Raw genomic sequence first — 144,179 nt, forward strand, 5'->3', positions numbered from 1 at the left:
AAACAACCAGAGTACATGCAGACAAAATTAGTTACTTTCAACAAAGAACTTTTAACTACTTCAGTTGGAAATATTTTAAGCATGAAGAATCAGATTTAAAGCCATCTCAAACAAACCAGGGTCCTGTCTTTCTGTTCTTCTCCCCCATTGGGAACACCTGCATATTCATAGCCACAGTGAAAAACTGCAGGTGTTTTCTCTGAGGATTTTGTTTAGAAAAAAACAAATGGATTCCTTTTAGTCTCTTTATGCCTTCTGAAGCGAGAAATGGACAATTGATTAAAAGAAAATGAAAAAAAGAATTGCAATGATGGTCAAACACTCCTAAATTTTTCGTATTAATATGAATGAAAAAAAAACTAACATTTTTGTTTCTTATATTTATCATTTTCTCTTATGGCCATGATGAAATAGCATGGACCAGATAGTCTTCTTACTTTGAACAACTAAAAAAACACAATATATTAAATCATGGACCTTGAACAGAGGCATAACAGGATGATAATTTCTGAGTGAAGTTTAAAAAAAAGAAAAGAAATAGAGGTAAGCCCTTTGGTGGCCCTTGAGTAATACACAGAGAGCATGTTTAAAAGCAAGAAGTGAGAGGCACAGTTCAGATTTCAAGAAAGTAGAGGCAGGTAGAATTTGCAATCTGGAGTGCCACCAAGAAAACCTCTGAAAGAAAAAGTGGACAGAAGGTAATCTATATATCTGGAGAAATGGACAGGATTCCCCTTGAGTCTTCACTGCAGTAACAACTAGCACATGCATATGTGGAAACTATCAAGGCCAAGGTCAGGAAAAAACAACAGTGAAGAAGAGCTCATGGAAGCATCCTTATAGTTTTCCAAGGAGCAAGAATAGGTTTTTTTTTTTTGTTTGTTTGTTTGTTTGTTTGTGACTCTCATGGTGGTGCATGCCTTGTTTTGGTTTTACTACCAGGGATTGAATAGAAGGGTACTTTACTACTGAGTTGCATCCCAGCCCTTTTTATTTTTTGGTTTAAGATAGGTTCCACTAAGATGTTTAACTCCTCACTATGTTGCTGAGGATGGCTTTGAACTTGCAATTCTCTAGCCTTGGCTTCCTGAGTCACTGGGATTACAGGCATGTGTCTCTGAGCCTGACAAGAATACTATTTTCCTAGTACACAAATAAAGAAAGGCTTTCAACTGTATGTCGATTTGAGTAGAGGTTTCAGAAAGATAGTGCCTCAGTAATGAGGCATGTTAAAATAGGACTAAACTCTTCTGGATCCACCTACCATAGCAAACACAGAGAGGCTCTAATTGGATTCAATTAACTCAACTGCAGGTGGAATAACATTTACACGGACTTGAAGCAATGCAAACGCATTAGCACCAAATCACAAATTCATGATTGGCATAAACAAATGACCAGGCCTGCAGAGAACCAGATAAATACAACCTACAATGAGATAAAATATCAATTTATAGAAACAGAACACCAGAAGACAAATAGCAGAGTCTGAGGAGTGCATGAAAATTTCTGTATAATCTTCACAACTCTCCTGTAAATTTAAAACTCTTCTAAAATAGAAAGTATATTTAAAACTTAAATGGGGCAATTAATGAGATGAAGGACATTATCAAGAAGCTTGTGTACATGCAATTGCAAATCTAGGTAAGAGTGGTGGCAGAGGTACAAAAAGAATATTTGAAGAAATGATGATCAAAATCTTCCCAAATTTGATGAAGCAATAAACCTACATATTTGAAAATCCCATCAAAACCCAAGTATAAAATAGCAATATAAAGTGCATCATAATTAAATTATTTTAGTCTATGATCCTTGTGACAAGAATAATGTCACTTACTCCTTTTCGTTTTCTGAACTTACCTTTATGTCCTCTCCACACACATATTTTTCCAGAATACCACATGATAGTAAAAATTTATTGTATACTGCTAGAGTTTTCCAGGAAATTTTAAGGTCCATTATGACTACTTCTTCTGTAGTAAATGTTTTTCCTGTTCTTACACAGGCCAGAATGACATAATTGCTCTTAAACATTTTGTTAAAATGCCACATCTTCTTTCAGTCCTATCCTGAGCTCTTTCTGCATGCTTTGTAGGTACTCAGAAAATGCTTGCTCTATAAATAAATAAATGAATGAATGAAAAGATAGATAAATGAGGTTCCATAAGCCTTGAAGCAAAGGATAAAAAACAGTAATTAAAATAAAAGGAGATGGAGTTGGGGTTGTGGCTCAGTGGTAGAGCACTTGCCTAGCATGTGTGAGGCACTGGATTCCATTCTCAGCACCACATATAAGTAAACGAACAACATAAAGGTCAATCAACATCTAAAAATATATTTTAAAAAATAAATTGAGATTATAAATTTCTTCTCCCTAGAATTCTTTTGAAGAATGAAAGTCTTTGGAATAGTGGGTGACTATCTACTATATTTTAGTTTATGGTGTAGCAGGAGAAGATGGATTTTTATGGAAAATACTTATTCAGGTTTCTACTCTTCAGAGATTCATCTCTCTGATGAATGATAGGTTAATGATGTAGACATTTCATACAGTTCTTCAGTTTCTACAGAGTAAAGTGTATAGGAATATACTCACATGCACACAGGTTTTAGCAGCCATGGAAAACACGAAGTTAGAGTGTGGTCTAGAATCATTGATATTATAAGACTCTAGACTTTATGTAATACAATGCTAGTGATAATCATTTATTTTGCAACCAATATTATTTTAGAGGCCAGGGCCATGATTAAGATGAGATAGTGAGTTACTTGTCTTGGCATAAAGTTTAAGGAGGTGCCCAAATCTCAATAATCAAGATAAACATATTTTAATGCACTATTTTTAAAATTAGACAATGCAAAACATCCATGATGATCCAAATATCAAACCCATAAATAAATACAGATTCAATATTATAATTTTTCCTTTGTCTTCAGTCTTCAATACGGATATAGTATATTGTTTTTACTTATTTTGCTTCAAAGTTATGTCTAAATATTTGGGATAGTTATCACATTTGTTCGCATACTTATTTGTAGTATCAAGATAGAAACATATTTCACACCACAGTCAATAGCCACATTAAGATCATAGTCATATAGTCTATCTAATGATAAGATAGAATGTAAACATTTGTTTAGCTCTGAGTTTCCTTAAGAAATCCAACAATTTCTATGGGTTTTAATTTCTAACTTTCAAATAGTTTGAAATAGTACTTTATAAAAACAAAAACAAATATTACAACTCTATCTCAGGGAGTTGCTGCAATTTGTGAAACAAACAAATTTAAATATATATATATATATATGCTGCCTTTCATTAATGTCAAATTCAAGTGTTCTTAATTTCAAAGTTAAGATGAATTATCCAGGAAATAAAGTTCTAAATTTAATTAACTAATCAATCTTGAAGCAATACTTGCAAAAATATAGCTGTGCTTGGCTGACTGTGTGCCCTAATGTCTGGCAGCAAGATAGGTAACTTCAGTTCATCATGCTGAACAGAGCATGAAGGAACTCTGTCGAGATTCCAATAGTATACCCCTCAGAGCCATACGGCTCAGCTGCAGAGTGTGATACGTGTCAGACCAACAGAAAGAGCTATTGAGTCACAATTGAATTGAGTGATTTTGAGAAAACATACCAGGAATTTTACAATAGGAACAACTAATATGTGCTGAGCCCAGTTTGCTCATGTTACTAATTAATCACTAATTTTTCTATGTCACCTTATGGTTTCAGAAACAATTCCTTTCAGCCTTATATTAAGCTTGTGAAGCATGTGATCATTGGTGTCACTTGCTACACCAAGAAAAGTGGAACTGGAAGTAGACTTGTTCATTTTTATAGAGTGACTAAGAATTGGAGGCAGTTCCTGAAAATAAAGTAGTTTTTTCTATATTGTATAGTCTCTTTTTCCATTCTATTTTGATATACAGAATGAAAAGAATACTAGATTAATCTTTCCTTTTCTTAGTTACATTAATATATGTGATGGTACCTTGCCTTTCTATTTTTAGTATATTTCTATTTGCTGTTTTGAAACAATCTTGAAATGACAGATAGATTGCAAGCATAATGCAAATAAATTATTTTCCCTTTACCTTTGAAAGAGCTGCTGACATTTGTCCCATCACTGCAACTTAGTGTGATTTTTTTAAACAAGACTAGTTTTTTTTTCTTATAGACCATAATATAATAGTCAAAATTAACCTTGACTTACTGTTACTATTTACTTTACAAAGTTGAGTTTAAGTTGCCATTAATTTTTACAAATTTTTCAAAAATATCTTGTAAGGCAAAAATATCCAGTTTAGAATCCTGTAATGCATTGCTTATTTGTTTGTTTGTCAGTACTGGAATCGAACCACTGGTGCTTTGCTACTGAAACACATCTATAGACTTTTCCATTTTTCAATTTTGAGGCAAGATCTTTAGCTAACTTGTTCAGGTTGGCCTTGAACTTGAGAGCCTTCTGCCTCAGCCTCCCAAATCACTGGAATTATAGGCATGCACCATGGCCCCAGGATCCGATAGTGCATTCAAATCTTTTAGAATTTCTTTAATTCTAAAACCAACTCCCAGTCTTTTTGTAGCATTGATACTTTCATAGAGGCCAGATATTCTATGCATAAAAAATGTTAAGGAATACTTAATATTCCTCAATCTAAATTTGTCTGTTTACTTACAATTATATTCAGACTATGAATCTTAGGCAGACTTACCACAGAAATGATATTGTGTTCTTCACCTTGAATCTTGTTAAATGCCAATGTTTAAGTTTGTCACACTACTGGCAATGTTAACTATTATTACTTGATTGAAGTGCATCTGTAAAACTTTCTTTTATATGAACTTTTGATTTATGCATTTATTTTTGTATGTCAATGTATATCATGGTTTCTTATTTTTCTCAATGGAGTATAATGCTACTAATATTATTTTTTAAGGTGAAATCTCATATTTGCCTGGTAGAAGCCCTCTAAACTGTCTTCTATGTATGCTGTTTTGTCACAGCCCCTCTTCATTTGAGCCATTATTGCTTCTGGTACAATGAGGTCTTCTATGCTTTTGTCATTTCCTAGAATCAGATTTTTCTCCCAGAAATCTTGTTTATCTTATGGAAGAAAGGAATTTAGAAATCAAGTCTGGGTTCAAGATGTTCTTTTTACTAATGAGACATCCCTGTTTCCAGAATTCCTCAATGGAAGAATCTGGAAAACATATTCAGACACACATTTACATCTCCATATTTTTCTATATTAAAAATCTTGGTTCATACCAATACCTATAATTTCGACACAATGACACAGAATTCACATTTTATTTCTCCCTTTCTGTATCTGTAATTCCTAATGGTGAAGAACCCAGCTCATTGTACTTAGCATATTTGTTTATGTGGTTAAAAACCAGCACCTCAGTTCTGTTGCCATCCTCCTTATGCCCAGATGACTTTCCACCCATTTGGGTCCAACCCCCGCACACATGAATGCCCTTTTTCCTGTTGTTGCTCCGACTCCTTGACTGGGATGGCCTCAGAAGGAGGATGCTCCTTTCTTTATCCTCATCCAACCCTCTCATCTGGGGTCTAATACTTCCTGCTGATGATGTGCTGTCTCAGTAAATGTACTCTCTTTTTTCTGCTATGACACCGTAGAGGGACATTTATCCCATATAGCTGTCTCCTCAACCCTGTCAGTCTCACCAATGAAGAGAGATGGATATTGTAGAGAGATCTTCCTCATGCTTTCCATGACCAGATTCTCTTTGTCAAGTTCCCTCTCCCACCCTGGAATGTCCCCATCAAGTAGTTCAAACACTAACATCCTATATTGTGTTAACCCCTCTGCACTCCACATAGACTCCAAAACCCCATGTTAGAACACTGTGTACATTTGGCATACCCTCTTCACCTTGCTTCAGCCATGGCATCCCTCATAGTTAGATACAGTTGACATTTGTATTGATAATTAACACTCCCCACACTCTATCCCCACATGGACACCTTTCTTGTGCTGCATGACAAGCTGTACTCCTGTGCAGGCACTGTCCTTAGAAGGTTTCAGTTTTGATACCCAATGTGGAGCCACCCTAACCATGGGAATTTCCTCAAAAGTCTTGGGTTCTGATCCCCTTCACTTTGACTTCACTTGAAACATACTCCATTAAGGGTACTGATTTCCAGTATTTCACTTGGAATACTGTACTCCCACCAGTGTTCTGGGCATCTATTGACTTCAGCATCACCTCATTTGTAGACTGATTTTCTCATAAAGAGAAAGGGAAATGGATGGGGAAGGGGAAGGAAAAAAGCTTTGTCTTTAACTATAGATGATTTTCCCTTATTCTTGCCTCCTTGTTCTGCTATGGGCACTTTTCATTATAAAAGTGGTGTGCATATTCTTTCATCCTGATCAGATGTAGCAATCTCAACTTGCTTATCAGGCCACATGAAGGAAGTGATAAATAAACTAAGTAGAGAAATGATATTCAATATATATAGCAACAATTTATGCAAATGTGGAGCCTATTTTGAAGAATGAACTGGGTATAATACTTTTTATGACATCAGATCATTAAAAAGTATTTCCATGATGTTAATTCATTTGATAGAATAATTTTCCATTGACAGTAATTAATTAGAATGTTTTATTGTTAATTGGATACAATTTTCTTTATAAATGAACAAAAACAATTGCTTTCTATGCTGTACCAGAAAAAAAAAATCTAAGAAAACAATGGGAATAAAGATCTGATGCTATATCATTAGTAGTGAATTATTTTGACAGCATACTTTATAAGGAAAATATGTGTGTGTGTATCCTGACCAAGCAGTGTTATTTAACATCTATTTAATTTTTTATACCTCTTTCCTTACTGAGTATGCTCTTGGCTTTTTAAATATGTGCGTGGGTATATGTGTACCTTACTCTAAGGAAATAATGTGTGAGAGACATGGATCTTAGAGTGCAGATCTCAAGTTTTGTGAATTGCTGAGAAAATGTATGCGTTAGGTTTGTGGGGATGAATCTTTCATGATTGCTTTTAGGAAGGTCCATGTCAACTAAGTAGATCCTCAGTCAACAAGTCATAATGACTATGACACCTTAACTTTGAAAGTCAAGTCATTCCTATCCTCCAGGCAGTATTAAAAAAAAAGTCAAGTTTCCATGGAATGATGACAAATGTTAGTGTCCCCTCACCATGAATGCTATCCTTTTCCCATATCAGCATCTTTGGCTCAGCACAAAGAAATCTGGAGGGACAAAATATATTTTTTTTTTCAAAAAGTTATGTATGTAGTTTTTCTGACTGAAACAAAGTATTGGTGTTCTTTTGACCAATCAAAGAAAATTATATTCACATTGATGATTATAAGAGAAATTGGGAATATTCACATCCACAAACACAGAAAATGTTTCCAGAAATTGGGGCAAAGCTGCAATGAATTCATGCCACTGACTGTCATGTGAGATGTTTTCAGTGTTAGGGGCTATAATAAAACATGAGATCTAAATATAATTGGCAGCAGTATAAACCTGGTCTTGCTGTCAAAATTTCATCCAAGAATCCCCATATATCTGTGAAATTTCAACTGTGACTTAGCCAACTCTGTCTTGGAGAGTCCAGTTAGTTGAAGGTATGTTATAAAGTTGCAATTTTACATATGATCATAGATTCATCATATACCTGAAACTCATACCCCAATTATATCAGACTTAATTTTTGTCTCTAGAAATACATTTTATGTATGAAAAATAACTTTTTTCAAAATGAAAATTTGTGATATTTTAAAATTACTTCATGTATAGCTTTCTCCTGTGTAATGAATTGATATCTCCTGGGAATCAGCTTACTGTGATTCAAACTTTTACAGTAGCTATCTCTCAGTACCTCTTTGACTGCCACCTGGCTGAGCTTCTCTAGATCTCAACAAACCCTGCTTGACTTTTTTGACTTGAAAAATTTGTCACATCCAGCATGAATCAACACTACTGGTCCATATTTTAGTGGGTCTTTTTCACCATAATTCATTTTGGGGGACAGAGAATAAGATATTCATAGTGCTTTCTAATTGCATTAATGTCAAGTGAGGCTGGGTAGGATTTTTTTCCTGTTTTCTTTTAAGTGTGACCCCAGCAGAGGGGATAGTATAAGAAAGTGCTATGACGTAAGATGAGTTCTTGATGAAAGAATGTCTTGTATCATGTTGAAGATTTTTTTCTCCATTTCCAAAGACAACAGGTTCACTTCTTAAGAATGGGTGCCCAAAAAGAAAGGAAAAGAAAATTTTGTTCCATTCTTCAAATGCTGTCTGATTAGTCAGAGCACTTGCCTACATGATCCTCTAGTATATAGAGAGGGAGGGAAGGAAGGAGAAGAAGAATCAGAAATGGAAGAACCAAGAAACAAGGCACTTATTGGAATTGCTTGCCATTTACTATTGGTATTGTGTTCTGAACTGACAGAAGTGTCATCAGTGACAGGCTGTGGGATACATGGAAAACTCATGGGAAACTAATGACAGTGAAATTGATATGGCCACTGCCTTATTTCTGACATTAGGAGGTTGTGTTTTAGAACACTGCCTTAGAGAATATTCTTAATAATCTATTGCTCTACTCCCCAAAAAAGCCAGGCATTCAGTAACCACTACAAGGAAGGCCATGGAGTAGTCAGTTTCAGTTCTACAGAAAAACAGCAATCATCAACTTGCACAGAATTGTCCCCTCCCTGGTAATGTCAAAGAACACTCATTTTTTCTTTCCAACCCTCCTTCCAACCAGAATAACTAGTGTTATGAATGAAAAAATTGGAGAGTGCAAATAATAATCCTTTCTGCTTTTCTCCCTTCCCCTTTTAAGGCCCTAAAACCATAAGAGACTTAACTTGTGCAACGGGAAAGGAGAAAAATGCGTTGAAACTAGTTTAATGTGAAAGTTTGAAAATAATTGGGGCAGCCTATTACCTATTGAAATAAAGCTATTCAAGTTACTAAAGAGTGAACTAGAAATTCATTGAAATTCTTAAGATATTAAGGGAACCACTTCACAGTGGCATTAGCATAAATAAAATCACTTCATGCTTTTTTATCATCAGAAATTGAAACTTTTTCATAAATTGCCTATACTAGTTAAATGAACCTGGATATTTATGAATACTTTTTGAGTTTCAGAGTCTGAAAATGTGGCTTTGCATTTAAACAGCTAACCTTATAAGAAATGGAAACTCTTGAAGGATAGCAAAGAGATGACAGGGTAGAAATTCTTTTTCTTCTGCCTTCCGTCAGTAGAGAAAAAGGACTCCATTGAATGGATGTGAAGGTCAATGTTGTATAGTACAAAAGCCTCAGCTGAACTTAGGACTGAAGGTTAGCAGTGAAGGAGACCTATTTGAGGCATTGGGAGATAGGAAATGATATGAAATGTCCAGTGCTGAGCAAGATAAGTCACACACAAGAAAGTGAGGGACAGGGAAAACTGGTGAACCCAAAGGTAAAAGTCAAAGACAGAATAAGATTCACACTTAAGAAAACCAGAAGCATAAGATTAATAATGAAATGAAATGCTCCAAAGAATGTGCTAGATGCACAACCAACAACCAATGATATTGTTTAATTTATAAGGCAAAACAAAGCAAAAGGAAATAAAAACTCAAGACAAGTGATCAGGAAGTTGAGAGAAATTATTCCCCCAAAAGTCATGCATGATTTCTTACCCTGTTTCCATACTCTGGCAGATTTACAAATCAAGGACCCATTGGCTAAATAAAAAACTTGGTCACTGGCACACTGTAGAGGAAATACGTAAAATAATGATTCCTCCAGTTCTTTTTCGCAGGCATCTGTGAATATTTTCTTGATAACCTATGCTGGAGATATGTGTAGTGAGAAGATTGGAGAAGTATAGCCCAATATTGCTTCCTCTGATTCTACTTTTCCTACAGATACACCTGAAGTCATTTCCCAAATTCCCAAGCACACAATTTAAAAGTACTTCATACTTGTTAGTTGGTATAATTCACCGTTCCAGTTACTAATGCCATGTAACAGATTATCCCCAGGTTGTTGCCTTAAAATTAACTTCTCATTTTTCTCTTGTTTTGTTGGCCAGGAATTCAGAAAAGACACTGTCAGTGGGTTTCATGTGAGATATCTTATATTGATATAGTCAGATGAGGTTCCAATTCCCTGAAGACTTCTGAATTGATTATACACAAGGATTCACTCACCTGGATATCAGTTGATACTGGCTGTTGACAAAAAGCTTAGGCAAGGCTGTCATGTACAGTAATGTATGTTGATTCTCAGGGCTTTGGATTTCTTACATAACATCTTGCTAGAGCAAAATTCTGCAGAGAATAAGCTGACATCGTATGAACTTTTCTGACCTACCTTTGTAAAGCACATAGTATCACTTCCTCTGCATCCTACAGATCTAATCTTTTCACAAGCTGCCAAAGTAAGAAGAGAAAGAAAGAGTGAGAGGATTTTGAGGCCATATACTAAAACTCCCTTATTCTCCCATTGATTCCGGAGAGGTAAGAGTTATTGTAGTGGGAAAAGCTAAGGAATTTTTTGGAAATATCCTTTCACCAAACTGGTTAAAACAGCAAATCAATAGTCATATCCTGGGATAATGGCAGAGATTAGTGTCACCCTTTTAGTCTTAAGAATGCAAAAGTGATATTCAATACCATTTTCCCTTTTAATTTACAAGCATAATCTCTATAAAAGCCAGTGGATCCTAGAGTTTGACAGCAGACTATTAAAAACTTAAATCAGGAATCATTGCTGCTTTTGTAGTAGATAGATATGGGTAGATAATTCTAGCATAAATTTATGTTTATTATATATAATCACTGATCTGAAAAAAACATGATTTCTCATCCTAGCAGGAATGGAAATCAGAGACAATTGATGTTCACATGGAATTGGAAAGAGTTACACTTATGGTCTTGCCCTGGGAGATAGTACCTCTCTTCTCAGTCAGACTATAGTACAAACAGATGAGGATCCCTAGGCGATTCTAGAGAATACCATTAAATGTTTGACATTGTGCATGTTAGACATGACATCTGAGGAACAACATCTTGGAAACTTTGGTAAAATTCATGTTGTCCCAAAGCTGGGAGTTTTAAATCTATGACAATTTATTAGTTACCTATATTCTGGAAAAAATTATGAGTCTAGTGGCCTGAGATATTCTAAAACATATCAGCCAAAAGTACATATATTCTAAATTATTGCAAGAAGGACACATTTCCCATCACCTAAAGAGAAAGCCCAGACCTTACTGGGCACATCATTCACAGTTTGTAAAAGTATTCCTCCTCATTTTGATGTTAAAAGAGAAGCCAGCTTTGGATAGGGAATATTCATAAAAGGACTTTGTAGCAGGTTCAAGCTATAGTCTAAACTACAGTGCAAATAGCCTTGCTGTTTAGGCCATATAATTCAAAATACTCTTCAGTAGGAGTGAATAAATTGTGGTTTGCATTCAAAATCTGACCAACTTCCTGCTTTTTTAATTAAAGTTTTGTCAGCACTGAGTAGTTCCTATGTACTTACATATTGTCTATTATTGCTTTCACAATGCAATGGCATAGTTGAGTACAGGCAGCCCTTCCTTTGCACAGCACAAATTTCAGTCAGCACACTTAAATAACACTAGACTCAAAAGAACATGATTCAAATTTCAGTTCTATAGTAGACTACCATTAACTGTTGCCAGCTCTTCAGTCTACAAATCACTATGCAAATAACATTCACAGCATAATCAGTGATTAATCAGTAAATGGTCACTATGCCTCAGTTATTCAGTTCATATCCAGACAATGAAGTATGTAGTTGTGTTCCTTCTTATTTTTTAATGACAAATTAATATTTTGAGCTTGGCATAGTGACACACACCTGTAATCCCAGTGGCTCAGGAGGCTGAGGCATGAGGATTGCCAGTGTGAAGCCAGCCTCAGCAAAAAGCAAGTTGCTAAGCATATCAATGAGACCCTGTCTCTAAATAAAAATAGAAAATAGGGCTGGGGATGTGACTCAGGGTTGAGTGCTCCTGAGTTCAATCCCTGGTGCAATAATAATAATAATAATAATAATAATAATAATAATAATAATTTGAAAATGTGAATAACTGAGAGAACAAAAAAAGATGAAGGTTCATAAAAATGAGAAAGAGATTGTGCCAATATTTGAAATGCAATTTGAGTATAGCATAATGTCAGAGAAACAAGAGCTGAATGGTAATGTTGATGCATCTGCTATGAGAGACTCTAGATATATGGAAGAAGGCATTTGATGAAGGATAAATCACAAACATAATATGTAAAGTGGTTATGATTTTAAAAAGACACTCATAGGAAATGATGCCAGCAAAATTTTCACAATAAGGGAACTATTGGATATATTTCATGAGATTGGAAGTGCAAAGTGGCAGAAGCTGATCCAAATTTTTAAAAAAAAGTATAATTCACAAGGACAGAAAAGATGTTCATTTCATATATTTAATTTCAGCAGCAAGCAGAAAGCAAGCATTATTTAAATTATTCTTGATGCATGTTTAAGATCAGTTTTTTTGTTCTAATTGTGTGATAATTTTAAATTCACATGCAATTGTAAAAAAAACAAATAATGGAGAGAGATTCCATGTACCCTTTTCCAAGTTTGTCCCACTGATGATAAGTTTGGAAAAATGTGTAATAAAATCTCACAACCTTGATAAGTTTAAATAGAGGAATATATTTTTTTAATTATTAATGTTTCCAATATTTAAAGTGATGTATACTGGTATTTGTTTTTACTATTTTTCCAATTGTCCTATACACTTACAAGAGGATGAGACTAATGATTTGAAAATAATTTTGAAGTCTAGGGAGCCATCCTAGTTTTATCCATTAACTCAGATTGCATTGCATGTTTTACCCAGTCCTGTTATGGTTCCCATCTCCCTATCAAGCAAGGACATCCTACAATTTTGATTAAAACTATAGTTCACAAAGCCTAAGCAATTTATGAACTGGCTCTTTACAAAAGTTCCAAAACTTCTTTTCTACAATATTAGTAGGCCCTTGAAGAACTCTGCAATATTCATATTTAGCAGATTATTATGTCTGACAGAATCCTAAACTTTTTATTGAAATTCTTTAGGAACTGCCAAGAATGTTACAACTTGAATAAAATGAAGAACTACTTGAAATTAAAGATATTTGAAGCTATAAAACTTTGAACATTAGAGAACATTATAGTGTTCATTAAAAGAGGTGGCTTCTACTGAATGGCTGAATGAATTGCATTCCTTCCCATAAACAAATCTTAGCCAGAATGTGTCTGGAGTTATTTTGCTTTTGTTCGTTTTGTCATGTCTTTCTTGAAAAAAATGTGGTAACATAAGAAATGCATGGTTCTAAGAATTCAAGACAGTTCTTTGAAACTTACTTTTTTGTTGATCTGTACAGTTTAATAAAAGCAATTACACTTTACATGTAAAAATATTCTGAGTTGGAAAGGTGTATGTTTTCTGTACTTTGACTATACAATACCGAAAACAAAGAAGTTGATTTTATGCACTTACATTAAGGCACTGTAATTTTTAAAAGTAGAAGAAAATTTTACAGAACATATTTTTTATTAGCTCTTGTTTTACAGCATGTAGGGAGAGTTGGTTATTTGAGAATTTATATTGTTATGTAGGATTTTTCAAGAACATCACAGGTGATAATATGTAACAGTTTCACAAATTTTAAAAATATAAACTGGAGTTGTAGAAGCACAGGAGAAATTTGAATTCTGTCTGTATTCACAGCTATCTTCATTTCAGTTTATGAACACTCAATGTCACTCTCAGAATCTCTGTATCACAGGCAGCACAGGATTAAAATCATCACTAGGAGAAAGCAAGCATTGCTCAGACAACGTTTCCTTAACAACATCAATACTGAGTTGAGTGTACAAGAAAATGATGAGGACAAATGGGAGAAATTTGATCAATATGATTTTTATGCGATTAAAAGACCTATTGTGACTTTTACTTCCATTTATTCTCACCTTCATGTTGACTTTGTGCAATCTGCTTAACACCGTTAATCAACAGTTTACTCATCTGTAAAATGGAGGTAATAGTAGTATTTCTCACAAATGTTATCTTGAGAATTAAAAGAAATATTGGCTGTGAAATGCTTCACACAAAGCTTAAGAAAAAGTGCTCTGATAATTACAATGTGTTGTGAATGAGCTTTAAGTTCAGCCAGTAGTTATTTTTTTAAAAAAAGCTAAATATAACACAATGTGCTAAATATTAGAGAAGCCGTTTGATGTAGTAAGCAGTCAGAAACCACTTTACCTACTGACCGTTATCTGCTTTCTGAGAAATTCAGACAAACCAACCCTCATCTTATGCTTTAAATCAAATTGGTTCCCTTATGTCTTAATAATGCCAAAATATCAGGGGCCGAATAACAGAGGAAAGTATAGATAGGGAAGCAAAGTCAATAAGTGTAGTTAATAAGAAAAATTGGAAGCACGGATGAAAACACTCCTGTGTCACAGCTTTTGAGCACAGTATTTAAACAAAGACCCAAAAGAACAAGTTCTCCTTTTGATGGTTATTTTATCAGTCCTGGGAAACAAGATTCATTATTGCAGAAGAATCATTATCAGTCAAGAGATATTTCATTTCAGTTGCTTCCATCAATATATCTTTCAGTTTGGTTCTGAAATGTTGGAGAACGAAAGGAACCAAAGAAAGTTAGTCATCCATGCTTTGAGAAGAATCAGTTGACCCAAAGTAAGAAACAAGACACCGGACATTAAAAAGATTTTGCCAAATTAAGATATTAGCTAAAGATGAAGAATTTTTTTAAAAAAATGTTGTTATTAAAAATAAGACAAAAATTAGGAATTGCCTGATTGTCTTAGTTTATTGAATTGATTATCAATTTTTTTATCAAATAAGAGATGTCAGAACCATTAAAAAATAACTTTATTAAAAATGGACAAAATATGTTAATAGATATTTCTCCAAAGACCTAAAAGGACCTAGAGGCATATATGGTACTCAAGATGCCTGATCATTAGGGAAAAACAAACCCAAACCACTGTGTAAGATAATATCTCATATCTGTTAGGATGAATATTATCAAAAATTCAAAACTTAATAAGTATTGATGAGGTTGTAGAGGAAAAGGAAATGTCATTGAGAATATAGAAATGTACAGTCTTACAGAAAACAGTACCAAATTCTCTAAAAAAATTTCAACTAGAATATTTTATAACCCAATATTTTCTTTTCTGGACATATAGTTGAAGGAAATTAAAACACCACCTCATACAGATATCTGTATTTCCATGTTCATTGCAGCATAATCACAATAGCCTAGACATAGAAAAATACAAGTGAGTGATGAAGAAAGTGAATAAAGAAATTATGCTACATGTGGTGATTTAGTCAACTTTTTCACCATTGTGATTAAAAGACCTCATCTGAACAACTGTAGAGGAGGAAAGGCTTATTTAGGGGCTCACAGTTTCAGAGGTCTCAGGCCATTATGGCTGGCTCCATTCCCTGGGGCTCAAGGTGAGGTAGGACAACATGGCAGATGAGTATAGCAGGGGGAAGCAGCTCACAGGATGAACAGGGAGCAAAGAGAGACTCCACTCACTAGATACAAATATATACCACATAGCCTTGATCCCAGTGAACCACTTCCTCTAGATACACAACACCTGCCTCTAGTTCTTACTCAATTAATCCCATCAGGGATTAATTCAGAGATTGGGTTAAGACTCTCACAACCTAATCTCTCTCTCCTATGAACCTGTGTGCATTGTCTCACACATGAGCTTTTGGGGGACACCTCATATCCAAACCATAACACCTGGATAATGGAATATTTTTCAGCCTTAATAAAGACTAAGAATTTTTTGTTTGCCACAACACGGACACACCTGGAGGACATTATGCTAAATGAAAAAGACAGGCACAAAAATATTGCATAATTTCACATATATTTCAATCTGAAAAATGAAAAGAAATCAAATACATAGAGATCCAAACAGTGGTTAACAAGGGTGATTGGAAGGATGGGATTCGTAGGTCAGAGGACACAAAGTAGCAGATATTGAAGATGAAAAAGTCTGTAGATCTAACATAGGACATGAGGACTATATATAATAATATTGAACTGCATAGGGCTTCAGGCAAATGAGTATATTTTAGTGGCTCTACCCACAGAAATGAAAAAAAAATATTTTAAAAATGAGTAGCTGAGATGATGGATATGTTAATTTGCTTCACTATAGTAACCATTTTACTATCTATATGTATCTCATAACATCATGCTGCACATTTTAAATATACACAACGTTTATCTTAAAAATACATGAGAAAATAAGAAAATAATTTACTGTAGGATGAAATATGACAGAAGAAATGCCAGCTGGATAAACCAGGGTGATTTTTAAGACAAAAAAAAACAGAATGAATATATATACTAGTTTGAGGAAAGGGGAAACCAAACCAATAAATAATCAGACAAGTAACAGAGAGGACAACTTAGAGATGATCTCTCACACAGGCAAGCCATCAGATAAATACATTTCAATGATCAGAGAGAGAACAAAAACTTTTACAAATCGGACATTCCAGAATTAAAAAAGGCCACAAAATGCATGAGCATTCACCAAAGAACAAACAAAAGAGAAACAATGGTTAGTAAGCATATGAGAAGACGCTTAATGCCATAATTCATCAAACAAATGTAAATTAAAACCTAAACATTATAGGATTAAATTCATTTTGGAATGATTAAAAAGAAAATGTAAAGTATTGACATATAGCATGTTAAGCATTGGCAAGGATGTGACACAAATGTAATTCATTACATCGTTGGTGAGAGTATGAAATGGTGCTACCACTTTCTAAAACTATTTGACATTTTCTAGTAATTGTAACAGGCACCTCCCCTATGACACAATAATTCTACCACTAGTTATTAAAATAAATATTTTTCCGTATCCACAAAGAAATGTGTATAAAAATGTTTATAGTGACTTTACTCATAATAGCTAAAACCTGCAATCATCCCAAATGTCCATCAATAGAGAAAAGGTTACCTATGTTGTAGTTATGGAATGAAATACTGCTCAGTAGTAAAAAAGAATTAATTATTAATTAAAAAAGAATCCTCCAAATATCATGTCAGATGAAAGAAGACTGGGAAAAAAGAATAATTATATATGTGTAAAGGACAAGACCAACAAAACTGAAGCACAGATAGAAGGAACAATCACACTTTCTTCTTTGTGTATAATTGGGAAACACTGTGAAGAAGCATAAGGGAACTTTCAAGTATGATAGAAAAGTTCTGTATCATGATTTGGATGGAATTTATGAGCTGCATCCAATTCAAAAATTAAAATTAAAAAGCTATTTTGTAATGCAGGTCTACAATATATAAAGTTTGATGAATTTTGACAAATAATCATGCATAGTCATGTTGTCGAATGCTCTTTTCCACAGGACAGCCAACAGCCACATGTGGCTATTGAGGTCTTTAATAGTAAGATGCATTGTGAGTATAGGATACTGTTTGGAATTTAAAATTTAGCATACACACACAATGAAAAATACTCAAGTAATCTTTCTTGGTTATGTGTTTAAATTACAACATTTTGTATATTAGTTTATATAAAATACATTATTAAAATTAATTTCAATTCTTTTCTTTTTAAATGTAGTTACTAGAAAATGTAAAAAAATAATATCAGTGGCTTACATGACAGTTCTAATGAATAGTATTGTTAGAAACATTCAACGTAATTATGGATTCAGTTTGTTTTAAATCTGCCATTTTGATATTTATTTTCTATTTGTTCCATCTTTTCTTGGTTCTCTTCTCTAGCATTCTTTTCAATTATTTGAGACTTTAGTTTTCTATTTTTATCTTCAGTGTTGGCTTATGGGTTATACATTTATCTTTACTTTTTCAGTGCTTGATCTAGAGGTTACAATATGTGTGCTCGATTAACACAGTTTATGGTAAAATAAAATTTCATCCTTCACATATACTCTAAGCTCTTCACTACAGTACATCATTTCCTTCCATCTCCTTCCATCTCTTTCATTGCTCTTGTTATATAATTTAATTCTACATATATTAAAAATAACACAAAATGTTAATATTTTTACTATAAACACACAGTTATATTTTAAAGAATATTAAAAGAAATACTAAATGCTATTTATGATTAACCACAGTTTTACTATTATTGATGCTCCAAATTTTTGTTCTGCCAGAATAACCTCTTAAAACTACATTGTGCCAGGCATGGTGGAGCTTGTCTGTAATTCCAGTGGCTCTGGGGCCTGAGGCAGGAGGACTGTAAGTTCAAGGCTAGCCTCAGCAATTTAGCGAGGCTCTAAGAATCTTGGCAAAACTCTGTCTCAAAATAAAACATTAAAAGAGCTGGGGATGTAACTCAGCTCTCTGGATTTAATCACTGTTACCAAAAATAAAAATTAAAATTAAAATGCTATTTTGTAATGCAGGTCTACTGGCGATAAATTCTCTCAACTTTTGTGTTCACAGATTTTCCCCTTCTTTTCAAAAATATATTTTTGCTTGGTTTAGAATCCTAGATTCACAGTTGTTTCAGTAAATTGAAACAACTAGCTTTTTTCACCATTTTTTACTAGCTTCCATATATTATTATGGCCATATGTCAGCTGTCATTTTAATCTGTTTTGAAATGTTTGTCTTTGTCAGGCTCCTTTTTGATTTTCTTATTCACTGTTTTTTTTCTCTCTTTCTTTTCTTTCCTTTTTTTTTCACTTGTCAGTGGACCTTTATTTTATTTATTCATATAAGATAATTATATTGAACCCAGTGCCTCACACATGCCAGGCAAGAACTCTGCCACTGAGCAACAACAGCAGCCCCTTATTCACTGTTTTTTTTTTTTTAATTTTTGGTGTACAAACCCAGTAATTTCTTTCTTTCTCTTATTTATTTATTTGTTTTGATTAGGTATATGTGACAGCAGAATGCCTTTTGATTCATTGTACACAATTGCAGCACAACTTTACATTCCTATGGTTGTACACAATGTAGCATTGCACTATATGTGAAGTCATGCATGTCCCTAGGGTAATGGTGTCCATCTTATTCCACCATCTTTCCTACCCCCATTTCCCCTCATTCCCTCCCTCCCCTTTGCCCCATCAAGGTTTCTCCGTTTTTCCTATGTCCCCCACATTATGGATCATTATCCTCTTATCAGAGAGAACAATTGGCCTTTGGATTTTGGGGATTGGATTTCTTCATTTAGCATGATATTCTTCAACTCTATCCATTTACCTGTAAATACCATAATTTTATTCTCTTGTAATGCTGAGTAATATTCTATTGTGTATATATACCACAATTTCTTTATCCATTCATCTATTGAAACACATCTAGTTTGTTTCCACAGTTTAGCTATTATGAATTGAGCTGCTATAAACATTGATGTGGCTGTATTACTATAGTATGTTGGTTTAAATTCTACCAAATATTTATTGGGATAGAGGAAGGCACAGAAATTAAAACCAAAGGAATATACAATCTCTTAATCACTGTTTTTAATTATTTCATTTTAACATACCTTGGTAATATTTTTAATGTTTATTCTGCTTGTGGTTCTTAGGTTTCTAAGATCTCTAAATTTTGTATTTCATAAAATTTTAAAAAGACTCAGCCATTTTTTAATACTATAAATTTGTTTGATTGTTTTCCCATTCTTTCTTTTTTCTTCTCTCCTGTGAAACCAATTATGAATATTAGAGATCATTGATATTTTTTGTTAGGTCACTGATTTCCTAGTTTTTTCTTTCTTCCATTCTTATTGTTTTTTGTTTTTCCAAGTTTTCTTCTTTACACAGTTTATTTTGGATAATTACTAATGCTTCATCTTTAATTCTACTTATGTTTTCTTTAACATTTTATTGCCTTTTCTTTCATTCATATTTTTTCACTCCTAGTATTGTTTTTTTTTTTTCTCTAGAATTTTCATTTGTTTTTGCATCACTCATTCCTTTATCAGGTTGGTATTTTTCTTTACCTTTCTGAATAACAAAATGCATTTTCTTACTGACCTCTACTTGAAAACAAATTTTGTTTGAAATTTATCCTTCAAATATAATGCTATTTAAGTAATTTTTGTCAGTTTTAATTTGAATTTTTGCTTATGCATTATATTTTCCTGCTTCTTAACATATTTCATAATCTAGGTGCCAAATAGTTTGAATGTTACATTTTCAAGTAATGTTTAATAGTATTGCATTCCTTTAAATAGTATTAAACTTTTTCTGGAATCTAGCTAAATTGGAACTTTTTTGATACCTTTGAGGCTTGCTTTTAAGCTTTGTTAGTTCATCAGGACAGCCTTTAATTGAGTGCTAATTTAGTTATACAATTAATACAGTGATATTTTCTGAGAATGCTATCTTATACCTTACTTTTGGTGTTTTTTGTTGCTGTTATTGCTCTTGTTTGACCAAGTGTTACTATAATCTACTTCTAATCATATGTAAAATTTGGAAATTATTCAGGCTTCTGTAGTCTTGATGCTATTTGTCTAAGCTTATAACCTTATTTTCTAAATACATTGATTAGTACTCCTCCAGAGGGTTTAAGGGCTCCTCTGTGGGTCACTGTACCCTTTCATCTCTGCAATAACCTTCTTTTTATTATTGTGACACAAATTAGAACATCAAGGGCCTCCTCAAATTCTGATCTCTGTCTCCCCATGGTAGTGACAGCCAGGTACTTTGTAGATTTCTTCTCCTTGCACCACAGCCTAGAAACAGAGACTGCCTCTAGGCAGAAGGCTGAAGTAGTCATAGGTTCGTTCCATTTTATTAGTTTTCTTCACTTGGACTCACTCTTCTGAGCAACCTGTTGCCTGATAATCTGAGAAATACAATTTCTGAAGTTTTATCTACTTCTTCAGTTGTTTGAGTCAGAGATATGAGTAAATTCCTTTTCATTTATCCAGATCAATTTAAACAAATAATAATATTTTGATTCATTTAATTTCATATTCTGCTGACTCTAGATTCAGACACTGCTTCTAAGAGATTCAACAATTCTAATTAACTGAAGCAAATATGGAACAAAAATTGTGTACTAAAAATTTTTGTAAACCTTGAGTAGTGAACATGGATAAATAAGGAGTTGAATATATGCTAGTAAATATACATTTATGTGAATAATTTATTTGTCACTTAGCAACATTTTGGAAATACAAAGAAGTACATTTTGATATTAAAGATAGTTTAGAAATAAAGTAAATGACCAAGGTAAATTGTTCCAATGTTACTTTTTCACTTAAAATAATTATTTTTTTTTAAAAATCTTCTATATATATTTTAAATGAAGCTCTCTGGAAGAATAAGTCTAAATGAAGTAACTACTTTTTCCCAAGCTCTATAATTTTGTAATATTCTATATTTTATAATGTACTTTTTAAAAATCACCTAAGAATCTAACTCATTTAATTTCCATTTTTATTAGTTCTCCCCATGCCTAGCACATTGAATAATCCAGTCACCACCTGCACTTTGATAATTATGAATCTTGACACATATTCTACCTACTTTCTTCTGCTCAAGAGTCTTCTACTCATCAAATCTATTAATGAAAACATTACTTGCCAATGTATATCCCAATATAAAATTTCAGTGAAAATAAATATTCTGTGACTAAAACCTTTTATCTGTTTGCCTATATTCTAAATCTTTTTATTTTTATTTTTTTTTTATTCAAAACATTACAAAGATTTCAGAATCACATCGGTTACACCACATGTGCTTTATAGTTTTTTTAACCTTCTTAAATTGGATAATATTAATATTTCTATGTCAGAGTTATCCATTTGTGAGCCTCAAACTTAGCATAATATTCTCCGAGGCAATGGTGATATTTGGACTCCATTCCAAATAGCTAAGACTGCAGTTACTTATTTCTGGATGAATGTTAATTTTTTTTTCTAGGTGAGTATCTAGAAAACAACACACAATGGTTTCACAAGGAGAATTGAAGATGGATTTAAAAGTCACATGCATTAATTCATGTGTTTGATAAATATTAGTATTTACTATCTTCACAGACTGTACATCTAAGTAGATATGGTAAATATAAATTCCAGTTATAAATACTGAGGGATGGTTTACATTCCTTCCCTTGATATCATAGTTGGATATTATTTTCTATAATGGGTCAACTATATTATGTTTAATATGTGATTGTAAAATTGAATGTTTAGTCAAGAACACTTTACCACTCTCTAATCCCAAGTAGAATTTATCAAAGTTCTTAAAATGAAGATTTGGATAGTGCTGAAAAATAAATAAAAGTATTGGTTGAAATGTAAACTTTCCCCAATTTTATAGAATACAAAAAAGAGATAATAAGCAAGATTAACCCAACTACAGCAGCAGAGGTGCAGCCTCACTTTCATTTTGACAGGTTACTCCAACTTTATGTCTAAGAAGTTTCTTTGGACAACATATTTGAGTCCTAATAAGACTGCTAGGAAAAAGTGATCTGATGTAGGACAGTTTTACATCTATGTTTAGGGACAGAAGTGGGGAGAAACTTGCTTCTGCAACCCCACCCACCGATGTGATCAGTTTTATGGAAGTCACTTGGCATTGCACATTTTTCACCGTCAAACTCCTAAAAGCCATCTTCATAGAGAATTTCTGTAAGTGGTTTCAGAAGATTATTTATGGCTCTGCAAAGATGCCAGATTGCCTCATTTTGAGACAATTATAACAGAAATTTAGGCAGCCATTATTTACATCTTTAGGAGAAAAACCCATTAACACAAGGCCAGGGGATCATTGGGGCCCAGAGAAGCTACCTTGAATAATAATCCTGGACCTCTGTAAAACCTAGCAAGCAGAGCCAGTGATGCCTGTTAGAGCCATCCGCATGTAGATCGGCACAGAAACAAGCTGAGAGTCTTTTAGGGTGATAACTAATATATTTTTTATGAGGCAGACTGAAATGAGACTCCAGAGAGAGCGTCAGAAGAGACTGATCAGAGAGAGTAAAATTGGTGGCAGGAAGATTGGAAAGTAGAACTCATCGCAGGACAAATAAATCATGGTCAAGTCTGTGCATGGAAGTACGAGAAAGCAGACTAAACTCCAGAAATTCACATTTTGCTAGAGGTCAGCTTAATGAATTATCAATGTGAATATTTAAATTCTTTAATATTTTACCACATATGGGAGAAAGCTAGTTGTTGACAAGAAAGAAAATGTCAGCACTGTGTTAGGAGGTACAACATCACATTAGAAAGCAACTGTGCATAGATTTGGAATAAAACAGACAGGAAGAATTATTCCAAATAGGCATTTCATCTTTTTTTTGAGTTAACATCGCTTGGTCTCTGTGTTAGCAATTAACATACAAATTGACCCACTCCCATGGTGATATTGACACTGACATTCTCACTTACTGAAATGAAGATTTAACAATTGTCTGATGAAATGAAGCCAGTGTATTTTAAGTGTTGGGGGCTATGTGTTTTAGTAGGTATAGATGAGTTTGGGAAAAAAAGGTGGCAAAGTAGTGTTTTTTTCTTTTAAAACTATCTCACCCATTCCTGGCTCAACCACTTCTCTTCATACAACATTCCACATATAAACTAACCCAAAATTCACAATGTTCAAATAATCTTTAAGGTACTAGATACACAAAATTTTTTTAAAAAAATTGTTTTCTTCCATCAAAAATTATGTATGTGAGGTCACAAGCAAACTGGGGCTGTGTTTGATACGTCTTAGTCCTTTGCAAGCAACAAAGTGGTAGAAATAGGAGGTGATGATATTTGTTTTCTTTCTCCATGCCTAGAAATGCTTGACTGAAATATCAGAATGCAAGAAATTTCTATCAATCTAACCACCCTAGAAATGCAGCAGAATTAAGCCAAAAATGAGAGTGGTTTATTTATAATAGGACAAAATTGAAAACTTTTCTAATCTACACATTCAATTTATCTATTTATTTAAAGGACTATAAATCTTTTAATCAAGAAAACTTATCTAATTCTAACTCCCATGCCATAACAAGTATATTTCATTTTGTTTAATCTTTGTTGTAAAACATAAAAAAAAAGGAAAGAAAGAAAAAAATTAAAAATCCCCCAAAATCAAACAACAAAAATACCCCACCAGGAAAATCATCCAGCAAATGATAACAGAAAGCATGATGTGAGATACAACTTTGACCCAAATGGGATTTATAAATAAATTATGGTGTGTTCATGAAACTTTAAAGTTTTAATAACAACTATAGTTAGTAGAGGCAGAAATAATATCATCTCCTCACTGTCTTTTCCCATTCCTCAAACTCTCAACTTTTATTTAATTAATAAATTTTGGTATTAAGTTATGAATTTTACACACACACACACAGACACACACGCACACACACACACATAAACAGACTACAGTTATTCATATTTAATGTAAATTTTATTAATTTATTCATTCTGGCTTTATTTCTCTTTTTAGTTGTTATTATATTTTTTTTTTCCTCCTTGTGTTGTGAGGCACGCTAGGCAAGTAATCTGCCATTGAGTTACACCTTTAGCCCTAGTATGTTATTTATAACTCTTGCAGATTGTGCATGTCTTTTCCAATTAAAAAAAAGAGTTGCTTGTCTTCTTCCTTAAGAAAATTTGATTTTATGGATTTTGTTTTTGTTTTGTTTTGTTTGTTTTGTTTTGGTACTGGGGATTGAACTCAGAGGCATTCAATCACTGAGCCACATCCTCAGTCCTATTTTGTATTTTATTTAGTTGCATAGTGCCTGGCTTTCTGCTGAAGCTTGCTTTGAAGGCTAGATCCTCTTGCCTCAGCTTCCCAAGCTGCTGAGATTACAGGCATGTGGCATCGCACCCGGCAGATTTCATATTTAATGTCACTTGTACCATTCTGAAGATGAATTTCTATAATCATCTTCTACCAAATACTGTAAATAAGAAGTTTGTTTTAAATGTTATTTAATTTTTAAAATATATTGTACCTTATAAAGTACTTCTTTTTAATATTTTAGAGTTCAGAAATGTTAAGAGTTCCAGGATATGTCTAGGGATGATTGTGTATATATATGTTTAAATTTTTTGCCATTCAACACTTAATGAGGCTTTTTAATTTAGTGATCCCACTCTTCTGTAGCTCTAGCTAATTTAAAAATATTTTTAGAATTTCATTTGGTTCATCATTTTACCTTTTGGGACTTCTGAAGGATATTTAAATGTTATATTTATTTTTTATTTCTCTGTTTTCTTCTGTATTTTTTCTCTACTTAATAATTTATCTCATTATTGTAGTCAATTATGGCATTAAGCATAGATCCTGAGTTTTTTCTTTTCATGATAAAATTTCAAGTCACTATTGCTGATATCTAAAAATAATTATAATCTAAAGCATTAGATTCCTCAGATGTTAATTCCATTTCTTGAATTATGCCTCTACTTTTTATTTTATATTATTTGCTACATTTTATATCATTGACTTTCCTCAAAATGTTTATGATTTTTGACTCTGTAGTCAGAGTTCTGTTTACACTCCCTTGAATCGCTTGTTTTGGACTTCCATTAGAAGTGCCAACAGTGGGACATTCTTTTCATGTCATAGTAGACATTTTAAAATACTTGGTACAATTAAGACAAACAAGGAATAGTTACATAAGAAAATTACTTATCCCTGCACTATTTGAAAAGTGAATATTGGCCTGCTGAGTCTCTTGGGGAAAAGATGTAGACACACTATCATCTTTTACTTATAATAGTATTGTTAACTCTCTTCCTTCTTTGACAAGGAGGAAAGCATCTTGTACTCTCCATTTTGATATCATATGCTAATAACTGCACATTACATTACTTCCCTGTGTTTTGACTTTCATTTCCCATATAGCCTCTACTATGATGTAAAACTTAGTAATATTAATATAATATGTACTCCTGAGTCTTTTCTCCACCTACAGTCATATAAAATCTAGGGTGGCATAAAAAAGGAGCCCAGCTACTTTATTCTTTTTTATTTTCTGTTTTATCTATGAGTCCATTTCCTTTAGAAATGGATTTTCATGTTTCATTTTGCTCTAATAAACATCACACATTTCTTACAATTGTATTTGAATAAATATAAAGCTTGAAACATGAGGGCAAAAAAAAACACCATTATTACCTTAAAGTCAATGTTCAGGGACTATTTTATTGAAAGAATAAACACACATTTATACAAAAGATTCCTGTATTGTTGTCTTGATCAATAGTGACAAGAACTTTTCTTTCACTAAATCTTGAATTATTTACAGGCACCATGACAATAAAATCTATTAATATCATATATCTCTGCAAATTAATAGGTAAAACTTTTTTTGACATATATACAACCAAAATGGAAACTATATATCTAGATTACATATTGATATGATAAGTATATTTTTAGTTCTGGGAGCACAATTACTAAGCAAACAAAGAAACAAAATAGGTGTTTGGCACTAAGAATATAAAATTGAAAAGGCAGAGTCCCTTTCTTTAGCATGCTCTCTATATGATAAATGGTGTGATTTATGCAAAGACACTATGAAAACACCTAAGATTCCATCATCCATACTGGACAAAAGAGAACTTTTCCTGGGAGATGGGTAAAAAAGAATTGATTCTTAATATATGAGTATAAGCTTTATATAAAAAGAAAGGGGATAGAAAATGATGTTCTATCTTGTCTGGGTCACTTAATTCCTTGATTATCCATATCCTTCTAAACACAGACTACTATTTCGAGCAAATTCTATGATGGAAAATTAGGGCTAGATTTGCTTTTCTTCACAACAATAGAAATGCTATTTTTGTTTTTTTTTTGCTTTTTTTTTGTTTTGCTTTTGATTAGTGGTTAAGAAATTCATGGTAACTTCAAATCTATTGATCTATGCAGGAAATGGAGAGAAGAAAAACTTATGGAAAAAGAGCAGGGGCTTTCATCAACTCAGACTGTGGCAAGAGTTAGAGTTGGTTCTCTGCAAGTTTCACATCTGCATATTTAATCAAAAACATTTAACAAATTGTGCATGTACTTAACATGTACAGACTATATTCTTGTCATTATTCCCTAGTCAATATGGCTTACCACTATTTAGGTAACATTTCGATGGTATTAGGTATTATGAGTAATCTAGAAATGACTTAAAGTATACAGGAGGATATATGTAGGATATAGGCAAACACTACAGGATTTTACATGCTCATCCATGGAGTGTGTGTACACAGAAGTCCTGAAACTGAGCTCTCATAGATATAAAGGGGTGGCTGTATTTATGTGGTGCTTGACTTAAATTTCACCCTCTATGAAAGAATAACTATACTCCTTTGAAATCTGGTGCCATTTCATTCTTTAAAATGGAGTAATTTGCAAATATGTAGTGTTTGAGAAATACTTAGAGTAATTGGTGCTTGAATTTTTATTTGATTACTTATTTATTTATATTTTCTGAGAGGGGAGACCTGAAGACTTATGGAAATTTTATTTAGTCAGTGCCAAGTGAGAAGTTATACCCAGAATGATGGAGTGGCCTCCAATTCTTATCACTAAAGCAATTACTTTAGATTGAGATTTTTGTATCTTGGAATCCTTAGAAAATATAAATATGTTACCTGAGAGGGATAATAATGTTACCCTGAAGGTAGTCATTTATGTTGTATTTCTACTGTAATATCCATACTAAAAGATAATCCTTTGTAAATTTACCCTGAGGTAGCATTTGAGTTTCAAATTGTCCCTGTAACTGAAGTCAGGTAAGTTGTGATGGAAACCAGGTGATAGGGCATGAAAGCTGAACAGCATGGTGACAAATAGAAAGAGAAAAAACTGAAGGTGTTAGCACAATATGTACATATACACAAACCTTAATAAACTACACAAATATATGTAAATTAGTCTATATATCTGATTACAATGATTTACAAAAGGAGAAGAGAAAAATGGGGATGGGAGCAAAATAACAGAATAGAATAAGAATAACAGAATATGGACCTGGGGCTGCAGCTCAGTGGTAGAGTGCTTGCCTTGCATGCATGAGGCACTGGGTTCGATCCTCAGCACCACATAAAAATAAATTAATAAAATAAAGATATTGTTTTCATCTACAACTAAAATACACACACACACACACACACACACACACACACACACACACACACCACATATAAAGAATAACAGAACAGGATTAATATTGTGCAGGCAAATCAAGTTTCTTGTGTTGGCTAAAGGAGACAGTTTTTCATGAATTGAGGAGAAAAGTTGACTCTCTTTCTCCAACAGAGGTTTCACATATTTATCACTGAACCAATCAGCTAGAAACAAAGAAATGATTAAAATGATAGTGACCTTAACAGACCAGAAAAATATGAGCCATATAGTATGTAATTCCCTATAAACCAAGCTTGGTTCTCCAATTTCTCCCCTTGGACCTGGTTGTATTACCTGGGTTTATTGTACTGATTTTATCATGAGTTGTCATCTAAATCTTTTGTGGAATGGGATGATTTCACTTTTGTTTCTTAGAATGGAATTTCTTGATCATGAATATCTTGTGAGAAGATCTGATAAGGAATGGAGTCAAGTGCACACACCATTTTGGTGGAGAGGTGAAGAGAATGGCTATCACTTTCTATCTGAGATTAAGCAAATATGAAACTGGATGAAGGAGACATAGTTTATCACATGGAGACATATGGATTTCAATTGCTAATAAACATAACAACCAAGGGAAATATTTATTAACATTATTCTGTAGTTTATGGTTTACTTATATTGTCTTCTTTATTTTTTAATTTTTCAGTACTGGGGTTTGAACCCAGAGGTGCTCTACCACTGAGCTACATCCCCAACCTTTTTTAAAATTTATTTTTTAGATGATCTTACTAGTTACCCAGGCATTTCTTCAACTTGTGATCCTCCTTCCTCAGCCTCCCGAGTAGCCAGAATTAGAGGATGTACCAGTGTACATGGCTCGCTTACTTTTGTGTATATTATCTCAACCTATCATTGGAATACAGAGCCATAGTAATGTAATGTGATTTCCAAAACTTTTTTGTGGTAATGGGGCTGTCATGGAGAATGATAATATCTATGAAAAAGGAAACTTCAGTCTCTCACTTCATATCTTATGTGCAAATATTTTTATTTTAATAGGAAGAGATAAAAATACAGATGTTGATAAAAAGAATCTAAAAAATAGTTTACTTTAAATCATTTCAAAGAGAAATTGAAGGAAATGGGATACTGAACGTGAAGAAAAGCAAATACTCCTGCACATCAGAAGGGTCTTAATATGGCTGAACATCCATCCCATCAAATTTTGTGGTTAGTTTGGTTCCATCTTTGAAAACTGGTACTAATAGTAAGATGCCATACAATATCATATGAATGCCTACCATAAATATGGTGGGCTGACCAAATAATAAATAAGATGTCTTGGGAGATAGCCTTTTTCCTGACATTGAAAATGAATAAATTCAGAAAGGAATACCTTAGCATGGATGTTACAGTAGAAATTTAAGAAAGGGTAAGTTATGGCATTCAATAGTTTCTACTGATTTTTTCAATCCTGAGATGCTGTCATAATTTTTAAGTAATTATTATACATAAATGAATAATTTATCAATAGATAACAGTAGAAAACTTTGTTAAGTGGAGAACTTACTGAATATAAGATCTTCCAACTCAATAATCGTATAATAATTTTTAAAATCTATAAAAAGCTAATTTGCTCAGAAGGCTGTTATGAGGACTTAAATGAGGCAATTGCTCAAAGCATGTGGTTCCAGGTCATCCCAAGTGCTCATAAATACTGCTTGTCTTTGCCATAATTCCCTACCTGCATGAAGATAACTAGGTTTCATAGTGTCCACAATGTACTCTGTGTTGATTATAGTTACATTTCACTTTTCCAGAGGTCATTCACAATAAGTGACCTCATCTATCTGGACATACTCAAGAACCAAGATATGTGTTAAAAAACCCTATGTTGAAAAATAAGGATTGGAAATTTAACTATTGCTTCTGGTTCTTGTTTGTCATTTATTGGTATTCTAGATACAACTAAAATAAGCTTGATTATCAAATATTTCAACTTTCAGTGCAAAGAGCAAACAAAGGAAAAGGGAAAACTTTCATGTATCTTTCAGCTACAAGAAATGATAGCTGAGAGGTAAACAGTGAATATGAGTGGAGGATGCTAGCACTTACTGAGACCCAAATCTGAACCAGGCAGTGCAATAAGAGTTTTATTTAAGTGGCCACTGAGTAATTTCAAAAAATGATGAAGAGTGCACTATCAGTGTCATTTCTTAAGTAATGAAACTGAGCAAGGTTGTGGCTGGTACCCAGACTGCCTGACTCTTAAGATGAGACTTTTTTTTCTCTACAATGTGGTGCCTCCAAGTAAAATAATATGATGAGCTGGCCTAAAATAATATAAAATATATAGTCATTGCTGGGAGAAGAGGTGCTTGCCTACAACTGCAGCTACTTGGGAGGCTGAGGGAGGAGGATCCCAATTTGGGCTACTTGGAGACCAATCTCAGCAACAGCCAGACTCTATCTCAAAATAAAAACTTAAAAGAGAGACAGACAGACACAAGGGACTGAAGATGTAGGTCAGTGGTAGAAGACCCCAGGGTTTAATCACCAGTAAAGTAAAAAAAAAAAAAAAAAAATATATATATATATATATATATATATATATATATATATATATATAATCATTTAGAGATATTCAGAAAAAGAGAAAAATCAATATTGAGACATTATAAAATAATAATCAAAATTATGACTCATCAATAATTTTTAGCCAGTAATGTTTTATATATATATATGAATAAAATAGGGGAAAACAAATTTTTTCATAAAATTTTAAAAATGTGTTCTGTCAAATGTCTTTTATATGCACTACCCCCAAACTTAACGATACCATAAAAACTGGTGATTTGTTTTGTATAAAAAGATTATGTTTTTGTATAAAATAAAGAATGGGTTGTTTCTTCAGTGCCCACTTTTTCACTCTATTATAATACTACTTTGAAAATATGATAGAAACACACTCTCTAGATTTGGTATTTGTTCATAAGCAAATTCTAGCTCAGATAAAATAAACACTGAAACTAGAGAAAAATTTTACCCAGTATATTATGTGAAAAATATTCTGACATCCTCATATGAAAGACAAAATAGCAAAATGCTTTGCATTCAGTTGTACATTTCCCTTGATTTTAAACTTCAAAAGTCATCCTGAAGCTCAGTAGGTATAGGTAAGTGATTTTTAGTTATTTTATGGACTAACACATAGAAAGCACAGCATTGCACATGCTGACTCTTGTTGACTTTGCTTTGAAAAGTAATTTCAGAGAAACTCAACTGAGTTCAACCAGAACCATCCTAATTGGCTTTGATCAGTAAATCATCAGAAACGGCTCTGCTCTTGCTTAGTCCTTTTTTCCTTCTTCTTGTCAAAAGTGAATGATTAAACACTCAAGTTATGGTGAATTACAAAAACTTGCTTTGTATTGGGTTGGACGTGTTGCTATTCCAAGTAATGTTTGCTTTCTCTCTGCCTTAGTAAGAATCGGCTTTACATTCTTTAGTGGTGCTGTTTGTCATTTCTCACAAATTTATTAATATTTTTGTCTGCACAGCTACAAAAATAATGTCAAAGGCCAAGTAAATTACTGGTCTGGTAAAGGCCTGCCTGACATTCAAGGCCCTCCACAATCTGGCTTTTATTTATCCCTCAGTATTACTTTCCACTGCCCACTACATAAGCAGCCTATTTTAAAACATATTTTACTAGAATAAAAATTAAAACATATTCAAAGCTTTCCCTCTCGCTTTTCACTTATTGAAAATTCCAACTTGGTTCAAGGTCAGCTCATGTCATACTTACCTTCACTAAAATGCCTCCCCTTGGTAACTAGTTCTCACTCCTGTTTGTCCTGAATGTCTGGGTCCCATAATGAACCTAGCAAAGATGACATTGCTACTTTGTGTACAACCAGGATATGAAAAATTGTGATCTTTATGTGTAATATGAATTGTAAAGCATTCTGCTGTCATACATAACAAATTAGAATAAAAAAGTACAAATTTCAAAAAAATTAATTTTTTTAAAAAAGAAGCAACAATGAGATACACTGAGTATGAAAATATAAACAACCTGTTAAGCATGGAAAATAGCAGAAAATGGTTTAAGACAAAGAATTAATTTGTACAACAAAATATAAGATTTTATCATTTCTAACTCATAACATCAAGGCCCCATATTGCACAGTTCAGGAGGTACCAATCACACTGTATGATAGTTAAAAAGTACAAAAAAAAGAAACTAAAGGGTAAAATGTAATGGGTTTGATTATTTAAAAATTTGAGAATTTCTTTGAAAGTCATTTTCCACAAAACACATACATACTACTTTAGAAGAAGGAACTTGCAATGTCTAAAACTGATAAGAAGTTACAACTTGTAGTTTATAAAGACTTCTTACAAATCAGCTCCAAAGAGCCATAAAACAAAGAGAAATGCTAATCAGAAACAATTTAGGAAATCCCAGAAATCTGAACATTTAAAAAAGTATATGAAGAGATGTTCAAACTTACTAAAAATCAGAGACAAAAATGAACATAAATGAGATGGCACTTTATGAACAACAGTGTGGCAAAGAGCACAAAAGTAGAGAACAGGAAATGCTGCTGCGGGTGAAAGGAAGCAACAGCTCATGCCCATCACCTTTTGAAGATTACATATACTGAAACAGCCATTTCACAAAGTAATTTGTCATTCTGTTTCCCCAGGATAATTGACCTAATAATCCCACCTGTGAGTGAATACAGGCTGAAGAAATCTCACAGAGCTAAAGATGACTATATGACAGTATCAATGTCAGAATTATTTGAGGTTAGGAAGGAAGTAGCATGTCCATCATCTGAAGACTAGATAAATAACATCATGTTTTACTGTTCTTTACTCCAAGACCAACACAAAGGGATTTGAGCATCCATGGGTTTGGATATCTGCTGGACAGCCCTGGAACCAATCTCTTGCTAATTTTGAGGGACAATCCTATGACTGTTGAGTACTTGAAATGTGGATATTTCTAGTTAAAAGGTGCTATCAGTGTAAATACAGACAGGATTTTAAAGGGGGTAAGAAGAATGCAACATATTTTAAGGTATTGGACCAAATACAGCATATTATTAAAATGAACTTCAATGCTTCTTTTTTACTTTTAGTAATATGAGAATTTTAGGAATTTTACAATTACATATGATTTTCATTATGCATCTATTAGAGTTGCTCAGAACTCCTAGTATATTAATTATGGTGAAAAAAGAAAACAAATGCTTGGATTGTCCAAAAAAATCACCTTAAAATTTTAGGTAATAAAAATAAGTGCTGGATTTAAAAATGTGTTATTGCTTGATTGCGAATTCCATGGTCTCAGCTTGAGTTTTTCTTCATTTCAGAGAAACGCTGTGATTTTCCCACGGTAGAAAATGGAAGGCTTGCCCAATATTACTATTCTGGCTCGGTTGCAGAACCGTATGTGAGCAGGCGCCTGCACCCCCTCTCTCCCCGCTGGCCGCCTGGGGCACCGGGATCCGGCTAAGGCGTCCTCTGCAGGCTCCCGCCCTGGGGCCCTATGGCCCAGTGAAGCTGCCGGGCGCGTCCCCCTGCGCCCCTTTCCCCCCCTCCTGGCGACTTCCTGGTTTGTAGAAGGTGCAGGAGTCGCTGTGGGCGGCCTTGGGTGCAGGAACTAAGAGGCCCCTGCTTTGGTGGCGGCGGGGGCGGCCGCCTGCGGAGACGGGGGCGGCGCTGCTGCTGTCACAGAAAGGCTCTAGGGGTGGGGTGGGAGGCGGGGTAGCTCCGGGGGCGCAGCGACATGGGCCCTCAGCCACCGCCGCTGTGAGTAGCCTCCTTGGCGGTGGGGCGGCCAGCGGAGGCGGGAGCTGCACGACCCTCGAGGGGAGGGCAGCTGGCTTCCAGGCCGGCTGCGGGTCGGGATGGACAGCCCCATAGAGACATGTAACCGTGGAGTGCAGGACCAAGTGAGTGGGGACCCGGGGCGCGCGGGGTGGGCCTCCCTCGGAGGCCCCTCCTGGCTCCAATCCTGGCCGCGTGGCTGCCTCAGCCCCGCCTGGCCGGCTCCAGCGGGGTCGGAGGGGCGGCGCAGGCGGGGGCGCTGCCGGCCGGAGACCCCGCTGCGGGCGGGACCTCGCTAGGCAGCAAAGCCTGCCAGCCCGAGTCGGGTCGGGCGGGGTCCGCGGCTGCCCCTGGCCGCCGGGGCCGCGCCTACGCCTGCACCCCGGGGTGGCCAGACAGCACGGGCGCGCCGACACCCCCGCCGTGGGCTTCTCCTCCCGCGGGTGTCAGACTCAACACGTCTGGGTGGTGCGAGGTGGCCGGGAGGGAGCAGCGTTGAGGTTAAGCGGTTATTATTTAAAGTGCTCTCCTAGCATTAAGATAACCGTTTTTGTAAGCTGTTTTTATTTTTTCGGTTCTGACTTGGATGTTTCCTTTTGCTGTTTCTTAGAAAATTAAACGGGTCCCTGAGGCTTGTTTATTGGAGGCATTGTGTGGTGTGTGGTGCTGGCAAAGGGTATGCCTGTGTCAAAGTATTCATCAGTGCCTGTCTTACTTCAGCAGGTTAAGTAAAAAAGCAATTTGAATAACGATGGTGATTTTTCTTGTAGGTATCTTAGAGGCATGAGTTCTTTATTTTTCTCCTGAAACTAACTTTGGAAAGCATTCCGCCTTTTACTTCCCTCCCTTCAAACTCTTCCCTCAAATTACAATAATAAATATCACATATATTTGTATAATTGCAGAAGGACTTTTAAATGTCACAGAGTGTAACTGAATCAATATTTAACTTTTACACCTACGAGAGATTCTAAATAATACTAGAAAAATAGGGAAACTATGTAACTTAAAATTATTTTCTTCAGTGTTTGACACCATAGTGAGTAGGGTGAGTAAAAAAAAGGAGGATACTTTTTGACCTATTATAAGAAGGAAATTACCTGAGTGTGCATTATTTTCATTGAAACAAGCTAATAGTGGGGAAGCCAAGAAAATTCATATTTGCAAATTGATTTATAGAGTTTGTCACTTCCTATGATTCTAGATACATGTAAAGATTTTTTAAATGAACATTTATTTAAAAGTGAGAGCTGGCATTAATTTCTTGAAGGAAATACATATTAAAAATTGCAAATATACAAAGACACTAAGGTCTTGGCAGGGGTACCTGAATTATGTGTATTAGCATTTTGGCATTGTGGTGTCACAATCTTGTGATTGTGATGGAAAGAGAGATTAAAACCAGTCTTTTGGGAGAAAAAAGTGGCTTAATAAATTTCACTCCACTGTTTTTGAAATTTAACCAATAGGTTAAATGTGTGAGAAGTTAGTAAAAATGTCAGTAAATTCTGAATGCATCAAAGCAACCTTACTGTTCCTGTAGGGAAAAATCTAATTTGGAGGTAGATATCCATTTTCCCCAAAGAAAATACATACAAAGCAGATCTTTTTTCTTAGCCTTGGAGTGTGTGAATAGTTTGCTACCATAAACATGTTTAAGTACAGTAAGTACATCTCAAGAAGAGCATATGCAAAGTACCACATTTATAGAACATTATAAATATTACATGGCAATGGCAAGTGGAACCAGGTAGTCGTTGCAAGTCCTTTGAAAAAGGCCTGAGAACCTATGTTAAGGTGTGGCAGGGTTTAAAGGCACTGAGGAATGCAGTGGCTTTCCAATTTTGATTCAGTAGGATAAAAGCAATGCTTTGCATTTATACAGCAGTATACCTTTATAAGGTACTTGCACATATATTATCTGATTTATAGTTCTCACAATTCTGTGATGTGGACAAGACTCTTTATAGGTAAGAAAACAGTATTTGAGGTTAAACTCTTTGCCTCAAGTCTCTCTTAAGTTGCTAACTGATAGTGTTATTTTTGCTGTGCTAGTTATAGTTATGTACTTAGAAAAAGTATATTGAGACAAGAACAAGATTAGTTTTAGAATTAAGAAAATATAGGGGATGTGGGTATATCTCAGTGGTAAGTGCATGCATTGCATGCATAAGGCCCTGGATTTGAACCACAGCACTTCATGCCTAACCCCTAAAAAGATAAAAAGCAACACACACACACACACACACACACACACACACACACACACCTTTATACAGATGTTTGTTTTAGGAAATAAATATAACAAAGTTCTTTTTCTTTTAGGGAAAATCCAGAAAGAACCTTTGACTTGGTATTGAAGGTGAAATGCTGCCTCAGAAAATGAAGGTATGTGTGTTCTAATTCTTAAAATATTTGATTACATTTGTCAAAACAAGGGTTAACATCATAGACTGCTGGAGCATGATAGTATCAGGAAAGTAAATAATACTACATGTGGGTTCTGCATCAAATGTCTCAAGTTGCTAGTAATAAAATAGATACTAGGTCTTTATGGTGGGTTCGAAGAAATCAGGAGTTTTATCCATGCAGCTTGAATTTCAAGCATGTGTTAAGCCTGTATAACTTACAATGTATTTTTATCCTTTGTTGATAAAAATAATTTTTCATAATGGTAAAAGAGGATGTCTTTTCATTATCTTTTGTTTGAAAATATAGCTCCATTTAAAAAATGTTTAGTGCATATTCTCTTGCTAGTACTGATGGGACCTTTACCAGTTTCCTGGTAATGTTTCTAGAATGTGAAATACAGACTGAGTAGCCCCTACTATTGATTTACTCCAGTAACATGGCATTTTCAGAGGGAGGTAACAATCATGTAACATTATTTGGAAGGGTTTCAGCTAACAGTCTGTACAGTTTCCTGAAAATACAGGATATTTTAGTACTATGACTTTTGTCAGTTTTTCCACCACTTTTGTTATAATGTATGTGTTTGTGGGGGAAAGAGAAGCAGAAAAGGATAAGAAGTATCTTTTCTCATTTAATTCTTTCTAGTCTGTCCATACATGGTACATCTTCATGGATATATTCAGCATTTAACTTTATTTGCTTTGTTCTTAGACCCTAGATAGCATGCTCTGGGGTTTTGTGGAGACTAGTTGGCCATCTAAAGCCTTGGTGTAAAGTCTGCTGACATTCTTAGTTTTAGAGACTAGCCAGAAATTACATACTTTTAAGTAATTTGGAACTGCACACCTTAAAATAGAGGAGCCCAACCCAATTGTGGTGAAATGGACATGGTTAATTTTAGGTAGTAAGTCACACACATTCCTGACTCTACCAGCTCTGCCTGCTGTTCTTCTGGCCTGTTTGAATTACAGCTGTGATCAGGTGTGTATACTGGTAAGGAGTGATTCTAAGGTTTCAAAGAGCCTTTTTTTGATTAAAAAGGTTATCTTTTTTTTATCCTGCATATTGTAGTTTGTCGGTTTGCATCTTTCAGGCCCAACCAAATCCTCTTTACAGAATAGACATGTTATGTGGAATAGATAAATATTTTTTTCAGCTGTGATTTAAATTTATACTGTATTTATGGTATTAGTTAATCTTGCAAATACCTACCATAATATTACCTCAGTGTATGAAGTAATGCTTACCTGAAGTGTTTGTAAAATAGCCTAAATTCATTTGGAAAACATGGAATGTCTGTGATTTTGAATGCATTATTTAAAAATTCTAAAGTGGTCTTGATGAAAGGATGAATCTGCCTTATATTACAACTGATCTATTCATGTGTCACAGAGATTGTGACCTGCTGTAAAGATTTTGAATGGTTTGCTCCCTCCTTCTTCACTTTGCTCTTTGTCACTTAGCACGAGCTAGTTATTCCAATATGTATCTTGTACTTCCAACCTTTTTAAATTGCCGACGCTGCCGTTGTCGTCATCGTTGTCTTCTTCTTTTTTTCTTTTTTTGCTGTTGTTATTATCTAAATCACTACTTCCTAAAAATACCTTCATATGTATTTGAATAGTCTATCCAGTTTGGTGAAATTGAAATGTTATGATGGATAAAGTAAACAATTTGTTTTTTTCTGTAGGTTAATGCATTTTATATGGCTGTTTGGAGCAAAAAATTCTGAAGATTTTTTTTAAAAAGCTAAACTAATTGTAAAAAGCATTAGTCTTTCTTTTATGATTTTGATCTAAATAGTATGAACAAAATGAATATCGTAGGGTCTAAAAAGTTATAAATTTTGTGCCCTATAATGTAATGATATCTCTAACTAAGAGGGCTATAAAAGTTAAATTTTATGTCAAGTTGAAAGTTTGATGTTCTATAATAGTTTATCAATTTTTTCCTTTATTGATAAATAAGAAGGGAAAATGTATTGAAATTATTTTTTAAATTATTGGACTATTTAACTGTCCATAAACTCTTTTAAATATGACTCTGAGGGCTGGGGATGTGGCTTAAGTGGTAGTGCGCTCGCCTGGCATGCGTGCAGCCCTGGTTCGATTCTCAGCACCACGTACAAACAAAGATGTTGTGTCCACCGAAAACTAGAAAATAAATATTGAAAAATTCTCTCTCTCTCTCTCTCTCTCTCTCTCTCTCTCTCTCTCTCTCCCCCTCTCCCTTTCTCTCTCTTCTCTCACTCTCTCTAAAAAAATATGACTCTGAAATGTATACTAACTTATTTGAAGTGGAATACTTTTTTTTTTTTTGCTAACATGTAGACAAGCATGGGTGAAATTTTTACATGGCGGTTGAAGTGGAAAACAAAATGTGTGAATTTGGATGCTTTGGGCTACCAACATAAAACTGGTTTGAATACTAAAGAAACTTGAAAGTTCATATAAGAGGAAACCCAATAGGTCGGGAGTGATCCAGGTTCTTTCTAATTCCTAGCTCTTCCACCCACAGAAGGCTTAGATTCTTGTGACTATAAGATGACCATCAGTAGATGTTGGAAGTCTCCTCTCCTGTTTATGTCTGTAGGGCTTTTTATGGCTTTTATATATGGCTTTTTATGGCTCTCTCTTTAGATTCACAAGTTTCTTTTCTAAAATACCCCAGAAAACCTCTTGTTGTATCTCAGTGTCCTGAGTTATTTTGGCCATCACCATTTCCAGTGTACCATTGGCAGAGTAGGTGGAAGGCTGTGGCATGACAACCATGATTCATTTACTGAATAGTTGGCAAGGAGAAGGTGTTGGGAAACCAATTAAAATATTCTTGGTAAAAGGTTTCTCAGAACATTACTTTTTTCTTTTGATGATGCTTGATCAAATAGAAAATAGGTTCAGGGTAGGCTTGATTTATCCAAAGATTGAAATGCTCTTTACTCTTTGTGTTAAGGTATTTGGTAAGCTTCTCTTATTCATTATTTAAATAGGGAAGTTTTAATTTAATTTAATTTAATTTCCCTTTTCATAGAATTTGTCTATCACCCATTGACATGCACATCTTATTAAACTTACTAACACAATACTACTTCACCAGGTCTAATTAACATAATGCAATGATGTTAAATGCTATCATGATGTATTTTCCAGGATACAAAACATCTCTGCAGATTGCATTTTGATAGAAATGAGGAGAATATAAATAACCCTGAGATCAGACAAAGCGAGTACTACTGTTCCTGCCAGATGAAGGTCATCAGTCATCTTCTTGTGATTGTATTTATTAATTGGGATTTAGAAAAAAGCATCCACAGCTCAATAGATGGATAAGTGCAAAAGGGACTCAAGGGGCTCTAATAGATTATACCAGTCAAGATACCATATTTGCAACGGGGGCTATGATTGACATCACTCTTGAAGAAAATTTATAATAATCTACTGTCACTCTGCAAGATTCACTAAGGCCCTGTATCAGTCCAAATTGAGTTATACAGTGATATGATAGGAATTATCCTGTTTTTAATTTTTATTATTAATATTTGGGATTCCTTCACAAATGTATTTTTTCTTTTTATTCTGGGAGAAGAAGTTGCACTTGGCTATTTCTACCATACATAGTACAGAGATTTTCACAGTAGCATGCTGTGCTTTTCTAAATAATAGAAGCTCAAAATGGTCCTTCAGGTACACTGGGCACACTGTCAGGTGGACTACTTGCAAGACTCCAGATATATCTGCCTCCCAAATTCCCCACTTGGATGAACCAATGTGGTCTTTTGATTCTGTGAATGTTGACTCAGCTCTAACAGCTGCTAATTCCTCCTGAGGCACCACCTACTGCGCTGGGGTCTGCTGCTGTGGACCCACTTACCAGGAATTGCTATTGAGTTTCCAGTTTCGAATGAGGTCTAGAGGACCAGAAGACTCTGCAGCACAAGGTCCAGGCTGACCTTCCTCCAATTTTTAAACTCACATTGTTTCTGCATTGTCAGAACAGATCATTTTGCTCTTCTGTGTAGATTCCAGAGGATCTGTGCAGTAGTTGGGTTTAGGTGGCTGGTATTTTCCTTGAGATTCTATTTCTATGTATTTTTGAGCGGTACGCTTTCTAAAACACATTTCCTTATTTTTTTAAAAAAATATTTTATTCCCAAAAGCATAAAACAATGTCTGAAATTCTTGTAATGGTATTCTGTGTCCTTCATGTTTAAGAAATTTCTATTTTATCTAAAGAGAAAGTAAAATAAATAAATAAACTGCAAACCATGGATCCTGAAGCTTTGCTCTGGAATATCTCACCACTGTTATTACTCAGTACAGCTCCTATTGTTTGTCATTCCACTTCTTTATTAGTTCCTAGCCTTCCTATAGAAGTTTAGTTTTTAATTTTCCAATGAAATCCTCCTTTAGTACTTTGAAGCTTCATAATGCAATTTATCTATGCATAGTCTTCTCAATATTTTCCATTTATACACTCACAATATTTCACAATTTGTGAATCCAATATTTCTCACTCTATGTATGTCTGTGTATAAAAATGAATATGTCTAATTATGAATACATACCACGTTTTTTATTTTTCTTATGCCAGACTGTCTGACTCCAGAGCCTGTCTGTCACCTATCCACGAGGATAGAAAAATACAAATGAAATAAAGATAAGTTTGTTGTAAAACTACTCTCTTTATTCCTGTCAACATTCTTTTTTCCTTAAATATATTTGTTGTATTGATATACAACAAATACATAGCCACTCAAGCTTATTTTGTTATTGTAAGCATTATACATTCTTTTCTATAATATTACTTTGTTTTTATAATTTGTGTGTAATTCTTTTAAGCAGCATATGATTTATTTTTGCTTTTTTGCCCCATTTTCCCAGATATGTTTGTGTTTTTTTTTTCTGTGTATTTAGGTGACTGACCTCTCATGTAAATATTAATATTGTAGTTTCAAATCTAACATATTTGTTCTCTATTTGTCCTACGTGTTTTTAACTTTGTTCTTCTTTTCTGCCTCCTTTGGAATAAATCAACTTTAAAAAGTTTGTCTCCTTTGGCATCTTATTAGACAAACTCTTTGTTACGTCAGTGAGTGCTTGAAAGTGTGTAGAACACACCTTAAAGCTATCAGAGTCTACTTTCAAGTGTGCCACTCTGCATGCAGTCATCTCCATGGTCCTATTGTCTTGCACTTAGATCCTACATGTTCAACTGAAAAGATCTCTATTTTGAAAATATCTTTAAAAAATCTTTATTAAGAGATTTTTTTTTTTAAATCTCCAGTGACCATTTCCCGTGCCCTTCATTAATGTGTGGATAAATATTTACATCTGGTGTTATTTTCCCACTGTCTAAGGATTTGCTTTACTCTTTCTTATAATACAAATCTGCTGCTCCTAAGTCCTTTTGGAACTTCTATATTTAAATACATTTTTATTTTGACTTCATCCTTGAAAACTATTTTTTTTTCTGGTAATGAAATTGCTATTTTTTTTCTCCTTTTTTTTTTCTTTCTGTCCTCTTGGTCCCCTACTGTCTTCTGCCTTATGTGTGGACTATTTTTATCCTTTTTTTTTCTTTGAATGTAGATAGGATTTTCTCCTTCTCACTGGTTTTAAGCAATTGGTTATGTGGTGTCTTGGTGTACTTTTCATCTTCTACTTGTTTTTCTTGAAGTTCATTGCACTTTTAGAGTCTCTAAATATATTCATTGCATTCTTTGTATGTTTATTATTCCCTCAAATATTGTTCTGTCCCTCCGCCTTTCCTCTCCTTTGAAGACTCAGTATCTAAGTTTTATCTCTCTGCTTCATTTTGAGTAATTCTTTGGCTCTTTATTCAGGTTCACTGGTGGACTCTTCCACAATGACTCACCTGTGGACTCTCCCACCCATGTATTTTCCAGTTACTGTTTTAATAACAAAATGCTTGATTTTGATGGTTTTTAGATCTTTGTTTCTACTTATATTGCTTAGTATTTCTTTCAGTTCCTTCAACACATAGAGTATGTTTTATTAATTTGTCTACTAATTCTATGATCTTTTCCAGAATTAGATTTTTTTCTTCTGTTTTGGTACTGGGGATTGAATTTAGGGGCTCTCGATCACTGAGTCACATCCCCAGCCCTATTCTGTATTTTATTTAGAGACAGAGTATTCCTGAGTTGCTTAGCATCTTGCTTTTCCTGAGGATGGTTTTGAACTTGCGATCCTCCATCCTCAGCCTCCCAGCCACTGGGATTACAGACACGCACTACCATACCTGGCTCCAGAATTGGCTTTGATCAATATATTTTTATCTTTATGTCATTTGTATTTTTCTACATTTTAACATTCCTGGCAAATTTTTATTGGATGGCAGAAATTGTGGATTTGACAATTTTTTTCTTTTTGTTTCTTTAAATATTCTTGTCTTGATTGTAGTTAAGGTAGTTCAAAACAGGCTGCTGCTTTTAGGCTTGCTCATAAGAGTTGCTAGATAATGTCAGGGCAATGCTTGTTTGTTGAAGGTAAGTTTTTATTCTTCTGAGGCTGAGCTATTCTGAGTCCTCTCATTGTCCCCTGAATTAGGAGATTTTTTTCCCATTTAGTCTGTTTTGAGCAGAACTATTCTTGGTCTGTGTAAACCCTGGGGACTTTTTCCCTTCCCCTGTCTGAAGAACTTCAGCTCCTTGGCCTCCCCAACCACCAGCTCTGTCTGCACAGCCCCCACTGTGTTCTGTCTTGCACCTCTGGCCAAGGGCTTGTGCTGTCTTTGAGTTCATTTATTCTTCTCCTCAGCTCTCACTGATCACTCTCCTTCATTGTCCTGTGTTCAGGGTCTTGAACGCTGCCCTTTAATATGTTCTTTCTTTTTTCTTATTTCTTTTTAGAGGGGAAGATAGATCTAGTTCCTACTAATATGATTTGCCCTAAAGCTGATTCAATGTCTTTGTCTACCCCCCACCCACCCCTGCTAGTTATTAAACTGTTTTGAGAACAGTTTTAGATTTAAAGAAAAATGAAGCACCGAATACAAGAAATTCCCATATACCCTTCTCATCACCCCCACATATTCATCTTGGTTTTGTTTCAAGTGTTACTGATTTCTTTTTTTATTTTATTTATTTATTTTTATGTCGTGCTGAGGATCAAACACAGTGCCTCACACAGGTGAGGCAAGCGCTCTGCCACTGAGCCAGAACGTTAGCCCTGATTTCTTTTTATCCTTTGTTTAGCTTATTTTGGGTTTGGTTTGCTTTTCTATTTTTCTGGTTTTTGAAAGTAGAAGCCAAGGTCACTAACTGGAGGCCTTTCTTCTCTGCTAACATAGGTTTTCAGTGTTATATATTTTAAGGACTATTTTAGGTGTATCCCATACATTTTGACTTTTCAATTTTGATCTTTTACTTGTAGTTCACATGGAGGTGTGTTGTATTTGCAGATTGTTCAGGTGTCTTTCTGTAATTCTAATGCAATTCCATTGTGATGGGAGGACATATTTTGTAAAGCTTAATTCATTTTAAAGTCTACTGAGGCTTGTTTTATAGTCCAAAAAATAATTTTGGGGATAAATATCCTGTGTGTATTGAGAAGAATTTTTGTTTTGCTTATTTAGGTACTTTTTCTGTAAAAATCAGATAGATGAAGATACTTAATAGTGTTTCTCAAGTACTTTATATCTTTTTTGATCTTTTGCCTACTTATTCTTTCAAATAGTAAGAAAGGAGTATTGTAATCTCCCAAAATCATAATTTAGGCCTTGCCAATTTCTGCCTTGCTTCTGTCATCTTTGTTTTAGGTATTTTGAAGTTCTTTGGTAACTGTAAACACACTTAGGGTTTTATTGATCCCTTGATGGGTTGACATACTTACTATTATAAAACATCTTGTTTGTCCTAGAAACATTCCTCATTCTGTATCCACTTTGTATGTTATTAATATAGGCATTTTAACTTTATTTTAATTTGTATTATCATAACATATTTTTCTGTCTTTTAATTATAACTTGTTCATATCTTTACAATGAAGTGGATTTTGTTTGACAATGGGAATAATTGTACATTCCTGGCAAATTTTTATTTGATGGCAGACATTGTGGCTTTGCCTTTGTTTTGTGTTTGCTTAGAGTAGTTTCCCCAACCTACCTTTATTGACAGTTTGGGTGAGATAACTCTTGGTTTTGGGGTACAGTCCTCTGCATTTTTGGATGTTTAGCTGCATTTGTGGCTTATGCTAGCTGGTTGCCAAAACTTGCCCATCTCTTGTCACAACAGTGAAAAGCACCTCTAGCCATTGCCACATGCTCACTGGGATGACCCAAATCACCTCTGTGTTGAGAACCGCTGTTTACATGTTTTACTGGCATATTTGAATTTAAATCTACCATCTTATTGTTTTTGTTTCATTCATTCTTTCATCTCTATCTTTGACTTTTTTAGATTGAGTAATTTTTATAATTCTGTATTTGTTATTCTAGTGGCTCATTAGATGTATTCATTTAGTATTCATAGTGTTATTCCAGAGGTTTAGTGTGTGTGTGTGTGTGTGTGTGTGTGTGTGTGTGTGTGTGAGAGAGAGAGAGAGAGAGAGAGAGAGAGAGAGAGAGAGAGATATCTTCAAGTGGTATTGTGATCACTGTACATTTAGTATAAAAACTTCTTAGCAGTGACTTCCCTTCCCCACTCCCTGGCCTTTTGGACCCCCAAGCATTCTTCCTGGCTTCATGCTTCCTCATAAGACTCCTCATCTGTTTGTGTTGATCAGGGCTCTGCTGAAGGTTGGAGGGGGGTGTATACATGTCTCTGGGGCTTTCTCTCCCTCTCCTTTCCACCATTGTACCCTGTAAAGTCTGGTCATTTTGGTCTCTCTAATCATCACACTCTGTCCCCTCCACTCAGGGTGACCTTCAGATTGTGCTGACTGCTCTCCCTGCACTGTGGTCTGGAAGCAGTCCAGGCAGTGCACAGTACATTGGGGCTTTCATAGACCCATGAAATGTGTTTTTCTTCTCTCTGGTGTCACTGACAAGAGATGCTATTCTTCCAGTGTCTGAAAACCATTGTGTTATAGATATTGTTCAGTTTTTCAGTTACTTTAGCAGAATGGATAAATCTCATCCCTGCTACTGAATCATAGCTAGAAAACGCATCACCTCAATTTTATTCAAGCAATGTCTCTGACATTTCTTCCAGGTTACAAAGTTTTTTTTCCTCCCCCTTTTTTTTATTACAGTTGCTTGCTATTTTTAAACATTATCAGATATTAAGTTGTATCTTCCAGTCTCTCAGTGATCTAGAAGAAAATAAGCTGAGATCCTATACTGGGGACAAAGAATTTCAAAGAACCCTGTTTTTGTTAGCTTTTGGTTGTTGGGATCACCTGCCAAGAACAATTTAGAGGAGGAAAAGTTTATTTCGGCTCACACTTTTGGAAGTTCAGTCCATGATTGGCCAACTCCATAGCTCTGAGCCTGAGGTAAGGCAGAACTTCAAGGTGGAAGGGTGTGGCAGAGGGATGCTGAGAGAACTCCACTCACCAGGGACAAAATATAAAGCCCAAGGACATGTCAGTGACTTACTTCCTGTAGCATATCCCTCATGTCTGCAGTTACTACCCAGTTCAATCCATATCAGTGAATTAATCTACTGATTAGTTTATACCTCTCACATCTAACGATTTCACCTCTGAATATTTTTGCATTGTCTCACACATGAACTTTTGGGGAACACCTTATATTTAACCATAACAAGCCCTCAATCACTATGTCCGAGGATTGTGTGAGTTAGATGCATTTTCAAATCATCTCTGGCTCTAGTCTCTTACTTCTCCATACTCCTCACTTTCTCTGTTTTATTTGAATATAACTGTGACAAGCAATTCTAATTGTCCTATACGTTATGTGTGTGTTCTCTCTCTCTCTCTCTCTCTCTCTCTCTCTCTCTCTCTCTCTCTCTCTCTCTCTCCTTTCTTAAACCTATACAGCATTTGTTAGTTTTATACACTAATATTTGTGGAACATTGAAAAAATCACACATTTTTATTTCTGATGAATTTTGGGGAAACTCTGATAATTGGAAGAAATTTCACTGGCCTCTTACTCCAGAAATATTCTAATCTTCCCCATCTTACTAGATGATTTGGTTTCCTTTATTTATTTATTTTTGTACCTTTCCAATATTGTCATCCCTTTGGTGTTGCCCATGAAATTTGAAATCCATTTCCTTCTGATGTGCTGGACAATTTAATCATGCACTGAGCCTATTCCTGAACTCGAGAACTCTGAGGTCCTCCTGTATATATACCAGGCTAAACAACCATATCAGTTCTAGGTGATTGAACCTCAATCTAATGATATGACTTAGGAAGGGACATTTTTTCTCTTGTGAAGGGAGGGGTTATATCGCAGGGAGAAGCATAAATAGACTCAAACCCTTCAGATTTTCCCCAATTCTCCTGTTTCTTGGGCATCATGGTTTAATGACTTCACACTAATTCCCTCTTGGACACTGGTTCCGCAAGTGTAGGTCGTCCAGGTCACCCTAGTGATGAACCCATTCTTCTCCTAGGACCAATGTGTGAGAGTCTGTGGGAGAGCTCCATTTGACTCAATATTTGTCTACCCTGTGCTGGAGGAAAAAGTCTAAAAAACTTCTCAATATGTCCTCTTATAATGCTAGAATAACACCAAAAATTTCTCCAAAGAAGCGGACATGCATTTCCTAGGAAAAGGAGAAATTTCATACTCTTAGGTGTGCATTCCAGTCCCACAGATTATTTTTAAAACCCAGTTTGCTATAGTTATTAATAGCAACTTTGTTAACCATTGACTATGTACTTTATATACACGTTTTCATTGAATACAACATAGGTCATGAGGTATCCTTACCATTTTGAAGATGAGAAATCTGAAGTTTACTGAGACTAAGTAACTCATCCAAGGACAAATTTCTGCCTATTAAGTAGCTGAAATTTGAGACCCAAGTACCTTATCTGCAAGTTTCTCTGCACCCATGATCTTAATTATCATACCACACTGCTTCTACAAGATTTCAGAATTGACCTTCTGTGTACTCTCATAATCATTCCTCTGCCTTCAATATTTTTATCATAAATGGGGAACATAGTGTTATTATGTAAAATCTATATCTTTTCAAAGTGTGAAGTAAGCATTGCATTTTTACTCATGCTTCAGTTGGTTAATGATATTAACTTTCTGATCTTTATTACTTTATTGCTCTGTAACTAGGACCACTCACATGAAGACAATTCCTTTTAAAAAAAAAAAAGAGATGCAGATGGAGAGGAAAAGAGAATAAACTTTTACCAAGGTCTGATTATTCCTGATATTTTATACGAAATATTTCTTAATATTCATATCACCCTTGTGATAGGCAATTATGTTTTAGAGTGGGAGAACAGCCTGAGAGAGCTTGATGTCAAAGGTTCAATCTTTCATGCATTCAATAAGTCACTAAACTTCATGCATTGATGGAGTGAGAATCATATTAAGTACTATTGTTGCAAAGACAAATAGCACAGCATCCCTGTTGTGAAAGATCTCAGAGAAGAGAAGTGAATAGACCCTTCCATGCAGTAAGAGGGATTGTTCTAGACACCTAGACAGGGTGTGCAGGATGCACATGGAGAGCCTTGCATTCAGGAGGTGCCAGGCTTCGTAGGAGAGACTATATCTAAGCATAAGCTTGAAAATCCCTGAAAACCATGCGCATGGTGAGTGCAGCATTCTGCCCTGGGTGATTTGAGCACACTGAGGGAACAGGAAAAATGTGGAAGAGTGAAAGAAAGAAGGGAAATTTAATATTTGAAAGAATTTAAGTCCCTGTTTCAACCAGGTAAATCTAGATGGCAACTGAAGGACTTTCACTTCTTCTTCTTCCTCCTCTTCCTCCTTCTCCTACTTCTTCTCCTTCTCTTTCTCCTTCTCCTTTTTCTTCTTCTTCTTCTTTTGAATCCTTGTGTCATGACTAAAAAATGTGAAGGATTAAAAACTTCCCCCAAAGACTAAGTAGCCGTAGAATTTCAGCTTGTTTTTCTGGTAAGGATCTTTCATGATGGAATGAAACTCTGCACATCTGCATTTTTTTTCTTTCTGATGTTGAGGAAGTTTATTTGCAAATCATTTTGATGATTTATGGGAGACAATTCTCTTTTCCTATGTACTGTATATAATTTATGCAACTCTGAATCTGTGTTGCAAGAAGCCAGAATATGGAGTGAGGACATGCAGGGACTTAAAGTAAGTGTATGGATGCCTGCATGGAGGGGTGGCATGGGCCACCAGGGAATGTGCAACCTGATTGATGGGCTGTGGATCCTAAGGTGTAAAGGGCACCCCGTGATGATCCTGGGATTGTGAGCTGCCCTTTAAAGGAAATCCAAGCTTTTCATGTGCCATTCTTGATAATAATGCATTTATTATGGAATGTGGCTAGGGTTAGGGGAGTTCTATAGACAAGTAGGAAATAATATTTCATGTGCTCAACTAAAAAACCTTTGCCAACATCTACTTCTCAGAATTGGACTTGCTAATGTGTGATAAATAGAATCCTCTAAGTTATTGTGGGCCAAATTAATCTTCGTCTTTCTTACATTGTTTAGGGGCTTGTGAAGTTCAAGGACTAAGAGGTTGGTGAAGTGTGGTGGATATTAAGTAGGAAGGAGGGAATTGAGAGGTGAGGCTGAAGTGAGTACAGATTGTCTAATTTAAAGATTCTTACGGTAAAAAAAAAAGATGGTTAGATATGTGTTGACATGATTGTACTGTTTTATGAAAACCAGGCATGTGACATTTTAAGGACACAAACATGCAGGGATTGGAAAGCAATCAGTCTATCACAGTGGTTCCCATTCTTTGCTACATATTAGAAACACCTGGAAGCTTTGAAAACTACAGATGCCATGTCACACCCCAAACCAATTACATCAGAATATCTGGTGATATGAGCAAGGTACTTAGTGTTTCATTTAAGGAAAAAACGCTCTATGCACAAATGTATTAACGCTGTCAATACATTTGTGCATAGAGTTCTAACCCAGGTCCAAATACAATTTGGAGGAACTTTTATTTACTGCCTGGACTGAAATTAGAAGTCCCAGGGGCAAGTCTACAAGAGATCTATTGTGCAAACTCATTGTCCATCAGGGGCATTCATATTTCACACAAAGAATTTGGAGCACCGAGACCTTAAAAATATTTCTGTACCTTTAATCAGACATCAATAGCTCCTGCACATTTGTTCCCACTTAAAGTCTGGGAAAGGACTTGTAGGTTTCTTTCTTTTCTTTTTTAACCTAGATTTCTAAAACATTTCAGTCTGGCTTGAGGGTGCTATAGAAATGGGCAGAAAAGTGGATGTTTCTGGCTCACATACAGAATTTTGTGCTTTCGGTGTAATGTGGCTCCATGGATAGCTTCTAGTGGTTTCACATGAGGGGTTTGTGGTTTTCCCTAACTGTTTTGTGGTCATCTATTTTGGGGACATTTTGATGCTTTTCCCATAATGGGGATTTATCTGATAGTCCTCCTCCACCTCTGAGATGAAGTTGACAAAGCACACATTCATGCAGGGAACCACTGACTTCCTTAAGCATATTTTCCTTCTCAAGCCTTGTGAAGGAATCTTCCAGAAGATATGCACAGTGGTGTGTAAGTGGTAAAACATTATCCTTTTGATTTGGGGCTGTTCTGTGGTCTTCAATAGGTTATCTATTTTAGTATTTACTATGGACCTATTAAGTTAGTTCCATTCAACTTTAAGTGATTTTCTACTGTTTTTATTTCAGCTTAACCATATATATCTGATTCGCTTTGCAAAACAGCAGAAATTTCTAATGGTAGCATTGTTGCTGCCTTGACCCAATGAGATAAGACCCAGATTTGTTCTGTTTATTGTACTTTGCTTCTTGTTGTTTTATTCAATTAACCCCCATGGAGAAGAATCATATATTGGATGAAGAGTTTTGGTAATGAAATCTGCTTTTATGAAGTGCAAGTGCTTTTTTGAAATCCTCTGATGAGCCCATGCAAAACCAGTGAACACTGAAATAATTTCATCCATTTATTCGCCTATCAAATATTTTTAACTCTAATAAACTTGATCAAATATTTTTTAACTCTAATAAACTTGCTGACCTTCTTGGCTACTTTAGTGGTCAGTACAGGGAGTCTATAGGGACTTTAGCTCCTCAGACAGGTCTATGAGCTACCAACAAGTGTTGATGTAGCTTATGGTACATCAATAAATTCTCTGGGAGAATTTATTTAGGATTTTTCTCTATCTACTGGTTCTTCCATATCTTCATTCTCAGTCAAATATCAGCATTGCTTCTACTCCAGTCACCATTGTACTATCTTTGGGCTCTGGCTGACCTATTAGAAATAGTCACTATAAGACCATGACCCAGTACTTATTCTGATCTAGTTCATGGGGCTCAGATATTAGATTCTTTCTTAAAACTCCCCAGGAGATTGTAAAGTGAGCATGGGGTTGAAAACCAGGAATCCCAAAAGATGGTTGCTATGCTCCAGCGGATCCTGAGAAGATTCCTAGGAAGCAATGACTCACTTTTCGATATTCACTTGGTCTGTGTTTTGTGAAATGTGATGGACTCAGACCTGAATTCTCATCTTTGCATGTTCATTTTTTGTCACCCACTGTTTGGAGCATCTTTAGGACCTTCAATCACAGTTCAAATTCTATATCTATCATCTTCTGTGAATGTCATCTATGATCTGAATATTTGTGTCCCTCTTTATTTCATATACTGAAACCTAATTCTGAAGGCAGAGTACTAAGAGTTGTGGCCTTTAGGAAGTAATGAGGTCAAGAGGGATGCATGGGAATTGTGCCATTATAAAATAAGCCCCAGGGAACCTGTTTGCTGCCCCTTGCATATGAGGACACCAAAGCAAAAAGGCACCACCTGTGAGGAAAAGCCCTCATCAGACACCAAACCTGCTAGCACCTTTATCTTGGATTTCTCAGCCTCCAGTACAGCGAGAAACAAATTTCTATTGTTTATAAGCTACAAGTTTATGGTGTTTTGAATATGGCAGCCTAAATGTACTGACAACATTTTCTAGAGGTAACTTTGGGTAAATTAACTAACCTAGCTGAATCTATTTGCTAGTTGGCAAAATGAAACCAATGAAACCTATATCTCGGGATTCTTTTTGCTGTTCAAATAAATGAGGTTTGTGTTTGAAATCCTTAGTAACATGCTTAGTCAGAAAATGCCTGGGTGGGAGTTGCCACTATGTATTAGAAACAGCAATGGCAGCAGTGATATTTACCAGCCACACTCGACTTTGTGTTCCTCTGAGACAGCATTTGAGACGAAGAGTTAGTCTTTGCAAGTTAGACAAAATGTCCAACCATTATTATTACCCAGAAAACACACTAGGATGTAAAACGTTCTGTAGGTCACCAATTTCAAGCTTCATTAAACTCTGAAAAAGCGGAATTTTAAAGTTGGGTCTCTTCACAAACAAACAAAAAATTCAAAATGCCATAGTGCTTTTCTCCTGGGTATGAATGGCAGAAGTCTGGAGTCATCGGCCAAGATGATTAACTGGGTGAAATGCAATCTCTGAAGTCATCTGAAATAATGAACAAGGCCAGGTTTCAGCTAGTGGAGAGCATAGGTCCTCATTATGTCCAGGTGTTCCAGATTGAGAAGAATGCTCTTGGGTGCCAGGAAGTGTGTTGTCTAGAAAGATCATGCAGATTGTAGTGCACAGTTACAGTACCTGGCTAGTGAGTAAGCTCAGAAGCTGTACCAGCTGCTGTCAGATGTGGCTTTGAAATGGAAACGTGAGTCAAAGAGCCAGTTAAGTTTCTCATGTGTCTTTCATAACTCAAATCCAGGGCCAGGATTTTGACTAGTCACACATGTATCAAATCTGTGCTATAATCCACATTTAAAAAGAGATCAATTAAAAAATTTGCCTCATGATACAGCAAGCACCACAGATTATTTTAAAATAATAACATAATGCAGCCTGGGGGAAAGGGAATGAATGCTGCAATAAGATGGATTCAACATGAATCCCAGATATATCACTTATTAACTCTGCTCTGTAGCAAATTACTAACTTCTTTGAATAGGAGCTTTTCCAGAAATGAAAGGGAATTTTAACAACCACCTTGGAAGTATGGTGACAGAATTAGTTACCAAATCACCATTGGCTAAGGCTTAACATAATGCCAAAGACAGCCAATTCTCAAGGTAGGTTTGTCTCCATCTCCTTTTCCTTCTGTCCTTATTTTGTACCCATCTACTACAACACTGAACCCTGTACCCTTACTTTTTATTCCAAGCCTCAGTTGGAAATAATTTTGCTGTTTAATATTTGAGGTAGAGTTTTAATTCATGCAAGTAATGATAAATATTGCTAAAGTCACACGTGTCTGTGGATGGAGAGAAGGGCATGAGGGAAAACTGAGAAAAGCCTGTTTCTTGTGCAGGTTTGCATGGGATCTAATCTTTGTATACCCTATTTCAGCCAACCTCATTTTCCCGCCTACATCTGGGTGCTGGGCTGGCAGATTAGTGTCTGGGAGGGAGGGCTTTACTAGGGGGGCACAGGAGGTTCATTGGTCTAAGTGGGCTGGAAGTGGGCAGGTCAGAGTGCAAGAAGTGGCCACTTCTAGAGGTGACAGGAAAAGGTGGAATAGTACAACAACTCTTCGCAGTGGTCAGAGGGTGCTTCCCACCATCTGAAAATGACCTGTTAATCAGGTACATACTTAGTGGACTACCCCTAGCCTTTTAAAAGAATGAGCTATTTCAGATAGCAGAAACTTTTCCATAAAGAAAAATCTTAGTAACTGCACATGTTGCTTGTGATCAAACTCAGAAGTTGAGTCTACTTTCCCTAAGTGTGAAATAATTGGGAACTAGGATCTTATCAACCTTGGAAGACAGATGTAGCTTATCCACATCTTTTCACAGAATGAAGGAACCAAAGGAATATTAGATAATGTTTGACTTCCAGGCTTATAGATAGATTTCAGATGTTCTCATGCATCTGACGTCTGAGGTAGAAAAATATGTATAAAATTTCTAAAAATACATAATTAAAAAATCATCTCAAACAAATAATATACCATGGGTACCATAATGCCTAAAAAGTACAGAGCCTTGATGCCTTTGGTAGATGTGTTGGCTTTTAAGCTTTGAATCTGATTTTGGATTGGAAAGGGAGGGAAACTTTGTGTATCTTTTACCAGTTGCAAGAATGATAATGAAAATATTAGTGAAACTTTTTTTTTGAGAACTTACAATATACTAATCTTTGTGCTGAGTGGTTTGTATACATTCTCTCACATCATCCTAACAAAACCATGTAAAATCAGTATTATGGATAATTATATGTAGGACTAGTATTATTATAGTTTCAGTTTGGCAAACAAGAAGAATGCTTAGACACATTAAATCTAATTTCTGTCAGGATTTAAACTATCATGCCTCCATGATATCCATCTGCTAGACCAGGGGTTGGCAAAATGGTTTCTGTAAAGGATTCCATATGGCAGGGCAGAGACTTAGCCAAGGACAACACATAAGATAGGGTCGTGCCTATGTTCCAGGCAAGGTTTACATACAAAAGCACATGGCAGTTTGGTGCTGGTTGCTGGCCATGGCCCATGATCCTTGCTCCATAGCAGCATTGTCTGGTAGAATCTTCAGAATTGATGGAAATGTTCTATATTTGCAATGCTGCCATTGTACCTATTAGCCACAGGTGACTATGGGACCCCCGAATGTGGCCTTTGTGAACTAGGAACTGAATTTTCAATTTGGCCTTCCATTAATTAATTTATGTATCAATTTAAATAGCCACATCTACCTAGGGGCTAAAAACAGGACAGATTCGTTATAGATCTTGGCATATTAAGTAGTTCTAGTCATCACAGAATAGATTAGCAATGATTCAGCTGAAACCCTGTTTAAAGAATGACTTCAAAGAAAAAAAATAATTATAAAGCATAGAGTATTAAAGACAAATCAGAATAAAATAATTTAAATTTGGAAGAATTATTATCTTAGCCTCTTTCTTCTCAAACATCATCATTGGGTTACTATAATTTTCCTTTCTTAATTTGTTCTGTCATACATAGCACATGCATTAAAAAATGAGGTTCCGTCTCTCTTCCTGTCTGAGCCTATCTAGAGCCAGGAGAAGCAACTGGCCTCCTTCTCTTTGAAGCTCTTCAGATGGACAGGGTTGAAATCTGCAAAAGTACCAGCTGTGTTACCTTTGGGCAAGTTATTTTCATCTAAAACCAGGTGACTATTACTTTTATCTTTATTTGAAAATTTTGGGGGAATTAATTGAAATAATATATTTAAAAAACCCAGCATTAATTATATGACATGGTAGGTAACTTCCAAATGCTCATCCAATTGCTTTCTTCCCTTCACCCGGAATTCATGGCATGCTAATTTTGTTTCATGCTGTTGTAGACCACCTTCCCCAACCAAATGAACAACCTGGATATTCCTTGCCCTTTTGGTTGCTGATCTTCCTTTAAGGAAAAGTCATTGATATTATCTTTTTTAATTTTTAATTAGCACTCCTAACCACCAATTTCAGACTGTGTTAAAAAAACATTAAAAATATGCAATGATACAACAATTAACCTAATTTGTTCCCTTCTAGTTTCTGTTATTTAGATGATTTACAAAACTAATGAAGCTGCTAGAATGGATAAAGATATTGGGTCCTTAAATGTGTGCTGTGCTCTGGAGTGCATGCTCCACACAGAATGCATGCCCACCTTCACCCTCAGAAAAGAATAGGTTATATTTCTGTCTTAGAATATTTGCAAAAAAAATTAATTTAAGAGCCAGTACAATATTATTTTGGTATGTACCACAGCAGCAGTTACATGACAGGGAAAAATTGTGTCCACTTAAAGCCAAAACATTGACCAAACTGACTTTTAGGTATTAAATCAGTTATTAAAAATGTAGCACCACAATATTTATGCATATGAAGGAGCATAGGGGAAATAAATTTTCTACTTTCAAAATAATATTTCAATACCCATCAGTTTTTTGCTACTCAGCATTTGCTCACTGATTGATTTATTACAGATCCTCAATATATCTATGCTTAGGGATTCATGAGTTGACAAATACAGGAATGTAAAGGTATCCTTACCATGCATGATGCACCTATGTACAATTGCATACTCCTGGCCAGCTTTTTTAATTTGCTGTGTGAAAAATGATACAAGTCATTCAATTGCTAATATTGAATTTATGTAATGTAAAAACTACCTTGAAGGTTTAAGGCTGAGAAGAAGGAGCAGCATCATTTCATATAAACATTATCTCAGCCTCCTCCTGCTGCTTTGTGAACATATCTTTGTGCATATTTAAAGTTTATAGCAGAGCACAGGTTCAGAGTTTCTTTTCATATTCAAACTTTATAGCAAAGCCACAACTACATATTAATATAGCAGCTGTAATGTATTTCTAGTTAAGCTGTCATAAAGTCTAGGGCTTTTCACATCATCACTTTTGAAGGTTGGCACCACCGAGAAAAAAGCCATTTGTACTGGATCAACATGGTGGTTTATAATCCACATGGTAATAAATATCACAGTATATTTCATTTTTATACGTTTTTGATGAAGAGGTAAAAGTGCATCTTCTACAGTTGCTTTTCAGAAATTGCTAATCTGTTTGGGACGAGGGTAAAAGAGACTGAAGCTTGGCATTATTTCTCGAGGTATTACCAGTCTTCGCTCACATGGCAGCTGAGATGAGAAAAAGGATGCCAATGGGATTTCATTTACAGTATTGATTTCCCCAGCTTGCCCTGTGGAAGGACTGCATGTGTATTCAGGACTCAAGTGAGCAAATAGAGAGATTCTGATAAGCATAGTTTCCTTTGTGTTTTATTTTTATGATTCTCACAATGTATATCCTTTTCAAATGGAATTGGAAATGTCTTCAGATATCACTTCACTACCTTCCTGTGGCATCTGATATTCATAAGCACATTAGAAATCTTGGAAAGATGTATGTGTGTGTAGGTATGCACGAACTCAGTTTACGTAGGTGGAGTTTCTTATAGTAATGAGAACTTCCCTGAGCAAGGCTCCCGGGTGCACTTAGGAAGCATGCCTTAGGAGAGAGAGAAATGACATCTGCATCCTTTCTTTCCCTCCGACTTGCTCCCATTTGGCCTTCCTCTTTTGATCAGTTAATTGCACTCATTTTCTGGTTGAAATCACATATCCTAGTTAAGTGAATTATCTGCCATTTTCCCTTTTAAAGCTCTGCTTCATGATGACTTCTGAGACACAGTCTCCCCAGCATTCTGCTGTATACCTTATCGACACAAATGTATACCAGAATAAGGAGAGAGGCGCTCAGGACAGGCCAGTGATGGACAGGTGACAGAAGGAGGAGAACAGGAGGAGCGGGAGGGGGATGTTCAGGTGGAATCCCGTCTCACTCCCACTCTGTCTTCCCTGAGCCAGATGGAATGACTCCCAAAGCTCCCCAAACTCCTCTGCTTTCCACCTCTACCCCATGTCAGAAGCACCACATGAGCAGGACCTTAGCGAAGTCTGGGGATGGAGGCAGGCAAGACCTTCTTTTCCCTTTTGCTCTCTTCCCAGGCTCCTTCTTGACTCCCATGCCAATTACCCCACCTGTTTGGGTTTCTTACTTCAAAGGATTTGAGAATTTCTTTTATTGAGAATGACAGAACTGTGGGCAACAAGGGTCTCCCCTACACAGAATTATCATAAAATCCAAAGATGCCTAGTTATAATTTCAATGGTTACCAAAACAGGGACTCCTAACAACAGGAATTGATGCTGCCTGCAGATTCAGGTATGTCGCCACCAATCTGGGCAATTTCTATGTGAACTTAAAGTCTTCATTTAATTTTTAATTAGCATAATCCCTTAATGCATCATCTTGGACATATACTTATGTAGAGCAAGGTGACAATAAAGATAGAAACATACTTCCCATGTGTAATTTTAGAAATAACAAGAAATTTTCATCCAAATGTGAGAAACTCATTACATAAGAATATATAGCTTTAATAACTAGGATTTTAGATACAAGGAATTGAATTATGTATTTGAGAAATGAGAAATCTTCAGTGACATATGATCATGTCTATGCTTATGTACTGTGTGTACTGAGAAGGAATGCATAGGAATACACCCTCATCAGGTCATATGTATGCTTTAGGGTACCACTTCCATATCGGGATTTCTCGGTGCTATTTCTGAGTGTGACTTCAAGAAGACACATGATGAACACAACTGAACACAGGTTTTGAAAAGCAAGGCAGATCCTACAACAGGAGTGAAAAATGTCATGGAATGGAAAATTAGATCACTTATTAACTCATTTGTTAAAGGTCGTTCTGAATGTCTCAAACGCTGCCTACCATGGGTAATTTTGTGTCAATTTGACTGGGCTCAGGAATGCTCACCCACGTCACTGTTAGAGCATTATGTCAGGGTGTGTCTGTGAGGATATTCCTGGAAGAGATTAGTAGTTTATTCAGTAGACTCAGTAGAGAAGATTACCCCCTCACCAATATGGGTGACATCATACTGTTCACTGGCACTTTGGTTAGATATTACAGGGCAGTTTATTCTCTCTCTTGAGCTAGGTTACCTTCTTCATATGTGCTGGGATATCAGAACTCCTGGTCCTCGGGCCTTCAGACTCCAGGACATAACCAGTGCCCTCCTCACACTCCCTGTTTTCAGGTCTGCAGCTGTGAACTGAGTTGTGTCAGGGTGTTGAGCTGGGGAACTTAGGTGGAGCTTCACAACCAAATTTTGTACTAAGGGTTGCTGAAGGCAAATCCTGGGACTTCTCAGCCTCCATCACTGTGTGAGGGCCAATTCTCATGATAAATCTCATAAGTCTATACATGCATTTTCTATTGGTTCTGCTTCTTTGGAAAACTCTGAGTAATTCAGTAGCAAATCAGATTAGGGAAAGAGGAACCAGTAAGAGATACTAGTTGAGGTTTGAAAGCATAGATGTTAGAACCCTCTTGGCACTTAAAGAATTATTCTCACTCAGTAAAACCTTCTTCATTATTTGGTGGCCCAAGTAAAACTTTAATCTCTCATAAGGCAAAGAAATGATAAAAGAAACAGCTAATGTGTATTTGTTTTTTTCATGATGGGAAAGAGTAGAGAATGAAGTGCAATTAATCAAAACTTTCCCAGAATTAAGACTATATTACCAACAAGTTCACCATATCCAAAGAGTTAGGTCAGGTGCTGTCCAGACCTGGAAAACTTCAAACATTACTGATAAAGTTTTACTTCATTTCTCATTGGCAATTGCTACTTTTAACCAGATGTTTTGAGTAGGGGGAATAAGTGATGCAGTTATTAAAAATTACTTGTATCCTACAAATGAGAACAGTGATAGCAAAATGAGGAATAAATATGAAGAAAGATTCCAAATTAGGTCAGTCTTCACTCAAAGCATCAAGTGTGCAATTAAAAGATTGGCATACAAGGTAAGCCACACTTAAATCCAAGAGTACCTAACAGGAATCCACAAGCTTCCAGGGGATGCCAAGGTAAGCATACTGGTAGCTAAGTCACAGTATTGATTGGTATGGTTTAAAGATCCAGGACCCTGGATGTCTGTCTTCACTCCCAGGGTTCTCGGAATGTGTGGCTTACATCCCTATTACTACTCTATCATGCTTCTCTACTTATTTTCTTGTTTATGTCAGAATTTACTATTCATCTTGCAGTAATGACATCTTAGTTTCAATGAATGGATGTCTCTTCTTCACATCTTCTCCACCACTTACTTTATTGAGCTTTGAATTTGCAATTCCTAATGACAAATGAAGTAGATCATCTTTTTATTCTTTAATAGGTATTTCATATATTTTCTTGGTAAAAATGATAATTGAAACTCTTTAAAAGTTAAAAAAATTGAAATTGCCTTTTGATTATTGAGTTGTAAGAGTTTCTATATTTTGGATATAAGTCTTTTATCAGATGTGATTTACAAACTTATTCTTCTGATGTGTGGTTTGCAGGTCATTTTCTTAAAAGTATTTTGAGGAGTGAGAATTTTTCATTTCAATGTCAATTATCACTTTTTATGATTTATGCTTAGTGATCCATTTAATAAAGTTTTGTATAATCAAAGATTCCATAGTTGTTTGTCCCATTTTCATCTGTAAATTTTCTGGTCATAGGTTTTATATTTAGGTCTAGAATAGATTTGTGTATGTGGCAAGTGAGAATCTAGCTTCACTTACTTTTCTATGGAGATCTAATTTTTGAATGGCATCAGTTTTGCAAATTATTGTAGTTTTCAGTGTCTCGACTTGAGGTGTTTTATTAAACAAAATGTTTTCGATTTATTGATGTTATTATAATGATACTTTAAAGAAAAAGCATTTCCTATTTGCTCATGATTAATATGTAGATCTATATAACCTTTTAATTTATTGATTAGTTTGTCCTTTTTGGACTAGAATCTTAAGGATTTTCTACATAATAATTCATCTGTGAATGAAGACAATTAACTTGATTTAGTTTTTCTTACTTTATGACAATAACTGGACTCTCCCATACTATGTTGCCCAAGAGTAGTGGGAGCTGGTACCTGTGGTTTGCTCCTGTTTCTAAGCAAAAATCATGTGTTCTTTTATTATTGCATATAATAATAGCTGTGGGCTTTCTGTTGATCTCATTTTTCAGTTTCAGGAAGTTATTTCTAATTCTGGTTTACTACAATATTTTTACTGTGATAATTTTAGAATTTTTTTCCAATGGTTTCTATTTTCTATTATTTTTAGAAAGCAATTTAAAAACTTAAAAATCTTTATTTGGTGAATTATATTGTTTAATTTTCAAACATTAAACTAACTGCATTCTTATGTACTTAAATCAGTAATGATGTGTTACTTTATTAAAAATTTAATTTCAAGTATCTTACACCTGGTAGACAAGCACCCTCCCACTGAGGGTCCTTTAAAAATTTATTTTGAGATAGGGTGTAGCTAAGTTGTTCAGGCTGACCTCAAACACGTGTTCCCCCTGCCTCAGCCTCCTGAGTCACTGGGGTTATAGATGTGGGCCACCATTCCCAGCTAAAGCTCTTTTTCTAAATGCACTTAAACATGCGATTTGCATGTTCTTTTGGTAATTCATTGCTTTATGTCTATGAAATGCCCTCTGTCCCTGGTCATGGTTCCTCTTTAAAATTACTACCCTTATATTAATTTTGCCACATCTTTATACTCACATCCTAGTTCTGTCCTTATATTTAATTGCTGTTTCTATTAGGTAACATATAGGTGTTGTTAGCTTTTTAATTCAAATTGATATTTTCATATTTTTATTCAGGGCTTAGACCATTTATATTTAATGTAATCATTAATATGATTTGATTTAATCCTATAGTTTTTACTGGTTTTGTATATGTCCCATATTTTTTGTTCCAACTTTTCTTGTCTTCTTCTGTATTTATTTTCTTATGATTTATTTCTGCTTCCTGTCGTAAATAGCTATACCTTGTTATTTTTCATTTGTTACAATAGTTTTGTAAACACGTTAGTATACATCTTAACTTATAAGTCTGTTTCCAAACAGTGTTGCACAACTCCACAGTAGGGTAAGAAATTTGCACAAAACATAGCTTCCATTTCTCATCTCATCTATTTTACTATTGTTTTCAGATATTTGACTTAAATATTTTGAAATACCCACAAGGCATTATTATTTTTTAAACAGTGAAATCATTTTCAAATTTACTTGCTCAAATATTATTTATGTGGATGTTTGTTTCAAGATATGCATCTTGTTCTTCTGAAGTTTACCCTAGATTTACTTTTTTATGCAGTTTAATAAATGTTTCCTTATTTTATCAGAAAATTACTTAAGTTTGATTATAAACTAATGTCTAATCAAATTCTGTCTATACTTATTTATTAATCTATCATAATGTTCAGTATGAACTATATCTACTTATTGAAATACTTCTAACAATTAATATTTTTGAACAGTTTGTTTTTGTTATAACAAGAGTGTTCAAATGATTGAGCTAGATAAAAATATTAATTTACCATATTAGATAAGTATCACAGAATAGATATTTCTAGGTATTTAATGCTTGAGTATAAATTTATATGATTGTAGCTCTATGAAAAGTGAATTAGTTCATCCAAAAATGCTGAGCACATTGATTTGAAAATTTGTACCTGATCCACCAGCAGCAGCAGTAAAACACTTCATTGTATAGAAGTCAAGAAAAACATTACCTGGAACTATGTTTAAATGAGGTAATTTTTCATTCAAATAATAGGCTGACCATAAAAAGCTAGGGGTCACATATTCAATGGGATTCTATATTTGGATTTAGTTCAAATAAAGACTTTAGTTATATCTGGACATCTTGCTCCACCTGCCATAGTTAATGTAATACTCTCTTATTTCCAATATTTTATATATATATAAAATTTGTGGTGCTGGGGATTGAAACCAGGGCCTTGTGCATGCGAGGCAAGCACTCTACCACTGAGCTATATCCCCAGCCCAATATTTGATATTATAAAATGAATTATTTCCAGGCATTTCGAGTCAGTATGACAGCAGAATATCAACATTTCATGTAAAAATAATACAGAGATCATTATTATTATGTCTGGATCTGATTTTCCTACATATATGAAAATCACAAGGGGATGGATCCATACTTTCAGAAATTATTATCGGGGGCTGTAAACTGACTGTATGAAGTTTACTTTGTCCCCAGGAGGAGCCACAAAGAACAACATGATTTAAACTATGGAAGGAATGGGTAGAGAAAATTAATGCAGCAGAGAAAATAGTTCACTTTAAGCTCAAATTTAGTTTCACAGCAGCCAAAAGCCCAATTTGAGAATACAAAGTAGACGTCCAAAGATAAAACTAAAAGCCTAAGAACCAGTTAAAAATATAAAGGAAGACTAGTCTTTGAGCTAAAATTTAAATATAGCATTTGGGACTCTTTTGGGACCTAGATGGAGGAGGAGCAAACCCTGCCCATCACTCTTCTTGCTTCCTGCTTATAGTTGACTAATCCCTCCTTACACTTAGAAGAACTTTTTTTGTCTCTGAGTAGGAAGGTCCAGAATTGTTGGCTCTTTTGTATTCTGTCAAATTGGAAGGATGGACAATGTAGTGATTGTCTCTAGAGTGATGTTTAGATTTTTTGTTATTTTTGAGATTAGAAAATTGTAGGTGTGGTCCCATTTATCTATCATAGGAAGTTTCTTTGACAGCTAATAGAGGCCAGAATACCTTATTTTCTTCCACTAAACTTAAAAATATTGTCAATTCTCAGTCTTAAAAAAGCAAAAACCAAACAAAAGAACTTGATGGCATAATTCCTTAACCACATTGGAGGGGCTCATTCTGGCACAAATTGTGAGCATCCTCTGTATGCATATTTCAAGGTCTTTGTATTGGGTGACTTCCATCTCTCTAGTCTGATCTGCTCCTTCTCCTGTGTCTGAAGTCCCAGGAAAGGCACATCATTTTGTTTGCATTGCTCCCTCCTTGAACCTCTGAGTCACTCTCTTCAATGTCTTCTTTCAACACCTTACTGCCCTTCTGCATAGACACTGGCTCCTTCTGTCTTTCCTAATATCTCCATCCACAGGGGAAAATATTTTCTCCCAGTATTCTCCACAAGATATTTTTGAGAAGTCTTACTAAAGCCCTGATTTCATTCTCACAGGACACTCTTTGTATCCACTGTGGTGTTCATCACACAGAATGAACACAATGAACACGTTTAGGGTGAATGTTAAATAAATTAGGAATTAACAAAGAGAAGAAGAATGACCTTAGTAACTATAGACGTAAGAGTACTTCTTACAGTCAGTCTCTTACCTACTTTCAGAATTAACATTAATTTTTTTTACATACAAACAATGATGGCATAAAACCTAGGAAAACAAACAAAAAAAGTGATACGGTCCTTTCTAAAAGGCAATGGCCTCTTAAGCATAAAAGAAATGTCAAAATTCTAAAGAGAACATTTATATGTATGGAAAGTTCTTTGTTAAAATACCAAAAACAAATAAAAAAACTTGATTGGGAAATATTAGGAATAAACATGATAATAAGCTACACCCTTTATGTGGAAAGTATTTGATCAGTGGATCTGGAAGGTGCAGTTTTACTCCAAACAATCACTCTAGCCATGGGCATGGGATATGCACTGAATGGCCACCACTTTAGGAACTGAAGGATTATCTGATATCCCAGAAACATGTGGATTCAAAACTACAGCTAAAGGTTAGAGGGAGTGGGAATGGATTATGACAATGTAATCAGTCATTTCTTGGAGAAATGAGATTGTAATTGATTTTTATTATCTTTCCTGTTTTTCTTTCTAGGTTTTCTATAATAATCATGAATTATTGCTTTTATGATCAGAAATATATTCTATAGGTATGTATTATTTTTTAAAAATAAACTCTATAGCTTATGAGATGGCTGAAAGAACCTCTGCAGAAATAGGAGCACTTTTCTCTCAGGTGTAATGAAGACCAAAACACTGCAGCCACAAAGGTGTCCAGCAGAAGGCTATTAAGAGAGCAGCCTGAGAGTCTCCAATACCATTGTGAAGTGTCCCCCTTAGTCCTGCTGCTCTTCCTCAGTGGTTTGCAGAAAAACTGTATTTCTTGGATACATTTTAGGAAAGAAATGCAGATGAAAAGCAGAAGACCTGGATTAAAAAAACATAGGGAACAATGTTACTTTCTTTTAAAAGAAAGGATTTGACATAAATTTAGATTTGGGGAACCTTTGAATCATTTGGAAAAAATATTATCTTTCAAGGCAGGTATTGGAATTTTCCTCAGGAGTGTGAGTGCGTGGGTATGTAAGGCACTTCAACTTTGGGGCTTTAATTTGTTTGTTTCTATAAACAATGGATGTGTTATATAATCTTTGCTATAGGTCCTCTTCAGCCTCAAATTTCTAAAATTTTAAATGATGTATATCTTGTCTAATTCTGATTCCCTCATCTTTTGTGATAAATAGCCACCAGACACAGGAAAATAAATAGTTTGGGCTGAACTATTGATAACATTTTCTAAGCTACTATCACCCGTGTTAATCATCTGTCCTTGAACTTGCCACTGAGTCAGTACCAAAAATAATTAAGAGAATTTGTAATTCTCAGCCTTCAACTCTTTGAGAATACAATCCTCTGTGTAAAAATAAGCAATTTTTGGGGGGAAGGCAAAAGCTATATTTTCAAAATAAAATTCAAAGTCCTTTGAATTTTCACTCTGACTTTGTTTCAGGCTAACCGTTGGGACAATATTAGAATGTCTATAACTGCAATCCACAACCTCAGCTGACTGATCTCTCTGGAGAAAGCTTTTATGAGCATTTTGCCCAAGCCTTAGTATTGGACAGCAGTAATATGAAGTTTTTTTTTTGTAAATAGGTATGTCTACTGCTGAAGTGTTATGTGGCAGCGTGATGAATAATTTTAAGTCACCCTGATATATTAAGAATTAATCATAATAAAACAACATTATCTTTTTACTTAGCTTTATAATTTTTTTCCGGGTATTTAAATAGTAGTAACACATTTATAAAAATTTATCTTAACTCCAGAATAAGTTTTAAAAATGAATTTGGTCCTTTTTAATCACTGATGCATGAAAAGAAACATGTTTTTGATAAAAGATGGTCAACTTTTCATTTTCCTTAATTATGTTGACATTTTTCAAACTTTAGGGTTTTAAAAAATTTCTTAGAACTACTTTCACAGTACTTACATAGTTTAATTATTATTAATTTTCTTCAACTATTTTTCAGTTTAATAATTTATATTTCCAAAATAAGAAAACACAAAAGAATAGAAGTATTTAGGTAAATACACACATACACACAATATACAACTATAGCCTAAAAATACATATAATATAAGCAAATGTTATAGACTTTTTATTATTTATTTATTTTTAATTTATATATATATTTTATTAGATCATTATAATTATAATGCAGTAGTTGGGTTCATCTCAACAAATTAATAATGCCTGGAGTTCAATTTCAGTTTATGTTCATCCCAGCCCTCTCTTCCTCCCCCCTACCCTCATTAACCTTCCTCTACTCTACTGATCATCCTTTCTATTTTTTAAAATTTTTGGTTCATTCTTTCTACATATAAATAAAGATGAAATTCCTTGTGGTGCATTTGTTATGCACATAGCAAAATACTAAAATTTCATTCCACATTTTCTCTCCTTTTCCATCCCTCCCCTTGAGCTTCAAGGCTCTTGAGGAAGTCAATGCCTACACCTACATGATGGAGTGTTGACCCTAAATTTTCTTCTAAAAGTAGCAACATTTCTGAATTTATTTATCAGCTCTAGAAGTCTGCTGGTGAAGTTTTTTAGGTCTTCTAGACACAGGATCATTCATCAGTCAACAAAGATAGTTTGACTTCTTTTCCTATTTGAAGTATCCTTCTAATTCCCTTCTCTTTTTTGATTTCTCTAGTTAGTGTTTTGAGAATCATATTGAATAGAAGTGGTGAGAGTGGAGTGGAACATGACTTGTTCCCAATTTTAGAGGAAATGCTCTCAACTATTCTCCATTGACACTGATGTTGGATTTGGGTTTGTCATTTATAGTTTTTATAATGTTGAGGTAAGTTTCTTTTATCTCTAGCTTCTCCAGAATTTTTAACATGAATGGATGCTAGATTCTATTAAAAAGCTTTTTTTGCATCTATGAAGATGATCATGTAATTCTTGTCCTTAATTCTAATAATGTAATGAATTATATTTATAGATTTGCATGTGTTGAATCAACCCTGCATCCCTGGGATGAAACTCACTTGATGATAGTGTATTATCTTCTTGATATGTTTTTGAATATAGTTTTCTAATATTTTATTGAGAAATTTTGCATCTATGTTTGTCAAGGGCATCTAGTTTTCTTTGATTGATGTATCTTTGTATGGTTTTGGTATCAGGGTTATACTGGCATCATAGAATATATTTCACAGTGTTCCTTCCATTTTAATTTCATGGAATAATTTGAAAAGACTAATATTAGTTCTTCTTTAAAGTTCTCATAGAACTCAGCTGACAACCCATCTGGTCCTGGGCTTTTCTTTTTTGAAAGGTTTTCAATTGCTGTCTCAATTTCATTATTTGATATTTGTTTGTTTAAATTTTCTATATCTTCCTGATTCTATTTGGGCAGGTCATATGTGTCAGGAAATTTGTCAATGTCTTCTAGATTTTCTAGTTAGTTGAAGTACAATTTTCAAAAGAGTTTCTAATGATCCTCTGGATATCAGAAGTATCTGTGGTATGTGTCCTTTTTCATCTCTAACTTTGTTTATTTGGGTCTTCTCTTTCTTTGGGGTAGTTGGGATAAGGGTTGGTAAATTTATTTATCTTTAAAAATAACCAATTCTTCATTGAATTCATCCTGAATATTGTTTTTATTCTAATTTTATTCATTGTAGCTCTGATCTTAATTATTTCCTGTCTTCTCCTGATTTGGGGATTAGTTTGTTCTTCCTTGTATCGTGCCTTGAGGTGGAACATAAGCTTATTTATTTGGGATCTCTTTTTTTTAAATGCAGGTCCTTATGCCTCAACTTTTCATCTTTGAACTGCTTTCATGTTGACCCAGATATTTTGATGTTGTATCTCTGTTATAATTTATTTCTAAGAATTTCTTCTCTCATTTCTTCTTTGATTCATTCTTCATTTAAAAGAGTATTGTCCAATCTCCATGTGTTTATGTAGTTTCTACTATTTCTTTTTCTGTTGATTTCTGGTTTCATTCCATTTGATCTGATAGGAAGTATGGGATCATATGGATTTTTTTTGAATTTACTAAGACTTAACATTGTGACCCAGGACATGGTCTATTTTGGTCTATTTTAAAAATTAAAACAATAATGCATGTAATTAATTCATTGAATTTCAGAGCAGAAAGTGAATTTTTGAAGGAAAACTTTACAGAAATAAAAGGCTTGTAATTAATAATTATGCAATTCATTTAATTTAGTTTGGGTTGAAAATAGGGTTTAAATTAATTATACAAAGCTACTTTTAAATTTAGGGTGATCTCACATATCTGTGTGCTTAGAAAATGTAATATAAAACTTCCTTCAATAGAGTTGGATGTGTAAAAAGTAAATATTAATTGTAACGATATGTCTTTTATTAAAAAATTGTTTATGTCAAGAATGTACACATTAGGCATTGGGTTCAAACCTCAGCACCACATAAGAATGAAATAAAGATATTGTGTCTACCTACAACTAAAAATAAATGTTTTTTTTTTAAGGAAGTCATCTAAAAGGCTACTCAGCTTCTGTTGTGCAAAACGTGTGATTATTTAATAATTTCTAGTATATAAGGACCAAATTTGTAATGTTCAGTGTATTTAAAAGAATACTTTTTTTGGTTAAGTTAATAGGAAATGTTAACAGTTAGATTTATTGATCAGAGGAGTGATTGAATGATGAGAATTTGTTGCAGAAGTCTTTATTCTTTGGGGGGAGGTGAAGGTGGAGTGGAATACTGTACTCAGAATCTCAGAAACCAGTTCTCTATGTTACTGAATTTCAAAGAGGTGACATGAGGCATTTGGGCTCATACACCTTGACAGCATCAAAACCAAGGCCAGCCCCCAATTCTAACAGGCTCTCAAGTTCACCCCAACCACCGCTGAGAAACCTGAAGTGTGAAAGAATGCTAGCCTGGCCTTCTTTGTCCTCAAACACTTGGTCCGGGTTTGCGGCATGGTCTGGTAGGAGCTTCCCTTGCTTAGACTGGGGCTGCTCTGCCTCCCTCTGGCCATCTGATCTCACCTGGCCCAGTCCTGCTTTGAAAATTGTGTAGCGGGACTTTTGGCAGAAACGTTCATGCCCTGCCCGAATGAGCTACCCCTCGACTTCCTTAATATACCACGTGTCCCCTTCTTATCCATTGTTCCCCACCTGTGTGAGTCACCTTTCCATCATTGTGACAAAGTACTCAAGAAAACAACTTAAAGCAGGAAAGATTTATTTTGGCTCATGATTTTCAGAGGTTTCAGTCCATTATCTCTTAGCTTCAACACTGTGGGCTTATGGGGATACAGGGCATCACAGTAGGGAGTGTGTTGGGAGGCAAAACTGCTCCCCTCAAGGTGATTGGGAAGCAGAGAGACAGAGCTTGGCGTGTGTGGGTGGGTGGAGAGACAGCATTCAGGTGTGTGCAGGAAGGAGCCAGGGACAAGATACAGGCTCATAGGGGACAACTCCAAATGCCTACTTCCTCTGATTAATCCCACTTACAAGTTTCTGTCACTTCCCATTATTGCCACCAGCTGGGGACTGCGTCTTCTGTACACGATCCTTTGGGAGATATTCCAGATCAAATCTTTTCACTAGCTTGGTCCTACCTTTCTGGTTGAGGCTCCCTTCCTCTCCAATCCCTTAGTAATGTCTGTTGTAAAATTTCTATGAGTGGTTATTAGTCCATTCTTCAGTAAACAGCCCTTATTTTCAATTTTTTTTGTGTGTAATATGTTTTTCAATATTTTTGAAAACTGTTTTGCAAGTCTGTGGATTAACACTATTTATTGTTTCTCCATTCTTTTCATTATATAATTTTGGACATTTTCTCTTTGAAGACACTGGTTTCATTTCATAAGGAAACTGTAAGAAGGATGACATTACACATATTTCATAACTTGTTAGCAGCTATGAATGTAAAATAAATTAGTAGGCAAAGGAAAAGAGAAGATTGAGTGTCATGATTGGCCTGGGGATTGGTGCTGTGCCAAGTTTTATCTCTCATGCTGACCCAGTTCTTTGCTAATATGGACAATAAGGAATGTGCTCTATTTATCACCCTGAAGGGCTGGGGTCAAATCAGTTCAGCAGTATTTTAAAACATCATTTTCCCACTTACATATTTTTCTCTCATAGACCATGGGTCTTTCTTATTCAACCATGTCATTCCCATCTGCATGCAGACATATTCTAGAAACATCCATCTTAAAATGAATGAAATGTAACCTACCCCCCAAAAAAACACAAAACCTCAAAAGTCCTTTAACTCCACATAATGCTCCAGCTAATCCCACATATTTTCCCCCTTTTATAAAAAAATTTAAAATTGTGACTTGTCCAATTTGTCACCTCTTTACTTTTTAAGTCTATTCCAAACTGACTTCCAAATCAAGTATTCAAAACTCCTTTTTTATACGTGTAATTTTTGGTACTGGGGAATAGAAGTCAGGGGTGATGAATCTTTGAGCCACACACTCAATCCTTTATTTTTCTTTACTTTTTATTTTGAGACAGCGTCTTGCTAAGTTGCTTAGGGCCTCACTAAGTTGCTGAGGCTGGCTTTGAAGTTATAATCCTCCTGCCTGGGCCTCCTGAGTCACTGAGATTACAGGTACCACCTCATCCATCTCAAATACTTTAAAAAAGTTATTTGTCTCTATGTTGCCCAAATTTGTGGGAATGCCTCCTTGTTTGGTCTAACTTATCAGTAGTTTTTGACCTGTCTGCCCTTCCTTCTTACTTCAAACACTCGTCCATTGCTGTCTGTGTGCCACACTCTTGGTTTCCCTAATGCAGCTTTGGCTGCGCCTGGTTGGTATCTTTTCTTGACGGCTCTCCTATCAGGGTGTAAAAATTTGAAATGCTTCAGGGGCTGGTTTTAGCCCCTCTTCTCATTTGGATACATCACCTTATGATTATAAATAGCCTCTATTATGGATAATTCAAATTCTTTTACTCTAGTTTATATTCAGTTGCAAATTTGGAATATATATGTATGTGTATATATATATATTTTTTTTCTAGTCTTGTAATAAATAAACCATAACCATCACAAACTTTCCTCTCCAAGTCTCCTGTCATTTCAGTAAAATAGCTCCTGCATCCACCTGTACTCATTTCATCAGCAAGTCCAGATATTGCACTTCCATAACATCTGTCAAATGTATCTCCTTGTCTCCATCTTCATTGCCTCCACTCCAATCCAGCTATCATTCTCTCTCACCCAGAAAAACTGAATTTCACGTGAAATCTTGCCTTCCTGCCTCTACTTTTGCTCTTGAATAGTTACTTCTTCACACATCAGCCATAGTGGTTTCACACACCATGTTACTGCCTTGTTATTTATTCATCCATTGTCCTTCCATTTCTTTTATGGAAAAATCCAAGCACTTTCATTGTCTTTCAAGCCCTTTAATGATCTGCATGCTTCTACAACTTCATCTCATTCACTATATGTGTCCATAGCAATATGGAAATGAACTTCCTAGAATATCATTTTCTGCTCTACTTTCTGGTCCTTCAGTACATGAACCCATTTCATCTCTCAGAACCTTCTCACTTGGAATGCTCTGCTCTAAGCTCATGTCATGGGTGAGTCTTATCATTTGTTATTGGTACAAATACCTTCTAAGAAATTTTCTTTCTAATAACCACAGAGTTACTTCTCCTTTATATCATATTACATTGTTTATTTACCTTAAAGTATTTTTCAGGATTTAAAACCATCATATTTAAATAGTTATTATTTGACTTGTTAGTATTTACGATCAGGATAGGCAGATCCTTTGTCTCTATGATGCCTGAAACATTGTACGCATGGAATATTGTTCATCCTGAGTCATAGGAACTTACAATTGATTTTTGGAACCATGATGCATAGAAATGTCAGTATTAGCACAAGAGAAACATCAAGTGGAATAATGCCAATGGATCCACAGGAAGCTCTATAAGCATTTTTGAAAAGTATAAAATATTTTTAAGGGAAAAGAAAATACAGATATGCAGTTAAGGAGACAGCCCAGTTTTATAGGAGGGAAATGAAAGAGTTTGACGAAATGAAATAAGTACCAGTTGGAGTGATGCAACTCAGAGGTGAAAGAGCTGCGAATTTAGGATTAGGTTTTTTTTTTTTTTTTTTTTGAGCTTTAGATACGGGTTGAGGAATTAGATTTTCCACTAAGTAAAAATCTGTGAAATACTGGGGCAGAGAAGAAGCAGTTGATGTGACATCAAAAAAGAACTTAATGAGAGAATCAATTATGAATGTAGGAGAAAGATATGATATAGGAGGAATGATTAAAGAACTTTCAAACTAGTCCGCACAGGAGTGGATGGAGAACATGGCAACATTGACCATGGAAAGGGAAAGGAAAAAACACAAAAGACACAGTAACAGGGGGGAATTGCTGTCTAATTAGGAATTGAAAAAGGATGAGAATGAAAGATTTCAAGGCAGCTATTACTACCATTGGGAGAAGGAAAAAAAGACAAAATTGAATCTCTGTTTTATGTTATATATATATATCTCAAAGGAAAAAATATCATTATTCACAGATGACATAGCTATGTACCCAAAATTTCAAAAGAATCTATAAGCAAACAACCAGAATTAAAGAGTGAATTTAGCCAGTGTGCTGGATATAAAAGTCAATATGTAAGAAATAGTTTAAGAACATATGCCAGCTAGCAGCTACAGGAAGTAAAATTTAAGAAGGATTAAATTAATAAAAGTGAAAACAAATACCACATGCTGAGAAAATAACCAAATGAAAGTTGTACAAAGCCTCTACACAGAAAAATAAAAACCAAATTTACTGAAAAGGAATTAGATAAGGAAGTGATATTTAATGGTCATAGATGGTCATTGTAAATTCATTGGTTCCCCCCAACCCAAATCAATAGGATCAATACAACATCAATCAAACCACTTTCTGGGGAGGATAAACTAATTCTGAAATGTGTCTGGAAAGGTAAACAGCAAAGTACAATCAAGGTAACTGCAGAAGATGAAGTTGGCAACCTTGAACCACAAGGTACTGAGCTCTGTTGTAAAGCTGTGGTGATCAAAATATGTGGGAATTACATAAAGACAGACAAACTGACTATTGGAGTGAAATCAGCCCACATTCACACATGTGCATGCACACATTCACAAACACCGGCATTAAAGACAACTGCTGATGAACATGGTTTATTTAAATTTATGTTTGCATATGGGTTGTAGGAATCTAAATTTCACAAAGGAAATTTTGTAGCACCAAACATAGACTTGTTATGAATGTAGTTGATAATTTATGCTTTTATGTGAAGGTTGAGTTTCATTCTTTTATTCAACAAACATTTACTGAGTGTGTACGGAAGGGCCAGCATTGTTTTCCATGGTTGTAGGCTGAGGGCTTCAACTGCCTCTTTATTTAAAACTGTTGTATAAATACATCTTCAGCAAAGTTGATGTTGATCACAGCTTAAGTAGAAAAATTGAAAAGATATCACAAAAAATTCTCATGTATTCCACACCCAGTTTCTTCTATTATTAATATTTTATGTTAGTATGGTACATTTGTTAAAATTAAGAAGTTGTGCCAGGTCCAGTGGTACACACCTGTAATCCCAGCAGTTCAGGAGGCTGAGTCAGGAAGATTGTGAGTTCAAAGCCAGCCTCAGCAAAAAAGTGAGGCACTAAGCAACTCAGTGAGACCCTGTCTCTAAATAAAATATGAAATTGGCTGGGGAAGTGGCTCAGTGGTCGTGTGCCCCTTAGTTCAATCCCCAGTACCCTCCACACAAAAGAAAAATAAATTGTTATTAATCAAACATTGTTTGGTCCACACTTCACTCAGATTCCTTAGTTTCTAGAATCTCATCCCAGATATCTCATTAGACTTAGTTCTCCTATTTCCCTGGCATCTTCTTTGTTCTAACGGTTCCTCAGCTTTCCTGGATGTTAATGGCTCTCCTGGCTTTGAAGAGAGCTGCTCTACTATTTTGCACTCAATTTTCATGATGTCTGACATCTTTCTCTTAAAGGCACTGGGGTTATGTATTCCTGGGGGAAAAAAACAGCTCAAGTAGCATTAAGTACATCAGTTCAACAGTGCAGACTACCAACATGTCTTTTCACAGTTGATGTTGACCTCCATCACCCAGTTGAGGTAGTGTTTGTCAGGTTTTTCTACTGTAAAGTACTCTTTTTATCTCCTGTTTGTATCATATTTTTGTAATGGAGTTACTAAGAGCTGTCCAGAATTAAGGAGTGAGAAGTGATGTTCCATCTCATGGAGGGCAGAGTATCTTCATAAATTATCTGGAATTTTTCTATGAGTGATTTATTATGTTTTCCCAATGAATTCATTCAATCTTTATATTAATATGATCTCATGAATATTTATTTTATGTTTTAGGTCATAATTCAATACTATTTTTTTTTAATTTTCTTGCTCAAATTGTTCTACTTTGGCTATTGGGAGCTCTTTCATTTATATTCTGTAATTCTTGTCATTTATCTGGCTTATTACTCTGTGTGTGATACTTTCTTCCTTTGTGGCACTGGAAGATATTCTGAGATAAGCTGGTATAGTTCCTGCCCTGATTCTAGTTCTGCAGATGTTTCTCTAAGGAGAAAACTCCTGTTTCCTTTTACAGGGGAAAGATATTGCAAACAAGTTTTAGTTACTTGTTGTGCTTATTGTTAATAGGGTGCTGTTTGCTTGTAGAATCTATTAGTTGAAGACTAAGGGAATATGTGTGTGAACATAATAGCCTTTTTCAGAATTAAAATATCTACTATTGATTTCTTTAAAGTATGCTTATATGAAAAGTGTTTATTTATTCTTTTCCTACAAGGATATAACTCCTGTCAGTTTGTTATCCTGATTCCTAGTAATGGGAATAAAATTTTATACCTTTAAGAAATGATCCTTAGAACTGAATATTTAGGAAAAAAGAACTCTTCCCCATATCTTTAAAAGTGCTTGGCTGCTGATTGTATTTCTTAGTAATGGTATTTAAGAGGCTCTTGGGACAACTAATACTGGAACAACTTGTGCAAATTCCATGATTTAAGAAACCACATGCCTTTTAGATTAACTCCTAAAAATGTCTGCTAAGGAAGATAGTTGCACTTACCACAGGTAAGTCAGCCTGGAACATTCCATTGTCTATAGAGTTACTTTATTCAGAGTAGTCAAGGAAGGATCTCTGGAAAAGTTGAGGTGAACACACACACACACACACACACACACACACACACACATACACACACACACACACATTTTGTAAATAATGTTGACTACATTAAAAAACTGCAATGTAATAGAAACTTTATTACCTAAGTCAGATGTGATATTCCACACATGTAATTATCTACAACAGAAGATACTGTAAGCATCAATGCATTTTGGCTCAAAGTATTAATTTTTCTCTTCTGGGAATGTATTTAAAGTATTTTTGGATTTTTCAGTAAGTATTTAGTTAACTTAATTTTTCCATTTTTCACTTAAAGTTTATGATTATTGTTATGTGCATGAGTTTTTTGATGCATGCAAAATATTGATAAAATCAGATACTAAGTTGCATAATTTATTTTTATTCTTATTAAAATGACTGAGCATATCATGTGACATGAGTAAAAATGCCCATCTTTAATGAATGCACATATTTGAGGTACAAAAATGCATAGAAAGTAAAAGTGAATATCTCTGTAGCCAATAAAGAGTGTAAGAAAAATCATTACAGATGTTCTTGACCCCTCCATCCCATAAGCTATCCCTCCAGATTTAAAATCAATTTTTAATAGTATGTTTATTAGTTTCAAGCATGTTCTGATATTTTTAGAATGTGTTGTGGATCTGTAAACTATATATACTGAAGCATTGTAACTTTTTGTAATTTAATAAATATGTGATGTCAATCTATATATTTCATTCAGGAACATTTTTTATTTCAAATTCTGTATTGAGACTTCTGTATATTTTTCACCTAAATCTACATCAGAGGTCAGAATACTAAAGCTTGTGGGCCCAATGTAGACTGCCACCTGATTTTTTAAAAGTTTTTCTTTTTTTGTACTTATGTTTTTATTAGTCCTTGTTAGTTATACATGACGAAAGAATGCATTTTGACACATCAATCATAAGTGGAGTATAACTTCTCACTCTTCTGGTTGTACATGATGTAGAATCACACTGGTCATGTAATCATAGGGTACACAGGGTAATAATGCCAGACTCCTTCTACTGTCCTTCCTCATACCCTTATCCTTCCTTCACTCTCCTCTGCCTAAAGTACCTCTATAGTTCCCTAGCGCTCTTGCCCCCTTATTGTGAATTAGCATCTTCTTATCAGAGAAAACATTTGGATTTTGGTTTTTAGGGATTGGCTTATTTCATTTAGCATTATATTCTCCCACTCCATTCATGCACAGGCAAATGCCATAATTTCATTCTTCTTTAAGGCTGAACAAAATTTTATTGTGTATATATACCACATTTTCTTTATCTACTTCATCTAATGAAGGGCATCTAGGTTGGTTCAATAGTTTGGCTATTGTGAGTTCAGCTGCTGTGATGTGGCTGCATCAAAGTAGTATGCTGATTTTAAGTCCTTATGGTATTAACCAAAGAGTGGAATAGCTGGGTCAAATGGTAATTCCATTCCAAGTTTTCTGAGGAATTTCCAGACTGATTTCCATAATGGTTGCAGCAATTTTCAGTCCTACCAGCAGTGTATGAGTGTACCTTTTCCCCCAAATCTTTGTCAACATTTATTGTTGCTTGTATTCTTGATAATTGTCATTCTGACTGGACTGAGAGGAAATCTTAGAGTAGTTTTGATTTGAATTTCTCTAATTCTAGAGATATTGGACATTTTTTCATATGTTTGCTGATCGATTTTATTTCTTCTGTGAAGTGTCTGTTCAGTTCCTTAGCCCATTTATTGATTGGGCTATTTGTTGTTTGATGTTGAGTTTTTTATCTATCCTGGAGATTAATGCTCTAAGGTGCATGTGGTAAAGATTTTTCTCCCATCCTGTAGGCTCTCACGTCATGCTATTGATTTTTTCCTTTCCTGAAAAGAAGGTTTTTAGCTTGAATCCATCCCAATTATTAATTCTTGATTTTATTTCTTGTGCTTTAGAGGTCCTGTTAAGAAAGTCAGATCCTAGGCCAACATGGTAAAAATTTGGGGCTATTTTTCTTCTATTAGGGGCAGAGTCTCTGTGATAATGCCTAAGTCTTTGATCCACTTTGAATTGAGTTTTATGCAGGGTGAGAGATAGGGGTTTGATTTTTATTTTGTTGCATATGGATTTCCAGTTTCCCAGCATCATTTGCTGAAGGGGCAATCTTTTCTCCAATGAATGTTTTTGATGCCTTTGTCTAATATTAGATAACTGTATTTATGTGGGTTTGTCTCTGTGTCCTCATTCTGTCTCTGTGTCCTCTATTCTGTACCATTGGTCTTCATGTCTGTTTTTTGCAATAGTATGCTATTTTTATTACTATGTGCTGCCTGATTTTGTGCATAATTTTTATTGGAATCTTTATCATGAAGCATGGCCTGGTCTGCTGTGGCTGCCTGTGTGACATCTGAGCTGACTTGAGGAGTGGGGGTAGTAACCATACAGCTCACAATGCTGAACATTTACTATCTGGTCTTTTACTGGTATTAAAGTTCCCTGGGTCCTGCTCTGGATCATTCAGTTCATTTGCTGTGATAGCCTGATATTATATGAATATAATATAATCTGTGAACTTCAGTTAGTTTTCCTCCTACTGCTAGGTAATTTGTCTACTTTAATAGAGTCCAGACTTTCTTCCACTGCAGTTCCTGGTTTTCTTCTGCTGTTTGAGGCTTCTAATCTGATATATAATGGTGTGTCTGTTCCCTTTTTGTTGCTAAGACAAACACCCAAAGGAAACAACTTGAAGGAGGAAAGGGGTATCTTGGCTCACAGAGTGAGAGGTTTCATCCCGTGTTTGGCTGGATCCATTGCTTCAAATATGAGACAAGACAGAACATCATGGAAGATGGATGTAGCAGAAGAAAGCTCCTTAACTCATGGCAACTGAGAAGGAGAAAGAGAAAAAGAGAGAGAGGAAAGAGAGAAAGAAAACATAAGAAAGAAAAAGGGGCCTTGGTCCAGAAATCCTCTTCCATGGCACACCCCCAGTGGCTTCTTTCTTTGGCTAGCTTCACTACCTGTAGTTTCCATTACCTCCTGGGGGGAGTCCTCTCAGCTATCGATGGATTATTAATCCGCTGGGGAGGAGCCCTCATGATTCTGTCACTTCTCCAAAACCCCACCTTTGAACATTGGTGCATTGGGGATCGAATCTCCAACAGATGAGGCTTTGAGGGACATTTCAGATCCAAAACAGAGCAAGTGGGAAAAGTCTCAACCAAGCTTGTCAACACTGATTTTAAACTAGGAGGAAGATAACACTGAATCAGGATTTTGGAAATGCCCCGAAGCATTACCGGTGTTAGTTTGGGGTCTGTATGCAGCATGGATGCCTTGTTTTCTTCATTCTTGATCTCCAGCTATACTCCTAACTGTTAAGGTTTTCTTTTCTTTTTTTTTTTTTTTTTTGTATGTGGGGTGGGTATGAGCAGGCATGTATCAGATGCCATGGAACATATGAAACTGAGATATGTAGATAGATCCCTCAGCATATAACCCATTGCTCTTGGTAAAATATTATTCTGTTGTAAGAAAAATAGGAAGATGTGACCTTCAAAAGATACCAGTGAAATACTCAGACAGATGTCCAGGTAAAACACTTCCTGAAGTGAATTACAGATTGATGATGGAATTGCAAAGAAATAAGCTAATGGTTACAAAAAATCCTTCTGTTCTTCTTTAGGGATCAAGGGTATAAAATATACCTGCCTGCTGGTAAACATGCATAGCAAAGCATTTCCATCTATCATCTCATGTTCTGAAAGGCAGCAACGCTATTCTGATTCCAGAATCTTGAATTTCCTTAATGAGTTCTCTGCTAGAATATCACAAGCTGTTCCATTAAATCGGTTTCAGGAGAGTTAAGCAGAATTTGTATTAAAATGATTGTGTATCTATTACTTGCTAGAGGAGGAAAAATGAGACTGGCTAAAGGAGAATTCAATGTGGCTTCTTCAAACCTGAATTTATTCTATTTTTCAACCTTCTCCTCACGCAAGTGCTTCCTAATGTTGGCTGAAGTCATCCATTTAAGCATGACTTATTCATGCTCAAAAAATGATTGATTTAGACAGCCAATGAAATGCTGAACTCCCTGTTCCCGTTGCTTGACACACTTGCTCTGAAGATACTGATGGTTTAAAGCGGCAAGATTGACTATATGGAGGATCAGCCAGAATGCCAAGATGGATCAGTGGCAGCCACATTGACTTTTAAATGCAGTTACTATAAAAAGGAGTTGGTAAAAATGGAATTATGGAAGTCCATTTGTCCCTCTTGGTGACTTCTAAAGATGATTTGTTAAGTTTCTAGCCATAGAGCATGTGATTCTCTTATAAGGAGCTTTAAAAATGACACTGCTCTAAGTAAAGCTATCTACCTTAAACATTATTATCAGATATGAGGAATTAGTAGACAATCAAGTACAAATGAAGGCTTAAAAGTGGCTAATGATGATTTTTCAAAACCTATTCTCCTAAGCCTTCATTTCTAGGAGTGAACATTTTCTTTTTAAATTTTAAAGTAGGAACAACCTAGCCACACACCTTAGGTATGGATGAAATGGTGTTTATAAGAAAACTAAACTTTAAAAAATAATTTTATTATATAATTTTAAAAAATTTATTTGTAGCTGGTGCTTTATGGATATACATAGATGAAATTCACTGTGACATATTTATATGTGCACATAGTATAATGTTGTAAAATCCATTCAGCATTTTAACCCCTTCCCATTCCCATTCCTTCCTTCTCCCCACCAATCATTTTCTATTTCACTAATCTTTTCTTTATCTTTGTTATATCAAAATATTTCCCCCCCCCCATATTTGGCTATAGCTTCACCACATGATAGAAAATATCCAACTCCTGATTTTATGAGTCTGGCTTATTTCACTTAGCATGATGTTCTCCATTTCCATGCTTTCAGTAGAAAATACTATAATTTCTATTTTATTTATGACTGAGTAAAGCTCCATTTTGTATATATACCACGTTTTCTTCATTCAGTCATCCATTAACAGGCCTGTGGGCTGGTACGCATGTTGTGGATGACTATTTTGAATTGTGTTGTTATAAACCTTGTTAGGGTTCTATTTCTATAGCCTGATGATTTTAATTCTTTTGGGTAAATACTGAGGAGTGGGATAGCTTCATCATATGGTGGTTCTAATCCTTTTTTTTTTCTTTTTAGAGAAATTGTACTAATTTAAAAAGATAGAGTTAGTTTTATCAATTTCCATATTGGTTTTTAATATGAAATGATTCATGCAAAGTGTTCATCATTGTACCTGTTCTGTTGTAAGTACTAAGTGAAAGTTCCCTGTTTGCCAGTTTGCTACCACCATCACTACCACTGCTACTACCTGCAAATGTAATTGGAGAGTAGATCCAAATAGAAGAGTATTTGTACAAAGGTGAGGGAGCTAAGAATAACTCAGAGGTCCACTTTTCACTCATATGTGCTGGCTGTTTTCCATCCTAAATCAGTCAGATAGTTCCAGTTTCTACCATAATTTGAGTACTGCTAGGTATCTAATGAATTTTGTAATTTCAAATGATGATTTATTGAGGTTAAAAGAAAGAACCGGGTCCAATAACATAATATTTTACTAAAAAACCCCCAAAATACATAAGTGTTTTTATTTTATGAATTTCATCTTTTAATCATTCTTTCTCTGTTGACTTCACACAGTGTTAACAGGGTGGGGTTTCCTCTTGTTTCTTATGCAGAACCATTGTCTAGACTGAAACATGAATACCACACTAAGGGTTCTGTTCCACAAGTTATCCTAAAATCAGTTCTTCTTGAATTTGAACAACTTCTTTTGTTGTTGACTGTGGTTATCACAGTACCACCTTTAAATAGAAAGGATGATATTCCATCTATGATTATTCTCTAAGCAACAAGGACATATGATTTTCTTAATATCATTTTTGTTTTTTTGTCCCAGTAGAAGTTTGAGAAGGAGTTAACGATTGTCCAATGGTGGCCAATGCCATAGATGAGGTTTGAGCTGAGCAAACGCCCTTGAGTTTGGTGATTAGATAGTCAATCTTTGATAGGATAAGATCAGCATAGGCCTGAATGATAAAATCAGGTTGTGATGTTCCTTGGGAATAACTGGGTACAACAAGTGATCCAAAGTCAGCTGTGCCAGCAGGGTGAAGCCAGTCTACCTGCAAGAGAAACACATTCTTGTTGTATTTCTTTTCTGTGCCTTATCCTGCTCCCTCACTATTTTTTCCTAAGGGTATTAAATTTAATAAATCACTAGAATAATCTCATCACAGGCTCAGCTTTGGGAGCAAAGATGTATAAAGGAATCAGGGGACTGCAAAGATGAAATGATTAAAGTCAGTCAGAGCTAATTCTTGGTGGAATTTGTCAGAGTCTTGTGATGGTTGTTGGATTTTTGTTGGTTTGATTTTATTTTTACAGCTGTCCTTGGCAGTCCCAAGAAAACAGCTTTAGGTTGACAGTATAAAATACAAGACTGATTGTTCCAGAGAGGATGTGGCTGAAATTACTGACCATGAGCTCTAGGCTGGGAAGGAAAGTGTGAAATCCAAGGGCAGTACTATTAGGTAAGAGGACTAAAACTTACCTAACTAAAACTAAAATCAGAAACTCTCTCACATCAGTGATATTTGCTCTATAGATTACTTCCAGTTCCTTAAGACTCTGCACCTCCATCACTTCTGTCTACCCCAGGAGTACAAGGGCATACTTTGGGACATGACAATCTCAGCTGTCTCCAGTAGATTTATAGGCTGTTTCATACTCCAGGAAAAATGAAGATGTATATTTGTAGCTTGATATTGTAAGTATATTTAAAAACATTCAAGAGTTAAGTAGACCAGTTACCAAAACACAAGAAAAATCAGCATCAATTCTTGACTTTCTTCCTTTTTTGGTCTAATATATTGCATAATTTGATGACTGAATTAACATAGTTCCTCCATTGGATTGAGTTTCTTAAATATTCAAATAGATTCCATTCAAAGCAAGTAACATTTCTTTAAGGATATATCCTGATGCTCCCTATTCCCTTTTCCCTCACCCTACCATTTTGGAAGGGAAAAAAGGGTTCTGTCTTGATTGGTATTAATGGCACTCCCCTTCCATTTTTTTTAATTTTGTCTAGGTAAGGTCAGTATTCTCATATCTCTATGTATAGATAGTTAAGAACACTTTTGCATAAGATTATATATTGCAGCATGGAATTTTCCAAAGCATATTAGAACAGGAATCCTGAAATCATATTTTTTTATCCCTAGTTTTGTCATCAACTAGCTGTGAGCTTGAGAAAATTATCTAGTGTTCAATGTCTTTACTTTTTTTTAATTTGATCAAGAAGATATGCTAGTTCCTTCTGGATTTTAATCATTAGTTTGTTGAATATAAAAGGCTTGTTCTGCATGAGCATTTGGGGAGTAGTGCTAGATCTTTGCTCTCTAGAAGTTCACCTCTTGAAAGACACTATGACTCAAAAGCAAAGACTTGAATTTTCAGAAGAGACCAGTTAAAGTGTGGTGAAGGGTGTTATAAATCTATTTTAGGCACCTTAGGTGATAAAGAAATAGAGAAAATAGCAAGAGACTACTCTTTACCTAAAGTCCTGAAAAAATGCAAATACATCTTTAAGTACAACACAAACTGTACTCAGAATAATAATGGAGAGATGCCATTAAAGGCTGGATGAGGTTGCATAGTCCTACAGTATCATCACCAGTTTTTATTTATTACCATCAAACATTAGTAGATTGACCTTTTGCTTTCAGCTACAAAGGCCTCATCACAACAATGAGTACTACTTACTGTGAACATAACATATAATCTACTGTCAATCTACTCTACTTATTGTGAACATAACATAGAAGTGTTCACTTGCTATTGTGTTAAAGTTGTCATTTTGAATTTTTTGATGATTTACATAAAATTCACCAATATTTATCATAAAACACAGTTTTAGACTTTTGTGTGTTTGTCTTTTTGGAAAAATATATTCTATTTATTGCACACAGAAAAACCTTCATTTTTAATCAAGGACTGGGTCAAATTATTTTGGTAGAATTTTTTTTTAAATAAATAGGAGTTCTGTTGAAAACAAGATAACTTAAATAGAAATGGAATAAAAAATTGAGCATTTGGAGACAATAAAGGAAGTGATACAGAAAGTTTTCTTTAACTTATGCTCACACCCAGGAATTCAAGAGAAAACTGCTTAGGGAACAATGAAGTACACATCTGTGTCCTTTAATTTATGTGATAGTAATATGACATTTTTCATCATGGGTGTGTGTGTGAGTTTGTTTTGGAGGTACTGGAGCTTGAATCCAGGGCCTCACACATACTATACAAGTTCTCTACCACTGAGCTACATACCCAACACTTTTTATTTTATTTTGAGACAGGGTCTCACTAAGTTTCTAAGCTGGCCTTGAACCTGTGATCTTTCTGCCTCAGCCTCCCAAATTTCTGGGTTTATGTTGGGTGAATTTTGAAATTGTGTGAAATATGAAAATTCCAAAGAGAACTTTCTCAGGGTATCACAAAAAAACCTACTTTCTTTTCACATCTTGATTGCAATGTGATATTTACTAAGAGTAAAACATAAAGTTCATTGAAATTCTACCAGGCAGAGTGAGACAGAGTGGTGGGGACCATGTTGTTCTTGAGCTCTTCTGAGCTAACTGGAGAAGACAAAAGAGAAACACAATAAATGCAGCATCCTTGATACAAACCACAAATGCTAATGAAAGTCAGGAAGAAGACGTGAGGGGACTGGGACCTTCTGGGGGTGTCAGGAAAGTTTAATATCTTAAGGATTTCAGATTTGATTAGATACAACATAAAATATTAATATGCTACTTGGGTTACTAAATAATGGCATGAGCAAAGAAAGCCTCCATCGTCTAAAGGTTAGGATCTAATAGAGTTGATAAGAGCTTCAGCCTCTTATTAATTCCTTTTCATGTGCTATGACTAATGGTGTTTTATGATTTCTTTCAATCCTCATAACAGGCTGATTATCATTCCTGCTTTTCAGATGGAAACACAGGCCCAGAAAGTGTTTGCCCTCAGTTTTTCTGGATCTCACAGACAAGAAGTGATGAATTTGGCATTTGATTCTCAATTTGTCTAGCTCCGATCCTCTTCATTTTTCATCATATGGCTACTCTTTCAAGAGTATTAAGCAGAGAAGAGCTATGACACATTGATCGTTAAGAAAGATTGCTTTTTTCAGTGGTGTGGATGGTGAATAAGAGGGGGAGAAAGAATCGATCACAGGATATCAAATGGCACATTTTGGCTGTAATTCTGTCATTTCTGTCTGATTCTTTTTATAATTTCCAAATATCTGCTGGAATTACCTATCTAATCTTGCATGTAGTCTACCTTTTCTATTACAGTCTTTGACATATTTGTCATAGTCAATTTCCCTGTTTCAAATTACAACATCTACATCATATCTGAGTCTTTTTCTGATGATTCTCTGTCTCAGATCGCATTTTCTGGCCTGTTTTTATATATATATATGCCTTGCAATTTTGTTGGATCTATATGTGGAGAGAGACACTGAGGTCAATAAGCATTTAGCATATAATTCACATTTATCTTCTCGTCAAGTCGTGCTTTGTTTGAATTGGATTATTGCTGTGGGCAAACTCCTCCAGTGAACATGGTCTTCTTTGGCTTCTGATTCTCTCTTTGTGCAGCTCCAACAGCTGCATATTAACACCTTGCCTGTGTCTGTTGATGAAATCACCATCTTCAGAGTGCTCACTGGGCCCGAGCCTTGGGGGTTTGTCTGTACAAGCATGTCAATTCTTTTGCCAGAAGTGGAGGATTTTCCTCTTTGCCCCCTATTCCTTGCTCTGGTGGAATGGGTCCCCTGCAGTATTCCCAGTCTTCACACTAGAGATTCTCTCCTCTGGAGGTTAAGGATTTTCATTCTCTTTGGTGAGGCAGGGAGATTGGGGCTGGTAAACACCCCTTGCACTCACTGAGATGGAATTTTACCCATGTCCTTGGTAGCTATCCTTTGCCCTAAAGACCAAGCCTTTTACATCATGAGGGAGAAAGATGTGGGTCAATTTTACAGTGAATGAATTTCACATCTTCCAGGTGGCACTATTAGGGTCATTATCTAATTTCTTTCCTATTTTTCTCATAAGAGTCTGGAGAAAAGAATGGATACAGGATGGAGGATCCTGCCTGTCTAGGATTTCTTAGGCTTTTTAACTGCTGGACAAGCTGACCACTGACCTCTAAAGATATATTACACACTTGTCTACCTCTTCCATCTGCCACTGCTTCTTCCACTTTTTACAGTGACTATATTCTCCTCTGCCAGTTTCCCAAAAGATAAAATGCTTGTATGTCCCAGTTTTACTGGAGGATCCATCCCTTTCCTGAGTTTAGTTCAAAAGCTGGGCCTAATTTTTCACCACGAACCAAATTATGAAAGCCAATTAAGCCAAATTAGAGTTTCAGCTTTTACAACAAAGAGGAGGCCTTGGAACTTGATAATAGCTGTATCTGAACCCTCTTGTTTTCCCTCCATGGCCCTTATTCTACTTCTGAATTGGTTCTCTGGTGACTTAACACAGAATGAGGAGAAAACACATCAGAGCACTCCAAGCTGAAAACAAAAGAGCATATGGAAACCCAGGAGTTAATGCTTTCAAGTGACCAGTTAGTGTAGTAGGAGGATTGAACACAGGACGGGATGTGGCAAGATGAAAAGGACAAACTGGATTAGAGATCACCGACAAAGGGAGTTTTTAATCATTATGGTAAAAAACACATAAAACGACACTGTATTTCAGTAGTATTAAGTACATGCATATAGTGGTGAAACACATCACCAGAACTTTTTCATCTTGCAAATTTGAAACTAAAACTCTCCACCCATTACATAGCTCCCATTTCACCAGTGTTAGAGATATGATGTCAGCGTCCTCCCCAAATCCACATGTTGAAAGATTTACCTCCAATGCATTGATGTTGGGAGCTGGCCCTTGGGAACTAATTTGGCGGAGAGAGTGGAACCTCATGAATGGGATTAGTGCTGTCTTGAAGAAGACCCCAGAGAGCTCCCTCCCCTCTCTGTCACAGGAAATCACAGCTGTGTATGAACCAGGAAGTAGTCCTCACAAGATGTAGAATCAGAGCCTTCACCCTGGACTTGCTTTAGGAAGGATGTGAAATAAGGGATTATATATGTGACACCAAGCTTATTGTATTTTTATTACAGCAACCTAAATGAACCAAGGCACCATGGCTGAACCAGTAAAGATTTGATCGCACCCACACACCCACACACACACTGACACTGTTAAAACGAGCAGCAGCAACGACTGTATGGTACAGGGAATGCGGAGGGTGAAATGTTGACTTAAACAGCAGGACACAGCTCAATGACAATGTAATAATCAAATGGGTGGAGTTGAAGCTTATCCACATAGTTTGTGAAGATACTAACACTTTTGTTGCATCTTCAGGCTAGGTAGATATTGATGTGAGTTTGAATTAGGATTTCGGAAGTGAGGAATCAGGAGCTGGGATGGATATTACAGTCATTTTGAATTTTATCAATTTCCATTGTGATATTAATCAATTGCCTTTTTAATATTTTATCTCAATTTAATGTTTGATGGAATATGTATAATCCTAATAGCATTATTCAATTTTTAAATATAACACTCGAGTGCTTTTATGTGTTGAAATCTGTTAGAAGTTTTCAAAAGTAAAGCATGATCATGAATGGCAATATTTCAAAAATATATAGTATAAGTAATAGTGGTGTGATAGCTATTCTAAATATTTCAACAAATACACCTATTTTTAATGAATAATAGTCAACAGTATTTCTAGTTGCATTACAAATATTTAGTTCAATCTGTGATCAATTAGCTGATTGTCATTGAATTTTTTTATAATGTTATGACTTCTTTAAAAAATTCTCCCTACTTTGCTATATACTTAATAGTCGTTCAATGAAGGTCTAGTTTGATACTATTAGGGAAATGTAGTAAACAAACCTTTCCCAATCCAGAAACCTCTCCACATGGGTAGAAAAATGAAATACTTTTTATTATTAAATAAGCATTAAAAAATATGATGAGTATCTCATGTAATTCACTAAAGGGATTGCACATGTAGAGTTAAATTAGACTCTTATATAGCCATGCACATACATGGAAGTGTGGAAAGCCAAGTGGTAGCCTCTCTCCAAACTGCAAAACCATCTCCCATCATAAATATATGAAAAGTTGATTTTACCTTAGATAAAGTCAACTAACACAGCTGGATATTCTGACTGCCAGATAGATTTATAATGATACCATCAAGTTTTCTTATTTGAGAAATATTTATCTTGAGAAAATGCATGCAGTGATGTATGGGCACTTTCTTCCTTGATGAGTACATTTCAAGAAATGTCTCTGGATGTTGAACAAGACATTCCTATGCTGTAACATAGCCTATAATATATATATTTAAAAAGGTTTCTGTATATTTGAGATGAGAAAGTTATGGATATGGGGAAAAGATATATACATAGCTGATAGGACTGCAAATTGATACAGCCCATATGAAAAGCAGTATGGAGATTCCTTGGAAAATTGTAAATGGAACCACCATTGACCCAGCTACCCCTTTCTTCAGTCTAATGATGGTGGAATGTGATGATCATTACTGTCCAAAGTACATGTATGAAGACACAAATTGGTGTGAATATACTATGTATACAACCAGAGATATGAAAAATTGTGCCCTATATATGTAATAAGAATTGTAATGCATTCTTCTGTCATATATAAATAAAAAATTACATAAAAAAGAAAATACTCCAGGAAAAAGGGAAAAAGGAGAGGGACTCTTCCCCTATTTTTAATAGAAATAATTAAATTAATGTTAAATTTATTATTTTAAATTTTTTATTTCCCCTTATGGTACCTAGAAGTTATGATTCTGTTTTACAGCAAATTTTGCAGTAGTTGCTGTTGAGTATCATACCAGAAAAAATATAATCTTTTGGTGAAACATTAGTTACAATGTAGAACAAAAAACCTTATGCCAGCTCTATGATTAAGAATGCTGATTTAAAAGTAATGTAACTGCTATCCTAAATTGCTTCACAGTGGGGTTATTATCATTCAAGTGAAAAAAAGTATATTTAAAGTAGAATGAAAAAGATACTTAGATGTAGCTCAGAATGTCTTCAAACATATATCAACAATAGCTACAGTCTTGTCAAAATATAGATTTTAGGATCAAGGGTGGTTCCAGTTTTTGGTAATGAAAGTTGAGGTTACTTGGATCAAGCTTTCCACTAAAAGCAATAAAAAATTGTTTTAGAAGAATGTGTTTTTGAAACCACTAAGGAATCAGAAAAACAGTAGGAGGCTCCAATGCTCAATATTTGAATAAAATCACACTGGCAGAGAGGTGAGCTCTAATCTTCCTTTATTCTGGGCATGTGCTGATAAAGTTCTCTTGGGCTTTGATTTGACAACATTACACAGGCAGAAGTGAAGTTCTAGGATTGGGTCAAAGTGAAGGCGTGGAGTTCCATAGGATTCCTTTTTCCCATTACAAATGGAACCTCAGATGGCTTGGGAGGCTGAGGCAGGAGGATCGTGAGTTCAAAGCCAGCCTCAACTAAAAGAGAGGCGCTAAGCAACTCAGTAAGACCGTGTCTCTAAATAAAATACAAAATAGGGCTGGGGATATTGCTCAGTAGCTGAGTGCCCTTAAGCTAAATCCCTAGTACCAAAATAAATACATAAATAAATAAAATTTTAAAAAATGGGACCTCGAAGAGTTGTGTCCATTGAGAAGGTTTAACCCAACTCTCTTCTCTTGCCGCTCTGAATCTTTTGAGACATCATAGAGGCTGTCTTAGCTCTGAGTAGGCAAAGAATAAAATGAAAGGGGAAAATGAGGATTTACTGCTGAGAACCAGCCTTTGCATGGATTTGCTCTCTAGCCTGAAGTGTTCAAGGAACCTCCAGACATGAACTTTATTTGAGGAAATCTGACTTGAAGCGACTCCTTGCATCAGGCAAAAGCACTCCTGAAAAAGGGCTTGTCCTTCCTAGGAACCTGGGAATGCTTACAAGTAACTTTTCAAACCCATTGACTCTTACTTAATCAAAGATACCTAGTACATGTAGTAAACATATCTGCTCTTTTAAATGTATAAATGTCACTCATCAAAACACCTGAAGATAATATAGTTTTAAAAATGTGGCATAGCCAGTTTGAAAAACAAGCAAAAAGAATTTCCTTAAATGATTATTGAAATAACCCAAATTAAAAATTGGCAATAGATTGAATGCACAAAAGAAATAACTAGAATGAAAAGAAGAATAAAAAAAATATCCAGGTTAGTCTTAGGCAAAAAGATGGAAATTCAGAAGACAAAGCACAGTGGTAGTTGTGAGTTCAGCATGTCCTGAGTGCTTGCTAAAATACAGATTCCTGTCTCTTGAGGCCTAAATACATGAGTTGTTTTGGTCAATGGGATGTTGGGTGAGTAGACAAAAGCAGGAACATTAGATGCACATCTCAGTAGGTCTTACTTTCTTGCACATCTGCCATCTCCATCAGAAAGCTTGCATGAAACAATGCTTCTAAAATTGTCTCAAACCAGGTGAAGCAGCACTACTCAAAACCTTATTTGAAATGCAAATTCTCTGGCCCCAGTTCAGACCTACTGAATTGGAAACTGAGGAGGAAGCTCCATTGACATATGTTCCATCTCTGTGAGATCATCACAGGGAAGAAAGTAGTTCTGGCTTTGCTTCAATTTACCTTATATAAATAATGAGAAGTTCAGAGTGAAGGTTATAAAGAGATATGAAGAAAACATTAATACAAAATGCTGATGTAGCTATATTAATATAGGACAAAATGAGATTTTGTTATGAATTTAGAGATTAAAAATTTCTATTCAGTTGGAACATAAAATATTTTTAAGTATGTATACTTTAATATCACAGCCTCAAGTGTATAAGAATGAAAGTATGTTTTTTTCCTAGAAGATAGAATTTATTTTTGCAAAGTTATGAAACATGATACAATTTATCATTCATCGACTTATTCATTCATCAATCATTCCATAAACATGATATTCCAGGTATCATGCTAAGAATGGAAGACATACAGATAAACATGACAGGATTTCTATCAAGAAGGATTTCATTGTTATGTGAGTTTAAAATTTGTTTTGCTTTGGATAAAATATAAAAAAGAAACAACATTTTAAGTGTCAGATGACTTCCTCTTTCCAACTCCCAGAATCTCCAAACAATTTCAAGAGCAAAGAGTGGCACATACTTGATTAATGCCATGTCCTGTGAGCAGTGACATACTTCAGCTTTCACAGGCATGGATATCTAAGTTATGTGATGTTGCCTTAAATGAGAGTGGAAAATTGTAGGACCCATTCCCGGTCAAAAATGTCTGAGGCTCTATGATTCTGAATGTGACTGTTTAAATTTTGGAGTCAACTTTTGCACAGTTAGAAGGGAGAGCCATGTATTCCTACTGATGTCTTTCCAGTATTACTTTGAGAAGAAGGGGAGAGCTGGGTTGTAGCTCAGTGGTAGAGCCCTTGCCCAGCATGTGCAAGGTCCTGGGTTCAATCCCTAACACTTTTCAAAAGAAAACAACAATAAAAGAATCTTGGAGCACAGTTCATACTATGAAAATAAGGAATACGAAGAAACAATAAACAGCCCATTCTGCTAATCCTGGACAAATGCAAGCAATGACAACCCTCCAGCAAGTAGCACTGCAGAATGCGTACTCTCCAGCTCATGAGCACTATTATGTTAGCCCTCCACCAACGTGTCTTAGAGTGTGTATGAGTTTATTTACATAAACAATACATTCACATAGTTCAAAAGTCAATAAAGCATGAAAAAGGGATGTACTGTTTCCATCCATGCATCATACTCTCAAACTGACTATGGTTTCTTCTCTTCAAATATAAGAAAATATAATTACATATTATTATCACTTCCCCTCCATTTTTAATGTTTTTTAAATTTGTTCTAATTAGTTATACATGACAGCAGAATACATTTCAACTCATTGTGCACAACTTCTGAATTCTCTGTACATGATACAGTCACACCATTTGTGCAATCATACACATACAGAGTAATAATGTCTGTCTCATTTCACCATCTTTCTCACACCCATGTCCCTCCACTCCCCTTGCTCCCCTCTGCCCAATGCAAATTTCTTCTATTTTTCCATTGCTACCCCTCCAACCATTATGGATCGACTTATCAGAGAAAACGTTTGGCCTTTGGATTTTTGGGGTTGGCTTGCTTTGCTTAGCATGATATTCTCCAACTCCATCCATTTACTTTTAAATGCCATAATTTATTTCTTCTTCAAAGCTGAGTTATATTCCATTGTGTATATGTACCACGGTTTCTTTATCCATTCATCTGTTGAAGGGCATCTAGGTAGGCTCCACAGTTTAGTTATTGTGAATTGAGCTGCATAGAGATACAAACCAAAACAATGAACAATCTTTTCAATGACATATCAGAATTTGTTTGTTTGTTTGTTTGTTTGTTTGTTTGTTTGTTTTTGTTACTGGGCATGAACCCCGGGGAACTTAGCCACCAAGCCACATCTCCACCACCATTTTTGTACTTTTTAAAAAAATTTTAAACAGGGTATCACTGAATTGCTTAGTCCTCACAAAGTTGCTGAGGCTGACTTTGAACTCACCGTTGCTCTCCTTCAGCTTCTGGAGCTTCTGGGATTATAGTGTGCACCTCCACGCCTAGCTACTCTCTCCTTTTTTATGAAAAATGTTGCGTGTTATGTATGTAGTTCTGTTCTTTGCTTTCTTCCTTCATAATTCATTTTAAAGAACTTTCCATAGTTACACATTTATCATTTTCCTGCAGATCATAGCATTTCATTGGGCTAACATACTATCATTTTGTTAACTCCTGCCCTATTGGTAGTCTGTTCCCAGTATTTTGCTATCATAAACTTCTTCAATTAAACCACCTATAAGATAGAATAGATATTTCCTTAAAAGTAATTGTAAGGTGTCAAAAAACTTTGATATGGGTAAGAAGAGACTTTATTCAAAAGGATTATAGCAGTAAGCACAGAGAGACTATTACAATATGAGCACAGTTTCTTATAATAGGGAGAAGTCTCCAACTGAAGTTATGTAGATACCTCAAAGGTTAGGCAGGAAAGGGTTATTCATGTAGAGGGAGAGAAAAAGAGAGCTAAAAGAGCCATGGAGGGGAATAGGAATAGGTCAAACATTGCAGGTTCTCCAAAGTCAGAATTGTCTTTCATTCCAGTGTGGGTCACAGCTTTTCTGCATGCAAGAACATGTTATTTGCAATTACAGACAGTTTTACTTCCTTCCTTGTGGAATGCCTTGGATCTTGTCTAAATGCCCTGGCTACAAGTTCTAGTACCGTGTTGAATCCAGATAAGCAGAGCAGAGACTTGGTCTTGTTCCTGACATTAGAAGAGAGCATACCAGTCTTTCACTGTTATGTATAATATTAGCTGTGCAGTGTTTTTGTAAATGCCTGCTAGTAGGTTGAAGAAATCCTTTCTATACCTAGTTTATTGAGTGCTTTTATTAAAAGTTATTGGATTTTATCAAATGCTTTTCTGCATCTATTGAAACACACATGGTTTCATATTTTATTAATATTGATGTACTGCACCCATTGAGTTTTGGAATGTTAAATGAAACTTGCATTCCTGGCATAGGCCCTGTCAAAGTGTGTATCTATCTTTTCTTACATGTAGCTGGATTACGTTTTCTAGGATTTGAGGAAATGTTGCATTCAGATTTATAACCGATATTGAGCTGTGATGTTTTTCCTTGTAATGTTTTTGTCCAGTTTTGGCATCCAAGTGATACTGGATTTATAGGATGAGTTACAGTATTCTCCCCTCTTCTATTTTGTGGAAGCATTCACAAAGAATTGTAATAAATCTTTTTAAATTATTAAGTAGATAGTGAAGTCATCTAGTCTGGTTTTTTATTTGGGGATAGTTTATTTAAATTACTAAATCAGTTTATTTTTATAAGTCTACTTGGATTTTCTATTTCTTTTCAGTTAATTTTTGTAGTTTATATTTTTCTAGAAAAGTGTCCATTTCAATGGGTCCTTCAATGGGTCCTTTCATCTAGATGTTCTAACTTTTCACATATATTTATTTATAGTATTCCTTTATAATCCTTTTCCCCCATAAAATTGGTAGTTATGTACTTTCTTATATTTGAATATTATCTCCTTTTAAAAAAATTAGTCTAGCTAAAGATTTGCCCTTTTTTTCTGATTTTTCAAAGAACCGGCTTTGGGTTTTATTGATTTTCTTTATTTCTATGATTTCTATGATGTTTCATTAATTTGAGGTCTAGCAAGTATTATTTCATTCTTCCTGCTTACTTTGGGTATTCTCCTCTTACTTTGCAATGTTTTAAGGGGGAGGACTACACTTGGCCTGAGATCTCCCTTCAGTATTTTATTGTGCTCATTTCTCTGATGCCTGCCATTGAACTGAGGGCTTTATGCACTCTGAGCACATGCTCTCCCAGGGAGTTATATCCCAGGCCTATTTTTCTTTTAACCTAGGCATTTGCAGGTATAAAATTTTCTTTAAACACCACTTTGACTGAATTCTATAAGTTTGGTTATGTTATACCTTCATTTTGAGTCATCTCAACGTATTCTCTAAAAAGTATTTCTCTTTTGATGCTCTTTTATGTATTCCTTATTTAGAAACCTGTGGCTTTAATCCAAGATGGCAGCCCAGAGGGAGGCAGCATTCTGTGCTGCTCTGTGACCTGGGATTCAAGGAGTGAGAATACTGCTTCTCTGAGAGCCATATTCCTGCCCCCACTTAGGAAGCACCGTGCCCATCCAGGGCTCCAGGCCTCAGGGTCAGGGTGGGTCTCCCAACTACTCAACCATGTGGGACCATCTGTGGCAGCAGTACCCACACAGAACTTTTGGCCACCCACCTGAGCAGAAATCACAGATGCCACTCCCACACAGGACACCTGGCTGCTTCCCACAAGTAGGAACTCTGACTGCCACTGCCGTGTGGACCCCCAGCTTCCAATGTGGAGCACCCTTGGTTGCCACCACCTTGGGACTCTGCAGCAGGGGAGATAGTCCCCTGTGTGCAGTCTCCTGCCTGCACCTGGGAACCTCACACAGGCTCTGAAGTCAGCCACAGCCACACACTGCACACCACAGAGCTCATCTCTGAACTCATCATCCAACACCAACACTTGCTCCCCCCCACCTGAACTGAGACCCCACCGCTGAGAGCAGGCACCTCTATTTTGGGCTACCTTCATCACCATCTTCAGTGGAGGCAAATTCCAGTTTGAATTCCGGCTGGCCAGGTATCCAGTTTCTACCTCCCCACTAATTCCCCGGCAGCCACTACCCTGGCATAGTGACACCCTGGTTACCTTCATCATCCTGAGGGTGGAGATACCGCCAACAAGAGACGACCCCACCTATTGGAATGAAAAGGGAAACAGGAAGGATACTGATCTCCAACCAAAGCAATCCTTGTTTCTTTTTTCAATGTGTTTCCTCTCTCTCTCTATTCTTCTGCCCTCACATCCCCAACATATGTGAAACCAAGTATTTTGCATGAATTGGGATTTTGAGAACTGGGACATCTGAATAGTATGTTACCATTATGTTGTATTTTTTTTAATTTTATTCCAATTTCTACTATTTTAAAATTTTTATTTTCCTTAATATACATGTGTGTTTGTTTTATGTACTCTACTGTCTTCCCACTTACTTGTCTACCCAAGATTACTTCTGCTCCCTTCTATTGATACTAATCTTCCTCTTTAGATTTCTCTTTCACACTTCCTAAGATTTAATAACTCTATATCTTCACCTCCTGCCTCCTCAGCATATTATCCTACTCCCCATCCCTGGTTCCTTGTCCACCATCAGAAACTGCAAACCCTTTCACAAACCTACTGAGTATATTGTAGATAATAATTGAATTCACCATTTCTGTACATTGTGATCAAACTGTAAATGTCTTAATAGCAAACATTTGTTTTTAGTGTACATATTGTTTATATTGTGATCTGTTAACATTGTCCTTCACCTCAAATGAGAGGTATTGGATCCCTAAAGGGGCACTATAAGCCTACAGGCTAAAACAGTAACACTTCAGACCCACAGTGCTTGAAGGGAAGACACACAAGCAATATGAAAAGACACGTGAAGAAAGCGCCCCAAACAAATCAAGATACCACATTATTAGAATCCATGGACAGCTCAGCAGAAGAAATGACAAAGAAGGAGTTTAGGATGTACATAATTAAAATGTTCTGTGAATCAAAGGATGATATAAAGAGGGCAAATAAGGAAGCAAAAGATCATTTTGACAAAGAGCAACATAAAAAATACAGAAGAAAAAAATAATTTAATAGGCAGATAGAGGTTCTAAACAAACAAACAAACAGAAATCCTTGAAGTGAAAGAAAATCTAAAACAAAAGTTCAATTGAAAGCATCACCAATAGAATAGACCACTTGGAAGATAGGACCTCAGACAATGAAGACAAAATATATAATCTTGAAAAGAATGTAGAGCACACAGGGAAAATGGTAAGAAACCATGAGCAGAACATTCAAAAAATATGGGATACCCATGAAAAGACTAAATTTAAGAGATATTGGGATAGAGGAAGGCATTGAGTTCGAAACCAAAGGAATGAGCAATTTATTCAGTGAAATAATACCTGAAAATTTTCCAACATGAAGAATGAATTAGAAAATCAAATCCAGGTGGCTTACAGGACACCAAATGTACAATATCACAACAGATCCACACTAAGTCACATTATAATGAAAATGCTCAATATACAGAGTAAGGAGAGAATATTAAAAGCCACAAGAGAAGGAAATCAGATTGCATATGGGAGAAACCAATTAGATTATGTGTGGATTTTTCAACCCAGACCCTGAAAGCTAGAAGATCCAGGAACAACATATCAAGCTCTGAAAGAAAACGGATGCCAACCAAGAATCTTATATCCAGAAAAATTAAGCTTTAGATTTGATAATGAAATAAAAATCTTTCATGATAAACAAAAGTTAAAAGAATTTACACCTAGAAAGCCTGCACTATAGAACATCTCAGCAAAATATTCCATGAAGAGGCAATGAAGAACAATAATGAAAATCAGCAGAGGGAGGGATTACACTAAAGGAAAACCTATTCAGAGGAGAAACTAAGACACAATAAATACCAAAAAAAATAAAAATGGCTGTGAATACAAATCATGTCTCAATAATAACCCTGAATGTTAATGGTCTAAATGCACCAATCAAAAGACATAGACTGGCAGATTGGATTTTAAAAAAATCCAACAATATGCTGCCTCTAAGAAACTCATCTCATAGAAAAAGACATCCACAGACTGAAGGTGAAATCATACCATTCACATGGACTTGAGGAAACAAGCAGGGGTCTCCATCCTTGTATCAAAGTAGACTTCAAGACAAAGTTAATCAAAAAGAATAAAGAAGGACATTTCATACTGCTTAAGGGAACCATTCATCAATAATACATTACAATAATAAATTTATATAACCCAAACAAGAGAGCATCTACATTCATCAAACAAACTCTTCTGAAATTCAAGAGTCGAATAGACCACAACAAAATAATTCTGGGTGACTTTAACACACATCTTTCACCAACATCATCCAACAATCTTCCAAACAAAAGCTGAAATAAGAAACTGTAGAACTTAATAATACAATCAATAACTTAGACTTAACTGACATATATAGAATATTTCAACATTCAATAAATGAATTTTACTTTTTTTCTCAGCAGCACACGGATCCTTTTCTAAAATAGACCATATATTATGCCACAAAGCAACACTTAGCAAACATAAAAAAGTAGAGATACTACCCTGCATTCTATCAGATCATAATGGAATGAAATTAGAAATCAATGATAAAATAAAAAATAAAAGCTATTCCAAGATCTGGAGGCTAAATAATATGCTGCTAAATAAAAAATGGGTTGCAAATACATCAAGGAGGAGATTAAAAAATTCTTAGAGGTGAATGAGAACACAGATACAATATATCAAAATCTCTGGGACACTATTAAGGCAATATTAACGGGAAAGTCTACTGCAAGGAGTTCATTGCTTAAAAGAAGAAAAAGCCAACAAATAAATGACTTAACATTACATCTCAAAGCCATAGAAAAAGAAGAACAAATCAACACCAATAGCAGTAAAGACAGAGAATAGTTAAAATCAGAGCTGAAATAAATGAAATTGAAATAAACAAAACAATTGAAAAAATTGAAAAAGCAAAAAATTGGTTCTGTGAAAAAATAAATAAAATTAACAAACTCTTAGCAATGCTAACAAATAGAAGGTCAGAGAAAACCCACAATACTAACATATGTGATTAAAAAGCAAATATCACAAAGGACACTACAGATATACAGAAGATAATTAGAAATTATTTAAAAACTTGTACTCCAATAAAATAGAAAATGTTAAAGGCACTGACAAATTTCTAGAGTCATATGATTTGCCTAAATTGAATCAGGATGATATACACAATTTAAACAGATCAATTTCAAGCCATGAATTAGAAGACACCATGAGAAGCCTACCAACCAAGAGAAGCCCAGGATAGGATGGATACACAGCTGAGTTCTACAAGGCCTATAAAGAAGAACTAATACCAATACTCTCCAATTTATTTCAGGAAATAGAAAAAGAGGGAGCTCTTTCAAACTCATTCTATGAGGCCAATATCACCCTGAATCCAAAACCAGGCAAAGACACATCAAAGAAAGAAAATTTCAGATCAATATCTGTAATTAACTTGGATGCAAAAATTCTCAATAAAATTCTGGCAAATCGAATACAAAAACATATCAAACAGATAGTGCACCATGATCAAATGGGGTTCATTCCACTGATGCAAGTTTGGTTCAACATTGGAAATCAATAAATGTAATTCATCACATCAATAGACTTAAAGATGAGAATCATATAATCATCTCAATAAATGCAGAAAAGCACTTGACAAAATACAGCACCGCTTCATGTTCAAAGCACTAGAAAAACCAGGGATAACAGGAACATATCTCAACATTGTAAAAGCTATCTATGCTAAGCCCTAGGCCAACATCATTCTAAATGGAGAAAAAATTGAAAGCATCCCTTGTAGAAACTGGAACAAGACAGGGATGCCCTCTTTCATCAATTCTATTTAACACAATTTTTGTTAAACACTGGCCAGAGCAATTACACAGATGAAATAAATTAATGAGATACAGATAGGATAAGAACAACTCAGATTAGCACTACTTGCAGATGATATGATTCTATACCTAGAAGATCCAAAAAGTTCTATCATAAATCTTTTAGAACTAGTAAATGAATTCAACAAAGTAGCAACATATAAAATCAACACCTATAAATCAAAGGCATTTCTGTATATCAGTGACAAATCCTCTGAAAGGGAAATGAGGAAAACTACCCCATTTACAATAGCATCAAAAATAAATAAATAAATGATTTTGGAATCAACTTGTAAGAACTCTACAATAAATACCACACAACCCTAAAGAAAGAAATTAAAGAAGACCTTAGAAGATGGAAAGATCTACCTTGTACTTGGGTAGGCAAAATTAATATTGTTAAAATGACCATACTACCTAAATGATTACACAAGTTTAATGCAATTCTGATCAAAAACCCAATGACATTCCTCATAGAAATAGAAAAATCAATCATGAAATTCATCTGAAAAAATAAAAGACCCAAAATAGCTAGAGCAATCCTTAGGAAGAAGAGTGAAGTGCATGGCATCACTATACGAGACCTTAAACTATACTATGGAGCAATTGTAGCAAAAACAGCATGGTATTGGCACCAAAACAGACTGGTAGACTAGTGGTACAGAAGAGAAGACACAGAGACTAATCCATATAATTGCAATTATCTTATATTAGACGAAGATGCCAAAAACATACATTGGAGAAAAGATATCTGCTTCAACAAATGATGCTGGGTAAACTGGAAATCCATATGCAACAAAATGAGATTAAACCCCTATCTCTAGTACAAAACTCAACTCAAAGTGCATTAAGAACCAAGGAATTCAACCAGAGACCCTGCATCTAATAGAATAAAAAGAAGGCCCTAATCTCCATCATATTGGATTAGGCCCTTACTTCCTTAATAAGACTCCCATAGTGCAAGAATTAAGATTAAGGATTAATAAATGGAATGTATTTAAAATAAAATCTTCTTTTCAGCAAAAAAAAAAAAAAAAAAAAAAAAAAAACAATCCGTGAGGCAGAATAGAAAGTCTACGTCTTGGGAATGAATTTTAACCACTTGCACATCAGATAAAGCACTGATCTCTAATGTATATAAAGAACTCAAAGAACTAAACACCAAAACGGAACAAAACAAAACACTCAAATAATCCAATCAATAAATGCATCAAGGAACTGAACAGACACTTCTCAGAATAGGATATATAATTAATCAACAAATATATGAAAAAATGTTCAACATCTGTAGCAATAAGAGAAATGCAAATCAAAACTAATTAAGATTTCATCTCACTCCAGTCAGAATGGCAGCTATTATGAAGACAAATAACAATAAGTTTTGGCAAGGATGTGGAGAAAAAGGTACACTCATACGTTGCTAGGGGGACTGCAAATTGGTGTAGCCAATATGGAAAGCAGTATGGAGATTCCTTGGAAATCTGGGAATGGAACCACCATTTGATCCAGCTATCCTACTCCTCAGTGTATACACAAAGAACTTAGCATACTACAGGGACACAGCCACATCAATGTTTACAGCAGCACCATTCACAATAGCTAAACCATGGAGCTAACCTAGATGCCCTTCAGTAAATGAATGAATAAAGAAAATGTGTTTTATACACACACACACACACTGGAAAATTACTCAGCAATAAAAGAGAATAAAGTCATGGCATTTGCAGGTAAATGGATGGAGTTGGTGAATATAATGCTAAGTGAAGTTAGCCAATCACCAAAAATCAAATGCCAAATTTTTTCTCTGATATAGGAGGCTGATTCATGGTGGGGTTGGGAGGAAGATCAAGGGATGATTGGACAAACTTTAGATAGAACAAAGGTGTGGGAGGGGAAAGGAGGGGGTATAGGGGTATTGCCGGGGTCCAGCCCCAGCGGGGTCCAGGGAGTCCTGAAGGAGGAGTGGCGTCGGCGAAATGATGAGACAGGAGTCGTTCCGTTTGAGCAATCTCCAGAGAGAGAGCTAAAGCAGCTTTCTCTGGGTCCCCTTTTTATTACAATTTTTCTCATCATTATAGATTCACAATACGTCATTGGTTATATAATTTAAAACTTTGCCAAGACATGACATTTCCTTAACCATGATTGAGAGCACACCGATCTACATTCTTCCAGGATATGACCCCCAGCCATACAATCATCAAAGTACAGAATCATCAATAAAACATGTCACCAATTTACATCCTTCAGATTTTCCCAAGATTTACTATTTTTCCCAAGATATGTTATTTCCTTATTAACTAATGCCAAACTACGTAACCAGACTCTAAGTCTCTTAGCCAATCATTAACCTAAAGTACACTTGTACTTTATTTCTAATCTAAAATTCCCATCTAAAAAAGTCCCTTTAAATCTTATATTTAAAACATCCTAAAGTTTATGAATCATCCTTAAAACATATCAGAAACCTATACAACTTAAAGACTTAAGAATTTCTAAACTTAAGAATCTAAATAAAATAATATTTCTAACATTATTTTAAAACTGTGCTTTATAAAGCTATTTTAATTAATTCCTAAATTTATTCTCATAAAACTGGTTGAGCTGCTTTCTCGAAGAGTTTCTTTGTTTCTCAGTCAAGGTACACTAGTTCTCAAAGAATTTGTTTCTCAGTTAAGGTGCACTAGTTCTCAAAGAATTTGTTTTTCAGAGGATGATTGTTGTCCATTATTAGGTTTGTCCACAATGTACTAAGATAGAAGAATAGCCTTTTACTTTGTCCTTGATATGCTGAGGGGTGGGTAGAACGGCCTCCAAGGCATGAACTACCTGTTCTGTTCTAGCCATCTGAAATTTAATTTGTTTGGCATTTAACATACTCATGCCTCCTGTGAGAAACATAAGCATGAAAATGCAAAGTCCCAATTACATAAAAAAGGGTCTCATGGTTTCGGTTACCCACCAACCAGCGTGGCTTTGCCAGCATTCATCCTCACTGTGACCCTGTCAAGACAGTGAGTGGGGGGATCGCCTCCACCAGGGTATGAAACACAGTGGACTGAAGTGGACATCATTACCCTAAGTACATGAATAAGACACAAATAATGTATACAACCAGAGATATGAAAAATTGTGCTCTATATGTGTAATGTGAACTATAATGCATTCTGCTTTCATATATAACAAATTAGAATAATAAATAAATAAGAAATGTGTGGCTTAGTTTTCACATATGTGTGAATTTTTTTTTTCTGTTATTGTTTTCTAACATTTCTATTATGATTACAGAACAAGGCCTTGTGTTATATCCATTACTTTAATTTGACTAAGATTTGCTTGTGTATCTTGGTGACTATTCCTAGTATACGTGAAACACATTTTATTCTGTTGTTGGGTGAAGCATTCTACACCTCTACTACATCTAGGTGGTCTGCAGTGTTTACTCCTTTCACTGCTTTGTTGACCTTCTGCCTAGTTGTTGCTAAGCACTGTTAAAGTTTGGAAAACAAGTCTGAAATTATTGTAATGAAATATTTCTCCATTTCTTGCAGTTTTGCTTCTGATGTTATGGTGTTCTGATTTTAGACACATTCATTTATAATTTTTGATGAACTGATCCATTTTTTAAATCATAAAATGCCCCTTTATCTCTAGGAACATTTTTGGTTTGACATTAGTATAGCCACTCTTTCTTGTGATCAAGTTTTTCAAGATACACATATTTGTATACATGTTCGTACACACACACACACACACACACACACACACACACAATTTTTTTTTATCCTTTTACTTCCAACCTATTGGAATCTTTGAATCTGATGGTCATCTCTGGTGGGCAATCTATAGTTTGATCTTGTGTTTATATCCAATATGAACATTTCTCCCTGTTTATTGGATTGTTTAATCCATTCATATTTAATGTCATAATTTACAAAGTTGGATTTATGTCTTCCATTTTCGTGTTGACTTTCTATCTGGTTCATATTATTCTTTACACCTGTCTTTTGAATAAAGTGAATATTTTTATTATGATATGTTAATTTCGTTAGTGATTACAGCAACATATTGTTGGGATTGTAACATTTGTAGAGGTAATAATTGTAACATCAAAACTATAACAGGATAAAAAGAACAGAGCTATTTAATAACCATTCATCTTTTTATATCTCATTGGAGTTAATTTCCTGTGAGATCATGATTACTTATGTAATTTTATACCTTTCACAGAAGCTCAGAGAAGAAAAGAGAGTAAGTTTATATTTATAGCTTTTGTTACATTTAACTTTTTACTTATTATTTCTGGTTCTCATCATTGGTTTTCATGGATTTGAATTCCTTTTCTTCTGCTCATCTCCTTTGTAGTTCTCCTGGCAAATATATTACATTTCCATATGGTGTAGGTCTAAAAATAAATTAGACTTTTTTTTATATTAAGAGAAAAATGAAAAAGAAATATTTCTTCTTACTGGTTTTTATAATCACACAACTACATTTCTGCACTGTTTATATTTTTAATTTATTTTTTTTAAAGTAGATTTGAGCTATTTGAATTTCTTTCAAAAAGAACCTCCTTTGGTGTTTCTTGGAAAGTGGATCTACTAACAAATTTTCTTAGTGCATTAATCTGGGAATACTTTTATTTTATTTTGCTGTCACTAATGGAAGACATTTATACTTGATTGCCAAGTTTCATTGTTGTTGTTGCTATTGTTATTGTTTTAGTCTCCAAATATGTATTCTCACTGCCTTCTGGTTTCTGTTGTTTCTGATAAGTCAGCTGATGCTCTTCTTGGGGTTCCCTTATAGGAAGGTGACAATTCATTTGCTTTTTGATGTTTTCGGGATTTTCTTTTCCTTGTCTCTGTCTTTTATTGGTTTTATTGAAGCATATTCTTTGGGAATCTCTGAATTTACCTTGCCTCAATTTACTAAGATTCTAGGTATGTAGAGTCATGTTTATCAATTTATCAGGAAGTTCAGCCACTATTCCTTTGCATCTTTTTCTTGCTTTATTCTCGCTCTTTTCCTCCCATTATACGTGTTTGGATATGTCCCCTTGTGTCTCTCAGTTCCCTGAGATTCTGATTATTTTCTTCCATTATTTTTTTGTTATTTGGAATGTGTAGCCTGTATCAATCTATCTTCACGTTTGCCATTCTTATTCCAGTTCACATCTGCTGTTGAGCCCTTCTAGTGAATTTAATTATTTCGATCGTTGCACTTTTTTACTCTGGAATTTTCTTTGGTTCATTTTTTTTTTCATAATCTGTCTCTATTGATTTTCGGTATTGATGCAATATGATGCATCCTTTTACTTTTTCAAATTGTGATTTCCTGCATTTTTTGTCAAGATTTGTAATAGTTTCTTTGGAGTTTTTGCCTGTTAATTCCAACCTCTGATGACTTTAGTTCCTGCTGTCAATTTGTTGTTCATTTTACAGTAAAAGAGGCATACTTTCCTGTGTCTTTCCATGTCCCTTAACTTTTACGTTGGAAATAAGTCTTCTCTCTCCCTCTCTCCAGACTACTTTTATTTTTTGTTTGATTATTTGGTGGTCAGCTGGATTATTTTCATATTTAGAAAAGTGATTTCCTTATTGTAGTGCAAAGTGTCTGGTGTTGTTCTCCAGGTATTGCAGAGTTGGTTATGCTGAATAAATATTTGTCATATGCCGTATGTTCTTAGGATCATTGCGAGAGTTTTAACTTTCTTCAAAGCAATTTTCACCAGTTCACTGGGAAGCAAGTCTGCAGAACTCCTAAAGCTATCATGCCACTCACTATGTGTTCTTATAAACATAAGTTTTGTATTTAAATCGTTGTTCTATAGGATTCTTTCTTCATGTAGATGAGAAGTGTGAATATAATTGTATCCTCTTTGTACTCATTTATTCTCATTTTTGGTGGGGAAGAGGGAAAATTCAATCTAACCCAAGTGATCTGCAATGACCATATCATTATATGATAAATTCGTATATACTTGTTTCTACTTCTGATTTTTTAAAAATTGTCTTCTATTTTTTGGTAAGTTTAGTGACATGCCAGTGGAAACTTCTCATTGTTTGAGTCTGTAAAATGTGTTTTAAGATCTGATTAGGTTAGTTTTCTTATTCTTTATTCTTCATTTAAAAAATAGTCTTGCTTTTTTTTTTTACAAATAAGGTTTAGAATAAGTTTCACTATCAAAATGAAGATCTATTAGTATTTTTTTTGGATTTAAGTGAGATTTATTAATTTTCTTTGTATAAAGGATGTGGCTTCAGCTTTCTGTCCAAGAGAATTTCATGTTCACATTTGTTCAATTACTCTTTTGAGTTTTAACTGTGTTTAATTTTTTTTCCTTATTGTAAGATTTACATATTTCTTATTAAGTTTACTCCTAAATATTTGATGAAGTATATGGGATTTTAGATATTAATTTTATAATTTCCATACTATGTTATTTTGTTTTCTAGAATGAATTCTCAATGTATTCTTATCTTTGCTAGGTTATAGGTATGGCTTCTTAAGCTAGATATTTCTAACTGATTTTTCATTTTTGATGATTTTGGCTTGTACCTGCAGTACAATGTTAAAAAGTGAAAAAGTGTAGTGGGTGCTTTTGATATATTTTTCTATTTTTGATGGAAACTCATCTGGTATTTTTTAAATATATTCATATTTAATATGTAATTATACTTGTATATAAAATTACATGACAATATATGAATAATTTTAAATTGCCTTTTTTCTATATCATGAAGTGATTCAAATGAAGAATGAGTCTGAAATTTTCAAATTTTTTTACTTTCCATCATTTGTGAAGACAATAACATAAAATTTTTAGTAGCTGTATAAGCACAAGAATGATACTCTTATATTTCCTAATATTGACTCATCCTTGATTTTTAGGAATAAACCAGAAGATTTATTCCTAACATGATGCTGATTTTTAAAAATGTTTATTTCTGATTACTTATATTAATTATAAATATCAATGGAGTTTATGTGATATTTCAGTACATGAATGCAGTGTGCACTGATCAATTCTATTCTCCCTTATCCCCTTCCCAACTTCTACATTCAAGTTCACAATTTTTAGCCTCCACATAGGAGAGAAAATGAGGCATTTCTGCATATGGCTTATCTCAATTAACATAATATTCTGTAGTTCCAAATATTTTTCTGCAAATGACAGGATTTCATTCTTATAGCTGAAAAGTAGCCATAGTGTATACATACCACATTTTGTCTATTCTTCTGTTGATGGGCACCTAGGTTGGTTATGTATCTTGGCTACTGTGAACAATGCCACAGTAAGCAGGGACATGCAGTTATCACTGTGGTATGCTGATTTCATTACCTTTGCACATATACCAGAAGCATGATAGCTTCATTATATGACAGATCTACTTTGAGTTTTGGGGGTACCTCCACACTCTTCTCCACAATATTTGTAATAATTTACTTTCTCAATAAGTGTATGAGAAATCCTTCTTCTCTACATCCTCACTAGTATTTTCTTGTTCTTTTTTTTCATTTTTTTATATTTTGGTAATAAACATTCTTATGAAAGTAAGATGGTATCACATTGTGGTTTTAATTTTCATTCCCCCAATGATCAATAAAAATTAATCATTTTTTATGTATTTGTTGACCATTTAGATTTATTCTTTTGAGAATTAGCTAATTAATGAATTTGTTTATTTTAAAAAATTGGATTTCATGTTTTTGTTAAGTTTTTAACTCATTTTATGTTATGAATATTAATCCTGTGTTAGGTGGATAGTTTGTAAATATTTTCTCCCATTCTATATGTTTTCTTTTTGTTGTTCATTTTTTCCTTTATTGTATAGATGCTTTTGAGTTTGATAAAATCTAATTTATCTTTTTTTTGTTTTTCATTTTTGGGCTTTTCATAGCTCCAAATATCATTGCCTATACCAATGTCTTACAGTGTTTTCCATGTTTTCTTCTAGTATTTCACAGTTTCAGGTCTTACTTAGGTCTTTGATCCATTTTGGGTTGATTTTTTTTTGTTGTTGTTGTTGGTTGAGAAATGGAGTAAATCTCAGTCTTCTACATGTAGATATGCAGGGTCCCAGCACCATTTATTGAAGATACAGTGCTTTCCTGGTGTGATATTTTTGTGGCTTCCTTGAGAAACAGTTGGCTTGTAGATGTGTGGGTTTATTTTGGGGATCTCTTCTGTTCCATTGTTCTCTGTATCTGTTTTTGTTATAGGACCATGTGGTTTTAGTTTCTGTATCGCTATAGTATATCTTGAAATCAGGTGTCATGTTTCCAACATACTGAGAATTTTTGCTTGGTAAGATTTTACTCAAGTGTTTTTGCATCAATATTTTTGAGTAGGATGAGTTTGCCACTTATTTTTGCAGATGAGATCCGCACATAAGACTTAATAATTATAGCATAACAAACAATCAAAACATCATAAGCATCCACACTGCTTAAGAAATATATTTCAAATTAGAATAATTTGCTAAGGGCACAAAACTGGATGAGAATGACATTATTTTACCTTAATACCTATTCTAATTGGTGGATAGTTTATACAGAGACTCAGAGCCTGCCTTGGGATGCATGACAAGGAGTTACAGAGGATTTGAGATTTGTAGGTTAGAAGAAGAGAAAGGGAAGGAGAGGAGGACAGAATCTAATGAGTCTGTGGATGTCCAGACATGAAAGAAAGTTCTGAGTAGGTATTTGTGTGATTTACCCAGGAGTACTGAGGAACCCAGTGTAGTTTCAAAATTTCTCTCATTCCCTCTGCCACCGGGCTGTACCTCATCTCTATTGTGCCCATCCTTCTTGATCATCGTCTGCAACAGCCTGAGTTAGTTGTATGTATAGCTATAGCTGGGGAATGGAGAGAAAGTTACCCCCCCCCCCACAGAGACTGTGGACCCCCTTTGAAAGAGTATCACCTTGCAGATCCCAGGGCAATCCCCAGGGCAAGACCAACTGTAAAGTGCATCCATGACAGAGAGTCAGTCTCCGGAGTCTGGAAAAGGAGGTGGACTAGCTTAGAAGTGAGTTTTAAATAGTCTGTCTTATCCTGAACGACTAAAGGAAGGTGACACTGGGGAGGTGAAGAGGCCAAAACAGAGCAGCCTGATAATCAAGTCTACTCTTGCATAGCATTTAAAATCTGAATGTCACATTCATATGCATAATTTCATTTGAACTTTTATAGGAATTTGGTGTGTTAGGTAGAGCAAGCCGTGTTATTATTTTCTAGTTGAATAAAATTACATTGTAAAAGGTCATGTTCTTAGTTCAAGGTCACACAGCTAGTTAGAGGTGAAATCGAGTTTATGTCTAGGCTTTCCAAATCTTTTCTTTTTATTTTTCATGGTAATTGAGACCCAGAAAGCTATATGTTCCTGAGGGAATTCTTCTGCAACTTTCATCTCTAACCTGGAGTGAGTTTTATTTGCCTACCCTGGGCATCATTGATTTGATGTGATTCTTTGAGACCTTCATAGACTGAAGGTGCCAAGTGAACACCCTAAATAGGAAGTGAAACTGATACACACACACACATACACAGTTGAATCTTGACTTGCCAAACTGATCACACTTATAATGCCATTTCTGTGCACATTTGATGTTCCTGGAGGTGTTACCAACTGCAATCAAAATATGTATGGGTGTTTACTTGCTTTGAAAAATGATGATGTCGCTAAAAGTAATTCAGTAAAGATCCCTGATCATTGCCAGTTTGACAGATATGGATCAAAGTAAACTTCCTATAGAGACAGTAAGTTGCTCAGTGATTCACCAAGCTGAACTTTAAAATGTGCTTCTAGTAGTCTGTGAATATGATGCTATGCATGGGTGACACCTTAGATTTCTACTTGGCTGCTTGCAAAGATTAATGACCAGTGTCATGGCAAGAAAGAAAAAAAGTACTGATTGTGGAGAATGCACAGTACATCTCATAGTTTCCTTAAATAGCATTTAAGTATTTTTTTCTTGCATAGAATATATTTTTACTCCCACCAATTAATGAGAGCACTATGAAAATTGCAATGAGCTCTGTTAAGTAATATTTTATCTCAGTAAGACCCCTATATGACTTTTGTTAAAAACTAGGGTCACTGTCTTGCATTTCCAAATGCTTGGTCATCTGCTGGGAGCCATCAGCCAAGTAGGTATGACAAATTCCTTGCCAGCTTACTCCCATGCTGTCTAGTGGAAGGACTTCTGAAAGGTGACCTTGCTCAAGGACCAGGGCAGGATCCGTGTTTAGGGTGTTCCCCCTTTAGAATAGGGCGGTTTAGCATAATAGGAGATTAGGGTGTTCCCCCTTTAGAATAGGGCAGTTTAGCATAATAGGAGATTAGGGTGTTCCCCCTTTAGAATAGGGCGTATCCTGCTGCTGAGTTCCTCTTGAGTTTTTAGGGTCAGACAGTATATTTTGGGAGACAGAAGCCCATGTGGAGTGGATTTGGGCAGAGAGTGGATTTGGGAGAGAGTGGATTTGGGCAGAGAACGTGGATTCCCCCAGAGCGTGTTTGTAGACGGCCAGTGTGAATTCGGGAATAAAGAATTGCTGTTTGAATCTACAAGCTGTGTGGAGATTCGTGATTTGTGCCCAGCCAGAGACTGCGGCAGTCATCTATGACAGGATATATTTGGCAAATGTACTCATATTTTGTAGAAGTAATTCCATAGTGAATTTTAAACATTCTAACTGCAGAAGAATAAGAGCACTGCAAACTTTTTAGACACTTGGGAAAACTAAGTTGCCATCTTTTGAAATCGACTAGTATTTTAACATTGTACTTTCAGGAATTATTTTTAATTTTTATTCTTTTCAGTTATACATAACATCAGAATTCATTTTGACATAATTACAAAAGCATGGAATATAATGTGCTTTAATTCAGTCCCTCGAACGTCCCCTTTACCTCTCCTTCTCTCTCCCCCATTCCCTTTCCTCAATTCTGCTGATCTTTCTGCTATTGACTTATAGTTTTATTTTTTAATTGTGACATTGTTGATATATATACATCAAAAGGAGATTCACTGTAGTGTATTAGTAATTATATAGTTTTAAGCTGTATAAGTAAAATATCTTTTTATAATCTGACCCTCAATTGTTTGTTCCAAGAGACTAGCTACAATTACAATGTTTTTTCCTGGTTTACATATTGAACTGTAGAGGACCTCAGAGACATGGATTCTAACAAAACACTGACATTTGGACTGATGTGTCCAGTAAAAGTGATGTAGCCTCATTTTGCCTGTGACCGTACCCAATCCATTTACTAGGTTTACAATAAATTAAATCCAGCTCTCCTTATTTAATTTTAACCATCTTTTCTTAATAAAAAATATTTCAACCAACCCCTCAATTAAATGAACTTTGTGTTTTCCATCATTTACTTAAAAATCAACTCCAATAGTTGCTAAATGTAATTTTTTTAGAGTAAATAGCTGCTCTAGTAAGAAATATAATTGCTCATTTTCATAAGGTATTATTTCTTTTGTTTTTAATGAGTAATTTAAAAATCTATGTTTATATACAAATTAGCAGTAAAACATTTTGCAGGTGGGAACTTTCACACAGGAAACATTTTGCTCTTGAATTCCATGAATGATGTGGAGTGGATCCCTTGATGAAGACCAGAGCAGGGGATGTTGAGGTGCTGAGGTGATTCCTCAGTGGTTTTCCTAATGTGGCTCCATAGGAAGTGTCACTTAGCAGCATTTGGATGTATATAGCTATATCATTTTCAGTGCAAAAAAAAAAATCAAATATGAACTCTTGAATTATTTGAGAAGGGGCAAAAATTGTGCTAGTTGTCATTGTTAAAATTATTTTTGAATGCTTTTTGTTTTATCCAATTAAAAAAAACCTTTGTTCTTTAATTAAAATGAATTATTTGAGACAGATTTTGTTAATAAAGAAGTTTTACAATAGAAAAAGTGGACAGTATAGAGTCATGGCAAAGTTATAAAGGTCAGTTTAAGTAAATAAGCATTTTTGATGAAGGAGGAAACTTTTTCCATGTCATGGCTATCCCTAGCCCACTGGCAGGTGGGGAAGATAGATGTCCATCATAGTGCATCACCTCTGAGTTTACCTGACACACACCTGATAGCAAAATGTTATGATCCTAACTCACTTTGTGAGCTGTAAAAGATTGGTCTTGCTTCCCTAGGAAATTTGCTTGAGGAAAACCTTTGGTTATCTCTGTGCCCTGACTTTAACCAAGCAATCACCAGTCTTTCTCCCATATGGACTGCTGTATGGTTTTCTGCACATTATATTTCTAGTTTTGGGAAATGAAGTTCTACTTGGCTGGGACCTTGACAGTTCTCATCCATTCCAGCTTCCTTTGCTTGGAGTAAGATTCCAATATTCTATCCTAGCCAGAAGCTGGGGGTCTCATTTCACCTTGGTAGAGTACATAAAAATCTAGCTTTTCATTCTCCTAACAACATTATAAACATTATAACAGATGAGAGCGATGCTCACTGTTACCTTCCAACCACATGATAGCTCATTTGGGATATGGACTACTCTATATTAGTAGTATTTATTTTTAATTTAATTTAATTTTGTTTTAGATCCATGAGTCAAAGTTAGATGCAGAATAGACATTCGTAGAGGAGACTCCTTTAGGCTTCCTCCAATGACATCTTCTTCCTAAGTTGATGTCCATCTAGAATTCTTAACTCCAGAAGGGAATGTTATTGCAGGCAATTTACAACTGAGAGGATATGACCAAGTGTTGGTCATGCTCTGGTGCTTGACCAAACAATATTTAATATTTAAAAAGAGGAGAAGCTGAGGAGAACTGAGAAGTTGTCTAAGAACTCTTGTCAGACTTTCCCTTCATCTCGTTTTCTTTGGTGTTCTTCCAAATTGGAACAAGAAATCAAAAAGAAAGGATATTAAAATCACCAAAGTGTCGTAGTTGACCCTGACCCCTCTGGCCTCTGCCAGAATTAGACAGAGCTGATGGATGGCCAGTTAGGGAGGCTGCTGTGGAGTTGGGAAGTCTCACGGGACTGCTTCTCTGATGAGGTATTTTTCTATTTTGGTAGGAATTGCTTTAATGGGTTTTGGAAAGAGAGGAAGACACTGTTTTACTTTTATTTCTGGTCTCAGGTCTGCATTTATGGCTCTATGACTATCTCCATTCATGCTCTAAAATCCCTGCAAACTATCCATTCTTTTATGTGACAGTTCAGGCTGGATGCATTGTACTAGATTACTCCTCATACCTACAGTGAGTATACATACACACAGTGTGTGTAGAATACAAATGGGCCAGTGCAAGATGGACCATTGCTTCTTAATGCCTGATGTCCAGCTATAATGGGTACTTACCACTACAGCCTCTGAAAGTGATTTGTATCATATCATTTTTGCTTATTGTACAAAAGTAGCTTGCTGCATTTATTTTTTATACTTAGGAATCCAGCTCAGGTAGGCAAGTTTTTAGCTTTTAAACATAAGGAGGAGAGCATCTTAATTTTATTGGTGTTGCTAATGCAGTTAACAGCTATCCTGACAATAGCTTTTATGAGAATAAATGCTTTCTGACAAAATTTTCCTTGTTAGCTTACTCCTGAGAAACTCTACATTAGATCAAACTAAACTGAATTTGTCTCCTGCTGGATGCAGTATCTCCTCTGCAACTTTATTTAGATGTCTGGAACTTTCAGGACAGTGTCACATTTTACTAGGAATTATCTTGCTCAAGCAATCTTAGTCAAAACTTTTATACAAGTAAACTTAATACCCAGTATCCTTTAATGCATACGAAAGTACACCCCATAGAAAAGTGACAAATGCACCCTTTGTCTTTCTGATCTTCTGTCCCTGTTTTTTGTGAGACAGAAAACTGGGACAGGTACTTTTTCTTTACCATTGCCTCCTGTTGCTTTTTCTTGCTTCCTTGATTTCAAAACACATCAAATTATCTATCACTGAAACAACTAAAAGCACATGTACTTTTTTTCTAGCAGGTATAAGAAAAGAAAAAAAATTTATCTTTGTCTGTTTTTTCCTTTAATTCTAGCAAATGTGAACAGCGCTTTATTGAAAGTGCAGCATTTCTGTTTTCCCGGGTGTTCTCAGCTGTCCTTGACTTCTTTGTTTGCCTTCCTTCATTTCTGGAAGTTGTTGGCAGTGTTATTCTTAAATGTCATTCATGACGCATTTTTCCGACCTCTTAAGAAAAGTCATGTCAACTTATGTGCTTTATTCACCAGGGAAAGGGATTTCAGGATGGGATATTCACAATGTGCTTCACAATAAATTTTCTCTTACTCTAACATCAATTCATCAAACTTATAGGTTTGTTTTAAGCACGCAGATAATAGTAACCCTAAATAGGCAGTCATAAACCACTCAGAGTATAAAGTAAGAGTAAGATATAGAAACAGCAAAAGGATGAATATAATTCAGGTTAGATAAAGTGCAAATACCTTAAAACTAATACAAATGTTAAAAGAGTGAAAAAAAATAACACATTATGAACAGCATAACTTAAATGTAGAACATTCTAGAGAGACTCCTAATGAGAAATCATTAAGCCAAAGGAAGGCAGTGTTTTTGAGGATTGCAATAGGTAGTTGCCTTGGAGTAATGTGTCACAGATGCTTGGTACTCATATCATGCCCTGATTCTGAGTCAAATGCTTTGGGAAGTAGAATCAATTTTTTAAAGCACAGAAACCTCGTTATGGCAATGTTTACTACAGGAAGACATTCTACGTGAAATGGGGGTTTCTTAGCTTTTTTCTTCTGATGGGATTTCACTAAAGAAGAAATGGCAGGCTTTCATTAGGGAGTAAAAACATTAAGCTTTCTCAACTCATGGACCCCAAGCACAGAGTGCTTTAGTATCCAAGTAAAGCCTAGTAAATTTTAGCTTTAATAAGGTGAAGAAATTTAAAACAGCCTTAAAATGTCAAGTGTCTTATCACGCAAGAAGCAGTTTAGAAGGACAAAGACTTTTTATTGCATATTTTAAAACATCTCATGACCATTAATCCTAAAAAAAGAAGGCAGGCACAGAATAATTCTTGCTGAACAAATGACTATGGAATTCTGATCTGAAAGTTAATTTGTTGACTATTCTATTCTGGGTCATAGAATATAATTGACAACAATGTTCCCACATACAAATCCTGACTTGATAATTCATTATAAGTATTATAGTCATGATCCTGCTTTATATATCTCAATACAATGATCTTTTTTAAAAAATTATTTTTGTAGTTGTAGATAGACAGAATGCCTTCATTTAATTTGTTTATTTTTATTTGGTGCTGAGGATCGAACCCAGTGCCTCATGCATGCTAGGCAAGTGCCCTGCAACTGGACTACAGCCCCAGCCCCTATAATGATCTTTTGATTGTGAGTCTTGTCTTGTCAGACCTAGCTGAACAATATTATTTTATTAAAACATAACTATTGTTGTTTGTAAATGTGGTTCTCTCTTATTAATTCCTTAAGAGGATTTTCATCTATTTGTCTCTTGCAATTTTTTTGCATCTCTGAAAAATATTTCCCAACATAGCCTAAAGTAATATGGCTCTAAGAATTCAAAGACTTAAACCTTAATGACAAAATACTCAGAACTTAAAAAAAATCATTTTGAATAAGTATTCACACTTTCCTAATACTTAATGGTTATCAATGTTAAAGTACTGTGCCATTACTGAAAGATCATAAATCAAAGTACTTACATAGGAGAAATAAAAGTAGAGCAGGGTCTCAATAGAATGAATTATTGTCTAAAAATAACATTTTCCTAAAATACAATGAATTCTATTTTCATTAACATCTCCAATGGAAAATAGAATTTTCTTCTCCTTATTAGAATTGTTGAGATGTATTAAAGATAAACATTGTCAAAATACCAAGGAGCAGAGGGAAGAACTAGGTCTGTGTAATTCCGATATATAATAAACCAAGTCCTTTCTCTCCCCATGCAACCTGGACCTTGTCTATGGCAACGTCCTCCACTATAAATTCTCTTCCTCTACGGTGATGGCAGATCATATTGGTTTCCTCCATTTCAGTAATCACAAATAATCTAGATTCTGCAAGTTTTTTTGAACTTGAATGTTTCTCCGCTTTGAATTCCTTTTCTCCAACTATTTGAATAGATGGTTAAATTTCACTCATGATATCTCCATGCCCTTCAATGTGGTTGATTATTTCCAAATATGGTCACAGTAATTATTCCATTTCTGAATAGACAGTCAACTCCTCCTGTCCAGAGGTGGACTCTTTTTCTCCATTTTCAGTCTGGCATGGACTTATACTCTCCTAGACTAATAAGATTCTGCATGAGTGATGTGTAAGAATGCCTAACTCAGACTTTAGGAAGATATGTAGCTCCTCCTCTTGCTCTTTTGGGATCGAGACTCCACATTTTGTTAAAAATGTAACACCTGCAAATTGTCAAGGAAAAAGAGAACACTTTCCTAGGTAACTTTAATGGATGAGAGAGTTGTTCTTTCCCAGAAATGCAATAAAATAGTGTTTCTAGTTTCACCAATGCTAACTGGATTGTATGCCCATCTCTGAGCCCATTCTTCTGGGCATGAAGGACAACTCCATCTATTGTCTTAATGTCGTCAGGGTGCAGGAGTATGTGTCTCGGTTTAAGACAATGTGAGACTACTAAAAGATATATTAGAAGGAGCTAAATTATGACCACATCCTCAAGATTGTTTTCTCAGCAGTTTAAATCATAAAGGCTGGCTAAGTTTACCCACATTTATAACCTAGAGATTTGCTATTTACTCTTTCTTCTGCCTCAGGCTTTTGACTCAGAGCCAATACAATTTGTAAATCTGCCAACATATAGATTTCTTGGAAATTTGAATTCAGGATTTGAATTATTTATAGTACTTTTCTTTAGGAGTTTTTTTTTTTAACATGGTAGTTATAATCCTAGTTTTTACTCTACTATCTAACCCAGTCTTGGACATAGGAGGATCACATTTATAGGTTTTGGAGAATAAAAAATATTTTAAGGACTATTGATTCTTTTTTACAGAGGAATGAAATTCAGTCTATATAGAATATTATTTAAAGCTACTGAAAGAGTCCTAAAATGTGTGACATTTTTTTGTAGGTTATTCAATAAATCTAATTTGCCAGAAATAGATGTCTTCTCCATCAATATCCATGTCACTTGAAGATAGCTCAATAATTATCAGAAGGTGAAAAAGAGAGAACATGCAGGATGGTTTGAGGAGACATGGAACAGGATTTATGCTATATTTCTTTTGCAATTTTTCAAGGGTAGATAGAGGAGTGCTTTCTGGAGGTCCATTGGGAGCTTGGGAGTGCAAATACTTCCTCCTTTTTCTTCTCATATTAAATGACAAGTCGGAACCCTGAGTCAGTACTCACTGGCCTAACTCACTCAGAGGAAGCATTTCACTAGCACAAGCCACCATGGGGAACCAGGAGTCAGTGGACAAAAACTCAAAAACAGTATCTATTTCTCTCCTCCTTATTTCTCATCATGAATTTTTATTCTTTTTTCCCTACTTTTAAAGATATTTTAAACTTTCAATTTTGGAATGATTTTATACTTGCAGAGAGTTGCAAGCACATTACTGCAGTGTTCTCACATGTCCTCATCCTGCACCACACAGCCATCCTCTTGTATTACTCTGTCCATTGGTCAAAACAAAGAACCTAGCTTTGGTATTTTGCCACTAATAAGACCACAGAATTCGTTTGCTTCCACTAGGTTTTTGACTATCCTCTTTCTTCCCAGGATTCAATCCAGCACACCACATGTATTCATTTTCTTGAATGCCTCCTCATTTTCTTTACTCTACCTCTCTCTCTGCTTTCTCTCTTCCTTCAGTTGACTCTCTATTGTCTCTCAATTTCAGCATCCTTTACATTATTATCACATTTTCCTCAACATGTTTCTTCTGAACTCTTGCAGCCCAGCTCTGCTCCTCTGTGCTCCACTGTAACTGTTTATTCACTCATGAAAGTCACTGTTTCAGAACAGTTTTAGGGCTACAGAAGAGACTGTGAGGAGTGCAGAGTTCCCATACACTCCACAGCTAGTTCCTCTGGTGTAAACATCATTACATTACATTAGAATGCTATGTTTGTTACAGTGAAGGAAACATTGATGAATTTTGTGCTTAATTCATGTGACCTTAGCTTTGACCTAAGAATCTTTTTATTTCACAAATCACTGTCTTGTTACCATCTTAGGGTCAGTCACTGCGTCTCCTGGTCCCCTCTTGGTTGTGACACTTTCTTGAACTTTCCCTGTTTGGGATGATCTTGGCGGTTTTGAAGAGTACCAGATAGTTATTTTGTGCAATATCCTTTATTTTGGTATTTCATGCTTTATCTCACGATTATAATGGAGATAAAGACAATAGGAATAAAGTTCAATTTTAATACATCCTATCACATCCACACACTATAGCACCACTTTCAATTATTTTTAGTTTTTTTTAAAAATTTGTTCTTATTTGTTATACATGACAGCAGAATGCATTTTGACATCTGGTTGTACATGGTGTAGAATTACAATGGTCTGCAATCATATATGCACGTAGCAAAGTAATGTCGGATTTATTCTACTATCTCTCCTATCTCCCATCCCCCCTTCCCTTAATTCCCCTTTGTCTAATTCAAAGTACTTCTGTTCTTCCCTACTCTTCCCCTTATTGTGAGTTAGCATTCATATATTGAAAGAACATTTGGCCTTCAGTTTGGGAGGGTTGGCTTATTTCACTTAGCATGATAGTCTCCAGTTCCATTCATTTACTAGCAAATGCCATAATTTTATTTCTCTTTAGGGTTGAGTAGTATTCCATTGTGTATATATACCACATTTTTTTATCCATTTATCTGTTGAAGGGCACCTAGGCTGGTTCCATTGCTTAGCTATTGTGAATTGATCTCAATCACATGACTGGGGCAGTAGTTTTCAGGTTTATTCATTGTAAAGTTATTTTCCTACTTCCTTTTATGTATTCAATGGAAAGATGTCTCTAATAGTATTTGTACATAAGGAATGGGTTGTATTTACATGGATAATTTGTACTCATTCTACACAAGGGATGTGTCTATTTGTTAAATTATTTAATCTTTATATCAATGTTGATCATGAATTTTTTTTAATACCTTGAGTAATAAACTGATACTACTTGATTTTGTTGCTAGAGTTCTTAGGTCCTTTTGACATATGCCATTTAATTTGCAGATTTTTTTCTTCCATTTTTTTTAAATTTCTGAAACTATAGTACTCCAGGACTATTTTATATATTTTCTGCCTCAATCCTAGAATGAAACATTTCTCTAAGAATCTCAATTGTTTTTCTTTTTCTTTATTTTCTTCTTCCCTTCTCTTCTTTCCCCCATTTCCTTCTTTCCTTCCTAGAGGGGTATTGGAATTCAAGTTCATACAGTTATCAATCATTTTTGAAAATATCTCTTGAACTTATTCCTTCCATAGCAATATCAATGCTCATAGTCCAATATATACTATATGCTAACTTTGATAGTTTTTTGCTGAAAGCTACTAGAATATTGCATGGCATTTTTAAACATTCCCCTGTGTATTTTATATATGAAATAACACACATTGCATTTATGAACAGTGCTAGATTTTTCCACATGCATTCAAGAGTATGCATTACTTGGTTCTGCTATGCTTACTGAATATGACTTCCTATGTTTTTAAACACTCTACCTGCTTTTTGATGTGCCTTTTTTGTAGCATCTCACAAGTGAAACACCCATTCCTATTTCTGTGTTTTTGTTTGGGCATTTTCCCTGTGTAGGATTTTCTTACTCTCAGATGTAACTCTAGGTTCATCTTTATGTATTAATTGCCAGATTTTATTAGAGTAACTTCACATAACATAAATATCAGCAGATTGTAAATTGAAATCAAAACACCTCAATATATGTGCCCAAACATAAGTAAGTGAATTTATACTCCTTACTGGAGAGTCTTCACCCTGTTATTCCACTTGTTTTCTCTCCCCACTAGGATTCTCCCTAACTATGAACACAATCAGCAACATGGACATCTTCCTGAGAATGTTTCAGCCTGTGATCAGGACTGTTGCCAAGCATTGCCCTCTGCAATAGAGTGAAATGAAGAATAATGTAAGGTTTCCATATTAGTCAAATCCACTTGGTAGGGAATTTAATTAAGATCACGTAATGATGGCTCACTTATGATGGAACTTACGACAGAGGTAAGAGCCGGGTTCACGGGAGTGACAATAGTGCAGGAGTGAGGACCAGCAGGCTCTTTCCACCCTGAGGGTCATAGAGACAAGAGGATGAAGAGAACCACATTGGGCAGAGAGCCTTGAATGGAACAGTGGCTTTGGTAGTTATAGGTAGCATGAGGAAGGCTCTCAGGGAGGGAACCAGTGGGGCAAAAAGTGATGATTCCAGAATGGAGAAACAAGAGATGGGGATAACTGAAGACCTCACACCTCTCTTCTCTGATTGTTTTAGGGGTCTTCATCCACTGGCCCCCATGGAAGTGACAGGACATGGTCGATCTGATGATACAACCCATGCAAGTGAGCCCCAGAGACACAAAACAGGATGGAAAAGGGTACAGAACGAGTCTAGGGTAGATAATGGAAATTTTAGGCCCTTTTAAGTTTAGCTCCTAATTCATGTCTGTCATACGTTGATGAATTAGATACTTCTCTCTTAATTTTAGTGTCAAATGTCACAATTAGAAGCATGAGGGTGTCATTAAATGCTGAATTTCATTTTGATACACTTTGAAGTTGAGATAAAATGAAAATATCATTTCATAAAAACAATAAGGCCTTCTACTTGCATTATGCTTTATGGTTCTAAGTGCTTTTGCATATGTGGTCTCATTTAGAAGATACTAAAAAACCAATAAATCATAACCATCGGTCCCATGCTATATTCTGGATGCTCTTCTGAAGAAATTAATTCCAATTACTTTAGTAAGATGGTGTATCTTATAGATAAGAAAATAAGACACAGTGAGGTTATCTAAGTTGCCAAAGAGTAGAACTTGGATTTAAAGACAGAATCTACCCTCAAAACCAACCCATGTGATGTTTTTGACATGTGCAATTAAAATGGAAAGCTTAAGTGTATCAATAGCTATTTTTCATAAGAAAAAAAGAAACAAAGGATTTGGGAAGAGAATGCTAAATTCTTTGAATTTTTTTGGGTAAAGAATTTAGCAAAAAGAAAATGATTTGTAAGTTCAGACCATTTTTGCTATGGTAGCCATGATGTAGTCACATTTCAAGTTCCTGTTAGAGCTAATGCATACATGTGTTTATATGTGTATCAAATAAAGATGTGACACACAAAAGCATAAATACACATATTTGGGTTTCTATTTAATGTACACACAAAAAATAATCAAATTCACTCCACTTAGATAAATGCTATCAGGTGTCAACAGCAGATCTCCTCTTGGAAGGGCTCCAGATTCCCTGTGCTGAGAAGTGGCCCTCACGTCAGTTATATGGTAAGGAGTCTATACCTCTTCTTGCTTTCCTCAGAGAGTCAGAGGTAGCACTGCCACACAGCTGTCCAGAGCTACAGCATCTCTGAGGTTCTCCTGCAGTGTGCATTGTGTTTCAATATTCCATGTCAGCAACATACTTTCAACCATTTTTTTCAGGGCACCTGTTGCTCTGATGTTCCTTTTCTTCAGCCTGAGTAGGACAGCTTGGATTTGTGTTTGGTACATATGCTCTTTACTTATTAATATTCTTTGTTATTTCTAGCCCTTAAGATTCACATTCCTTAAGATGCACATGAATCTTGGGCCATTATAACCTCGGTGTATTTTTTTTTTTATTCCCTTAATTTAACACAACCCAACTCAATTTTTTAAAATGCAATCCATTTTTATTTCTTTCCTTGATTTATCTACATCAAAATATTCATATCATATTGCCTTATATTGAAAATAGGTATTTATTCTGTACAATGAAATCCCAATCCTTATGTCAAGTAGTAGACATTATTCAACTATACTATCTTTTCTTACCAATCTTAATGTGGTTTTCTGTGCTTTGTCTATATTGGCTTTTCCTTAGCAACCCAAATAAGATCTTCTTTCATGTGATGAACAACTATTCGCCTTCCTTGACTAATTTCCCCTTGATATTTTGATCAAATTTTAAGCATTATTGTCTAGAGATCATTTCCATTAAATTGTGGGTTTAAATATTGAAATATCTCTTTAGAACACCACAATTAATATTTAGCAGTGACTTTAGTGTCTCAAATTAACTAACTTATGCATTCATGTAATCTTCTTCTCCTCCTTAGCTCCCCTGTACAGGGAGCCCCATGGGACCAGGATCACATTCCTTTGGTTCATCATGTCAGAGTGGCACTGAGCACAGGATCAGGTTCAGCACTTAGGAGACACTATAAGAAATCTCTGAGAGACTGAATGAATTTTGATCATCAACTAATTCTGTTATGTATGGAAGGTAAGATGTTTTGGATTTTTTGGAATGCCTAGAGCATTTTAATTTGTTTAATTAATCTTCACCCAATTCCTTTTCTCCCTTTCTTCCTTTCCTCAAATCTTCAGGGCTTCTTGGACTCCAATTTTGGGTACTGAATGCTTTTATTACCTGTTTTAGACACAATTCCCTATGAGGTCTGGCTTTTGGTAAGGGGATTGAACTCAGGAGCACTTGACCACTGAGCCACATCCCTACACTGTATTTATTCTCATCTGTGTTCTGCCATGTGTACACTTTCTCTGTGAGTTTCTCAGGTTTGCTTTATGATTCTGGACTTAGATGTATATATTATTCAAATCTCTCAGCAATTTGTGTTTTTGCCCTTTCACTCATTTTCTGATATTTGTAAAATGAATTCTGCTCAGATTTGCCTATTGAGCATACTTGCTTCTTTCCTCCCTCCTTCCTTCCTTCCGTCTTTTCTCCTCACCTCTATTCCTTGGTCTTTTTTTGTTTTGTTTTGTTTCTTTGTTTATTCTTTTTCTTGTGCTTAATTTGGAGACTTCGTGCATCACCATCCCCCCTGTACCTACCCAGCTCCATTTCTTGCTTAATAAACTGGGCAACTCTTTCATAATTACACAACTTGGAAGTATTTCCTGTTAATTGGAATGTGTATAAACTCATTTCCACAAAATCTAAATTGCCTTTTCTCCCTAAGGAACACCTTTCCTCTAACAAACGCAGGTAAGAGTGTCCTATTATCTTCTGTGCACTGAAGACTTAGGGAAATTATGCAAGATTTATTTTTTATTGCCTGTTGTAGACATAATTCCCTGATGTGGGCTGGCTTCTGTGATTGCTTCTATATTTGGTGGCAAGATTTGATCTCTATCTCCCTTTCCATTTGACTTTATTTTAGAGCTTTCTTTAACTTTTTACTCCCAAATCTTAGATTAACTGTGTTTGTTCCTTGGTACCCAATTCCTTCTCTCCAAATGCTAGCCACATCAGAGTCCTGGATTAGAGCCCCAAGTCTCCTGCTTGAAAAAGTTAAGTGTTCACACCAATGACACAGCAGTCTGTCTTATCTGATATTGTATGTAAAAGTCAACAAGTCCATATAGATGAAACCTATGAAAGTTGGGGGGGAATGGCGAAACAAAAGATAAATTCTGCATGATGCTAATGCAATGCCACAATCTTTGAGTGTTAGAATTAGGTTTAGGAAATTTTCTCTGTGATTAACTAGATAACAGTTTTGAACTGGTATGAAATCATTCCCTCAGGTGAAGATATATCTGTATAATCTCTGTAGAATATATATCAGTTTCTAAAATAATACATATTCCACAAAAATTGTATAGATTTGAAGACCTGACCCAAGAGGAAATTGATCATTTACTAAAATCGGCCAGCTTGCCTCAAGCATGGGTACAATGGAGGCCATGCATCATATACACAAATATCTAAAGATTGAAATAAAACTAACAATCTATTCTCCCACAATTATGTGGAAGGGCCAACTCAAATTTATTGTTTTATTTCTTGTAGTAACATGCAGGAACATGTGGAACTCACCCTGACTATTTACCCTGGCCTACCTGTTTTTTCTCTGAATATTGTACTGTGATACATTATAGAAGACCTTCTTTATACCCTGTGTGGACACAAAACTCATGGGTCCATGTTCTCTCCTATCCTGTGCCATAGCGTGTTGCATCCAGATGTGAATACATCTGTGATTCTCCTTTAGAGACCTTGGGTGCAGGATATGCAAGTCCCGTTGCAGATCTGGGGTGTCTGGGAAGTCTGGGAAGTTCTCACATGGTCTAGAAAAGACCAGGTAAGTGTAATCACATTGATTCACAAATACCTAACCCTGCTTTAAGGGAAATTGCCAGGAGAGGATTCAAGTTAGAGCCAAGATGCCCCAAATTCACAGATCAAGGCAGGAACTAAGATTCTTCCTCAGCCTAAGTCTGGTCCAGTGTTAGAGTTTATTAAGAATTTATATTTTGCATGTAAACCAAGTCAGTGCTTCAGAGTAGGTATAATGATTTCTTTCCATTTTATTTTTTTTTTACTTTTTCAGATTCAGATTATCATTGTCACCTGAAGGGAGAAGGTGAATTTGTACTAATGTTGTCTCTTTTTTTTTAACTGAGAAAGGAAAAATAACATTGAATTTGGTTTTTTAATGTTTTATTTTTCCATTTTTAAAAACTCTTTTTAAACAGCTTTATTGAGCTATAATTGATACACAAATCTGCACACACATAATGTACACAATTATGAGTTTGTACATACACATAAATCCATAGAAACATCATAATCAAGGTTATAAGCATTTTCATCACATCCATAAATTTTTTTGTGCCTCATTTTTAATTTTTTTTCCTGTGTGATTAGATTACTTAACATGCAATCTAAGCTCTTAACAATAGTTTTAATAGCATAACACAGTATCGTTAAGAATAGTGTTTTAGTCAGCTGTTTCACTTCTGGGACTGAAAGATCTGACCAGAACAATTTTAGGGGAGGAAAAGTTCATTTGAGAGCTCATAGTTTTAGAGGTCTTAATCCATAGAAGACTGGTTCCACTCCTCAGGGCTCGAGGTGAGGCAGAACATCATGGAGGAAGAGTGTGGCAGAGGAAATTGTCTCACATGATAATCAGAAAACACAAAGAATTCTCCACTTGCCAGAATCAAATATATAGCCCAAATACACACTTTGGATTCCCACCTCTTCCAGCCACACCTACCAGTTTAGTTACCACTCAGTTAATCCCTGTCAAGGGATTAATCACTGACTGGGTTATGATTCTCACAATCCAATCATTTGTCTTCTGAACCTTCTTCCATTGAGCTTTTGGGTGACACCTCACATCCAAACCATAACATGTAGGTACTAGATTATATAGCAGATTCTTAAAAGCTGCAAAATCCAAATATTCTCAGGACTGGCCTAAGAACTGGCTTCTGGGCAATCACTTGTGAATCTTTGGAATATCATGGCTCATAAGAATGTCTTTGTGTACCAGATCTTGGGCCATGATAGATAGGTCATGCTAACTATGTGATTTATTGTAATTGTCCATTTTTGTACATATGCCTGGAGATTTAGGGTGTCTCAAGCATGGGTACAATGGAGGCCATGTACCATGAGCCATTCTCTATCAGTTTGCCTCCTTAGGGAGGCAAGTTGAGCAGTTGAGGTGAGTCACACAGGCATTGCATACATAGGGTACCCACCCTGAGATAAAGCCTGTGACTCAGGGGTGGGATGAGCTTCCTCTGTTATCACAGACTGTCAGTGGAGAGCTCAGTTCTAACTTGTGTCTTCCCTGACAACACAACTGGGCCCTCATGGCTGGTTTCTTCTGCATTCCTCCCTAGAAAACTGTTTCCTTTGCTGACATTGATTAATATACTCTTGCTATAATAACCTGTCATCATGCGTACAACAGCTTTCAGAGTCCTATAAACATTTCCTGTGAATCATCAAAACAGAGGGTGGACTTGGGAACCCTCACATTGGAAAACAAGACTTAATGAGATTTTTGTAAAATCCTGAGTTAAAGAGCTAAGCTGTTCTTTCTAGTTATCAATGTTTCTCTCAAGAATTGCTATTTTAATATGTTATGTGCTATTATGTTCTATATTCATATAGTGTCCGCTGGCTATAAGACAAATAATGGAATGTAGAACTAGTACTTGACCAAATGCTTCCAGAACATTGTGTAATAATATGAGAACCAAGATAAACAAGAGAGCAAAGTGACTTGGAAGTTGACATTGTTCATAAATCACAAAGCGGCAATCGATAGTTTACACAGTTTCTCAGAAAGCAGTTTATTGCACACTACGTTTGCATAAATTGTTTTATGTTAATCCCCACTTTTGCTACCTCTGGATGTGTCCCTTATCTCTTTATGGGGTTGAGTTGGCAAGATGTGAGTTACAGTGACAAAACAAACATGATAAATTTCTGCTGCCCTGTGAAATTTGTTCAGTGTAGAGTTCTTTTGCTGTTTAGAATCTTAATGTTATGCTCAAGCAGCCCTTTCCTTCTATCAGATAGCATGCTGCCATCTGTGGAAGTGCCACTGTACTAAGATTTATGTGTTACTATTTAAGGAATTTAAGTTTGGCAACTCCATGCTGTTCATTTGGTCAAACAATAATATGCTAATTTAACCTCCTTGACCTAAATTATGCAGTACTTGAAGATGTTCAGCCAACCCAATTGCTCAACTGCCTGAGCATTCCTGACCCTACAGTTTGGCATATAAGGAGCTGTACATCAGAAAACAAATAGTTATTGGAATGTTCCACTTCATCATTTGAAAGGGAATTCATTATGTTCAGTTTAGGAGAAGAATTTATATTTCATTTGGTTTGTTATGATTATACCAATATTTCACAATTACTGTGCATTGTTAGGGAGAAAACCTTTACTTTCCTTCCCAGAATCATTTGTATTTTGTAGTTCACTGAAACACTAATACAGAAATATAGATATTCACATTTATTACAGCTTGCATTTAGGACTTGAAATTCAAGATCTATATGTGGGCTTCAGAGTACATGAATGCTTGGAAAGTATATTTCAAAGAATTATGAGTTTATGGTATCTGACTGGAAAAATTTCTCTTTTAAGACTGCCAAAATGGATTCTTACACCTACGATAAAATTTAAGATATAGTTGTTGGATATTCAAAATAACAGTCTTTTTAAAAATAATTTTCTGCTGGGAGTGGTTGTACACATCTGTAATCCCAGTGACCTGGGAGGCTGAGGCAGGAGGATTGTGAATTTAAAGCCTTAGCAACTAAGTGAGACCCTGTCTCAAAATTAAAAAAATAAATGGGCTAGGATGTTGCTCAATGGTTAGCACCCCGGGTTCAGTCCATTGTAACAAAATAAGTGAATGAATGAATGAATGAAAGAATGAATGAATAAAATCTTTCTGTGAATTGTGGTTTTGGTTCTTGACTCATATGTAATTCTGGAAATTTATTGCTGCCACTACCTCCATCACCACTAATCTGACAATTTGCCACCTCAAGATTAATACTAAAATTGTTCAGATTCCCAGGTTAAAATCTGTTGGTATGTTGATGATAGGAGGACAGGTAAGGAATGGGGAAATTGGAAAACATTTAGTAGGTGTAAGAAAAATCAAGAGAAGAGAGAGAACATGAAAATGATAAATGGAAGAGAATGTAAAAAATAAGGATGTTTTAAAAAACATGTAAATTATATATATATATATATATATATATATATATATATATATACACATTTTATATTTCAAAAACGTGAATATATGTATATATATGTGTGTGTATATATACATATACACACACACATGTATGTGAATGAGATAAAAATAAGAAACAAACAAAGCAAGGTGTATCATCCTGTGAGTTGGTGTTTCCCAAACTTTAGCGGCCACAGAACTTCCTTGGGCTCTTGTTAAAATGTGAATTCTGTCTCAGCAGTTCTGGGATAGAACCTTCTATCTCTTGGGAATTTCTGAGGAGATTGCCACACTATCCAGGGTTGCAGCTATAAATTGGAGGCCATGCCTCCAGTGTTGCACCAGACCCCAGCGGCTCACTGCCTGCTTCTTTCTGGGTTCTTGTTTCACAAATCTGAAGAATGAAATCTATAGAACAGCAGAAGGCAGGAGTGAAAGGAGTAGGATTTATTCACGTCTGAAGAATAGGAACAACTCTTTTGGGAGCAACAGGAGACCCTACTTGAGTGTTGCCACTTGAGTGTGCTGGTCTAGGGCTATTCAAAGCCCTTGGTTAATGCTGTTGGTCCAAGTTTATGCTACTCAGGTTCAGTACTAATGGTATTGGTTAACCCTTGAGTCTAAAGTTCCATTCAGGTCTGCCCCACTTCCATTTTCTTGCCACTAGTTGGGAAGCAGGTGCTCAGATCCTAGATGCTGGTGATTCTGGCCTGTGGAGCTGTGTGAGGCAGGCATTCACACCAGGCCTGGCTGGGCTCCCTTGGAGTGAAAGGTCAGTGCACCCTGGTTTGCCTCAGCTCTGGCTTTCCATACTTCAGCATGGTGGGCTCCCTGTGCTCCTATGCTATAACCCAACTGAGCTGCAACTTTCAGCTGCAAGACAAGGGATTCAACAGTGAAAGTAAATTATATATGTGCATGCCAGTAAGAGGAGCACAAATAAGCAAGTTTCGTAGAAAAACGTGCTTTGGCTCATTCATGCTCACAAAGCATTGCATGAAGGATGCCTATTGTCTTTGCTGGTTCAGCATCTGGTAAAGATGATGAATGTCCCTAATCAGTGAGATTCAATTAGGGCACATGAGAAATGTTACTTAAGCATCTTCCAATAAAATGATCAGGTAAATGTACTTATTGTTGGCCTAAAACTCACTAAAAAATCACTGCTTAATTTTTTTTTAAAAAAAAAGCAATTTACTGAGCGGTGTAAATAGGTTTAAAGTTCTGCACCATCTTCCCAGTACTATGACTTTTTTTGCAGGTATTTTTATTAGTTTTTATTTATGCATAGCTTTCTTATTCAGATATATCTGAGAAATTGTATATATCTTATTATTTTTGTAAATATTGCACAGTACATGTTCCTTTCTGGACTTGCTTTCTTAATGTGCAACATTATATATATTCTTTATATTATAAAACAGCATTTTTCTTTTTTTTTGCATAAAAGGCACAGTATTATTGTTTATTTAACTAGTCTGCTATTGATAGATTTTTTTAGTTTTTTTTTTCTCTATTATTGGTAACAACATCATACCTACAATATTTTGTAGATGTATTTAGTGTGTGCTTGGAAAACTCTCCACAAATGGTGTTATTGAATCTAAAGAGAAATTCATTTGTGGTTTTGATACATATTGCCTAATAGCATTCTGTAGAAATAACTAGTAGTAAAACTGATATTTTCCCATAACCTTATCAGCACCGGACATTATATTCAAATTTCTTTCAAACTCACAGTTGAAAATGATTTCTGAGTAGTTTAGTATTTTCCTTATGCCAATTAGAAAAGTTTAAACTTTCTTCATTAGACTTTTTACAAAAATGCCCTGAATATTCTGTATATATATATATATATATATATATATATATATATATATATATATATATATATATCTAAGATAAGTTCACTGTTACTTGAGTTAAAGAGTGTAGAGTAATTTATGAATGACAAACATGCATTTGAAGCCTCATGTGGGCCAAGTACTGTCCCAATTCTAGTGATACAGTAGATAAAACAGAAAAGTAGGGCTGAAGCTCTAGTTCAGTGGCAGAGCACTTGCCTAGCATTTGTGAGGCCCTGGGTTTAATCCCTAGAACCACATAAAAATAAACAAAATAAAAAGGAATTCTGTCCATCTACAACTATAAAAATTAAAAAAAAAAAAAAAAAAACTCAGCATCCAAAGGATATTATATTTTAGTGGTAGAATATAATCCAGGGTAACAATCACATAGGTAACTAGTATAACTTTAAAAGTGTCAAGTACTCTGGACAACACTAATGTAGGCAATGGTGATACAGGTGTATGGAATATTATCTCTCTATTCATATAACAGCTATCTATTTACCTGAATGTTATGATTTGATTCTGGAATATTCCACAAGGCTTGTGTTGAAGGCTTGGTCCTTACTGCAGCAATGTTTGGAGATGGGGCTCTTTGGAAGTAATTGGATCCTGAGGGCTCTGACCTCATCAATGGATTACCTCACAGGTGGATTAACAATCTGATGGCATGACTGGTAGGTGGTGGAAATTGTAGGAGATGGGGTTTTACTTGAAGGAGGCAGATCACTGGTTATGTGCTCTGGAAAGGTGTACCCTATCCCTGGTGCCTTGCTCTCTCCTTCTCTCTCTTTCCTGGTGGCCATGAGCCGAGAAATTTTCCTCTGCCATACCCTTCTGCTTTGAGTCCTCACTTCAGGCCCAGAAACATTGGAGATAGTCCATGATGAACTGAAACCTCTGAGACCATGAGCCAAAATTAAATTTTCATATCCTTAAGATGTTTTCCTCAGGCTTTTGGATCACAGGGATAAAAAGCTGACTAGCACACCTCTATCCATCTATCCTCTATTTACCTGCCTGATACTAAGTGTACATTTCAGAGAACCTGGCCTATTTTCCATTTATGCAACTTTCTTTTGTGCCCTTCAGTATCTATTTCTCAGCACTTATGTACCTGCTCTCCCCTTTTTTGTCTTTTTTCCACATTTTTTATTTATAGTTGTACATAATGATGAAATATGTTATTACGTATTCAGACACGCATACAATATGTCAGTATAATTTAGCCAGTATCATTCTCCAGCATTTCCCTCTCTGACCCCCATCCCACCTCCCTTTGATTTTCATGAGATCCCTCTCCCTGACACATACCTTCCTTTGCTTTTTTCTTCTCTAGCTCTAGCTTACACAGATGAGAGAAAACACAGGAACCTTGACCTCCTGAGTTTGGCTTATTTTATTTAACATAATGGTTTCTAGTTCCAGCCATTTTTTTTCCTGCAAATACCAGAATTTCACTTTTCTTTATGGCTTAATAAAACTCCATTGTGTATATATACCTCATTTTCTTTATTCATTCATTCATGGTTCCATGGTTTGGCTCTTGTGAATTGTCTTAGGTCTAGCAAATAGGTCTAGCAAATTTTCTATTCATATTCTTATTCTTGTGTTTTATGCCAATGTAACTGGAATTTTTCTTCCACCGTATGTTCAAAATAGTTATACAGTATATGTGTGTATACAAGATGCATATAATTTTAAATTATTAATGTCACACTTATGAAACAAACTTCATTTATAAATAATTTTATCTCAAGAAAGTTTAGCAAGCTTACTGATTGTAAGTTCATATGTGTACATAAGTATATCCATATATTTATGCATAATGTTTGTGTGTGTGGACATACACATTACAGAAAGTGAGAGCAAGGCAGAAAAAACAGGACAGTGGGAGAATCTAACAGAAAACAATGTATCTTCATTGAAATACATTGAAGATATCCATAAATGATGTTGTGTACCATATTTTTATATAGGAAAAAAGTCCAACTATCCAAATCAGGAACTTGCAAGTAAACTCCAGCATGTTATGAGTATTTGATAAGTGGGTTCTACAATTCAGGATGAAGAGTAGAGATCAAGTTATTCATGAATAAAAACTAGGTACTTGCTGTACCAGATATCAAAGTGTGTCTTAGAGCATGGTAATTGAATGTGACATTTGGTACATAGATACATAAAGACACTATCCAGGTCATGTATTACTCAGAACCCAAAACAGATCTCTACATCTATGAAATGTTGATCCAAGGCAGATCAGTAGTGTTAGGACAGGTCAGTAAGTGGGCTCCTGAGGTGGGTGTCTGTCTACAGAAGAGGAAATAGAAAGCTTCCCTGTATCCAACTATACATCAAAGTCAATTCCAGATAGGTAACTCAAGTACAGACAAAAAACCATAAAACTTTCAGAAGAAAATATGAATCTCCTTATGACTTTTGATTAAGTAAACATTTGTTAGGTGGTATTAAAGTAAATAGAATAGATTAAAAATTCTGGCAAATAGAATCCGTAAATAGAACAAACTGAACATTTTATTTACACTCAAATCATAATAAAGAAAATTATAAATATTTGTCACACATTTAATGAGGGCATTAGCAATACACATGAGTAGTAAAAGGTAAAGAATACATTTGAAACAAATCAATAACTTATGAATACAAGTTGCTAGATTGATGTACCAAAGCGAGAAATCGAATTTAAAAATGGAAACAAGAAACTCAACTTCATAGTGATCACTAACTAAAAATCACACTAACAAGAGCCATATTATAAACCATAGAAGAACATTTAAGTTTAAATGTCTGAAAATATCAAGTGTGAATATATTGCTCAATGGCACAACTACTTTGGCACACAAGTTGTTATTTTTGTATTACATTAAACATGTATATACATATGAGTTAAGATTTATAATATTGTAGCTTTTATTTCTTTGACAATGACATTAAAATTTTCTTGAAAACCTTTAGAATACACTGATTCATCAAAGTAAATCCATTTTGATACATATGTACAATAGGCATATGTATCAACACAAATTAATTTTTAAAATGAAGTGTTAAATATATCCTAGTTTAGAATCCTCAGAAAATAGAATGCATTTCTGAGAACTGTGCTTAGATTTATTTGACAGTGTGCTTGGAAACAATATCTGTGAGCAACAAGAGAAGGAGATTTAGAAATAAAGAAGTTGACCATGGTGGATTTGTACCAGGGGCCTCAGCCAATCCACTGTGGCTGTTTAACAGTCAGATAGCCTTGGTCAAACCCTGACCCTGTCACTCATTATGGTCATTATATAATCAAGTTGCTTCCAGAATCCCACCTGACTTCCTTTGTTTAAGAATCTCTTTATCCCTTTTGCTAGCATAACCAAGTTCTGTAAATTCTGTAATAGCATATTTTACCATCAGCCCTGACCTACAGGGTGAATAGAAAGTCCTCTAGGTTTTATGATGAGTTTTCTTGTGTTAGAATTTCCAAATTCCTGAGGTTTCTTTCTTTCTTTTTTCTTTTTTAATCTCTTTCTCTACTGTTGGCCATGGAAGTTGTGGATGCCTGCTCTTAATTTTAATCAATGTTTAAACTTTTTGTACCCATCTGGAAACATAGTAACGCTCTGTTCTGTGACGTTCCGTTACTAGAGCATTTAATCCCACATAATGGGAGAGTGCTTCCATTTCAATGAATTCCAGCCCTTTGTCTCATTTCTCTTATTTCAGCACCTAAAGGATCCCTTCCTACTCTCCCAACTCATACTGGGACATGTCAACCAGGTCTTAGAAGCCCTTTGAGGGTAAGGTCCTTTTCCTTTCATAGCAGACTGAGCCATTATATGGATGGATCATGTCATGATTTAACCCTAAATAATGGTCTGGTAATCAGGAGGGAGAAGAGTATTTTGTAGGGGGTATATATGCTTGGGAAGTAGGAGAATCAGTAAGACATTGAGAAACAATGGAGTACTTGCCTCCAACAAGGATGAGTGAGCTGCTTATTAGGCTCATACCATTCAGGAGAATCTGAGATTTGAGACACTATGGTCTTGGAACCATATGTGAGGGTCTGAGCTAGGTAGCATCTGCAATTTTTTCTGGTAGCTGCAAGAGTTGGTACATCATTTCTGAAGGGGAGACTGGGTAGTGATCCATAATATCTACTACAAACTAAAAGATATAAGCTAAAAATTATAAACTATAAACAATGCTTTAGAAGTTTGATAAAAAGTAAGAAAGCAAGTCACCACCTATGTATGAATGTATACACATCCATCACCCATAGATTTGCATTTGTGAAAAACTGTCAAGGTAAGGGAGTAATTTGCACAAAGTCACTACTGCATTTAACTGAGTGAAGGGAGAGATTGATTATCAGGAAGCGCATTTCATTTGTTTTTTAATATATAAGCTTAAATTTTAAATTTATACCATATTGTTGTTCTTTTAAAGAAGAGGATAATGAAAGTATATGCAAATTATTACTTTTTTAATATTTAAAACTGAAATAAACCAAAGGTGTGAAGTGAGTATTAAAGGTGTTAAAAAAAGGGTTCCAGATACCTGATGTGATGGTCAGATTCTCCAATGCTTATGGAATCTTTCACTGAGCTCTGGGTGCTGGCGCTTTGATCAATGCTTTCTCCCCGTGGAAGAAATTTTAAATTCAACTAAAGCAGGAAACATTCTGTTTAGACATTTCCTTCAAACATTTTGTTTGGAAAATTCTGTTTTTTGGAAAAGCATTTGACTCATGACATGAAGTGGTAGAGTCAGGGGAAACAGAAAAATCAGAATGAAAAGATAGTCATTCGTTATGTGGAAATTTCAAATCAAATACCCAAGGTAGAATTAATTCATTTAAGAAATAATGTATTTGCTGTCATTAGAAATGGGTAAAAAGAAGTTTTACCACTTTACCACGTGAATATTGTAGAGGGAATTTAAGAACCAGAGGAGTTAGTTATTTCATTTACATGACAGACATTGACCAAGCATCGTGAAAGTGTGTACTGGGGATAGAATGGTAAATACGAAAGATACAGGTCCTGACTAATAGTACCAAAAATCTAGTTTTCATAGTTTAAGAGCCAGAATGCATTTATTTAAATGAAATTTATATCAAGCCACCAGATAAATGCAAAATAATTGAAGTGGAGGCAATGGGATGTTAACTCCTTCCTCCATCATTTTCTTCTGGCAAAACCTGCACATGAACGTGAACACACACGATGCCTACAACATTATTGCAAAAATTAGGGATTAAAAAATCTCTGTTTGAAATAAAGAAATCTATAATACTTAAGATACTCTTTTTGAGACTCTTCTGTCTTTTAAAACTAAATTTACTTTCATGGATACATAAAAATGTAAAAATTGCATTTATCGGTACCATGTGATGTTTCCATACATGAATACACTGAGTAGTGATTAAACCATGTTAAATGTATATGTCTCCGCAAAATTTCATCATTTCTTTATTTTTTTAAAGAGAGAGTGAGAGAGAGAGAGTGGGAGAGAGAGAGAGAGAGAGAGAGAGAGAGAGAGAGAGAGAGAGAGAATTTTAATATTTTTTTAAGTATTTGGCTGATACAACATCTTTGTTTGTATGCGGTGCTGCGGTGCTGAGGATCGAACCCCAGGACGCACACATACCAGGCGAGCGCGCTACCGCTTGAGCCACATCCCCAGCCCCTTCGTCATTTCTTTATGGTGAAAACTTATAAAATGCTTTTTTGCTAGTCTGTGGTCACCCTACTGTACATCAGCAACCAGAACTTCTTACTCCTATTTAACTGTAATCTGGCTCTCATTGATAAACTTTCCACATCTGCCCTTTCCCCCTACTGTCCCCAACCTCTGGTGACCACCATTGAACTCCAATTTCTATGAGACCAAATATTTTACATTCCACATGAGTGAGATCATGCAGTATTTACTTGTCTTTTTATACTTGTCTTATCTCTCTTAATATAATGATCTCTAGTTCTATCCATGTTGTCACCTGATAGGGACTTCTTGGTTTATATGCCATATTTTCTTTAATCACTCATCAGTTGACAGACACTTAGGTTGATTCCATTTCTGGGTGATTGTGAATAAAGCTACAATAAACACAGTGCAGATGACTCTGACATACTGATTTTATTGCCTTTGGTACATACCTAATAGTGGGGTTGCTAGTTCACATGCTGCTTCTATTTTTAATTTTGTGAGGAACCTCCATGCTGTTTTCCAGAATAGTTGTACTAATTTACATTTCTATCACTGTGCAGGGGTTTCCTTTTCTCTCATACTGTGTAGCACTTGTTATCTTTTGGTTTTTTGTAAAGAGCCACTCTTACTGAAGTGAGATGGTGTCTCATTGTGGATTTGACTCACCTTTCCCATATGACTGGTGATGTGGAGCATTTTTATATATTCCTATTGACATTTGAGTGCCTTCTTTTGAGCAATATCTGCTTAGTTCTATTTTCCAGTTTTTAAGTGGGATATTATTATGACTTTTTAAATGAGGTTTTGGAGTTCTTTATATATTCTGGATATTAAGTTCTCATCAGATTTATTGTTTGCAAATATTTCCTCCTGTTGTGTATGTTGTAACTTTACCTAGTGGACTCTTTTCTTTACTGTGCAGTAATCTCTTAGTTTGATATACACCCATTTGTCTATTTTGGCTTTTATTTCCTGTGTTTTTTGTGGTCTTGTTCAAAGAAATCTTTGCTGATTTCAATGTCCTGAAACATTTTCCATTTTCTTCTAGTAGTTTCATAGCATCAGGTCTTATGTTTAAGTCTTTAATAACATTTTGAGGAGATTTCCATAATTGGTTAAAGATGGGGTCTAATATCATTTTTCTGCATATGAACATGCAATTTTGCTACCAGCATTTTCTGAAAAGATTGTCTTTTCTCTAATACATGTTTGTAGCACCTTTGTAAATATCAGTTGACTTAGGTGTGTGTGTTGACTTCCAGGCTCTCTATTTTGTTATGTTGATGTATGTGTTTGTTTTTATATTCATACTTTGTTGTTTGATTACTAGTATACTTTGAAGTCAGGAAATACAATATCTCTTATTCTGTTATTTATTTATTTTCATTCAAGGTGGTTGAATGGTTTGTGGTTCCATTTAAAGTTAACATTGTGTTTTTCTGCTTTTATGAAAAATATAATTAATATTTTGATAAGAATTGCATTGAATATGAATTCATAGTTTATTTGGGGTGATAAGCACACTGTAACAGTATTGATTATTCTAATTCATGAATATAAAATGTTTTTCCATACTTTTTTGTCCTTTTCAGTCTTTTAAATCAGTGATTTGTAGTTTTTATTTTAGAGAATTTTCACCAGTTTGTTAAATTGACTCTTTATGTTTTATTTTACTTTTTGTAACTATTGTAAATGGTACTGCTTTCTAGGTTTCTATTGCAGATAATTTGCTGTTCAAATGTAGCAATGCTACTGTTTTTTGTATGTTGATTTTGTATCCTGCAACTTTTCTGAATTTATTGATGCATACTAATAGTTTCTGTGGAATCTGTGGTTTTCTACATATAAGATCAGGTTATTTATAAACAGTGACAATTTGACTTCCTTTTTTCCAATTTGGATGCCTTCACTTACTTTTTCTTGTCTTATTGCTCTTTTTCTTTCTTGCTTGCTTTTTTGGAGGGGTACTGTGGATTGAACTCCAGGCACTCAACCACTGAACTCCATCCCCAGCCCTATTTTGCATTTTATTTAGAGACAGGGTCTCACTGAGTTGCTTAGCATCTCACTTTTGCTGAGACTGACTTTATACTTAGGATCCTCCTGTCTCAGCCTCCAGAGCCTCTGGGATTACAGGTGTGTACCATTTTACCCAGCTGTCTTATTGCTTTTTCTAGCACTTCTGAGACGATGTTGAATAAAATGATGACAGTGGGCATCCTTATTTTTTTTCCAAATTTTAAGAGAAAGCTTAGAGCTGTTCCATAATAAGTATTATACTAGCTGTTGGCTTATTAAATATACCCTTTATTATGTTGGAGTACATTCCTGCAATGACTCATTGTTTGTCATTTTTGTTGTGAAGGGAAAACTTTGCATCTGTTGATATGATCACATAGTGTGTGTCCTTCATCTGTTGAATAAGTATCATGGTTATTTACTGGCATGTATTGAAGGATCCTTATCCACATGGAGTGCATCCCACTTGATCATAGTGAATAATATTTTTAATGTGTTCTTTGATTCAGTTTGCTAGTACTTTGGTGAGTATTGTTCTATCCCATCAGGGATAGTATCCTGTCATTCTCTTTTTTGTTGTGTTATTGTCTGGTTTTGGTATCAGGGTAATGATGGCCTCATAGAATGAATTTTGGAAGAATTTCCTTTTTTCTCAATTTTTGGAATAATATAAGAGGAATTGGCATAAGTTCTTCTTTACTGTTTGATAGATTGCAGTAGTGATGCCTTCTGGTCCTGAGCTTTATTTTCATGGGCTACATTTTATTACTGATTCAATCTCATTGCTTGTTACTTTTAGGTTCAAATATGCTACTTCTACCCAATTCAATATTGGTAAGATGAATGTGTCCAGGAATTAGTTAGTTTCTTCTAGGTTTTTAATTGCCTTGTGCAAAGTTGTTCAAAATAATCTCTAATGAACCTTTGTATTTCTCTGTTGTCATTTGAAACGTTTCCCTTTTCATCTCTGAATTTATTAATTTGTATCTTCTCATTTGTTTTCTTAGTTAATCTACATAAAGATATATCAAATTTTTTTCTTGGAAAAGCCAGGTCTTTTGTTTTGTTGATCTTTTATATCTTTTTAAACTCTTATTTATGCTGTAATCTTTATTATTTCTTTCATTCTACACTTTTGGGGATTTGGTTCATTCTTATTTTTTTTTAATCTTAATAAGATGCACCAGTAGATTTTTTTATTGGAATTCTTTTGGTTTTCTTCATGGTGGATGTTGATTACAACTATTCCTCTCTGTACTGCTTTTGCTGTATCTCATAACTTTCAGTTATTATTTTTCATTTTCATTTATTTCAAGAAATCCTTGATTTTGCTTATTTCTTCCTTTATCCATTGATTGTTCATGAGTAAGCTTTCTAATTTTTATGTATTGTATAGTTCTAAAGTATATCTTGTTTTTAATTTCTAGTTGTATTTCATCATGTTCAGAAAAGATGCATGAAAAGATCTTGATTTTAAAAAAAAGTGTGAGGACAAGTTAATAGCTTATCTCATGATTCATCCTGGAGAATGTTTCATGTGAGAATACGTATTCTGCAGTTGTTGGATGGATTATTCTGTAGATGTGTTAGGTCTCTTTGAACTAGGGTACAATTTCACTGCCATTCCCTTGTTCATTTTCTGTCTGGATGGTCTATCTATTGCTAAATGCAGGGTGTTAAGAATCCCCTAATATTATTATAATGGAATTTTTCTTTTCCTTTTGGTTGATTATTATTTTCTTTATATATTTGGGTACCCGAGTACTAGGTGAATATATATTTAGAATTTTTATTTCTTCTTGCTTATTGGATCCCGTTATCATTATATAATGACCTTCTTTGTCACCTTATTTCATTTGATCTATAGCCCATTTTATCTGATGTAAATATGGTTACTTGGGCTGTCCTTTGGATTCTGTTTGCTTGTGAATGAGGTAACTGCCTCATTTCTATCCCTTCACCTTAGTCTATGTGTATCCTGAGAGGTGAAGTGAGTTTCTCATAAGCAACATACTGTTGTGTCTTGTTATCCATTCAGTCATGTTATATCTTTTATCTGGATAATTTCATCCATTTATATTTAAGGTATTTATTAATGGGTGAGGTCTTATTATAGACATTTTGTAACTTGTTTTGTATTATTGGAAAAAAAATTGGGGGGGGGTTCTTCTCCCAGCCACTTTAGTTCTTCTTTTGATTTACTCTTGAACTATATTTTGATTCATTGCTAATGATTGTTAGTTTGCCTATAATGTATTCGTTTTGTGATTACTATGAGAGTTGCAAAAAAATCTTTTTGTTATAATAACTATTTTGAAATGATAGTAACTTAGCATGATTTTTAAGGCATTGAAAGAGAGAGAGGGGAAATATACTGAACAAATACTGTGCACTTGTTTTATATTCTTCCCCACACTTAAATTTTCTGATATCATGTTTTCTATATTGCTTATCTTTTAACATATTAACATAGTCATTATCATTTTAAATTGGTTTGATTTTTAAATCCACAGGGCCTGGATTCCTGTGACCTTTCCCCACTCCTTGGGAACCTTGCCTGCATGAGATCTCCAGAGCTTTTACTGAAAAGAGATTCCTCAACACTTAATGACTCCTGAATGAATCAAAACCCACAGTGTCAACTTCTTCATTCTTGAAATATGGCTAGGCCAATACCATGAAGTTTTTGAGAATCCTGTGACCAGAAATCCCTGGAGAACCTTTACATCTCCTGTTGCTCATCATGACTGAACCAGCGAGTGCCATTTTTGACAGAGTGGAATTCATGACCATGGTGAAGAACAGAGATGCCAGTGAGTAAGAGCCAGCAGGGAACTGGACCTGGAGCAATGGAGTGCAGGTGTGTGATCCAACATCTGTGGTGGGCCCCTGTGGTTCTGTCATTGGCTTCCAAATGACATGTGACTGACAAGGTGCAGCCAGGAGACACCAAACTATAAAGTCATGTTGTTGTGGGGAGAGGATTTGGTGCGATGCTCAGAAAAAAAGTTGCTATGCTCAAGTGGGAAAGATATATGGAGTAGCAGGCCAGTTTGTGTTTTTGCCTTCAGACCCTGACTCACCCCAAGTGGCAGATCTCCCTCCAGCACTGTGTCCTGGTTGACCTTTTTGGATTTCAAAAACAAACACCAATTTTCAGGGAAGCTGTAAGAAATGCCATTAAAACTGGGCGGTGTGCCAAAGGCTTCACAATGCACCCAGGGAGACATTCATACCACAATGGCCACAGTTTCTGCATAGAGAGGATTCAGCTCAGCTGCCTCCTGTTACTATTGGAAAATATGAACACATGTCCTCCTGTTCACATAGACTCAGACCAAGTTTTCATGATCTCACTACAAAGGAAGCTAAAACACAAAGGTATATTCCTAGTGGTCGAATTTCAGAGGCAGATAGTCAAAAGTCATTAGGCCAGCAAAGTTCCATGTTTGTGGAAGGTTTACCCTGTCCTCTACTTTTGGGATCTCTTCTGCCACACCCAAGTTTGTGAGCTCCTCAGAATTTCCAATTCCAGATATGTATTCACAGATTTTTTTCCTCGTCTCCTCTCATTGTGTCTTCTTTGGGGTGATAGTAATGTCCAGGCATTGTGGTGGATGACACTGGAAGATTTTTATGTGCCACGAGTTCCCATATGTATTAGACTCATTTTCTGTTTTGCCATTTGAAATATTGAATCTCTGATACTAACCCATAATCTTCTAGGCTCTGACTACTTATCCTAACATCGATAAAAATAATCCTAAAGGAATAGAAGTAGAGGCATTTGATAGGAGGCATGGTGTATACTTGAACTTGCCTTTTGCTTCATCAGAGATACATATTATAAAACCTGTGACACATTTTTTCTCATTTTACTTCTCCAAGAATTTACATAATCAACAAATATGTAATTTCCTGACTCCCTGCCTCTGTCGCCTGGGTCAAAATGTATATTTTTATATACATATACATAATCCTACTGCCATCACAGGAATATGTTTGAGAGTACTCTCACTTTGGTAAATACGAATTTCATGGAGAGATCACTGCCCCCCAATACACTGAGGTAACTGAAAATCAAGCTGTGGTGAGCTTTATACTTCAACAAGTTTAGACATGAAACAATGTAGAGGAAATGAATATTTTAGGTACATATGTGAAGGATATATATCCCCTTATGAATTTTGATTGCCATCCATACTATTACATTTTAATGTATTAAATATATACATATTTATATAGTATGAATTTCAAACATGAACTATATGTGTCATATACTTATAATACCTTGATTCTTTCATGTCCATCTGTATGGATTTATAATCAACTTTTCAGGAGATTTTTTTCAGAAATATTCATTGTCTTGACATACATATTCATTTCAGAATACTCAAAATGAACTTCAGTGAATATTGAGTACTAACCCTAATATTTCTACAGTAAGTGACCCAGTTTAACATCAATGAAAGTATATTCATATGGGACATGATGTGTATTTTGAATTAAATTTTTATTCAAAATTGTTATATTCCTATTTCTTCAGTATATATACATCATAGGATGTATCATTTCATGCACAATTCACAAGTGATATGCATTTGATTCACTTTCATTCACTCCGTGTATTTCTCCATGTTGCTTTACTTGCTTTTTCATGAGATTTCTTTGATATCACATAACTTTTGAATTCCATCATCATTTTCGAAGCAAAACTCAAACACAGTTTGTTATACTTATTAACCCTAATATTACCACTACATGTATAACTACTTGGGTTGAATGTTTGTATGTGAATACCAGATTTCATGTATTTTTTGAAATATCAATTCAATACATTATTTAAAATAGTAACCTGTTATATTTTTTATTCACCATATGATCTATTCATGCATCATCTCTATATACATAAACCCAGGGTACACCTATTTTTATCCCCAAACTCTAAATGATAGGGTTTCAAAACATGCTTCCAGAAATGGTGGAAGAAATACGCATGTCACCTGCTCCATGTATTCCTTTCATCACATCATGTTCTGGACACAAAATGCAAATCTCACACTTATCTTATTCTTCTCCCAAAGCCTTATTTTAAAGAGAGCATGGATTTCTAAAATCATCTACGTACGTATTGCCTATTGTTTTCAAATTTCAATCCTATGGTGAGTATACACTTGTTTCTTTAAGGATATTGTGTTCAATAACCCCCTGTTGAAATTATCCATGATCTTATCACTCATTTTGTACTTTGCCTGATCTCCTAACATCCTTATTGATATCTATTTCCCCAAGTGCCTTGTTGTGACTGACTCTTCATGTGTGCTGACATTCCCATTTACACTTTAATAGAAATTCATTGGATTGCAAAAAGGGCCTTTGGTCCAAATCCTAAACTCACTCTTCTTCCTTACCCTACAATGGAATCCTGCCTACTCTCTCTATTTCACTGCAAGTTTTCTTTTACATTCAATAATCCCAGGTATAAGATCTTAGGCCATTGTCTATGGATTTAGAGGATTCATCTCTGCAGAACATAATTCAAAAATATGTATCCAAATCAAGGGACAGCAAACTTGTGTGCTTCAGATCTTACCTAGTTTTCTATTTTCATACTTAAATTTCCCCTTACATTCACATAAATATTCAAGTTGCCCAATACCCGTATTCATCCAGCAGAATGACTCCTAACCCAAATTGAACATGATATGACCCTTAACCATACTCTGTTCCCTCAATCTATTTTCACATAACAGCAGGTCCTGAGTTGATCTTGCCATACAGGTATGTGGGGAATCCTACAGCTGCTGAGAAGCTCAAAGGTACATGCAGAAATGATTCCTGGAGCAAATATAGGCAACTAGGTAGGGCCTGTGAGGTCTAAAGTCATCTTCCATGGCAAAGAACCCAGTCAGGATGAAGGGATGAGGTTGAATCAGCCTCTCTCTTCTCAATGCAGGGAAGATGGACACAATCAGGTCTGTGTGGATTGCTGATCCTGGGATCCTAGGGTATATAGACCTCTATGTCTTGTGAAAATGTCACAGAAAGGTGGGGCAGCCTCCATCTCATGGGACCCTTGGAAACAACTGTTAGGACAAAGTGGTTGCCAAGGCAGTGACCTCATTCACTTCCCTGTAGGAAGTGACCTCACCTCACATCCTTGGTGAAAGAACTCTCTGAACTTGGGATCTAGGAGGCGAGGCATCCAAAGGAAGTTCCACTCCCAGTGGGCTCACTTGATTGTCTGCACCAAGGCCAGAGTCATTGTTTGTTGGTACCTAGTTATGTGTGGATAGCCAAATGCCTTGAATGGTCTCAACAGGGGCCTTTCCTGAGAAAGAAGTGTTGACTCAAGGCTGGCTCTTGACAACTACACAGAGATGGCCAAGGAGACTGGAGCTGAGACAGGACAGGCCACTGCTGAGGAACATATTTTCACCCACCAGTCAGCAGTCAGAGTGTATATATTGAGACCAAATACAGAGGTGGTTGTGTGTCTCAGTGGGTGTGTGTTTCAATTTGTCGTTTTGTCTCATGTTCTGAGAACATGAAGGGAAAACTTTTTGTTGTTGTTGTTTTTGTTGGTTTGAACTGGACTGTTAACTAGTGAGCCTTTTTAATCTCAGTGGATCCCACTGGGTTTGTGCTTAAAGAGAGTAGAGAGAAGAATGCAGCCTTAAATGTGTACTGTCTAGTGGAAATCATTGCAGGACTCCTCATGGCCAATTTATGAATGGACTGCTGCTTGCCTTGCAGATGGGCAACACCTACCAAGATCCAAAGTTCCTGTATTCTTCCTGAATTGTGGCCACTCTCTGAACGGGTTCGTGGTTGTGTGTCCAAGATGTGTACCACATTCAAGCTCTGTGACATGGCCATGGACTGGATTGCTGAAGGGCATGGCAAGCATCTCAGAAAACTCAAAAATTAGCATGACTGATAAGGATCTCTCTGGAGAATCCCTGCTTGGATAGATAGTTACCTAAGTTGCATGATTAGGAGATGTCATTGCCACAGTGTTCAATTAAAGAAAAGTTTTTCTCCAGGCTTCTTTCTTCCCTATTGTTCTGTTTCCCTGAATGTCAGGGAGGTGTTTGCCTCAGGGCACTCCTTTGGGACTCCTCAAGAAAACAGTTTCAAATGGAAATGAAGAGGCCTAATCTGTGCCTTTGAAGTAAAGTGCTTTGTAAAAGCTGTGTCTGAATCAGACTCTTGGCCCTGTGTTTGGCTGTGAATTACATCCTTAGCACCCCAGGAAACTCAAGAAAAATCCCATGTGTCCCTCCCAATCTAAAAGGATGAAAAAGAAGTGTACTATTGCATGAAGTCTCTGGCCTTCCTCTGGTCAGGCTCCTGACGCCTATGAAGTCAGAACAGGGATCCTCTGGGTCAAATGATTTGTTGCAAGCCTTCCAGTAACTAGCACACAGGTGTTTGGGTTTTTTTCATGAGTCCAGTACACATAAAGAATCTACCCCTGGCAGGCAGGACGCCTCTAATTTGAGAAGCAGAGCAGTATTAGCTACAGGCCCATATTATCTATCCTGTTTCTCAGGAAGGGTGTCCAGGCCACCATGACATTTGGCATATGATGGGCATGATAGCTTACTTTGCACACCATCTAAGACTTCTCACCCTATAGAAACCCCCAGCCAGAATGTTATGATGAGTGTCTGTATGGAAGAAGATGAGGGCCATGTGGGGGATTTTTTGTTAGAATAGTGGTCTTTTGTGTGGTGGTTGGAAAAAATGATTCGGTCCACCTCAGCTTGAACTTGTGATGCCATTAGAGACTGAGTTCTGGAACTGATCTCAGAGAACTTTTGCCATGAATTGTGTTGGGATTTTAGAAGGCCAGGCATTAGAGGAGCCTTTGTAAACTGACATCTAGGCCGAGGGTGGCTTTCTCCACAGCACTGGGAATCTCAGCCAGGATTTCACATGATTTTGCTGTGAAAGCCTTTTCAGCTATAGTTGAGAGCCAAAACTCACAGTAACCTCATATTTTAGACCCCAGTGGGCCTGGATTCCTGTGACCTTTCGTCACTCCTTGGGAACCTTGCCTGCATGCGATCTCCAGAGCTTTTACTGAAAGGAGATTCCTCAACACTTAATGGCTCCTGAATGAATCAAAACCCACAGTGTCAACTTCTTCATTCTTGAAATATGGCTAGGCCAATACCATGAAGTTTTTGAAAATCCCATGACCAGAAATCCCTGGAGAACCTTTACATCTCCTGTTGCTCATCATGACTGAACCAGCGAGTGCCATTTTTGACTGAGTGGAATTCATGACCATCTCTGTGAACAACAGAGATGCCAGTGAGTAGGATCCAGCAGGGAACTGGGCCTGGAGCAATGGAGTGCTGATGTGTGATCCAATATCTGTTGCGGGCCCCTGTGGTTCTTTCATTGGCTTCCAAATGACATGTGACTGACAAGATGCAGCCAGGAGACCCGAAAACATAAAGGCATGTTGTTGTGGTGAGAGGTTTTGGTGCCATGCTCAGAAAAAGTTGCTATGCTCAAGTGGGAAAGATATATGGGGTAGCAGCCCAGTTTGTGTTTTCGCCTTCAGACCCTGACTCACCCCACGTGGCAGAGCTCCCTCCAGCACTGTGTCCTGGTTGACCTTTTTGCAATCCAAAAACAAAAAAAAATTTTCCAGGGAAGCTGTAAGAAATGCCATTAAAACTGTGTGGTGAGCCAAAGGCTTCACAATGCACCCAGGGAGAGATTCATACCCCAATGGCCACAGTTACCTGCAAAGAGAGGATTCAGCTCTGCTGCCTCCTGTTCCTATTGAAAAATATGAACCCATGTCCTTTTGTTCACATAGACTCAGACCAAGCTTTCATGATTTCACTACAAAGGAAGCTAAAACACAAAGCTATATTTCTAGTGGACGAATTTCAGAGGCAGATAGTCAAGAAGTCATTAGGCCAGCAAAGTTCCATGTTTGTGGAATGTTTTTCCTGTCCTCTACTTTTGGGATCTCTTCTGCCACACCCAAGTT

General features: G+C 35.4%; 1 long non-coding RNA gene across 1 annotated transcript; it reads left to right on the forward strand.

Annotated features, from left to right (window-relative positions):
- The first annotated feature begins 36,385 nt into the window (after window positions 1-36,385).
- LOC143387857 (uncharacterized) lies at window positions 36,386-118,425 on the forward strand. Its single transcript, XR_013089925.1, has 3 exons — window positions 36,386-36,428; window positions 117,862-117,980; window positions 118,341-118,425. It is a non-coding gene; the product is annotated as an uncharacterized LOC143387857 (long non-coding RNA).
- Window positions 118,426-144,179: the final 25,754 nt, after the last annotated feature.

The sequence above is a fragment of the Callospermophilus lateralis genome, unplaced genomic scaffold, assembly GCF_048772815.1.
Source record: "Callospermophilus lateralis isolate mCalLat2 unplaced genomic scaffold, mCalLat2.hap1 Scaffold_551, whole genome shotgun sequence".
In the NCBI taxonomy this organism is placed as follows: domain Eukaryota; kingdom Metazoa; phylum Chordata; class Mammalia; order Rodentia; family Sciuridae; genus Callospermophilus; species Callospermophilus lateralis.